The 144179-nt window shown below is 41.0% G+C and overlaps 2 protein-coding genes across 2 annotated transcripts in view; both read right to left on the bottom strand.

The window, feature by feature from the left end:
- CHD7 (chromodomain helicase DNA binding protein 7) overlaps nt 1-8078 on the bottom strand; it is a 177761-nt gene extending 169683 nt beyond the window's left edge. The window contains exon 1 of the mRNA XM_087825395.1: nt 7790-8078. The gene's annotated coding sequence lies outside the window, so the exon portion shown is untranslated. The remainder of the gene's footprint in view (nt 1-7789) is intronic.
- A 42981-nt stretch (nt 8079-51059) lies between these two features.
- RAB2A (RAB2A, member RAS oncogene family) lies at nt 51060-112785 on the bottom strand. The gene is given in 9 exon segments (XM_087825394.1): nt 51060-52294; nt 52296-52379; nt 54438-54506; nt 68905-69016; nt 76463-76555; nt 76993-77075; nt 87973-88040; nt 93724-93795; nt 112433-112785. Coding segments are annotated over 9 exon segments (717 nt in total). The 5' UTR covers nt 112479-112785; the 3' UTR covers nt 51060-52204.
- Between the last annotated feature and the right edge of the window lie 31394 nt (nt 112786-144179).

The following is a 144179-nucleotide window of genomic DNA, read 5'->3' as shown; positions in this document are numbered from 1 at the left end:
TCGGTGTATTAAAATAATACGCACGTTTGATAACTGTTTTAAATATCAACAGAACAGATTCTAAAATGTTATGCCTCTTTCAGGGGGACAGAGACCAGGCTCTTCAATCAGTTAAAGTCGTCCCCCAACTTGCCTCGGGAAAAATGAACGGCAGAGGTATCACTACCTTTAGCAGACATGATGCAAACAAAATACGGTGTGGAGACCCCTGGCTTTTAAGCGGAGGATACCAGGGAGAGTGACGTGTCAAAATGAACACACGTGTCTCACTCCCTGCCTTTCCCTACACAAAGGCTTGGTGACAGTGGCTCTCTGCCCGGCCCCCGTGTTGATGAGACGCACGGTGGTAAACCAATCTGCTGCCTCTGGGCCACTGCTGACGGGTGGGGCTGGGGGAGAAAGAGCCCCAAATAAACATCCTCTTGATTCTTCCACTAAAACCCACATCACAGGAACCTGCATACAGCTTTCCATTTAGTATTTACACCTTTGAGAAGGCAATGATTTCTTAACCCATAAGAATACACTGTTGACTGTGACCAAACAAGAGAACATATTTTCAAAGAATATTGAAAATTTTTAAACTAGCAAATCGAAGAAAATTTATTAGAAGTAAATTGCTACAGAGTAGTTGGCACAAGTCCATCAGAAGCCAAGTCAGCACACCCAGCTTTTCTTTGATTCCAGTAGTACTACCCCTAAATTTATCCAAATAGCCCTCAAAACCACTAAGATGAGAGTAAAACTTGCCGATGGAGCATATCCCTACAACCAATGTAAGGCCCTAAATGAACCTGTAAAGCCACACGTCTTGCCAACCCTGAAGACAGACAGAAAGGACCCTGGTGGACTTGACCAATTCATACTGGACACCAGAAAGGTCAACAGGGAACAATGTCAATGAAAGCACCTTTGAAATAGACCCCTAACCAAAGAAAATGAATGAGTCTCAGGCAGGGGTATTTATGCAAATCAAAACCAAAGTCTGACCCACAGCAAAAATAAATGGATGCTAGTGTTACCTATGCAAACTGGCAAAAACTAAAATACGAACACCTTCCTCAACAAGTTGTTTCAAGATAAATGTTCAGGGTTTCCATAACTTATTTCACAGAGTATTAATGTCAGCAACTTAGAAGCTTTTCTGGTCTGGATTCACCAGTTAGTATCTCTCATGGACTACCAACCATGTCATACAATCCCCTTTTTATAATAATTCAACGAAATGACTTTTCAGATAAATTACATATAAAAGTAGTTTACATATACACTAAAGATCGGGTAAGTATTCTGACCGAGGATGATATTTCCCCCCACAATTACTTAGGTAACGTATTCACTTCTACCACACCCATTTATAACTGCAACCGGTTCCTAAAATACAACTCCCTCCACTAAGGGCACAGGGAGCCCAAGGACCTTGTCCGAATATGTAACCAGCAGCAGAAAACAGCTTCTAGAATGTGGAGATACCGACGAACAAAATGTAGCAAAGTCCGCTTACCACGGGATTCTAGCCTCGGTGCACGATGAGCGAACTGTTACAAAGTGCTTCACAGTAGGCAGGGAACAAATGGGAAGTGTCACATCTTAGACAAGCAACAAAGGTCCCCTCTCCTCTCCCATTCCATTGATCCCCACCAGCAATCCTTGGTGGGCTCACCACTCGCCAACATCTTGCGGGGAAGCTGGAAAATTACTTTGGAAAGTTTTAGAAAGCTACCAGCAGTGACGCCATGGTCCACCAGTGGCTGCGTCAGTCATCTGCTGCACGAAGTCACGAGCCTCCTCCTCACACCCGGTCCTCCTGAGGAGCTCCCTGCCCTGGTGAACAGCACCAGCAGCCAGCCAGCCACGCAGGGAACACACTAGAAACCTACGTTCCCTGATACCTTCCTCTCCCTGAGAACAGATCTATCTTCAAGTCCTGTTCATTGACCCTCTTAAATATGTCTCAAATCTGCCCATTCTGCTCCATCCCCATGGCCACCAATCTAGTCCCTACCATCACTTCCCCATCCCACGGACTACAACAGCAGGCAGAATGCTGTTCCCCACCTACTCTCCCTCCGAGGCCCACCCCCCAATTCAGTCTTCAAGTCTGCTCACGTCCAGCATCGGTGGCTCTGCTGCTTTTTTTAAAATCCCAAATTCCCAAATTCCATGTCCTGTAAGCCCTTTCCATGCTGGCCTCTGCCTGCCTCTTGAGTCTCACCTAGCCGCTCTCTGGTGACCTCAAACACACTGCCTCCCCCTCCAGGTTGGCGAGCGCTGCCCCCCATCTTCTACGGCCATGTGGATGGCGGTGCTAAAGCTGCTTCCACGTGGCTGAGTCCCCACATCCTCACTCCCCCTCCCGATACCCACCACCAGTGACGCTGTGGTGGCTGCTTATTTTTTGGGGGGGGCCCACCATGTCTTCTCATGGCACCCCTGTATTCCTAACTCATACATACCCAGCGCTTTCCAGGTAGCAGGCACCCCATAAATACTTGAATCAGTGAATAAGAAAACTGATGACACAGGAAAACTGACTGCAGTCCAGAGTCACCTGCAGTCCACAGCCCCGCCTGACACCGACGGCACAGAGTAAGGCTAACGTGGCCCATAAAGGAGGCTTCTCGGATTCCACACTGGCCTAAGCGAACAAGCCCAAGACCAATCAGCCTTTCACTACCAAGTTCTGCTTCTTCATGACTACTCCACATTATTTTTATTTTTTAAAAGATAGTCTTTTACTTTCAAAGTAAAAACAAAACAGAACCCTCCAAAACTACTTCACTGAGACAACTATCATGTTTGCAGTCACCTAACATTAGTTAAAAGGTTCAGGAATCAAGTTATGGTAATGAATACATGCTTCTAAAATGAAAACAGTAATCAAATCCTGGAATAATTCTCTCTGCGTTTTTTTAGATGGATAATCAACCACCACCACTCCCTCCAAAAAAAACCTCCAAACTATTACACAGTAGAGGCAAATAATAAATTATTGTTGGCTTAAGAATGCCTTTAAGAGCGATGTTAGCAGATGCTGTAGGATTCTTAACCCAAAAGGTACTCTGAGTGAGAACACAAGGGGGACAGAGGCTCTTCCAGAGCCAGCTCAGTCATCCTGCAAAGACAGGCCCTGCCGCGGCACCGACCTAGGCACTGAGCTGGGCACCGGAAGACAGCTGCGACCAAGACGGCCCTGCAATCACTGGTGACCAGCCAGGGGCAACTCATTTAATTAATCTCTCTGGGCTTTAGTTTCTTACTCTGTAAAATGAGAAAGTTAAACTAGTTCTCTACGGTCCTCACACTCTAAGTATCCCAAGATTCATTAATGATCGTAAGACAAATTCCTATTTGGCAATATTGTTATGACTTCCTGTTCCTACCTGTTATTTTTATCATACAGGTGTAATTTTGTTTAAGATGTCTAATACATTGATACAAGTAAAACAATAAAAGAGTAGCAGTGTTTTTAATTACCTTCCCAGCTCTAACCACCACCAGTCAGCTATGGGCTTCTGCTATAATTGCAAACTGACCTGAGCAACACCCAAATTAAAATAAAGCATCATATCTTCAGATTTTTGTAGAAAAATTCAGCGATCATTTACTCACAATTCATTTTATATTTTAACCTTATCTATCGTCTTTAAATATCAGGTTTTTTGAGAACATAAAATAATAGTTTTCCTGCTAAAGAAAAAAAATTTATCTCCCAAACTAACAGTTTAGAAACCTGATAAGATACAATACTAAATTCTGAATTTCTAATGGCTTAAAAAGAATAGCTTGTAAAAAAAAAGAAAGAAAAAAATACACAAATGAATCCATGTGAACGAAAAAGACAACTGAAGAGTCACACAGGGCCAATATATGCCTGGCATCATCTCGTCATCACCCAAAATGCTGCTCCTCCATCTTCCCTAGTGAAGTCAGCTACGTGACCCACGTCTATTCTAGCGCTCGTCTGTTTACATCTAGAAAGCATCTGAATACTGGAAGTGAAACACTTTATTACAAAGCTAACGTTTTAAGGGCCGTTGTTCTGCAGTCAAACACTTGGCTCGGCCCTGACTAAGCATTTTTTATTCTTGCGATGCCTTATTTATAGCAGATGTTTATAAGATGGCCATGGTGTATGCTATCAAACCCAAAAGGCCATATATGGATAATATAGGATAAAAGATTACTACCTCCGAGGTTAATCCTCGAAGTGAAATGTACCTGGTTACCTGCAGAACTCCCTCCCCTACTAGACGGTAAACTCTCTGAGGGAAAGCGCCGCCTCTTCATTTGTCGTTGACACCCTGAGAGCCTGCCAGCGACCGCAGAACCGAAAGCAGCTGAAGGGACAGGACGGCACGGCAGGCCACCTTTCCCAAGCGTAGGGAGTAAAATGCTGTGAGCGTAGGTTTGAAACGAAGACTCTAAACTTGGCGCGGAGGCTGTTCTCATGGGTTACACAGCATGTACGTAACAGCATTCAGACTGTGTTCTCTCTTTGAGACCTAATTGCTTAAAATTTTTCTTTCGACCTAATTGCTTAAAAACTATACTATAAATATTACATTCGCTACATCTGTATGAAGAAAAATTGTAACATTTCTTTGATATATTGTTTAAATGTACTCCTCATGTATTCACTTTAACACTCTCATGAAAAAAGTTTCAGAATTGGTCCTGTAAGTTGAACTGATTAAAAACTAGATCAAGTGCAGGTGAATCTATGGATGTACTATTTTTAAATTAAGTTACTATAGGAGTTATTTTAAACTTGACTTCTGTACTTTCACCTTGGGGGGGAAAAACTTACGTTTTTCCTCAAAAGAGGAAAATGCTTGTGTTTTTAACCATCACCATAACCTGTGACAACCTGTATCATTTCTCTATCCTGACTTCCGCATTTAGACACAGAAAAAGTAATTGTTTTAATTAATTTAAAAATATGTCCTTTGATTAAACCAATAGAACCAGAGTTTGGAATTCACACACCAGTCTCTTATTAGTATTATTATTAATTTCCTACCTAGAAACTCACTTCAATCTCAAAAAACCTAGAATAGAATTCATCAAGCCTCAATTCGCTGGCTTGCAGAGGGAAAATAAAATAGAAAATATCAAAATAACGTAAGTGATAAAGTCCATAGTGCTAGAAAACAATTCTTGAGTGGCATGTTGAAGAAATTCACCTGTTAAAGCCTCCCAAAGATCCATTGTGCCCCTTTACCAGGTTACCAAAAAGGGGGGAATGTCATATTACAACTATGTAGCAAAATAAGAAAATTTGGTTCCTAAAACTTGCTGCAAGCCCCTTTCCATTTCCAAATTATTTACTCAGTAACTTTTTTCCTACGGTACAGATTTTTTTTTTCCAGGGGAAATAAACTTTTCCTGAGCAAATCTGGAAGACATAAAATGTCTCCTACTTATTATCACCTAGAAAGGCAAACCACGTGCCCCAAGCATCTAGCTTTCAGCCTCTTTATTATCATTGTCAATGAATGGGCCCCAGTCAAATGAAAGCTGCCATTTTAGGGTAAAGACTGTAGGGCTCTGTTGTGCAACAGCCAGACAAAAACACTCCGCGACAGATGTACTCTGGGGGCTGGGAGACGATTCAACTTCATAAAATCACTGCTCAAGTTATTTCTGAAATAAGAATGACCCAGTCCTTACACATTACTACAATCTAAATGTAATTATAACTGGGATAAACCAGGTTCCCAAACTGCTAAGGTCATAGATTTTTGTTTTGGTCATCGTTAGAATAGATCTGTGAGGGGAAAAAGATAAGTTGTGTGTGGGTTTTTTTTTTTTTTTCTATTTGATTATTACGTATATTGCGTGCTCCCCCTCCCCTTATTAGGAGAGGATTGGGAGAAAATACACTCAACCTCTTTGAAAGGTATTGCCTACTGCAAAGACGTCTTAAATTAAGGTGTTTAAAAATAAAAACCAGGGCCTTCACATAACCCTTTAAAAATAAATTAAAATATTTAATGCATCCCAGAAATCAAGCCCAGAAGATGGACATATTTCAAGGTAAGTTATTTAAACCGATTGTTAGATAATATACAATGGGAAACTAAAAAGTATACTTAGCAAGTGGAGAGCTGGATAGTGTATCTAATTCTAGCAATTCAAAAGGAAACTCTCCATGTGGGTTGCTACTTTTCTTTTGTCCATTGTCTGTTCAGAAGAGGGGGAAAAAAACTAGTTTAAAATCGAGGCGTGAACAATCTCTAAAAGTGACCTCCGGGAAAACCGTCCGACCCGCGAGCAGGAGCACTCCCCGCGCCGCCCGCTCGACTGGGGCGCTCACAAAGCGGGCGGCCGGCCGGGAGTTTGGGGTGCGCTCCCACGGCGCCGGGCTCCTCGAGGCAGAGCCATTCGGAGAAAGGCGGCTCGGTAATGATGGCTGCTCGGGGCCGGCGGCTCTTTCCCCGGAGCCTCCCGACCCCCCCTTCCTGCCCCGGGTCCGCCGCCTCCTACCCCCGCCCCCGGGCCGTGCTGGCCCCCGAGCGGACGCCGAGCCCAGCACCGCAGCCCACAGGGTGCCCGCGCCCCCGCACCCCCAGCGAGCTCAGTCCCGGGTGCGAACCAAACAAACAACGCGTCCCCCGCCGCCCTCCTTCCTCTCCCCGCTGACCGCTTGGCCTCCGGCCACCTCCGCTGTTCACGCTCCGAACCCGGGATCTCTGCGGGGGCAGAGCGCACCCAGGCCGCCTCGGGGGCCTCCTGGTGACCCCCCCCCCCCCCGCGGCGGGCTCGGGGGTGGGGGAGCCGAGTTGCTTTCGGGGGGTTAGAGTCGCTATTATGCAGCCGCCGCCGCCGTTGGCCGGGCCAACTCAGCAAGGTGGGGTCCCCGCCTCGCCGCGCCTCCCGTGCTCTCCGTGGCCCCGCTCCCTTTCTTCTCCTCGCGTACTTCGGCGCCGCCGGGGAGCCCCGGGAGCCCCAGGCCCCGGGTTCGCAACTCCGCGCCGGCGGCCGGCAAGGCTGGGCTCCGGACGCCCCCGGCACCGCGTGTTCACGCCGCCCCCGCCCCACGCGGCGCCCCGCGCACTTTCCCCGCCGCGGACCCACCTCGCCCGGCGGCCGTCCCCGCGCGGGCCGGCACCGCCGCGCCAGGAGGGACGCACTTTGTTCGCGCCGGTGCGGCCGCCGCTCCCGGCGAGCGCGGCGTGGTCGGTCCGGAGCAGGGGGCGGGGGCGGGGCGGGGGTCGCCGCCGTCCCCGAGCCGCCGCGCTCAGCTGCCCCGCGCCCGCGCGCCCATCGCCCACTCGCACTGGAGTTGCAGCCCAACTTTTCCTCCTTCCTTTTTCTTTCGAATGGAGCCGGCAACTCGTGCTCGGCGCAGGCGGGAGGAAACGCTCGCGCTCCCCCGCGCGCAGACACTCTCCCTCCTGTCCCCCGTCCCCCCGCCCCCCCGCCTCAAGCCGGCAGCACAACAAAAAGCCATTTACATGCGAGGAAGTGACCCTCGGCCGGACCGCGCGCCCCCGCCGCCGCCGGCCCCGCGGACGCAGGCAAAAGTTGGGGCGCCGGGCGGCGCTCGGGGCGCGGGTTCGGGCCCGGCGGACGGCGCCGCCAGAGACCCGGGACCGGCGGCGCTGCGCTCCTGCGCCGGCCCCGGCCCGGCCCCCGCCCGCCCGCGCCCCGCGCCCCGCGCCCCGTGCCCCGCACACGCCCAACTCCTAGCTCCCAACTCCTCGCGCGGCCCCGGCCCCGGCCCGGAGCGATTTCCTGCCGCCGCCGCCCCTCCCGCGGGCGCCCGGCGAACTCTCGTGCTCACCGGGTCGGTCGGCCGGGCTCCTCCGCTGCCCGGTGCCGACGGGGAAACAAAACGCAGAGCAAGCTCCGGAGTTGGCTGGGCGGCCGCGGCCAGGGGGCTGAATCCACGGGCGCGGAGTTGGCCGGGAGCGGACGGGGCTCTGGCGAGTTTCTGGGTCTCCGGGTCCCCGGGCCGCCTCCTCCGCGGCGCTCCTTTGTGTAATTTCACTCGATTCAAGTTTAATCCGATAGTTCCCGAGCACGAGCGCGTCCGCACCACCACGGCTCAACCCCCGCGCCGCCGCCGCCGCCACCGCCGCTGCCGCCGCCGCCGCCACCGCGGCCCCAGCACGCCAGCCCTGCGCGCCCCCGGCACGCCGCGCGCCCCCGCACGCCGCCGGCTCCCTCCGCGCCGCGCCGCGCCCGCGCCCGCGCCGCGCCCGCGCCCGCGCCCGCGCCCGCGCGCCGCCACCTGACGTCAGGCGCGCCTGGCATAATTTATGCAAGAATTCGGCCGGGGTGGCGGAGGCCGAGGGAGAGGCCGAGAGAAAGGGGGCGGCGCGGGGCTGCGGGGCCGCGCGGCCGCGGGCGGCGGAGGGCGGGCCGGGCGCCACTTCCCGTCCGCGGGCGGGCGCCGGCCCCGCGGGCGGTTCTTCCCCGCGGCCGGTGCGCGGCGGCCGCGCGGCCCGGCTGGCAGGGCTCCCCGAGCGCTCCGCCGCCGCTCGGCAGCGCCCCGGGCGCGGGCTGGAGACGGTGCCACGTTTCCCCGCGCGGCACCTTCCCCGAGCCAGGGTGCGCCGCCCGGGGGCGGGAGGGCGGCCGGAGCCGGCGGCGGTCCCGCGGCCACCGCGAGGGGTTTCCAAGGCTACGCGGGCTGCGGCGGCTCCGGGGCTTTGGACGTCTCTTCTGTAATTATCCTTCAACTTGAAATTATTTTCCCACATGAAATTATTTCGGATGGACACGTTCCACTCCGAAGACGCTCGCCCTGCCTCGCCGCCTGGCTCGTCCTGCCTCCCGGCTGACGGAACTCCGGAGCCACTACCAAATCAGAAAGTTGAACTAGGTGAGGCAGATTTTGTTGAATTTGTTGCCATGCCAAAAAAGGGAGAGACAGCGTGATGGTTATGAAACAAAGAAATAGGTTGTGTGCCCATTATTAAACGTGTCAGGACTAGAATGTTTTAATCATTCTTTGGCAAAGTGGCACTTTTATATGATCTCCTAGCCTTAAATAGCCAAGCCTCCTATTCTGTTTCTCTTCCCGATGCAAAATAAATACTAAACGTGGAGAAATTTTCATTTTACTAATTTTACTTTTAGGAGATAGATCTGCAAACGTTTATCAAGCACCTTCTATGGGCAAAATACCGAGCAATGATAATTCTTTTATGCTGTAAACGATTGTACACTTTAAGATGATTGTATTAGGTTTAAAGATGACTCTTATTTTTAAATCAAGGAAGGAACTTCTGTCGACCAAAGATAGTTTCATAATAGATACAGAGTAAAGCGTCTTTGTAGTATCGGGCTCCAGAATAAGCAGAAAAATTACAAAACTATGCAAAATACACTTTCTGTTCATTCACCACCTGCCATGCTAAGACTTTCGAAATCACAATATTTCTATTTAGACAAAAGGGTGATCAAAACTATTTTGCTGTATAACTACTGCAACTACTCAGTAACTAAGTTCGAGTATCCTAGACGTAATCGCTGCGATACTTATTTTCCCCATTGGTAATAATTATCTAAATATTTGTTACATTGTACCGTCATTTATTGAAGGGCAGTAGTTTGGGCTTTCATCTTACAGGAGTGAGCAAAAGTAGGCTTACAGTTGTTCTACAAATAAATAATACAATAATTAATGAGTAATAATACAAGAATAAGTGTTCCGTGTATTCACACCTCCTGTAAACCTACTTTTGTCCACCCCCTGTGTGGCTGAGTGGTGTTTTTAAAAAGGTAAATGATTCATTGAAAAGATTTACAAATAAACAGCAGAGAAGATTGACACCACAGAAAATTCTGACATTAAAAAATTGGAAAACTAAAATCAGCTTCTACCTTTTTTATAGCCTCATATCATGAACCAAGAATCAAAATTCTGAGGTTAGTTTTACGTTTCCATTAAGTTTGTATCTCCCAGCGAAAGCATATGGGGGATGCTTTGGGGGGGGGGGTGAGAGAGAGGGGGCGAGGGAGAGGGAGGAGGGAAGGGTGGGTTGAAGACAGGGCACAATGTCTACAAGGAAATCACTCGTACCTGACTATATTACAGAACATAAAGGTGGCATAAAAGCAATTTTCTTCTACAGTATACCCCAGCTCATTGTCAGAAGTGCATATATTCTGAGTCAGATTACAAGCTAAAGAAATGGCATCTACATACAGTGAAAGTGTATTAGTTAACTTTTAATCAACAAATAGTATTAAGTGACCACGAGTTGATCCCCCTGTAACTAGAAAGTTAGGACACGTCTCTTTGAAACATAGGGGAAGGGGTAAAGCAGTACATCCAAAGCTCAAAGCAAAAACAAACAGCCCTGCAGCCCTCTCTGATTCACCCTCTCTCCTCCTCGCCCCTGTCCTGACAGCCATGAGGAAGTCTCTAAGCCTGTAAATGTGCTTGGTGCAGAGCTTGAGGGACACCGGAAAGCTGAAAGCCTCAGGGGCACACTCCTAGGCAGCTCTGGCCTACTTAAATCCCAACTCCCACCCCCCACTACCTTTAGCCTCCAATGTTTCCTCTCCATTTGCTTTACTATTGACGTTTTCCCAAAGAGAATACTTTGAATTCACAAGCTTTCCTTTTAAGTATGCAAATACCTTAGGGAGAGATAAGGGACTCGGGGTCGTTCACAGAGGAGTGTTAAGTTCAATGGGTGGTTTTCCTCCCAACACAAGCTGAGACTAACAAATTTAAAGATCTGCTGGAGTTTGCTGTCTAATGGGCTGGTAGTTTTGATTCAGTGGTAAGAGAAAATGGTGATTTGGGGGTCTGTTTGTTGTAGCCAGAGGGCAGTGAAAGGTTCTAGAGACCTGGGAAGTAGTGGGGCATTAAAGAATGCAGTGGGTGAGCTGAGAAAAATACCAAAGACACCTTGACCCGATACAGAAAGGCTCTCTGGCTCTCCAGACCCCATGAAATGAATGAAAAGTCTCTTCCAAGAACTCAGGCTAGTGCTAACTGACCTATAGTTCAGCTACGTCACTCCTTAGACAAATAAATATTTGTCTTTGTTTGGGAACATAGCCATATGTATCAACATATAATACTTCATGGGGACGGGGGGGATAATTTGCACATCCAGAACAATTGAAAATTACCCCAACTTTGGAACACCTCCCTATCTGTTCTTCCAAATGTTGTGTGCTTAAAATATTACATAAATTACACTAATGCCAGTGTTGAGAAGAAACTTTGATGCATTTTTGGAACTCATCTTTGAAACTATTCAGAACCAATTTGCAAGTCATAGAAAATAACTCTCTTTACAGCCCTATCTCTTGTTCCCCACTAAAAACTTTCTTACTCTGTGCATCATTTACCAAATAATTTTGGTGAGTTCCAAACAATACATTGCCTTTATTTTGTTTTGTTTTATTTTAAATATATTTTTATTGATTTCAGAGGGAGGAAGAGAGAGAGAAACATCAATGATGAGAATCATGAATCGGCCACCTCCTGCACGCCCCCTACTGGGGATTGAGCCGGCAACCCCGGCATGTGCCCCAACTGGGAATCGAACTGTGACCTCCTGGTTTATGGGTCGACTGTTAAAAATGTTTCTCTTGCCCGGCCAGCATGGCTCAACAGTTGAGCATCAAGCTAGGATCCAGGAGGTCGCAGTTCAGTTTCCAGTCAGGGCACGTGCCCGGGTTGCCGGCTCCATCCCCAGTAGGGGGTGTGCAGGAGGTGGCCCACTGATGATTCTCATCATTGATGTTTCTCTCTCTCTCTTCCTCTCCCTTCTTCCCTCTGAAATCAATAAAAACATATTTTTTAAACAATGTTTCTCTTAATTGAGAAGTGTGGTGTCCCTTCCTCACAAAAAAAATTATTTAAAGAAAAAAAAAAAGCAATTACCAACTTCTTTGTACTGTTCAGGCTCAGCGTGTTGCTAAACGCTTGCTGCATGGGCTGTCGTCCCATAGGGAAGACAAGCCAGACCTGAAGAACTGCTCTGCCCTGTGCTGGAGGAAGGCAGTGTTCTATTTGGGGAGCGTGGGGGCAGTGGTTCCAACGTGGCCCCCGCAACCAACCTAGAGGGAGCCATTTTGCCTATTTTTCCCCAAGTTAACATCTCCAGGATTCCATGATTTATTGTCACCAAATTTATCCTAAGTAGTATTGGGTAATACGGAAAGTCTCTCATTGTCTCCATTTCTAAACAAATAAATGAAAATTTATAGTGCTAACTTAGCCAATTTTAATAAGATACTTTTACAAAACATTTTTATTGATTAATTTGAGAGAGAGAAAGACATCAATTTGCTGTTCCACTTACTTATATATTTATTGATTGATTCTTGTATGTGCCTTGACTGAGGATTGAACCCACAACCTTGGCATATTGGGGCAATGCTCTAACCAACTGAGCTACCTGGCCAGGGCTACAAAACATTTAAAATGGGAAAATATAGGGTCTTATTTATTCAATAGCTATTGAGCACTAGCTTTGCATTGCACACTGTGCTGAGAGTTGCAAAAACAAAAATAAAGCAATCCCTGCCCTGAAGGAGCTCTCTGAATCTATTAGGGGTGACAGACATTTAAGCGTGTCATTACAATTAAAATCTGTACCATCATGGTCATATTGGGTACAGTGATGGCTCAGAAAAAGGGATGACTGATTTTGCTTCTGCCCAGATAGGCAGGGAAGGCTTCACAGAGGATATGACATTTGCATTGGGTCTTCAAGAACTCTGCAGATGGCAGGGCTAGGGAGGTACACCAGGCAGGAAAACTGTCTGGAACATCCATGGGGCAGATGGCTAGTGTTGGCATTGCAAGGAATTTGGCTCAGAGCACAGCATACACAGGGACAGGGCAGGAAATGAGAATGGAAATATAAGTAGGGCCCGATCAGAAAGGCCTTCAGAGCATACTAAGAAATCTCTACTTATTCCATATGTGATGAGGAGCCCTGAAAGGATTGTCAGCAGGAACGTGACCAGGGGAAACATGGATATGTTGGCTGTGTGGACCAAACCTCAAAGCAGGGAGGCAGTGAGTCAGCATTGGTGACGGTCAAAGCGTGACATGACAAGTCCCTTGACCAGGACAGCATTCGAGGTGCTGGAAAGAAAGGAATAAATGGGAGACATATTGGTTAAGGTGACATATTTGTTAAGATTTGGTGAATGATCGTTGGCAGTCGAATGAAAAGGGAGGGGTGAAGATTCGCGTCTGTATTTCCTCCCTGAGTGACTGCTAACTAGTTGCATCATTAATCAAGATAAGGCGTAAGAAGCAGGAGCAGTTTGTGGGAAAACACAGGATTTTGGTGAGGGAACTCAGGGTGATCTGTGGTGTAGTCACATGGGTACCCAGCAAGAGATGAAGCTTGGTAGACTGATCTGGTCCAGAAATGTGGGTGTAAGCAGTAGGGAGTGTAAAGGGTACTTACAGTCATTGGAAAGGATGGCATTGCTTGCAAAAACATGCAACATGAGACCAAAGCAGGCGGACAACAGGAATCTTTAAAATGCCATTCTATCTGTTGCTTACTACTGTATATCAAACCAGCCCAAAACTTTATTATTTATTTAGTGGGTTGGTTGGGAGTTGGGCTTAGGCTTAGCTGGAAAACCTGGGTTAGTTCTCTCTCTCTCATCTTTTTCCCTCCCTTTCCCTCCCTCCCCATTTTGTTCAGCTTGATCTTTCATCTTAGTCAACCAGACAACATGCCAGTCTCTGAGCAGTGTTCTGAGAAGACAAGCCCCTAAATGCAAGCACTTACCAAGCCTCGGCTGGCTTCGTGTTTGCTGATGTCCCTTTGGCCGAAGCAAGTCACGTGGTCACGCCCAGAATCAATGAGAGCAGGAAGCTGCATGCTTGCCCAGAGGAGTGATTCACTGGGGAACCTTGCCTATCCATATAAAACACATGTTAAGACATAGAAAAAAACAATAAAGGGGTACATCAAAAGAGAACCCATTGAAGAAAACTCACAAAGATCAATCTGAAAGGAAAAATAAGGCATTATGGGGAAAGAGTTTCTAGAACGAAACAAGTCGGGAAGGGATGGTAAGTGAGTGATAAACTCGGTCTTGTTAACCTTTTCAGTTTCAGGTGTTGAGGGTAAAAGCTAGATCGCAGGGGGGTGAGAAAGTTAATGGGAGTTAGAGAAGTGTAGACAGTTGGTGCAGACTTCAGACTCTAATTAGACATTTGGTCATAAAATGAAGAGAGATGAGTAGTATCCAGAGAGAACTCACGTTAAAGAGGGGATATAGTAGGATTTTTTTTTGGGGGGGGGGGGGAGGTGTTTGTTTTTTTGTTTTTTCTAAATGTCAAAGTGATAAGCATTACTTTAGACTAAGAGTCAGGAGCCAGGAGAAAGAGAGGATAACTCCATAGAAGAGTCAGTGGAGCAGGGAAGGAGACATGATCAAGCTCAGGGTTGATGGGAGGAAGGACACCTCTTTTCCTGAAACCAAAGAAAAGCTAGTGAAAATGGCAGTAAGTTTATAGGTTGGGCTAGAGTGAGAGGACAGAAAGTTAAGCAAATTCATTTATAATAGCTTCTACTTTTCTTATTAATTCAGGGATTACTCATCTACTGAGTTGGAGATGTTCATGGATGGTCAAGAGACTTAAGGAAATTGTTTAAGTTTTGCAATAGTTCCCATGGGAAAGAGCTAAGGTGCAAAAAAAAAAAAAAGAGCTCCCATTGTGTCTCTGAGTCCTGAGATACCTTGAGTTCTGAGCCGATATTGCAGAGGCACCAAGTTGTTATACAACTTTCTTAAGCAATGTTCTCCCCTGGGGAGAAGAGTAACAATGGTGAATTTCCAGAGTCACCCAGGGGAGTCATTGTCTTATGTGGAGACTCAGAAGGGTCCTGGACCAGACCAGGGTCCCAACGGACCAGGCAAGATCAACTTGTATTGTTACCTGGAGCCATGAAGTAGCCACAATCATGGGTCCTTTGTTTAAAGGCAAGACATGAGTTGTATGTGACTATAATATGATATAGAGAGATTTCTGGCCATCTCACATATTTTTCTTTTTTCAAAAAAAATTTTTATTATTTATTTATTTGAGAGACAGAGCCAGAGAACCAGAGATGTCAATTTGTTGTTCCACTTTTTCACGCATCCATTGGTTGGTACCTGTATGTGCCCTGGCATGTCAGGATGAGGCTCTACCAATTGAGCTCCCCAGCCAAGGCTCAAATCTTTTTCTTTGGAAATAAATCTGTTAGCAAAAGCAAAGAAATAGCTAAGCATGGTTCTTCTTCTTTTTATTTCATTAAGTCCCTTGGTGGCTGGTTGCCTCATTTGGTTGGATCCCCGTGTTAACAGGCCAAGGCATTGGGTGCTGTTTTTCTTCTGTGGTTCCCAGTAATGTCAATGTCATGCAGTGGGCATAATAGTATCATTGCAAGCTCTTGGACAATTCTAGGCTAAACTATGTCAAACTCAGAGTTGTACTTTGATATGTAAAATGAGAGCAGGTCATAACCTGAGGTTGCCTAATTCCATATCTCATGTATCAGACCTCATGATACTCCTACATTTAACTCTGGTTTAGATATTTGCCAATAACTATTGCTGGCACATGACACTCCAGCCCTCTTCCTCCTCGGTCAAAAGGTTCACAGTAGCTAGAGGAGTAGACTTGGTTTTTGCAGACCATGGACATACAACCCAGTTTTACAGATGAGGAGCCTGAGGTTTGAGAGGTTGCCCTGCTGTGAATGACAGAGATGGGATTCAGACGCTGGCCTTCTAAACCCTGTGCAGGGTTCGCCCAAACAGAAATCTAAAAACTGCCAAAGGCTACTTGCCTTTCGCATGCCCAGTGAGATCTTAACTCCTTTACATCCAATTGTTTATCTTTCTCAGCATTAAAGGGGGGAAAGTCGCATTGGAAAGACAAGTCTGCACCTTGATTCTCTCAAGATCTTGCCTGAGGCTGCAGCTCTGGCTGGGTAAGACTAACTTGAGAATTTTGCAATAGTTACAATTAATCCCTTTCTCCGGGTTGGAAAACTGACAACTCTGCTGTAACTGATACACAGTCACAGGGACCTGCAGATTCAGAGCAGCACTGAGATTTGTGAGAGGCTGGTTTGGTGCCGGCACCTAATACAGTGCCTGGTACATGACAGATGCTCATGGAATGAGTGTTGCATTTAATACCTGGGGATGCCTAAATACAGAAAGGCAAACATAATTTTGAAAAAATATTCTGTGGCCCAGCTGGTGTGGCTAAGCGGTTGAGTATCGACCTGTGATCCAGGAGATTGCTGTTCAATTCCTGGTCAGGGCATATGCCCGGGTCGTGGGCTCGATCCCCAGTAGGGGGCGTGCAGGAGGCAGACGATCATCATTGATGTTTCTATCTCCTCCTCTCCCTCCCTCTCTTTGAAATCAATAAAAACATATTTAAAAAAAATATTCTGTGTACTTGAATCTGAAAGTGGAACCATTCCTAATTCTATCTTAATTTGTATTTTAACATAACTTCCACCCAAGTCATTACTTTGTAATATATTTCTAGTGTGTTTATAATATGATTGAGCTGCTCTACTGGGGCTTTTCACTTAGGAAGCTAGCAAGAATTCATATTAACCCATCTCCTACGCTCCTCTCTGGAGCTTCTCCAGCAGGTAGTGCTGCTGACGTCAGTTCGCAGGGCAGAGCTTTATGGGACCGAAAAGGCAGAAGCTGACCAGATGCAGAGCCATGCCCCGCCCACCCTCATTCCCGTTCCCACCCTCACAGGCTGTCGCGGGGCCCTTGCTCTGAGTCACCCCTAAGCCACCTGGGTCGAAAGTTGTTTAAGTGCGATTTCACATGTTTTACATACAGCCGATTCATCTATTACGCCTCTCAGGAAAAGAAAACATAACATCGCCAGCCTGACTCACACGGGCGAGCGGCATCGAGTCAGTGCGACCAGAGTGACTGCACTGGGGAAACAATACCACATCCTACAGTGTACGTGTCACCCTTGCTTTGTGCTCTTTTGAAAGATAAAATGCCTTTTGTGATGAAATACACATGATATAAAATATTCCATTTTAACCATTTTTAAGCGTCCGAGCCTGTGGCATTAAGCAAATGCACAGTGTTTGTGCAATCATCCCCTCTATCCATCTCCAGAAATTTTTCGTCTTCCCAAACAGAAACCCTGTGTCCATTAACCAAACACTTCCCGTTCTCCCCGCTGCCAGGCCCTGGTAACCTCTCTTCTACCTTCTGTCTCTACCTACTTGCCTTTTCTAGCTACCTAAGTAGAATCATACAGTGTTTGTTCTTTTGTATCTGGTTTATTTCACTCAGCACAGCATTCACCCGTGTTGTAGCGTGAGTCAGAATTTCCTTCCTTTTCTGTTTTTTTAAAGAGTAGTTTATTGATTTTTAGAGAGAGAGGAAGGGAGAAGAAGCGTCAGTGTGAGAGGGGAACACCCATAGCTGCCTCCCGCACGCCCCCTACTGGGGATCTAGCCCACGACCCGGGCATGGGTCCTGACCAGAAATTGGAGAAGCAACCAACTGAGCCACACCGGCCAGGGCGGAATTTTCTTCCTTTTTAACACACACACCCCTATTCCATTGTATATATGATATTCCATTGTGTATATATACCTTCTATTTCATCATGTACGTAATGTTCAGATGTGGATATAGATACAGATGTAGCTGTGGGTATTGATGTAGATACCTTTCTTTACTTATTCACCTGTTGATGGAAGCTTGGACTGTTTCCACCTGTAGCTATTTTCACTAATGCTGCTATTAACATGGGTGTAGTGTAATCCTTTTAAAGACTGGGACCCATCCAACAAAGGTCTTGGCACTTTGTAAGTCCTTCCCTAACACCATTCCACCCCCTGCTCCCCTTGTCCCTTTGCCCACCCTGGTGAAGGCCTCACCTCTGTGAGCAGAACGGCACTGCTGTGCTCTCTCCTTGGCGAGGTTCTCGGTCCTGCAGAGCCCCTGCTCTTGTCTGTAAATATGGGACCTCGGCCTCCTCAGGCCTTCTCTTCGGGAGCTGAAACTCAGTGTGCCTCAGGCCAAGCCTTTCTATAACATGCTGTAGATAATACCACAGGTATATTATAACATGGACAATTTCACTGAAAGGCAGGCGTGCCTGACTGGATGGTGCTAGAAGACTTTCTCAAGTTACTCCTAAAATATTTTTATATAATAGACTTACTTGCTACTTGACTATTCCCTGGTAACATTGACAGTCAGCAATTACTAAGCTTTTTCTATGCGGGAGGTGCTATAGTCTGGAATTCTGGGGGACATATAAATGTAGACATATTCCCTCCACTGCTTTCAGAAAGAGTACATTTAATCAGACAGCTATAGGCCATGATGGCATAACTAATCACATAAAGTATGGTTTAGCTTTACCATAGGAGCCACACAAAATGAGGTTGATATTTATGTGCTGATTGCTACAATCTCGAGCTGTACAGTTACGTGAAAAAACGTTTAGATGCAGACGAATATAGATGGTATGTTCAGTTATGGGGAGAGGGTGAAAGGATTTATAAGTGCACGCACACACGTACACCTATTTATGTTTGTGTACTGTGAGCACTCGTGTGCGTGTGAATGCGCAGGTGTGTCTGGAGTGATGCACAGAGCTAGCAGCAGTGGTTGCCGCTGAGGCAGTTAGGGGTGACAGAGTACCTTTTACCTGTGCACCCTTTCTTGTACATTTAAATTTTCTATTGTGTGCACAATATTCTTTTCAAATTTTAAAAAATGTGTATAAAGCTAACAATAAAAGACCGTGCATGGGAAGTGGTGTAATGAGCAGTGTGTGAAGAACGTGAAAGGCCCTCAGAGGACGGAAGGCGTGCCTGGGGGGGCAGCCAGGGCTGTTCATGGAGGAGAAGGAGCCTTCCACCTGAAGTGTGCAGATGGATAGGCTTGGGGGGGGGGGAGTAGGCTGGGACCGCGTTCCAGCTGAAACTCACGGAATAGCCCTGGCCGGTTCGGCTCGGTGGGTAGGACGTTGGCCCACAGACTGCGGGGGCCCGGGTTCGATTCTGGCCAAGGGCACGTACCTCGGTTGCAGGCTCGACCCCCGGCCCTGGTTGGGGCGCATGCGGGAGGCAACCAGTCGATGTGTCTCTCCCACATCGATGCTTCTCTTTCTCTCTCTCTTCCTCTCTCTGAAAAACAATGGAAAAAATATCCTCAGGTAAGGATTAAAAAAAAAACAAACACAACCCTCACAAAACAAGCGAACTGGGAGTCATATGAGGTAAATCAATTGACTTTGCCTGGGTAGAAGGATGTGGGAGTATTTTATTTACCTAATGTATACACTGGCACATTCCAAAATGCATATTATAAGATGAACAACACAAAATTATTAAAGTAGAAACAGAAACTGAAATCAGAACATAGGGGCAAATATAAAACTTCTACTGAAAGCATTAACCAGTTACTGAGCTCAGAAATTGTATCGCAGCCTCCTGATGGCCGGAGTGAAAGGAACACTGTAAATACATAGCTTTTCCTGTGGAATGAAGGGTGGCCTGCCAGCTCTTTGAGTACCAGTCCTTTCTGTCAAATTTGGTAAGGAAGCATCACACAGGAGACCGTGAGCCGGGGCCCCGGCAGGATCCGTGTAAGCCAGGACAGTGTTCAAGGGCGTCTTGGTTGGAGGTCATCTAGATGTTCACTGGCCTACCTTGAAAAGTTCTGGGAAGAACGGATGAATATTGTGTCTCAGAGTTTTCCTAAATGTCCCTCTCTCAACTGGGTTTTTTGGTGGTGCTGGGTGTTTGTGTCTTTGGCTTTTACTGAGAGCCAGAGAGCAGGAGACATGAGGGCAGAGCCTAGGTGGCTAGCAGTCTCTATTCCTAGGCAATGGCTGGTCACGTGTTTTAGGACCAGACAAACAGGTAGTAGTGTAAATATCCTATTAGAAAAGTTGAGAAAGTCAGCAAGCAGTGTTTTTCCAGGGTGACAGGCAACTTCCCTTCCCCTAGTGTGGGACGGCGGGTGCCCCTGAGACAAATCCAGGATGACTCTGAGAGAGCAGCTTTGCTTATCCCAGTGCTAAGATAATTGTTCATTTCCATCTCCAGTATTCAACACTGCTCTAAACATTTTCCACTCTATTGGTTCCCACGCCTATGGAAAAGCATGTAATCCTGAGCAAGGTGAACTGGGGAGAGTAGACTGGAAATGCAGGTTACGAGCGGATTGTGCTGGAGAACTCTCAGTAGGTTAGCCTTTATTCCGTAAGTAATGGGTACGCATTGATGGTTTGTGCGTGGGAAATACATAGTAAGGAGCACACAATGTATAAGTGGTTAAAGGGGCCAGAAGGGAGAGGGTATTGTAATACTTTTTTATTTATTTAAGATTTTTTAAAAATTGATGTTGAGAGAGAGAGGAAGGGAGAGGGAGAGAGAGAAACATCGGTGTGAGAGTAACATTGATCGGCTGCCTCCTGCGTGCCCTCTACTGGGGATTGAGCCCGAAACCTGAGCATGTGCCCTGACCGGGAAACCTGAGCCACACCGGCCAGGGCGGGTATTGTAAAACTTGAAAAGCTGTACAGGGTCAGGGTGTGAGAATCAAAAGGAAAGGAGGCTGACGCTCTACAGAGTGATAACTGGCAGGCCTTTGTGGCTGAATATGGGAGCTGAGGAAAAGTGGACTGTGGCCCAGGTGATTGAAAAGAACAATAAACGTTCCAGAAATAAGAGAAAATGTCGAAGGGGAAGCTTGTGTGTGGGAAGATGAATTTGTTTTTAGGCATGTTGATTTTGAGATGATGGCAGGATATCTAAGTTGAATGATCTAAAAGTTAGCTGAAGACAAAGGAATGAAGCCGAACACAGACTTAGAAGCCACGTAAGTAAATGAGATTCCTGGCCCTTGTCCGGTAGCTTAGTTAGAAGCATGGTCTCAGTACGCCAAAAGGTTGAGGGTTCGATTCAGCAAAATCCAGACTGTGGGATATTCCACAGTACAAATTATAGCTGGTGTTTTCTACAAATAAATTGCAAGGAGTAAAAAAGAGAGGGAACCTGGCCAGGTAGCTCGGCTGGTTAGAGTGTCGTCCCAATACACCAAAGTTTCGGGTCCCATTCCCAGTCAGGGCACGTATAAGAAGTAACCAGTGAATGTATAAATAAATAAGTGGAACAAGTCTCTCGCTCTCTCCTTTTCTCTCTCTAAATCAATAAATAAAAATTTAAATTAAAAAAGAGGGAAAGAGAATCTAAATATTAAAAGAGATTTAAAGAGTCACATCAACCAAGTGCAACTTGTGCACCTTATTTGGATCCTGATCTGATCAAACCAACTCTTTAGGAGATTTATGACACAACTGAGGAAATTTGACCTAATTGCATATTTGCTAATAAAAAGGAATTCTTTTCTATTTTTAGACATATTAATATTTCGTGGTTAGGGCTTTTGTAAAAGAGTCCTTATATTTTAAAAATAAATACTGAAATATTTGCAGATTGATGTGATTTCTGAGATTTACTTTAAAATAATCGGGGGGAAGCATAAAGAATGGTGTGGTACAGATGAAACAAGAGTGGCCATAAATGGGTGGTTTGGGGACTAAAATGCTGGTACCTGGAGGTGGGAGGGGCATTGCACAATTCTCTCTGTCATTGTATATGTTTAAAATGTTCCATAATAAATAGGAAAGAAATAAATAAATGTGTTCACTCCATGAACGTCAAGTGCTTCCTTGTGAAAGTAAATGTCTGTAGACGGGTGAGCAGGAAGTCCAAAGCAGAATCCTAGAGAAGGCTCATGTACGGTGAAATCAAGAAAAGAGGAACAGTAGCTGGAGTACTGGCAGAAAGCACTGCTTTGGAATTCAGTCAACTAGCTTGGTAATTCTTACTAGCTCTTGTCTTGAGCACATCATTTACCTTCGTAAGCCTACAAGCCTCGATTTCCTTATCTGTAAAGCGGGGATGATCATTTCATCAGCCTCATAGAGCTTCGGTGGAATAATACAGTAGGTAAGGCATCTTACATTTGCATGACACGAAATAAGTCCTCACTAAACATTAGCTCTTTTACATTGTTTTTATTACTGATTAGATTGTTCATAAAAGATAAGAACCACAATATGCAGCATGACTGAAGACAAGAGAAAATGTTGATGAAAGGGTAATGACAATGGTGTCATGTTATAATCAAGGAATAACTTGGAGGTCATTGACGATGTCAACACCTTGGTTCCAAAAAGATGCGGTGGGTACACCCTGATGACAAGGAGTTGAGCTAAGAGCAGTGGTGACGCAGTGGATACAGTGTATTCCTTTATTTGGTGGTGAAAGAAAGGAAAGGGACAGTGCAGTAAAGACAAGGGTGCCCTGTCTCCAAGTGGGGGAGCTCTTGCAAGTTTGCAGGAAGAGAAGGAGGGGCCTCCTGGGAGGGAGCGCTGGAGGGTGCAGAGCCAGGAGCAGACTGTCCTCAGCTGAGGGAGAGGGTTGGAGAGCTGGCCCGGTGGTGAGGTCAGAGATTCGGGGAAGCTGATTTTAAGTGGAGAATATAAACAGGACAGAGCCACGAGAGGAATTGGGGTTTCTGAGGACACTAGAGGGGATTGTGGCGGAGGAAAAATAATGGAAGATTGAAACATCAGATGGGGAAGGAAGAAGCCCAGAGAAGTACGGGAATGAGAGGGAACGAGAGAACAGGTGAGTAGAGGCCTTGACATTTGGGCGAGTGGCCCAGGGGGAAAGGACAAGGCTGGCACTAAGCAAGAGCAGGTTTGCGGAGCGCAGACTGGGGTCCCCAGCAGGCAGCATCTGCACTCCGCCGTCTTCCAGAGATTGAGGTGTGGCCTTTGATGACACCTCCCCTTGGGCGATTGGACAAGGGTGTCCACTGACACCCGGGGCTAAACTGCGTCCACAGTGGCCCGTGGTGGAATAGAGACCTCCAGCTTCCCGGGGTGGAACTGCAGGTGCCTGGTGAAGGGCGAAGAGAACCCTCCCCAGAGAGTAAAACAGGACAAAGCAAAGAGATTCAGGGGTCATACCGGAAGTGCTAAAATGTGAAATCCCTCCTTGGTGACTACTGAGCCCTTCTATGTACACCCTCCCCCTCCCCCTCACCCCACCTCGGAGCCTAACCCTAAAGACAAGGCGATAGCACTGTTTTTCACACTTTTACCGGGTCATAGGGAAAAAACTGGAAATTTCGTGACTTGCTTGGGTATAAATGCCATGGCCTTTGGACAAAGGAGATTAAGAGACAGAAAGATCCCTGGCTGGCATGGCAAAGTCAGTTGGACCGTTGTCCTGTACACTGAAAGGTTGTGGGTTCGATTCCCAGTCAGGGCACATACCCAGGTTGGGGGTTTGGTCGCGGTTGGGGCACGTACAGGAGGCAACTGACCGATGTTTCTCACATTGATGTCTCTTTCTCTCTCCTCTCTCTCTCTCTCTCTCCCCCTTCCACTCTCTCTGAAAAAGCAATGGAAACAAATATCCTCAGGTGAGGATTTAAAAAGAGAGAGAGAGAGGGAGAGAGATGGGAAGATACATTTGAACTCTAGATTCATCTGAATTATAATGTTGACATATAGGAGTCCCCCCTTATCCACAGTTTTGCTTTTCGTGGTTTCAGTTACGTGCAGCCAACCACTGTCTGAAATATTAAATGGAAAATTCCAGAAATAAACCATTCATAACTTTTAAATTTTGAGTCATTCTGAGTAGCATGATGAAATCTCACCCAGTCCCCCTCTGTCTCAGCCAAGATGTGAATCATCCATTTGTCCAGTGTCTCCACACTGAACATACTCCCCACCAGGGGGTCACTTAGCAGCTGTCCCGGTTATCAGATCGACTGCCTTGGTATCGCAGTGCTCCTGTTCAAGTGGCCTAATATGACTTAACAATGGCCCCAAAGCGTAAGAGTAGTGATGCTGGCAACTTGGATTTGCCAAAGAGAAGCCATAAGTGCTTTCTTTAAGTGGAAAGGTGAAAGCTCTCTACTTAATAAGAAAACAAAAATAGTATGCGGAGGTTGCTAAGATCTATGGTAAAAACGAATCTTCCGTGAAATTGTGAAGAAGGAAACAGAAAGTCATGCTAGTTTTGCTGTTGCACCTGAAACTGCAAAAGTTAGGGCCACAGTGCATGGTAAATGCTTAGTGAAGATGGAAAAGGCATTATATTTGAGAGTGGAAGACATGAACAGAAATGCGTCCCGAGTGACCACATTTGTTTTGCCAGAAAGCACTGAACCTGTAGGAAGACTTCAGCAAGGGATCCCCTGAAATGAGCGACACCAAGCCATTTACTACACGTGAGGGATGGTACACACAGACTCAGGAATAGGTTTGGACTAAAATATATTAAAATTACTGGAGAATATTGTTATAATTGTTTTATTTTATTATTAGTTATTAATCTCTTAGTGTGTCTAATTTATAAATTTAACTTTATCATAGGTATGGGTGTTTAAGAAAAACAATATAGGATATGTAGGGTTTGGTGCTGTGAGCAATTTCAGGCATCCACTGGGGGTCATGGAATGTAACCCCATGGATAAGGGCGGACTACGATATTTATATATCCTGTTAAACTCAGGTATGGCCTACCTTTCTTTTTATCTCCCAATATTCATTTCTTCTTTTCTTCCATACCAATAGAATTTTTAGCTGGGTACATGGCTGCTCAAAATAAAGACTGTGTATCTCAGCCTCCCTTGCAGCTAAGTGCCATTAAGTTGGCTCCACAGCATGTAAGCAAAAATGTTGGATGTGACCTGCTGAGGAACTTCCAGAAACACGGTTGGCACATGACCTTCACCATTTTTCTTTTTTTTTGGGGGGGTGGCTATTTTTCCATTGCTTTCTAGAGAGAGAGAAAAGGAGGGAAGAAGGGAGGGAGGGGGAGAGAGAAAAACATCAATGTTGCAACCCAGGTTCGTGCCCTCGACTGGGAATCGAACCCTAGACACTTGGGTGAGTGGCCAACGCTCTAACCATTGAGCGCCGCTGACCAGGGCCTTCACCCCCTATTCCTTCCTCCACACTGCAGCCTGGAATTCGAGTCTGGCCTCCATCTTAGACCACAAAGACGGCGGCACAGCCTGGGGAGCGGGAAGAGAAGCTGAGGAAAAGTGACCCCTGCAGATGTGGAGCGAGACACTTATGAGCCCAACACTGTCTGTGCTTGAACTTGTGCAGAATTGGGATAAAACCTCTATTTTGTTTATGCTAATGCTATTTGAGAATTTTCAGATATGCGCAGCCAAACCTAATTCTAACTGATATACAAGCATTAAAATTAACTAGTTATTGTTTTTTTAAAAAAAAAATCATAGAAAAGGTATTTATAAGAATATAATAAAGCCACAGAAGTAAAATTGTAAACCAAAGTATCATCTATTAGACTAAACATATAACAATGTTTTTAAAAGCACATTCAGTGACTTATTCAGCTGATTTAGTGTAGCAGGCCTTGCGTCAGGCCCTAATGTGCCGAAATGAACAAGCCCCTGTCCCTGCCCCTGAATCTCACGCCCGGGGGAACCGGGACACAGTCCGGAGAGTCGGAAGACGCAGAGGGTGCTAGGGGCACGCGGGTGCTCCTCCTGCAGCCGGTAAGGGCCAGCGAAGGCTTTCTCAGAACCCAGGTCCCACCTGAGGCCGGCAGAGCCAAGAGGAGTTTGGCAGACAAAGAAGAAAGAAGCGGACACAAGGCAGTGGGGCTGCTGGTGCAGAAGCTTGGAGCAGAGGGAGCATGGACTTCTGGAGGGCTGCAGGAAAGGAGTTAAAGATGAGGGTGGTTCGTGCAGAGCTCTGCTGGAACACGACGCAACGGTGCTCTATTACAGGGCATTATAGGGGCCTAAAGCGATACGCAATGCGGCTTAGAGAGAGTTCCGTTTTAAAGAGTGCAAAAGGAAGTCACCAGTGGACTCGTAGAAAAGGGCTGTCAGCTTCCCTCTGAGATCAGTTGGGGTTGCAGACAATAAGCCAATGTGCAGCGGAACCAGTGCACACAAGTGTGTGGCGCCCCTCAAGGGACAGAGTGGGGGGAGGCTGAGGGAATTGGGGTCTCCCTGAGATTGAAGAGCAGACGGCATAAAATCAAAGTCATGGGGATGGTGGAGGCTGTGGGTGTAGGATACACATGGCCACACTCCAGACCTGGGCAGTTCCAGGCGATGTCCCAGCTGAACACAGGGGAACAAGGCCTGGCCTTGGAATGACAGCTACAGAGGGGGGCAGAGGGGCAGAGCAGAGGGTTTTGCTTGAGAAGAGCTGGGGGGATGCAGATGCCAGCCCAGGCCCAGGAGGGTGTATGTTGAGGAAGAATAACGAGGGGTGAATACTTGGAGAAGACTATGAAGGGGGTCCCGCCATTCAGGAAGGGACTGAGGATGGGCCAAGCTGCACAGAAAAGTCAGGGCAAGGCATGTGGCACGTCGCACAAAACTGGTCTCCAGCCAGGGTCCCCCTGCGGCTTCCAGGTTGCTTTGTTTGTTTAAAATACTTTTTTGTCATAAAATATACATGATATAAAATGTACCATTTTAATCATTTTTAAGTGTACAGTTCAGTCACCTTAATTATATTCATATTGCTGTGCAACTATCACCACTGTTCATCTCCAGAACTTATCATCCCAGATTAAAACGCTGTACCCATTAAAAATAGCTCCCCATTTGCCCTGGAAAGTGTGGCTCAGTGGCTAGAGTGTTGGCCAGTGCACCCAAGGGTCTTGGGTTAAATTCCAAGTCAAGGGCACTTGCTTGAGTTACAACCAAGGTAGGTATCTCTCTCACATCCATGTCTCTCTCTCTCTCCCTTTCTCTCTTCCCCAGCCCCTCCCTCCCTCTCTTCCACTCTCTCTAAAAACCAATGGAAAAAATATCCTCCAGTGAGGATTAACAAAAAATAAAGAATAACTTCCCATTCCCCTCCCTCACCCAGCCCTGGTAGCCTCTGTTCTACTTTCTGCCTCTATGAATTAGGCTACTCTAGGTAACTCGTACAAGTGGAACCACACAATATTTGCTCTTTTGCGCCTGGCTTATTTCACTTAGCATCATAGCTTCAATTTTGTCCATGTTGCATAGCAAGTGTTAGGATTCCCTTCCTTTTTAAGGCTGAATTATATTCCACTGTATGACTATTTCACCTTTTGCTTATCCATTCATCCATGGACATTTGGGTCGTTTCCACCTTTTGGGAGAGTCTATAGTTTTTTTTGTTTTGTTTTGTTGTTTTAAATATATTTTTATTGATTTCAGAGAGAGAGGAAGAAAGAAGGAGAGACAGAAACATCAATGATGAGAGTCATTGATCGCCTGCCTCCCGCACACCCCCTGCTGGGGATGGAGCCTGCAACCTGGGCACGTGCCCTGACCGGGAATCAAACCTCGAGCTCCTGGATCCTGGGTCGATGCTCAAGTGCTGAGCCACACGGGCCGGGCAGCTTCCACGTTTTTTTTACCACCTGTGGTAGAGGCTTAATTACAGTGAAAAGCATTGGGAGAGAAGTTAGCAGGGAAAGGGAGAAACCCAGAGCATAGCAGGAATGTAATCAGTTCTCTCCTTTTACAAATGTGGAAATCAAAGCCTGTAGAAGGTCTGAATGGCTCCAAGTCACAAATAACTCGAGTCTTCGACCTTCAGAGCGCTTTTTCCTCCAGTACCACGGTTACCACCGAGCTAGCCTGAATTTAGCTGGGTCCCGTGACAGGCAGGGCATGTGGGTAGAGCCAGACGGACAGATCCTGGAAGCCTGAGAGCAGAAGCTGGAGTCCGTGGCACGAAGCCGCACCAGCACGGAAGGGAAGCTGTAGGCACGGCTCCCAGGCCAGACTGTCGCAGTGCTTTTGGGTCCCACCCTTTCTCCCTTTGCCGCTCACACTCTCTTCTCCTAGGCATCCCTCCCGTTCCCTTTCTTGGTCTCAACAGGGTAAGAACAATTTCTGCTGAGCAGGGAAAAGATGTCTTAGGTGTCTGTGAGCTTCAGGTGCCATCTACACCTCTTCCAGGGAGATTTAAATTTTAAGGAGCAACATTAGAGAATTAAAAACTTTAGGATTCAGGAGAACGGGACTCTGATGATGGAATGGCAGAGGGTGGGGGTGACGTGCTCGGGCGGGCGTCGCCTCCTCTGCGCACTGCGGGGATTGGAAGGCTGCACAGAGAAGCAGCGGAGCACAGCCCGCCCGGCTCTCCTTCCCGCCAGGGTGCAGGCTCGCTCGCGGATGCAGTAGGGCTCTCGGGTTTTTCCTTTCTCAGAACTCGATTTCAGCTTCCTTAAGAGAAATGCACTTGTATGTATTTTACCATCCATACAGTGTGCACAATAGCTTCCTGCACATGGTAAGTTCTCAAACCTGGGAGGATGACTAACTGCTGGCCAAGTATTCCAACCTTGGGAAAGGAGTCCAGGATCCTAGACGTGCTTTTGTTGCTACTTTGTCCTTCAGGTTGATCATAGGTCAATAACAAGTAACACTGTCGTTGAAGAATTATCTCCCACTTTTAAATTTTGACGGTGGGCCCTGAGCAAGATATACTTCATTAAATAGTTGCCTTCTTTTTACTTACCCATTTTTATTAGTTTGTCTCTCATCTCCCACACACCAATATCACCTTGCATAACAGAATCTAGAGTGCGCCAGAATCCTCTGTACCTACATGATTACTTTTATATAGAGTGCTCCAGTTGTCTCTAGTATCAGTTATCACACACAAACAAATGTACGTATATATGACTCCCCTTTAGGGAATCGAGTTTATGAAAAAGTAATTTATTTCCTTCATATATATATATAATAATAATTTCCATGAACACCAAATGTCTTCAAGCCCAAAGCGGAACGTTTAGGACAATTCCAGTAACGATTTGCCCACTGTTTTAGGGTTCGTGGTATCCATCACCCTCCTTTGATCCTCACATCAACACCGTGAGGTTGTCGAGATGGCAAAACATTGTGCAGTTTACAAATGCGGAAACTAAGCCTCAGGCATAACTCGCAGAATGTATGAAACTGACTGACTTTGACCCGAGTCTTTTCATTCCAAGTCCCCCCTTCCCACTACACTCCGTGCTAGTCGTTACCATCTGCATATCTCTGCTGGACGGGTAGTTTATTTTCAGTGCCCAACAGACTTGAAATCTCTGCTAAAACCGAGTGTAGCAAATGGTAATCTTGGATCTCATCTTAAACGTATTTCTTTCAGGTGGTCACCTATTCAGGTTTGATACGCTGAAATAAGGCTGAATGTATTTCATCGCGGATATACTCTTAAAATTAGCTGTTTTAAAAAATGTTTCACCTGCCCGGCTGGGCGTGGCTCAGTGGTTAAGCGTCGACCTAGGATCCAGGCGATCGGGGTTTGATTCCCAGTCAGGGCACATGCCCGGGTTGCAGGCTGCATCTGATCAATGACTCTCTCATCACTGATGTTTCCATCTCTCTCTCTCCCTCTCCTTTCCTCTCTCTGAAATCAATAAAGATATATTTTTTTTAAAAAATAAAAAATGTTTCACCATAAATATTTTTTAAAATCCTTCACCACTCCATAAAGTTCAGAAATAAATGAAGTTTTTTCGGTTAATCCTCACCTAAGGATATTTTTTCCATTGATTTTGAGAGAGAGTGGAAGGGGAGAGGAGAGAGAGAAACATCAATCGGTTGCCTCCTGCACGCACCCTGACAGGGGCCAAGGAACAAACCTGCCACCCAGGTATGTGCCCTTGATCTGGAATGGGACCCATGGCCCTTCCGTGCATGGGCTGATGCTCTAACCACTATGCAAAATAAAAAATTTTGACTTGATTTGAGAGACACACAGAGAGATTTGCTGTTCTACTTACTCATGCATTCATTGGTTGATTCTTGTATACGCCCTGCCTGGGGATCCAACCCACAACCTCGCTGGATACGATGCTCTAACCAACTGAGTTACCCGGCCAGAGCAAGATTTTTAAAAAGGTTTAAAAGCTGAAAAACAGTTTGCTAAAATGTAACTGTACTTATAGGACTTTTGCCAAATCACAGTGTCTAAAATATTTTCTAAACTCAAAACGATTCTCCAGCATTTATTTTTCCCTTATAATTTGTTTATAGCAATCATTTGGTGTGTCCTGTAGACAGATATGATACATATTGCCAGAATGCTTTTCTGTAGACACAATAAATAACTTTCTGCTTTAAATACATTACTTGTTCTTACTCATATATAATCCCATTTAATTTTTTTACTTTACTCATATATAATCCCATTTAATTTTTTTACTTATTTTACTAAAGAAACAAACTTTCCCTCCCTCCTCTTAAAAATTTTTATTTATTACTAAATTCTACTCTCTTCCACCAAAACATAACAAAGTCAACAGAATAGCTGTACAGTAATGAGAAAACCAACAAGGATCTCCTTCAGAGTAAGGCTGAAGGGAAACAATTTGTAGTAGTTAAGATTTATTCCCCTATCCTACCCTCTAAATATTACATCTCTCAACAAAGAATTCTTGTTTAACTTTATTGGAAAGTGTGTAGCAGGGCGGTGTTTAGAAATAGTACAGATCTAAATGTACATATGTTACTACTGCTAGCTGTGAGGGAACACAAAGAAAATGAGAATTTCAATGTTACACTGACATCTCATGTAAACAAAAGAAAAATATTAAGAATTTCAGGATTTTTCTTAAAAAGTCAGTATCACAGCAATTTCTTATCATTGATCATTGCTATCCTAAAAGTTAATAATAAACAAGGAACCAGAACTGAGCTTAATAGGCTTTCCTTCCACTCCTTTCCTCAGTCATTACTGGAGCATTAGTTTTAGCTCAGTTCTGAAGTTTCAGAGTCTGACTTTAAAATGAACATTTCTGCCCAACTGCACTGAACAGCCAGGCTCTGTTCCAGAATTTCTCTTCAAAATCCACACACTATTTTCGCTAAAGGACATTTATCGTAATTGTGACAAAAAACATCATTGGTTTAAGTAAAATTAATTATATCATTTTTTAAAATATATATATACGTTCTTCTTATAGAGAAACTTGTAACTAAGGAGGAATTCAACACTGACAAGTACAATATAACATTAATCTATTAGTAGACACCTAGGGCTACTCGCTACTTTTGCTTCCCTGTGCCCACCACTGTATATTCTAGCAGGTTACTGGGCTACGACCAGTGCTGCCAGGACCGTCCCGGGAACTGGGAACAGCGGCCAGCAGGCTGCACCCCCGTGGGGAAGGTGCGGGGCGTGACACACCCGCAGGGTGGCCACGGGTGCACCGCGGAGGGAGGGGTGCGAAGGCGCCCCTAACCCTCACTTTGGGTAACAGGCGAGGGAAGAGAAGACCACCTCTGAGGAAAGGGGGAGACAGGGGCGGCAGAAGCTGGGGAAGGCTGGGCGCGTCCGGAGAAACGCGAGCGTTTCAGGTGAACTGGTGCGCGGGGAGGGTGCGGGGGTGGCGGGCGGCGAAGATCCCGCGGGAGACGGGCTGCAAACGAAAACGCGAGGAGGGGCTTACAGAGCAAACTTAGGGAGGCAGGGTTTCATCCTGAGGGCAACAGCGGTCCCCCCAAAAGATGTAAACGCGAGGAACGCGATCACATTCACTTTAAAGCAATGCGGTGGAGAGCCCGAGGTGGGGGAGGGGCTTTGCGGGCAGCCGCGGGACCGCGCGCGGGCGAGGCGGGAGCCGGCGGGCCACGGGGCGCGGAAGTCAGCGCGTCCCGCGCTCGGCGCCTGCACGGTGAGGGCTGGAGGCCGAGGCGGCGGGGCGGCCGCTGAGACCGGGGCCGGGGCGTTTGGGGGGAGGTGTGGCGCTCCGTGCAGCGCGCGTCGGCGACGAGCTTTCCGTGGCGCCCGGACCTCGGGGCGGGTGGCCCGCGAGCAGGGCGACGCGCTGCCAGTGGACGAGCGGATCCCGGGACGCGCAGGGGGGCGGCCGGGACAGCTCCCCGGGGACCCTGCCGTGGGGCGGGGCAACGCCCGCACCCGCTTTTCTTCAAACACACAGCAGGTCGTCACGCGACAGGCTGCGGGACGGGCGGGGGCGCGCGGCTCTAACCGAGCGGGGGGAGCGAGGCCGCGGGGGGCTGCTCGCGGTCCCGGAGCCGACTCTGACCCGCGGCCGGCCGCCCCCCACGCTCCACGCAACCCCGCTCCTCGAACGCGTGGTAGCGCAGGTCACGGAAATGGACTTTCTTTTTAAATGTCTCGTGTTCCTTTCTCCCAGCCCCCATGAAAATTTTTACGTGACCAACTTTCAATTTTAATAAATATCACCAGAAATTAAAAAGATATAACCCCTTTCCTTAAAGAAAAAAAACCGGCTCGGACGGAGGACTATCTTAGAGCACAGCTCTGCCGGCGAGGACACGAGTTCTCCAAGTTCTCTGCGCTGCATAAACAAACCGCCACCGATTCTGGTTTTCAGCTTGTTCTCCCGGCACCTCCATCCCCGGTTTTCCCATCCCGGGGACCAGCCTCCTCGCCCCCCGCCCCGCCCCGCCCCCCTCGGGCCGCACCACCTGCTCCCGGCGCCTCCCCTTCGCCCGCCCGCGCCGGTTCTCACGCGCCGCCCGCGCCTCTCCCGGCCGCTCCCGCCCCTTTCACCCCGCGGAGCGCCCGAGTCAGGGCCGGCCCCTCGGCGCCCAGCTCCGGGCCCCCGGGCACCGCCGCCCAGCGCCGCACCCCCCACGAAGTTTTCGCTCCCGCGCCGCCCCCCGCGAGGACTTGGGAGGCGGTCCCGCGCCGCCCGGCGCTGATTGGCTGCCTCCGCGGCGCCCCGCCCCTGTGCACGCGCAGACGGTGGGGCGGGCCCGGACAGGCTCGGGCGCGCGCGGCGCGGCCCCGCGGACGGAGCTTCGTCCGTGACCCGCGTGCCTGCCGGGTGTCCCGGCGCGGGCGTTCGCGAGGTGGGGGCGGGCGGCGGCGGGGCGCAGCAGGCTGGGGGCTCGCGTGGCGGCGAAAGCCCCCTCTTGCCCCGGGGCCCTCCCCAGCCGCGGCCACCCGGGCGCCCCGCGGGGACTGGAAGCTCCCCGAGGGGCCGTCGTCCTCGCCAGCCCGGTAGCCCGGATGTCTCTGCCCTTCGCGGCGGGGCCGCCGACGCGTTTCTAGGCCCCGGCAGGAGGCTCGTCTTAAAGGGACAGCGCCCGGTTGGGACCGGAGGGGGCGGCGCGTCCTGCCCTTGTGCGCGACCCCTGCCCCGCGGGACGCCGCGGCGCCCGCCGCCGCAGCCCCTCCTCCAGGTGGGCGCCGTGGCCGCGCGGGGCGGGGGCGGGGGCGGGGGCGGGGGGCCGCAGATGGCTGCCCCGGGGCCAGGTTTTGCGGCGGCCGCGCTGCGGCGGGCGGCGCCGTGCGGGGCCCGGAAGCGCCGGGCCGTGATTGGCCGGCCGCCGTGAATGCAGGACATTGTCTGGCCGCCGCGGTCTCTGTCCTTGCGCGCCGCCCTGCCCGGGTCAGGATGGGTGCGGGGCCGCGGGACCCGCTCGCCCTCAAGGCCCCGCGATGGGGGGGGGGACCCCGCGGCGGGAACCGTAACTTTTACGAGATTACGGATTTTAAGAATGGCCTAAAGGTGCTGTTTGAACACACAAAATCGGTATCAGCAAGAAAATACAATCGTGGTGCTGGACATAGAGATTTCCTTCCTTTAAGGTTAAAAATATTAGGGTGGTTGAAAAAGGCCGACTACCTTATGGAATGGGTTAGTTTTGTCTTCAAGATTTCTTTAATTAGGATCTGTGCTCATTCATCTAAATATCCTGTAAGAATTTTAAGCACAGTGTATATGTATGAGTATACATGTATATATGCACGCACATGCACATGCGCTGAGATGACCTTGTCCTGGGCAGTGCAGCCTGATCGGGTCTTAGCTTCCACATGTGTAAGACGCGCTGCGCTGGTGGCCCTCCAAGGTGCTTCCTTTGTTAAAATAATTCTGATTCTCGACTTAAAGTCCTGATACATCCTGTGTATCATATCTCAAGACCATGGAATAGGTGAGACCTTTTAAAGAGCCCTCGAGGACAGTATGATCTCAGATTATCTTTGACAATACGTGGGAGTTATTTAAGCAGAGTTGTAATCTCTTAGTGTGCAATTTTGGAGTAAGGGAAGATGAGAGCAGTAAATGTATGGAGATCAATCAGTCGTTAGTCAACGTGAAGAACAGGGTTTTCTTTCATCTTGAAATTTCCCAAGTAATGAAATATTATAATAAAGAATAACCATCTTTCCTGTTTTGTTCCTAGTATCAAAGGAGTAGAAAAATGGCAAAAGAGAGAAGACACGCATGAAATAAAAGATACACAAATAGAAAATGTTTGGAGAGTTTTGAATAAAATTAAGTTGGTGTTTTTGCTTTTTAAAAAACTGAGTGGGAAAAATTATTGTAGATCATTTTTGTGTTGATAGAGATATTTTGTAGCTTCAGTTACATGCCCTCTTCAACGTAAAAAAGAAAATTAAAAATCAGTGATTTCATTTAACTGAGCAATCAACAAGAATTAGAGACTTGGAAATGACAAACAAATGAAAGAAGGAAAGCATCCAGAAAAGAAGATAAGTTTAATGGACATGATTCATTGTAGGAGACATGACCTCATTCCTTATTAGCGGGATGGAGGGGTTTCCACTAAAGCCAGATTTGATGTTAAATAAATTTATTATACAGACTTTCCTCACAATGATACTAATTTGATTTGTCCTCTGTTTTGTATTATAAAATGAAGAGCTACAAGGAAAAATTTTAAATATTGTTGCAGCTTCCTCAGATGACAGTTGTTCCCGGGCTCCTCACCCTCACCCATCATAATAAAGGACTAAAAAAGCAGAAATCATCAGCATAAAGATGAGCTCTCTCCAGAAGTGAAAAGTGGATAGCTGTGTGGGTGTCTGTGAGTGAAGTAAATTTAGTTTTGTGTATTTAAAATTTTAGCTTTTCAGTTGTTGATTTTTATAATTAAACTGGTTTTACTTAAAAGTGATTGAATAAGTGATTAAAATTTAAAGATTAAGCTGAAATTAAGATGTTTGTAATAAACACAAGCAGCAGGTGGTATGAGGTAGTCTATAAGGTATGAAATGTCTTGTCAAATAAGTTTGAGACTTCCAGCAAGTCTTTTCCTTAGGATTTTTGCTTTGGTGTTCAATAAGCAACTACAGATTAGCCCATATAAAGTGATAATATTTATGGAACACTTGTTATATGCTGAGCACCATTCCCAGTATCTGCTTTGATCCTCACAAAAGTCCTAGGGAGCAAGTACAATTCTTATCCCCATTTTAGAATCATGGAAACTGAAGCTCTAGAGGTTAGGTAGCTTGCCCTGGGTACAGAGCTGGGAATGGGACCTAAAATCCTGTCTGACTCTGCTCAAAACCATGTGGCTATGAGTTCTCAGTCACTCACTACGTAGACTTACTTATTTCCATGGTTATGATTACGGACCCATTTTTGAAAAATATTTTAAAAAATATTTTTATTGATTTTTACAGAGGGAGAGAGAGAAACATTGATTCGAGAGCAAAACATTGATCAGTTGCCTCCTGCACACCCCCTACTGGGGATTGAGCCTGAAACCCAGGCATATGCCCTGACCAGGAATCAAACTGGCAACCTTTTGGTTGCCAGGACGACACCCAGCCAACTGAGCCACACTAGCCAGGGCTATTAATCCATTTTTTTTTTTTTTTTTTTTAATCAGGCCTTTTTGACAGTTAGGAATTTGGATATTTTTACATTAGCCCTTCCATTCATTTATATTTCAGGTGACCATGTGGATACACAATTGCCCTCTGAATTTATTTTGACACAGAAAGCCAAGCATCCCTGTCATTTTGTTGTTGTTGTTAATCTTCACTCAAGGATATTTTTTCAATTGATTTTTAGAGTGGGGGGGAAGAAGGGGGGAAGGGGGAGGGGGAAGAGAGAGACATTAATGCGAGAGAGACACACATGGGCTGAACCTGCAACCCAGGTGTGCCCTTGATGGGGAATCAAACCCTTGTTCTTCGGGGTGTGGGCCGATGCTCTAACCACTGAACCCCACCGGCCAGGGCCTTGTAATTTTTTAAAAGAAACACCTCTCACATTTGCATCTTCTGTTCTCTTTTAAACAGTCATGTACGTGGACAGAAGTCCTCTCACCGTCTACTTCTCTGTCTTTTCCTCTTTCCCTCTTTCCCCTTTCTTCTTTCGGAGGTATTGCTTCATAAGACCCCAGCAATACCTGCTGACCTTGTCTGCTGCATCTAGTTGGTGTCAGGCCCAGAAGGGGTGCTGGTGCACTCAGTCAGTTATTGGCTGAATTCTTACAAGTTGCTCAGTGCTTCAGGAGGTGAAGAGGGACCAGGAGCCAGGAACGAAGGACAGGGATTGGGGGAGTTCCAGAGCAGAAACTGAGGCTCTGTACCTTCAGCTGAGAAGTGCCACTTCCTTAATGACGATCAAGGGTAAAGGGTTGCTGCCCCTCCCATTTTCCGTGGTCTCTCCTGGCATTGGCTTCACAGCTAGTGGCCATGATAGTGGTCTTCTGTAGCTCTCACAAAGATGGGGAGAAAAGGGCAGTCAGTCTCAAATCAGTCCCCATCATTGCTTGTTCACAGTGCCTGTGTCAGGAGGGTTAAGAGAGAGAAATAACATTATTCTGAAGGGGATCATATGTGACTCATTAATTCATGTGATTTCTGATGCTCATTTTCACTGACAATTGACTTGGCTAAGTCTGTTTAACTTTCGTGATGAAGGATCAGCGTCAGGATTTGGTGTTCTGGTGGCCAGAAGGATGAAAGGGTTGCACTTAGCCGTCCCCCCACCCCCACCCACGCCGGCAGCTAGCACTGAGTGCTTTGTCCTTGGTAGGCAGTCGGTTCACCATCTCCCGTGAGACACTGGCAGGGAAGCCACACAGCTGCATGGAAGATAGGACAGCACCTGGCAAGCCCGACCCACTGAGTCCCTCTGCCATCAGTGGGCGACAGGCGAGGTTGCAACAGGTCTCTCAACGCCCAAGGTGCCCAGAGAGGCAGGCCCAACTACAGAACCACCTGGCCTCTTATTAGCTAGTGGCTGCCTTTTTATTTTTACAAAGTTCTATAATTAAGCTCTAACCAATGAATATTTCTCAAATTCAAATATTACGGCATCTTATAAATGTGTAAAAATATTTTCAACCTCATAACAAGCACCTACTCGTTTATCTCTTTTTTTTTTTTTTTTTAATTTATCCCTTTCCTGGGACTCCTTAGCACTCAACCGGTGGCCACCCTCTCTTCCTGAGCCCCAGGTCACAGCCAGATTCTGGGAATGCCACCTTCTCTCTTCAACTCCTCAGCCTTGGAATGCTCGTGGCTTCCCACGGTTGCCGTGACGCCTTACCTAGTTGATTCCTTTCACTCTGCCCACACTTCTTAATCTTTTCAAAAAGCCCAATGAATGGGCCTTTCCTTTCCTCTTCTGATCGTGCCTGCTTCAGGTCCCATCCTGACACGGCCCTGCCTGCACCTCGCGTTTAAGCTGTGGCCTCTCCCTTCATTCTTTTTCTCTCACACAGCAAATTCCTCCCCTGTGTGCTTTAACCCTCAAGTATGCAATGCTTTCTGTCCAGAATATTCTGTGAGGACTTCCTTGGGCTCCTCCCACATGCGCTCTGTCTATAACTTCATTTACCACATTGTATTTGAGATGCTGCTTTGTGTTTCCAAAACTGGAAGTTCCTTGAGGTCAGAGGTCGTGTCTTACCCCTGAAAGGGCTAATGCAAAAATATTTAAATATTGTAACTGTCAAAAAAGTCTGATAAAAAATGGATTAATGATCATATCCATAGAAATAAGTAAGTGGGTTTAGTGAGTGACTGAGGACACATAGCCACATGGCTTTGAGCAGAGTCAGACACGACCTCGGCTCTTAGGACAGTGCCCAACACTTGGCTCTTAGCATCATGAAATAATAGCTAAATAACCGGAAATTTTTTTCTTCCCTCTATTGATTCTTTTTCTAGATCAGCCTTCTAGTTTTTCAAAATATAATTAATTTAAAACTGAAGTTTCACTTATTTCAACCTTGTCAGTATTTACATTGATAAAATTATATTCTTTAATTAATATTTACATGATAGCATGCCTTTACCACATATGCTTTTATCAACAGATATACTCTCAAAAGTTGAGCAAATTAATATTCCTGATTCAAGTGGTTAAAATTTAAGGTAATTTGATTTCTTTTATTAGTGTGAAGCTGTGTGTGTGTGTGTATGTGTGTGTGTGTAGCAAATAATCATTCGGTTATTTATTTTAAAAATACTGCTTTCCTTACATCAGATTTGCCTTAGGAAAAGCAGTTCTATGTTGTACTCCATTGTAAGTAGACTTAACTGAGAAGTATCATTTTATGTTCTTTTGCCTGTAAATATAAAAACAAAGACAACAATACAACAGTCGTATTTTTCTTCAAGGCAACTCCTCCGTCTGTGTTTTCGGCAGTTAGAGAAGGGGGAGGACAAGCTTCTCTGTGCCTCCCTGGTGTTTCTCGAGCTCTAGCAGAGACGTTTTCTGTAATTGGTTTTCCACATTTGCCAAGAGTCTGTTTCCTCTTAACATTCAACATGTTTAACAGAAGTCTTGTAATAGTTCCAAAAATAATAAAACTGGTCCCAGGCATAAAAATGATACATACACAACACATTGGTTTTCCGGCATGGCTTTGGTTTTGTTAAGTTCTTTTAAATAATTTTTAGTGTCCAATCATGTGGTAGAAATAAAAAGTTTTTCTTCACAGTAATAAAACTCACTGAAGAAATGCAGTCAATGACTTGCGCAGAGAGTGAGAATTACCTGCACAGAGGCCAGCCCAGGACAGTGTGGCCACCTCGATGTCCAACACTTCCCTTTAGTGATAAGTGGGAGGTTTGGTTAACTTCAGTGCTATATCCTCAGAAGGACAAAAGCTTATTTCAGGGATATGCTTCTGGTAGAGTGTCTGTAAAGCTGTTCTTAATCTGATGAAATCCACTTCTCACGTTGTCAAACATTATCATGAAAAAGCAATGCTAGCTTATATTTTATCTGACCCTCCCGTCACTCCTGAGACATGGTCACAGTGTCCCAGTAATCAGTTTCTCTGCTTTAATAATTAGATGTTTGATAAATGAAAACATTTAGACTTCCTTTTAAATTATTACTTAAATTTAAATATTAATATTTTTACTGTTAAAATTATGATTAAAGCACCTTTTTTTCTTTAAATAATTTTTTATTTTTCAATTGCAGTTGACACATTATATTAGTCTCAGGTGTACACCCCAGTGATGAGACATTGTGTAACTAAGTGATCACCCCAATAAATCTAGTACCCATCTGATACCATACATACTTATTAGAATATTATTGACTGTGCTGTACTTCACATCCCCGTGACTGTTCTGTAACTACCAATTTGTAGTTCTTAATCCCTTCACCTTTTTCTCCCATTCCCTCAGCACCCCCTCCCATCTTAAGATCCTTTAACATTTTTTGTAACACTAGTTTGGTATTAACTCCTTTAGCTTTTTAGCTTTTTCTTGTCTGGGAAACTCTTTATCTGTCCTTCTATTCTAAATAATAGCTTTGCTGGCTAGAGTAGTCTTGGTTATAGGTCCTTGCTTTTTACCACTTTGATGTTTTTTGCTACTCCTTCTGGCCTGCAATATTTCTGTTGAGAAATCAGCTAGTAGTCTTATGGGAGCTCCCTTGTAGATAACTAACTGCTTTTAAGATTCCCTCTTGGCCTTTAACCTTTGGCATTTTAATTGTGATGTGTCTTGGTGTGACCCTCTCTGGGTTCACCCTGTGCTTCTTGACTTGTATATCTATTTTCTTCACTAGGTTAGGGAAGTTTTCTATCATTATTTCTTCACATAGGTTTTCTTTTCTTTTTTTTTTAATTAAATGTATTGGTGTGACATTGGTTACTAAAATTATATAGGTTTCAGGGGTACAGCTCTATAATGTAGTATCTGTATATTGTACGGTGTGTTCACCACCCCAACACATAGTCTTTCAATTCTTTGCTCTCTCTCCTTCTACCGGCACCCCCATAATGCAAATGTCGGTACGCTTGAAGTTGTCCCAGAGGCTCCTTAAACTATCCTCATTTTTAAAAATTCTTTTTCCTTTTTCCTGTTCTGGTTGGGTTTTTTCTGCTTCCTTACCTTCCAAATCTCTGACTTGATCCTCTGCTTCATCTACTCCACTGCCGGTTCCCTGTGATGCATTCTTCATTTCAGTTAGTGCACCCTTCATTTCTGACTGGTTCTCTTTATGTTTCTTATCTCTTTGTTGAAGTTCTAAGTTCACTGAGCATCCTTATACCAGTGTTTTGAAATCTGCATCTAGTAGATTGCTTGTCTCTATTTTGTTTAGTTTTTTTCCTGGAATTTTGTTCTGTTCTTTCTTTTTAGATATGTTTCTTTGTCTCTTCATTTTGGCTGCCTTCCTGTGTCTGTTTCTATGTATTAGGTAGAGCTGCTCTGTCCCCTGGGCTTGGTAGACTTGCCTAATGTAGTAGGTGCCTGTGGGATCCAAGGACACGGCCTCCCCAGTCTCCAGAGCTCAGCACTCCAGGTGCGCTCCGTGTGGGCTATGTGCACCCTCCTGTTGTAGTTGAGCCTTGGTTGCTGTTGACACCTCAATGAGAGGGATTTACCACCAAGTGGACTGGCTACAAGGACTGGCTGCAACCCCTGTGAACAGTTAGCTTTGCAGGAGCTGACCGACCCCAAGGAGCAGGACTTACTTCAATAGGGCTCTGGTGCCCACTGTGTCTGCCACTTGAGTGTGTCCCTTGTGGAGGAGGTTGGATGGTGCTTCAGTATGGTCTGAAACTCTCCACTGAGTGCAATGACTCTGGGGCCTCCCAGGAGGTCAGCTGCCTCTTGTGCCCTGCCTGGGGCCACCTGGCATGAGCTACAAAGTGATCTGCAGATGGCTGCTACTTGTGCTGGGCTTGGAGATGCCCAGGAGAGGCCAAGCTGTGAATCAAGGCCATCTGCAGCTAGTGCCAGGTGGGGCCACTTAGTGAGAGGTACCAGGCACACCAAGGTCAGATGCTGCTTATTTGAGGAATTTTAGGAAAGTGAAGCAATAGCCAAGATAGGCCATTCATATGGAAAAAACACTGGGAACAGTTTGGGTGGGCCCTCAAATTGGGTGGGCCAGGGTCTCAGGGAGTCACCAGGGCAGGGCAAAGAGTGTGAGCCAGGTTGATGGAGACTCAGGTATGGTGCCCTCCTGGCAGCTCTGTGTATGTGTGGGGAGATCTCAGAAAAGGAACAGTGGCCTCTGCCAGCGCTTCTGTCTGGGAGAAATCTGCCCCTCCAGCTCTCACTCTGATGCTGGACAATTCAGTTCCCTGGATATCCTTGGTGCCTTTGGAGCTGCTGCTCCAGCTGTAGCTCAGAGGCCCTTTAAGAGGAACTGCCTGGGACTCCAGCAGCCTCTGTCTTTCTCAGCCTCAATCCCTGCTGGTTTTTACAGCCAGAAGTTATGGGGACTTCTGGGCACTGAAACCCTGGGCTGGGGAGCCTGGTGTGGGTCTGGGACCCCTCACTCCTCAGGGGGGACCGCTGCCCCCAAGATATCCCTCCAGATTTTTATTCTCAGCCCCTCCTACCAGTCTCGATGTGGCTTTTTCCTTATATACTTAGTTGTAGGGCTTCTGTTCAGCTAGCTATTGGGAGGCTCTGAATGATGGTTGGTCTGTAGTTTAGTTGTAATTTTGATGTGCTGCCATCTTGACCAGAACCACTAAAGCATTTTAAATATTCAGGACATCTGGACTTATTAAGAACTTTAAAATTTTAGAGAGAAATCAGGGGCACAGACAAGCAGGTAACTGTGGAGCTGATAACAAAGTCTCTCTGATTTTGTGCAAGGCATTTTGACCATTTCTCCACCAGTAAACTGGAATCCAAAAGATAAGCCCTTGGCAATGAAAATAAATAACCCTGGCGAAGGGATGCTGTGCCCTGCCTGAGTCACTGGTGGAGTGGGCATCCCAAGCTGGCAGGATGCTCTCCCCTAAGTCACACCCCACTTGGGGAACCGTTGTGTCTTTTGCCCAGGTCAGCCCTTGCTGTCTTCTAAAGGGCACCCACAGGACCTGGATGGGCTGGGAACTAAAAGCCTTGCTGCTCCAAGCATATCTGAGGCCCAGCAGCCTCTTAGGACAAAAGACCAGGTTGGAAATGCAGAAGCTGGGGCTGTCCCCTGAGCTCTTGGAATCCAAATCCGCACTTAACCAGGTAAGGGGGGCGTGGCCGCACCACCAGGTGAGAAGCCTGGCCTAGAGCACACCTGAGTGAGGATCCCACAGGGCCCAGTTGCAGAAGTGGGACCCCCCTTATATGGTGTATGCATGTGTTTCCAGAGTGTAGAAAGACCTGGGAGGGGGGTGGATAAAAAGGGAATCCTTGCCTCACAGAATTCGATCAATACATATAGTTCAATTTATATTATCACCTTCAAGGAAAAAACAAAAATATAAATGGTGGTGGGTGAGATTGTCACTCAGTGGGCAAGTATTACAATTAAAATAGTCACTTCTTAGCGCTGCTATAACAAAGAACTACAGACTGGGTGATGACAGAGATTTATTCTCCCGTTCTGGAGGCTAGAAGGCTGGAGTCCAGGTGTGGGCAGGGCCACGCTCCCTCTGGGACTCCGGGGAGAAGCCTTCCCTCCCCGTCCTGGCTGGGGGTTCCTGGCAGCCCCGGGCCTGCAGCTGCTCGCTCCAGGCTCTGTCTGGGCTGGCACACGACACTCTCCCTGGGTGTCTGCCTCTTCACATGCTGTTTTCTTCTTCCTGTGGGGAAACCGGTCATATTGGATTAAGCCCCTTCTCCCCCAACCCCAGTATGACCTCACCTGCAGCGATGTTACTTTCAAATAAGGTCACATTCTGCTAGACTCAGGGTCCCCAGGTGAGGAAGACGTGGCCCCTGGAGGAGGACTGGGTTCGGGGAAGGGGGCAGGGCAGCAGGAAGGTCTCACAGAGTGTCTTTCAGACCAGACTTCAGGCCGCCCTCGGCTTTCATTTCGATCCTGTGGCCCTGGAATCTGTATTTGTAACAAGCCCCACGTGCTTCTGATGCAGGCACGGCTTCACCTGTAACCCACCTCCGTGGACATCGGGAGTCCTCGGAAGTCCCCATTCCTCCCAGCCTTTGCCTACTCCCTGCCTGGGTCCCACATGTGCTTATGGACGGACAATAGGGAGAGTGGGAGAACCTAGTCCTGGAGAAAGCAATTAGGAGTTTGTTGTTAGAGTACAGTGACATGATGGGCTCTTAACGATGTCCTGGTGGAGACTATTTTTAAATTAAATATATCTGTATTGATTTCAGAGAGAGGAAGGGAGAGGTAGAGAGAGATAGAAACATCAATAATGAGAGAGTCATTGATCGGCTGCCTCCTGCACGCCCCCTACTGAGGATCGAGCCCCAAACCCAGGAATCGAACCACGATCTCCCGGATCCCAGGTCGATGCTCAACCACTGAGCCAAGCCGGCCTGGCGGAGACTTTTTTTATTTTATTTGTAAAGTTCATACCCTAAGTTCAAGCATTTCATACTAGAGATGGTTCATTCACTCATCAAATATTTGAGTGCCAAGTATGTGCAAGACACTGTACTCAGTGCTTTGGGATTGTTTTGCTGTTAGTAAAAAAAAAAAAAAAAAAACTTAAGTAACTGTAGGAAATTAATACAAGATTACAATTTTAAATTTTTTATTTTGCCAATTATGGACATTAAAAAAATTGCCATCATAAAAGCAAGGACTTAAATTATTTATTTTAAATTTGTACTTACGTATTTTTGAGTAGATAACACCAGAAGATACAAAGGATGACAGTGAAAAGTAAGTGTCCCTCCCACAGAGGCAACCATTACTTAATACCGAAGTAGGAAGGATGTAATCTTTTTATTTTATTTTAATTTTACTTAATTCTTTTTTCAAACTTTATTTATTTATTTTATTGTTGACTGTATTATAGATGTCTCCCATTTTTTCCCTTTTTGTCCCCTCCACCCAACCTCTGCCCCACCGCAGGCCTTCCCCACACTATTGTCTGTGTCCCTGGGTTATGCATATATGTTCTTTGGTTAATCTCTTCCTGTGTCCCCCCCGCGCCAAGGTCCGTTATTCTGTTCCATGCTGCCTGATGGGATGACACGTGGCCCTTGGACCAGGCAGCATGTGGGGACGCACACATGCCAGCCCCATGGAGTCGTGGAGGCTCAGGCGGCAAAGAACTGGGTTCCATGGGTCTTGAAGTTGTGAGACATTCAGAATTAGGAAGGGGGTTGTTTCACGTGCTGAGCTTTACTCTAGATTTAGTAGACACAGATGAAGACAGCCAGGACCAATAAGGAAGCGTTTCTGTAAAATTTCTCTACCCCTGGCTTGCTCATGTCGTATGTGGTGTTGCTCAAACCCCAGCTTCTTCATAAAGACACACTGGGCTGACTGAAGAGCTGAGTGCTTCCCTCTCTCCTCTCTCAAATCCATAACCACTTTTGTTATGGGCTGAATTGTCACCCCGTCCCAAATTCACATGTTGAAATCCTAAATGCCAGTACCTCGGAATATGACCTTATTTGAAGGTAGAATCTTTACAGAGGTAATCCAGTTAAAATGAGGCCATTAGGTGGGCCCAATCCATATGGCTGGTGTCCTTATAAATAGGGGAAATTTGGATACGAAGACACACCTAAAGGAAATGTGCTGTAAAGAGACATGGGCAAGACAACCATGTACAGTAAGCCAAAGGAGAGAGGCCTACAACAGATCCTTCCCTCAAGCCCACAGAGGGACCAACCCTGCTGACACCTTGATTTTGGACTTCTGGCCACCAGAACAATGAGACAGTAAATTTCTGTGACGTAAGCCCCCCAGTTTATAATACTCTGTTACGACGGCCCAGCGGCTGGCCACGGGGAATCAGCGCACGGTCCTCTGAGATTGTCGGTCTCCATAGGATAGGACCTAGGAATAGATACCTTTGTGGCCACAGCCCCTGACAGAACCACTGACCGTTTGATCACAATCCTTAATCCACTGAAACCACTATTGCAGTCCGTAATAAATGCTGTGATAAATACTAATTGCTAAGGGGATGTTGAAATCGGTGCTTTAACATAAATCACCACCTGCTGGAGGGAAATGGTTGACTTGTGCCGGGGCCGCTCCGGACCCATGCACAGCACTTAGGAAAAGAGGCAGCGGAGGGCAGGGGCTGTGCCCGGTACCACTTTCTTCTGTGCGCGCCTTCCTGCAGCAGCAGCTCCTGGGGACCGGAGTGTGGCTATTTTAATGCAAAATTAATTGTCAACCAGAAGACCGCCCGGCCTTCTCCCTAGCGATTCCCTCAGCCTCCCTCTAGTCGCCTTCACTCTCCGCCTCCTGCTCTGGACCTCGTTAGCAATACTCAAATTACCATAAATGATCTCAGTATCTCAAGCCCCCAACACAGCCCCTCTTGGTCAGCTTGCCCCCACTTTTTAATTGTTCTTACTTGCTTGTTTCCACAACAGGAAGGACACCATTCCTAGCATTTGTTATGTCTTCACTTTCATTGTCATCCTCAAAGGGACACGTGCTTCAGTTTTAAACTGAATTCTGGGTGGTAACGTTAAAAATCGTATCTTTCGTGTCATATCAAGGGAGTCCTGTGTGTGGTATCTATGATTTCTCACGGAATTTCTATGTACGAAGTCTTCATATTCTGAACAGCATCCTGATGTATAAAGGAAATCATTCTGAGGCAGGCAGATGTAAACATAATATTCCTAGAGATTAATTTTGCTTTTCTCAGGATGAGCTGGCTCTAGTGTGCTGAGCAGTGAGGCAGCTGTTACCTCCCTTAAATCCACTGCTTCAATATGACCTTTCATGGAAGGGACAACCGATGAAAAAATGTCTTCATTCCTAGAATATAAGAGATGTATTCATTTTCGAGGGTGATTGTAACAAAGTGCCACAAACTGGGTGGCTTACACGACAGAAACGTATTCTTTCAGTTCTGGAGGCTTGAGCTTTGAAGTCAAGATGTGAGCAGGGCCTGCGCTCCTCTGACACCCGTAGGGGAAGCTCTCCTTGCCCGTCTACCTCTGCTGGTTTGCTGGCGATCTTCGGTGTTCCTTGGTCGGAGGCCGCCTAATGCCAATCTCTGGCCTTGTTGTCACATGGCCTCCCTGTGTGTCTGTCTTCACACGGCCGTATTCTTAGAAGGATGCCAGTAGGACTTCATCTTAATTAATCACATCTGCAACAGTCCTATTTCCAAATAAAGACAAATTCTGAGGCCCTGGGGGTTAGGACATCGGCATGTATTTTTTCAGAGAGGGGGGACAGTTCAACCCATAACAAGGGAGAATGGTAAACGTCACACATTCAAGTTCTGAGGGCAACTCATAAGGCAGCATTTTTGTTTAATGGAGACAAAATCATATTTGCAAGAAAGTGCATAAAACCCACGTGCATACACTATGAAGCAAATACCCACATACCCCATTGCCCCTACCAGAGAAGCCGTGCGCCCCTCCTCCATCAGCGCCCTGCTCCAGGATCCACCCAGCATCCCGCCTGGCATGTAGTCCTGCCTCCTGTCTCATTCTTTGTGTGGTGTTGGCGTTTTTTTAAATTTTTTTTCATTGTTGAAGGTATTACATATGTCCCCCCGTGTTCCCCCCATTGAACCCCTCCACCAGGCAACCACCCCTGCCCATGTGTTGTTTTTTAAATTTTTTATTTGTTGATTTTAGAGAGGGAGAGAGAGAAACGTCAGTTTGTTGCTCCTCTTACTGATGCATCGTTGGGCGATTCCTGCGTGCGCCCTGACTGGAGATCGAGCCTACGACCTTGGCGTGTGGGAAGGTGCTCTAACCAGCTGGGTCCCGGCCGGGGCACTTCCTCTCCCTTTATCTTCTATGACCTTGATATTTTTGAAGAGCACTGGCCGCTTACTTTGCGGTGTTGCTCAATGTGGGTTTGTCTGAGGTTTCCTGACGGCTATTTGAGGCTATATATTTTGGCAAGAATCCCACAGGCCTGGCCGGATGGCTCGGTTGGAAGGTCGTCCCATACACCGAAAGGTTGCGGGTTCAATTCTGTGTCAAGGGCACACACTGGATTTCGGGTTTGATTTCTGGTCAGGGCACCTACAGGAGGTAACCGATTGATGTTTCTTTCCCTCTCCCTTCCTCTCTCTAAAAATCGATAAAAACATGCCTCAGGTGAGGATTAGAATAAAAGAATCCCGAAGAATTACGCGTCTCAGCGCACCCCACCCATTGGTACACGATGTCCTCACATCTTACTCATCACTTAATGAAGGTGGTGTCGTTGCAGTCAGTTTGATTAGTATCTTGTGGAGATACACTGAGGCTGCACACATCTTCTTTCTTGTCATGCTTTGCCCACTACTTTTAGCATTCATTAATGATTCCTCTTTAGCGATTTTTTTTTTTTTAAATGTGCATGGAGTATTTTAATTTTATTAATTTTATTTTTTAAAATTTATCTTTATTGTTGAGAGTATTACAGGTGTCCCATTTCCCCCCCAACTGACCCCCTCCACTTTGCTCCCACCCCCTCCCCAGGCCTTCACCCCGTTACTGACTGTGTCCATGGGTTATGCATCTTTATCAATTCTCGTTTGATGACTTTCTATATACATTATGCCTCTGTCTCTACTAATTGGTATTCCACTGTAAGGAAAAGCTGTCCCCGCTCCCCCATTTATTTACTCAATCATATATGTATATCATGGATATTTTATTCCATGGTTTATAATCCATTACTAGCATCAGTTAATTTTTCAAATTGTCCCAAATCTGGTCATCGGAAGCAACAGGTTGGCTCCTGTGTCCTCTGACATATGCCTCCTCCGGTTTTATGAGTACTTCCTTACTTTTTTGGCATAAGATGTTCCAGGCTCATTTTCTAATTTCTCTGCCCCAGCCCTGGAATCAACCAACCAATCTCTCCAAGGAGCCCTCGTTCCCTTTATAACAGAATGCTATTTAGAAACCACTATCTGAGCACTAGATGTGCTCATTGCTACTGAGATTTCTTTGTTTGTAGGTCCCATCTGTAGACAAAGCTCAGAAATAAATGTATACTCACGCACTCGCCTATCTGTATATCCCCCCACACCTGTACATGTAAAAACCATGAGTTCCTAACATCTCCAGTTCCAACCCAACACCACAGGGTTCATTTGCACCTTTCCCAATTATTATTTGGAGAAACTTTGCTTTCATTATGGATCTTTCACTATCCACAATGTATCTATTTGCTCAATCTTACTATGACAAGTACTTTCAGAATTGCTAACCCAGTCCACTTACTGAGTGTACTACTTGTGTATAGTTCACTTTGTCTTTAGCCTTAGCCTTAGAGTATACACTCAAAATCCTGTTTTCCAAAGTTGCTGGTTTTCTTTCCTACCCCCTGCCAGTGTCGTAATGTCACTGATTTGTAATATAGGTAGGTTCAGTCATTAATTTGTAGTTCATTTTGAGTTCCCTGCACATCATGGTTGACTTGAAGTAGTTGTGGAGTATGTGAAACTTTACCATAGTTCCGAGTCAGAGCTCAACAAAAATGTACACCGGGCGAGTATCACTTGTCCCAAATTCCCCATTCCCAGTCCCTTTCCACTCGGTACCCACCCTCTGGAGGCAACCCCCCCATTAGTTTCTACTCCTCCTGTTTCTTTCGCAGATGAGCAGATACATGTGTTCTCTTATATTGCCTTCATTACGTGAAAGACGGTAAACTGCAGACCCTCTTGGCTTTTTCTCCCAACACTATATCCTGGAAATCATGACAATTCACAGAAGTCTCCCTCATACTTTTACAGCTGTGGACGACTCCAATGTGTGGATGTACCAGTGTATTTTATAGGAGAGTGCTCCTGTGTGTAGACATTTAAGTCATTTCCAATTATTTTGCAATTACAGCCAATGCTGCAATGAGCAACCTTGTGCATATGTGCTTTTGCATTATTGGAGGGTATCACCGGGGTATTTTCTTACAAGCGGGACTCCTGACGCAACAGGTGAAAACATATTTTGGTTTCATTAGTGTTGCCAAGTTGTTATCCAGAAAGGCAGCACTAATCGGCACATTCACCAGCGATGTGTTTCACCAAGAATGTGCTGTCATACTTTTACTAAATTCTTCTACTCTCATAGGTGAGAAATAGTAATTTCAACATCTCTCCAAGTGTGTTTCAAATATATTTTAGGGACATTTCTATATCATTTTTTTGATGAGTTGATTTTTCCTTTTTTTTTCTATCACGTTTTTGGTCCTTTGTCCTTCAGTTTTTAAGAGTTTGCCTCATAACCACGTAAAGCTAATGAACACTGAATGGCACTGTTAGTTTCCCATCATGACTTCAGCCGAGTACATACCATTATCTAGTACACACCAGTGCGATGCGAGATGCTCTACTGCAAGGTATGTCCCATTTTCATTTGAAAACCAAAGCACATGTAAGCTCTAAGGAACACAGGCAGATACGCTGGTTTGTCTATTTGTATAGTCAATTCTTATTATGAAACAGGGTTATCTTTTTTCATTATTATGGTTTTGTTCTTGCATTATTTTTTAGCTCATACAGCGAAACCCTATTCTGCCATCCTTATTGCTGAGCTCACGTGGGGCTTCACTACTCATGAGAAAATCAATATTTAATATATTCCAAAGCCAGACATAAAATTTTTTGTGATTAGACATTTTGGTATCATTTACATTCCTACCCTATTGACTATTAGTAGACACACTTTTCCTGTTAGTAGGGTATTAAAACTTCTTAAACACACACACACAAATACTGTATGAAGATTTGGTTCAGTTCCCATATACTACTGTTGACTTGTGTGTCTAATTATATGCTACTCTTTCAAAAATCTGCTCTCCATTCAGGTGTCTTAAATTCAGAAGACAAACAGTAACACTATTTTTATGAAGATTACAACTTTGGAATGTTACATGTTGAGACATTAAAAGTTGTATTTATTTTTTTAGTGACTGATTTTCTAGCTCTTAAAACATGTCCATACGATGCTACAAAAACTAATCAAAGATTAAAGAGTCAATTACAGTATTAAAGATTCAATTACAGGTGCCACTATTACATTATTTGTGATAGGGATAATAAAATGAGCCAAGAGTAGGAAGCAGACAGTAACACTGCTTTGTCAGTTGATATAAGTAGATGATAAGTGCAGAGAAAGTGGTAATGAACTAGAGAAGTCCACTCACGACTTACCCTGCTGCCCTGGTTAAGGCGGGCTAAGGCTGCTGTGTATGAGGGCTCCATCTTGGGGTATTAAAGGGCATGTGCTGGTTTTATTTATTTATTTTAACCATTAGTTGCTCTTATACTTGATTTATAAAATAACTAGGCTAGACAGCATGGAAAAGAAACACATTAAACTTCTGGAAAAGCTAACAGCAGTTTAAAAATAATATCCAAACAATCTTCTTCTTGGTATAGAGTAGAACAAGTCCTAGTTGCCTTAACTTTTTCTCATCACTAAAGAGAGTGAATGGTATGATCAATGATCCTGGAATGACCACTTTCAGGAAAAAATAGTTTATATAAGAATACTCAAGAAACTCCATTTCCTTTCCCCTTTCTCTCTGCCCTCCAGGAGCTGGTTAACACAAGACTGAGATAGGTGACTCCCCCGAGTGACGCCACAGCTTTAGCAGAGCCCTGCTGAACACTCAGGGACCTAGAGCAAAGGTGAAGCCATGAGTGAACTGAAAGTAGTTAGTTTCATATTTAGAATTTCTTTATAAAGTTTTCTTGTAGTTTAAATGTGCTTTCGTGCTGGTTGAGAAATAGAAAATATTGCTTACATCATCAGTAACAAAAAGAATTTCAATATTGTGAAGTTTTACATTTTAGCAAAATTTTTAAAAAGGGATTAAACATTCTGACCCTTTTAAAAAATATGCTTAGATACATGTAAAAGCTATAGATGGACTAAAAAATATATTTAAAAAAATGATGTGGCCATAATAAAAAAAGAACACTTTTATACATAGGATTTTATTTTTCACTGCTATATAACAATTTCATCATAGACCAGGGGAGAAAAGAAAAAATAAAATAGGATAAAACCACCATACTGAGTAAGTTACTAAAGCTTTTCTACTTTTTAACAGGATATTCCATCTGGCAGATTTACTGTCGTATCCCCTTCAAAACAGACACGATGCTCATCGTATTTAAAAGATTATAGGTTACCACTGAAAGGAAAATTTTACAGTCACTGTACATCAAGGTTGAAAAACTGTCCTGCATGAAGAATATACTTAGAAATCATGTGAATAAAAGAAAAATTATTGTTTAAGGAAAAACTAAAGTCCTCATAATGTGCCATCTAAATGTGGACATTCACTCTTCTTGGAGTCGCTCAGGTGTACGCAGCTCTTGATTCTGCCCACCTCACGCATGATACTGTGCTTCCACCCGACTATTCATTAAGGCCAACCAATCCTTTTCTGAAGAGGTCTTAAAGAAACTGTGGACAAATAGCAAACTTTTGGCATTAAAACAGGTTAACATATACATAGCTTTTATAATGTACATTAAGCATATTTTTCTTGGACTAGTGACAAGAAAAGATGAACATGCTTGCTAACAATGTCAAAAAGTTTAAAATTCAGTGTCCAAGCAATTCCTAACAATGCTTCAGTAGCTTTAAGCTCTAAACAGTTTAGAATTTATGCAAATGCATTAATGAATTCAAGCTTGGCAAATTACACCCAAGCAGGTTATTAAACTATATATACAGAAAATAAATGATAAATACAGAATTAAAAGAATCCTTGTTTTTCCTTTTAGCCTTGAAAATTGACAGACTTTTTGAGGACAGTTCTATTAATATTAAACATTAGGTAACCACAGGTGTTGGGAAACCTAACTACACAAACTGATTTAAAATACTCAAGATGACTTTGTAGTGTTTAATACAATTCAGGTCGTAGGTAAGGGCACAAGACAACATTTAACAAAAATAATCACATCAATTGACCTAGAAATCAAATGCAAATAGATATGAATACAATCTTCAAAATCTGTCTTTTTAAGTGAACATTAACCATTTATTCAAAGTTATACAAGAATTTGAAAGAGTAAAGTCTTCTGTGACATAAAGCCATTTCAAATAGTTTCATGTCTCAGCTGAGCAGGAGAGGGTGAAAGGAGCAGTGAGTAGGCCCCATTTGGGCAGCGAGACAGTAAAAACGGACTCAACAGCAGCCTCCCCCCGCCTGCTGTCCTCCCTGATTGCCTGCATGTGTGGCGTTAGTAGCAGCATGCTGAGGGCCAATTTTAATGCCATTTGCCTGAAATAAAAGACAAAGAATAATAAATGTAACTGGATCCAATAAAAATCCATTTAATTCTTAATGATACAATTTTACCAAACAACTCAGAAAAATATTAAGGAGATTTTTACAACAATCAAAGCCACCTCTCTTAGGGGTCATTTCTTCTTTTTAGGAACAGTGCTGTGGAAACATTTCTGAAAATAATTCTTTATCATGCTGGGTATGGGGTAAACAGACACTGGATAGTGCGGCTGTCCAGGGTGTTCTCACAGTGGAGAAAATGTTTAAAACAATTGCAAGTCATTGTTAAAGGGTAAAAACATGTAGAGCCTATACTCTCCTAATACAATGTCAAATCTTCTCTCTAGACAGCATTTCTCTTCCATGTGGAATCAGCTGTACAGGCTGAGGGCACAGAGTGTTCTGTGTCATCAATAATTTCTATGATCCCCAAAGACATGGCAGCTTGCCAAGAACCCACACACAGAGCAGTTCTTTCATTCATCAAACTCACACTTATGTCTTAACCCTCACTCCCTCAAGTGGATTTTACCTAAAAATACAACACTTTGAGAAAAGTAATACAGTAGCTTCAGAAATTAAGCTCTTAAGGAAACTTTCCGTCGCAGTAAATCTCAGATTTATGGTGCTTGGCAGTTGTTCTGCAACAGTAGTAGCCTTGGGGTTTCTGGCACCAGCTCAGTATTGACAGCAGCTGATGTGGTTTCTTTTCGCTCTTTTGACTCCTCTTTAATAAAAAGCATGCCCTATGGCTCATTGGTTTTGCCCCCTCTGGGCTGGTAGCAACTTCTTGAGGAATCAAGGAGTCAGACTTGGCATTAGGCCAAATAAATCGCACGGCCTGTTGGCTCCTGACAGCACACTGCAATCAAAGCTGCACCAGGCACAGTACAGCAGTCAGCTACTATATGAAACCGGACAGAAACAATGAACGTGCGCTTTTACGTAGAGGCTCAATTACTGTTCAATTTACGTGGCGTTAGCCTCTGAATAGTGTCGCCTTTAAATTAACTCAAGATCTATTGCCATATAAGCCCAGACGATAGGATTTAGAAGCCGTAATATTCCTAATTAAAACAAATGAGAAAATCAAGTACTTTTTTAGAAAACTTAGGCAAACTGTTTTGGTTTTAGCAAAGAACACTGAGGCAAATAAAAAAGAGCCTCATTTATGTATAGGCCAAGACACACATCCTAACACAATGCTTTCCTATTGGCAACTCAGGAAGGAGTAAGAGTTTCTCTTGGTAGCAAAAACTCTTAACACAGAATGGCACAGAATGTTTACTGTTTATGTAACAGTAAACAATTTGCCATATCCGCACAGTGGGGATCTAGGTCAAAATGATGACCATTGGTAAACATGCTGAATTATATGCTTCAAAGCTTTACATTTTATCCTAATCACACTAATCAAAACTGGCTCAAAATAATTTTAACAAAAACAAACAAAAAACCCCAAGAAAAACAAACCAGAGCCAATGGCCAATTACATATATTAATTTAGTTTCCTGAAAATATGCTATGCTATACTGGGAGTCATTTCCACAGTGGGTATTTCCCGCTTTCATACCAGACAACGGGAGAGCATCATCTTGCATCAGTGACACAGTACATGCATTTACACAACTGGAAAATTATTCCCCAAAGCAGATGACACCTATGGACAGGTGGATGAAAGTGGATTTTCTTCTCTCTTTGGAGGATTTGTATAATTTTGCGTTGCTTACAATAAATGGATAGGGCCACTTACTTTAATACGTTTGCACAGATAAAGATGCTCTACTAGAACACAAACATTAAACTATTTTACAATATCCAACAACTCTTCAGTGAGATGACTATAAACTAATGTGTTAAATGACACCACATATCCATTTTAGGAATTAAAGTCTAAATTAATTAAAGTATATGATTGTCTAACCACTTGCTATACACCTGGAACTAATACAAAATAATAATAAATGTAAACTGTACTGAAAAAAAAAACATATAAAAAAAGAAGCATAAAAAATAAATTAATATTAGTCAATAATTTTTACATGTATATACCTCATTATTAATGTCAAAGACTCCTTCTTGGATTTTTTCATAAATTTCTTTTGCTGTATTAATAAATGCCTGAAATATAAGGTAGAGAAATTAGTTCAAATTATTTAAAACCACCATAGTAAAAGAATATTATATAAAAGCTCTATAGAATATCATAAAGTTCAACATAAGAATATCAACAATGCAATACATCTAGTAATACCATAAGGGACAAAAACCGGATAATAATGTCAATAGATGCAGAAGCAGCATTTGACAAAATCCAACAACCTTTCATGATAAAAACACTCAACAAGGAGGATTAGAAGGGAACTTCCTCAACCTGATAAACAGCATCTAAGAAAAACCCATAGCTAACATCATGCCTACAGTGGTGAAGACTGAAAGCTTTCTCCCTAAGATCAAGAACAGAGCACGAATGTATGTGAATGTTCATTAGTATTATTAGCAGCAATAGCCAAAAAGTGAAAACAACATAAATGTTCAGCAACTGATGAATGAAACCCAAAATGTGGTGCTGTATAACCATATAATGGAATTTTATTCGGCCATAAAAAAATTAACTACTGATCCATGCTAAATATGGATGGACCTTAAAAACATTATGCCAAGTAAAAGAAGACAGACATAAAAGATCACATATAGTACAATTCCATTTATATGAAATGTCTGAAGAGGTCAATCCATAGAGAGAAAAAGTCGATTATTGGTTGTCAGGCGTTAAAAGAAGGGGGAATGGAGAGTGACTGCTAATGAGGATGAGGGTTCCTGGTTAGGGTGATGAAAATGTTCTGGAATTTGTGGTAATGGTTGCACAACTTTGTGAGCATACTAAAACTCACCAAACCGTGCCCTTTAAAAGGGTGAATTTTATGGTATGTGAATTATACCTCAAAAGAAAAATGTATAACATGAGAATAGCACACAGGAGAAAAACATATCCACTATATAAACTGCATTAACTTCTATGCTGAAACTAGCTTACTTTTGGAGGTTACTGTTCCACACAAAATCCTTTTTGCCAGGACAATGTATTCCTTAATATACAGTTTAAGAGGGAAAATTAAAGGATGCTTATCATAAAGAGGTAAAAAGGCAGATCAACTTCTATGCCATGTTGAATCAAGTTTCACCTTTTTTCCATATAGCACACTACTATATTGACAAAAAAGAGTTAGAACATTGTAACCAAATTAAACCTCTAATACCAACATTAATCCACAAACATTCTATAGTTATGCAAAATATTAAAACATTTTATGCAAGTATTGCCAATGCTACAGAAAGTGTTTCTAAATTATCAGATTTGAGAGATCACAAAAAATAGTATTAAGACAGGTCCTCTTTAATTAGCATTCTATGAAAATTCATAAAGATATCTAGTCTTTACTACCACTGATACAGACTTAACTCAAAAACTGAAAAGTAAACAGGGCTCATGGAGAGGAACAAATCATACCTTTCGTCTTGTCTACACTGGAAATATTTGACTGCTGACTTGCCACCAGAGCTTTTGTTTCCTAATTAACAGGACTGATATGTTTTCACCTTTAAAGGCCTTACAGCTCCCCAGAGTAATCAATCTACTGCAGCTCAATTACTGTACCAAGAACATACCAGTGAGTGAAGGAGACGTGAACGGCTGCGGAAGGAGCACAGAGATATGAATATGCATAAACTCTAAGTGGCTGATCGAATCATCAGAGAGGGTCATGAGAATGTGCAGCAAAATAACAAGAAGAATGAATCACTGCAGATTCACAAGGCGCTTTGGAAGTGAGCGTGCCTTTAATGTGTGCGCTGGAGTTAAAGGGAGGGAGAAACTGGCTCTCAGCCAACTATGAATTGATTTACATTCCTTGAAATTGAAGTTATCCTGATAAATCAGAAAAAATTTAACTTTATTTCCAATAACATGCCAATTATGGTGATAGCCTTAGAAACCAGGTTGACTAAATATTGAAGTCAACAGATTCATAAATTCAAAGGGCTGGAATTCCTCACAGGGGCACCCACATGTGTACATTTCACCAGAATGTTAGAACTACAAGGTCCTATTCATGAGTTATAACTTCATATAAACACTTATGTGATAAAAGTCATTATTAAATGTGACAATTTATGTAAATAAATTGACTTTTTGCTAATTTGTTGATGAATTTCTTTAAAAACTGGCTTAAGAAAGCTATGCTACATAACATTTCCCAGTCACTACTAATTTTATTACCTAAATAGTACTTATTATAGAGAAGATACTATATAAATGAATTGTTTTATCTACATCATAGCAAAAAATATTTAATATTATTAAGTGATTAATTAGTGATCAATTTTAATGAGTCCTCAGAGTTTAAAACCCAATGTGACAAACATAGACATTAGTATACCTGTTTTAAAACAGGTATGAAATGGAATTATCCAGTTCCCAGATATAATGAACACTAAGGCTTATTAGAGCTCAAATGAAACTTTTAAGATAAGAGTCTTGGGTGTCACAGACATTACCTGTCCACTAAAGCTGCAAAGCATCTCAAGAACTTGGAAAGACAAGAGTTACCCATAACTGTTACAATAATTAGCCAACATTTTCTTTAATTTCTCATTTCACTCTACTCACTAAAAATCAAGCCCCACATATATTTTTCAAGGTAGAGATGTAACATTCTGAAATACCTCTAGAATACAGAAAAAAAAAAGTGAGGAAAGTAGCAACAATAAGTTAAATAGATACTACAAAGGCTTTACTTTAAAAGCTCACGCTTTGACTCTCTCATCACTGATGTTTCAATCTCCCGTTCTCCCTCTCCCTTCCTCTCTCTGAAATCAATGAAGACATATTTGAAAAAAAAGCTCATGCTTTAACAGGACAGCCTTAACTTGAAATTCCTTCTAATTTCAGACAGAATTTTAACCAGTTTTACCTTTTCTATTTCCCAGGCTATAGAAGCATTCTGAGGGGGTGGGGAGGAAGGAGAAATAGAGAAAGCAGGCATGAGGGGGGTGTCTGTGTACATGGCATGTGCAGCACTAGGGGAAGGGGTACTGGGGGAACTTGCACATGACAGCAGCTGTGGCAGCAACAGACTTGTGCAGACAGCTCCGAATGGCAGAGTACAGTGTTAATGATGATGGTCCAAGTCATCCAGGAGAGAGAGGGTCAGTATTTGCCATTCAACATAAGAAACTGAAAGTACGTTTTTGAAAACTTTCATCATTCTTACAAGGATTGACATTTACAAGGGAAAGATTAAAAATCTATCTTATCTTTACTTATCTCCTTACTATCAGAAAAATAGGCAAGCTGATGGCATACCTACAGAAAAATTTTAATATTAGTTAATGCAATATTTTTAAAACAAGACATCCTAAAGACCATTACAGGTTTTGGGTGACACGTAAGTTAGATCTATAAGAACATTATATTCATATGTACTTCACATTTCACATATAGCCAATCCAAATAGTAATAGGTTATAGAATAGAAAAAATATTTGCTGAGAAACTAATGTCAAAGGACTGCATTATCAACACTGTGAAACAAACAATATCTAGGAAGATCCATGATTACAAAGTATAAACAGATTTGCTTGCAGCCAACTTAATTTGGCGAGCCTCTTGCTTTCCCATGCAGTGCTCCACTCCAGGACCAGAAGCCTGACTCTCTTCATTTTACCATTAGCTCACACCCTTTGCCCTACTTTGATTAATTACCATGTTCAGTCCTTTACCTTCATTAGGCATTAATTGCCTTCCACCTCAGACACTAATCTTTCAACCCTTGGCAGTAGTTATCTGAATGGTCCTGATAATATCTAATCTTAAGTAAATTTTCAGGGACTTTTATAGCACAAATTAAAGTAAATGTAACAAAAACTATAAATTCATTATGATTCAAATACATATTCAGCAAACACAAGCTTATGGGTACCCTACCTGTATCATTTCTTATTTGCCCAAGGGCATCTGTTAATTGTTACCACAGATCAGCACTTCTCTAGGCACTACAGAAGATACAGGACCAGGATATAGTTCTTATTGTTGCTGAAATAACAATTTAGTTGGGAGAATCTAAGCACAGGGCTTAAAACTCTGTTGAAGATGCTGGACAAATAAATGTTCTGCACTGACAAGGAGAACATGTGCAGGGCAGGACTAAGGCAGGTCTGGCTATAGGCCATGCACAACATGTGAAGAGGGCCTCACAGCTGATGAGAACAGAGGCAAAAAATATATTTTTATCATGGTTTAACAGTTTTTAGGGCAAAATACTGAAATTCTCTCCTTGTGTAACATGCTGCCACCTGGTGGAAAGATAAAAATTACAGCACTGTTAGGTAAGAATTCAAAATAAATTGAATTATCTTAGTATTTTGGGGTTTTTGTTGTTGCTGTTAATCTTCACGGGAGGACATTTCCCCATTGATTTCAGATACGAGTCAGGGGGGAGAAGGAAGAGGGGAGATAGAGAGAGAGATGTGAGAGAGGAGCATTGATTGCCTCCTGCACCCCAACTGCGCTGAGGATTGAACCCGCAACTCTTAGGTTCATGGGCCAACACTAACCACTGAGCCACACTAGCCAGGGCAAAGGATCTTAGTTTTATTTAAACATCTTGAACAGATGTTAGACACAAAGTACCCTATAAAATAAGTGACTCTTTAGTTTTGTTCTAGTACTGGGAAACTTGAGATGACTAGAATGCTATTTAATTTTCTTCTCAATTGCTAATAATGCTATGGACATTACAAGTGTCTATTTGCCAAAGCTAATAATAACCAATATTTACTAAGTACTTACTATGGGCCAGTCACTATTCTAAATGATTTACATAGGTGTTCATTATTTCTGAAGAAAAATTCAAAGTAGGTATAGTAAGGAAATTAATTTTAATTTTCTTTCATTTGTTTTCATGAAGATCAGTTTAAGGGATGAAGTTAGACCTCTAAGAGTAGCAGAATGGTTAAGGGTGGGGCTCTAGAACCAGATTACCTAGGTTCAAACCTCAGTGCCACTTACTGGATATGTTGCTTTGGACCCAAAGCTTAACTTCCCTGTAAACTGAGGGTAATAATCATGCCTACTTCACAGAATTGTTGGGAGGATAAATGTAACACATTCATGAGTGTAGCACAATGAAAACAGTGCTTGTCATGTAGTACTTGATGCGTGTTGGGGCTTTCGTCATCATGAATATTTGAGTGCAGTGAGAAGAGGGTACAGTTGCTAAATGTGAATGTGCCCTGAAGCACTGTAAACTAGAGAGAAGGAGTGATCAATGCTCTTCAGTGAATTAAAATTAATTCTTGATTAAATAAAACTAAACATTAAAAAAGTAAATTAGCAACACGTACTGTGTTTAGTGAGCCCTGAAGAATAAAACATATTGAGATCAGACTTAAATATTATGCAAAGATAGGAAAGTCTTAGAAGAACATTAGACTAGAATTCAAGATTGCACAGTTTAAATACAAAACTCCTTCGAATTCTGTGACTTTAAGATGTTCTGATTTTATTTGGTTTAGCTTCAGTGGGAGATGACTCATACATACACCATCCAATACAGTAGCTTTCAAGTTATATTTCATGGAAATCCTGTCAGGGCCACCTCTTAGGGATGGGTAGGAAGCAGGGAGAGCCCGATGATGGAAGAGCCATTTTCCCTCTCCCCCCCATTCCCAAGGCACCCCCACCCAATGCCATTCTGTTCTTCTTTCTTTCATACTGAGTTTCCTGTGTTCCATTAAAAGAAAAAGAGCCACTGCTAAATCTGCTGATTTAAAAAGCACACTCTCACATCCTTTCAAAAGCTTCTAGCTAAAAATCATTTTGGATTTCTAGGGTTATTTTGGAAAGTATTTAATATTTGTGATTACTTTCATCCTTTGTGTCCTTCCTTCCCTTTACAAAAATTAACAGCACCAGTGAGTGCTTGTTAAGGAGGAAAGGAGATGGCCTAAACAAATCTTGATCAATTTTACTAGGAAAATAAAGGGGAGGAAGAAACCAGAACCAATAGAAAGGTTTGGCAGATTATAGTATTTAAGAATCTACTGTTCCTATTCTGTCAGAGACAGCACGCAGATATGTTTAATTCCTTAGTAATTTAGTTCTTCCATGCAACAAGCATTTACTGAGTACTTGATTTGTACCAGGCACTGAGCATACTCAGGTAAATTATGAGTATCTTTAACCTCAAAGATATAATACAGGATATAAATCCAAAACTGAAACATAGCGTGGAAACTTCCACAGTAGAGAAAATGTGACATGACCACTTGATGATGAAAAACTGTCAAGAGAAAAACCACCATGAGGGCCCTGAGTAATACATAAGCCCCTACTCATTTATTAGGAAAATTAAGAGGAAGAAAGAGCATTATGGACAGAGAGGCAGATTTTTAAGCAGTTATGTTGGAAGCTGGGGATGGACAGACATGTCTAGAAGATATCAAGGAACCCTGAAAAGGCAGGAAGCAGGTGGACAAAATCAGAGGATAGTTTAAGCAGGGCTGGGGAAGCTTTTTTCTGTTAAGGGCCAGTTGGGTATGTTTAACATCATTTGTAGGCCATACAAAAGTATCAACTTAAAAATTTAGCTATGAAAAAGGCTCCTAGATTTGTTGAATTTTGAGTCCCACCTGCGATTGCCTTGGCAGGGCCAGACCAAATGATTTTTCAGGCCGCAAGTTCCCCACCCCTGGTTTAGAGGGAGAATTATAAGGAGGTAGAATTGGCAAGAGGGAGACCAGTAGGAGTCTAAAACAATAATCTAGGAAAGCAATGAAGGTCTGAAAAATTAAACCAGTGGCAACAAATATGGAAAACAAAGATCTACAAATATGGAAAATTTAGTATCTACTTTGGAGAAATTAGCAGGACTTGTTAAGTAGGGTAAGAATGGTAAGGTGCTTAAGGAACACTCCACTTCCGGCTTAAGTGACTGAGATAGAAGGGTATGCAGTAAACTGAGATAAATAAAAAAGGAAGAAAATCAGGTTTCAAGGATGGAGTGAAGAGTTTATTAGACATGGAATTCTAACGTTTGTTATATACACGTGGGAAAGTCTTGGTGGTTGGTGATCTACATAATTGTGCGCCTATAAATACACACTACAGATAAATGTGAGAGTGTGTAATAAGTGACTTTTTTCAGTAAAGTTTAGTTATCCTGGTTTAAAAGTAGAGAAGATGAGTGTAACTTTCTAAGTTAGTGTGCTTTGGGTCATCCTTAAAGTTCCCTGGGGTGATGGTTAAATAAAGAGGGAGAAACTGATGCTCGTTAGCAGAATCTGCCAATTTGTGGAACAGAGTAGTAAATATTAAACTAAACTCTCCTCAAGCCTGATAAGGTCAGGTCAGATTTCCAGTGGAAAGTCCAGACAACACAGCATAAGGCAGGTAAGATGTGTTCTCAATGCAAATTAAATCTGTAAGATTTTCAAGTACTGGAACAGGACACAAGTCTTAGCAAAAGACCTTGAAACTGGTCTTCTTAGTTACTAAAGTCTTATCAAGTCCTGTGTTTTCCCCTGACATAGAAATCTACCTATCTGATGTCAGTTTAGATGGCCTGGCAGGTTTCTGCAATCTGTCTTAGGGTTAGCTGGCTAGACTTTCATCTTAGCTCTATCTTTAGTACTTTAACAGCTAAGCCAAGAATTTCCAGCCCTGATTTTTTCAACAGTTTTAAGATATTTTTAATTACTAGACTTTTGCTTCAATTTCTGACATGAGTGTATGTATACAGGTTTCACGTGTACAACTGAACAAGATGTTTATATATTTTTCTGGTTTCACATAAATTTCCAATCTTAAAAGTAAAACTGATGAATATAGGAAAAAATAACCCATCAAATGGCTAAGAGATTGAGAAGAATATTTGACAAAGTGACAAATGTTTGGGAAATGGAAATTTAACCATTATTCACACCAAGTTCACTTTTAGGCCCATGCTAGAGAGAATATACTACTTAAAGTTTTGGTGATGCATAACTCTAAGGAAATAAAATGTTCATGTAGAGCAGGGGTGGGGAACATCTGGCCTGTAGGCCGTATATGGTCTGGCCCTGCCAAGGCAACTGCAGGTGGGACCTGAAATTCAATAAATCTAGGAGCTTTTTTCATAGCTAGTTTTTAAGTTGATAATTTTGTGTGGCCCATGAATGATATTATAAATATCCAAATGGCCCTTGGCAGAAAAAAGGTTCTCCACACCTGATACAGAGGGAAAATATACAGGGAAAACAAAAAAGGAATCATAGATGTCAAGATATCACTTCTGGGGTATTTTGAAGTCTTTGAAAAGCTGGTAGGAGGCTTTTTGGGAGGGGTACTCTTCCTAGTTTGCCATAATTTTTGCTGCAGTTATCCCTAGGTCTAAAGAAACCTTTCAAACCACAAAGACCCCAGGCTGCTACTGGAAGAAGCTCCTGATTAAAGGAAGAGCCAATCTGTTCATTGGGTTTTCCAAAAATCTCATGGGTTTTTTTTAATCCTCACTCGAGGACATGCTGAGAGAGAGAGAAGGAGAGAGAGGCATCAATGTAAGAGGCAAACAATGACAGGTTACCTTCTATATGTGCTCTGACTAGGGATCAAACCCACAACCCAGGCATGTGCCCTGACTGAGAATTGAAACGGAAACCTTTTGGTACACAGGATGCCACTCAACCGAGTCACTCTGGCTGGGCTAATAGGTTTTTAGAATGCTTAGGGCAAAGAAGGTTTAGGACAGAATTCCACCTACACGTTAACAAGTAAGACCAAAGCAAAACCTGATTAAAAACTGAAGAAGGCCCGCCAGCGTGGCTCAGTGGTTGAGCGTTGACCTATGAACCAGGACGTCACAGATTCCAGGTTAGGGCACATGCCTGGGTTTCAGGCCAGATCCCCAGTGGGGGCATGCAGGAGGCAGCCAGTCAATGACTTTCTCCCGTCACTGATGTTTCTCTCTCTCCAACCTCTCCCTTCCTCTCTCTAACATCAACAGAAACATATTAAAAAAAAAAACAAAAACCTGAAGGAAGGGCAAAGGCTGAATTAAATAAATGAACTATCCAAACATTTGTTATCTAGTTTATGGGAAAGAAATTGTGGTAGGTGTTGGGGATGCCAAGATGAAAAGACAGTCTGTTTTCAAGGAATTCTGCCCTTCTGGTGAGCCAACATGAAAAACAAATGTTGTCATAGAGTGCTAAGATAAATTCATGCTCAGGATGACACAGGAATGAATACAGAGAAAAGGATATATAAATTCTGACTCTGTGTGCTTGTGTGTGGTGGTGGGTGGTGGTGGAGGGGGACAGGGAGGTGGTGCCACGTGTCATTCCAAGAGGAGGGATCAGACTTGACTATATCTTTGAAGGATCGAGTAGGAAGGAAGGGCATTTCAAGTACAGAGAACACTTCCTGTGGAGGGAGTCAAGAGCAGCACCCAGCTGATGGCTTAGTTTAATATGGAGAGCACACTGTGGGGAGTTGGCAGAAAAAGAGACTTGTATTCTAAGCGAAGGATTTTGATTCTGAAGCTGTGAGGAACCATGACATGATTTAGTAAAATTGGAGTGTGATATTCAATTTTCATTTTTAGAAAAAGGATTGAAACATGAAGTTGGGGAGTCCAATTAGGAAGCAATTAAGGAAGAGGACGATGTGGAGAGATATTTAACAGGTAGAAAGAACAAGGCACGAGTGGAAAACGATACACGTTGACTAAATAAATTACTGTAAAGCAGAGAAAGGAACTGCTCTAGTATGCAGGGAACTGAAGATCCACAGAGCAGAGAAGGGCTATCAGCTCAGTCTGTGTGTGGTAAACTGGGAGGGTCCGAGAACCACTTATGCAGAGATGTCCAGGCAGCAGTGGTCAATGTGGAGCTGAACACACGTCCTAAGAAGGGTATCTGAAGTCATGGATTTAGGTGACATTTCAACACGAAAGAAAGAGCTGGTAAAGGGGTCTGGGAAGGCTAGAAAGGCACAAAGAAAGAGGGGAAAAAGGTTTCATGAAGCTAAGGAAAAAGGAAGTTTCTAGAAGAGTAGTCAAAAATCCCCAAGGGATTGTTTAAGGTAAGAACAGAAAAGCATTTGTTAGGTGAGGCAGTTAGGAGGTGCAGGATGACCTTGGCCATGGTAGAAGTCACTGAGATGTGAAAAAGAATGGGGAAATGGACATAGGTCTTACTACAAGCTAGAAGGGAACACATCCAGAACTGAAAATAACAGTTTTTATTGTTAAGATAGTTGAATGTAATTATGTAATTACAGGCTGAGAGCCAAGAATTGGTAGAAAGGAGATGATTAAGATAGTGAGAAGGTCTAAAGAGATAATATCTCTGAGGAGATGGGAAAGGACTCTGCCAGATTCTTCAGTCTCTATATTCCTGAGTGAGCCCATGATCAGCAGCATCACTATCACCTGAGAGCTGGATCCAAACGCAGACTTTCAGGCTGTACCCCAGACCTACTGAATCATAATGTGCACTTTAACGGTATTTCTAGGTGATCTGAATGCATATTAATGTTTGAGAAGGAATGCTCTAAATACAACTTATTTGGGAAAAATTTTTTTACAATATATTCTGAGCTTAAAAATAGTCTCCACATTCTCCACTGCAACCTGTGTTACCATGAAGAGAATAAGCAGAATAAAAGAGACATCAATCCCTCAGGTGCTGTGTGTTCCCCAACCCTAATTCTATTTTTGGGGGGAATGGCTAAATCACACTTGGAAATCTCTGGGTTACATAAAAGCCAACAAGTTTCTTTACAGTGGGTTCTCAAAAACTAATATACTATTATAAATTCTGGTTTTTAAAAGAGGGGGGTATCGTCCAGCTTCCACTAAACTCGCCTGACTATGTAGAAGTGGTCCTTTTGTTAACACGCCTCAGAGGGGAGAGAATAACCTTCAGAACTGCTGCTCTCCACTGTGCGGCACAGCATCAAGGGGAATGGACGGGAAACTGACCCTGGGGTCTGAGTCCTCTACAAAAAATGGAAGGGATGTATGTAAAAAAACATTGACAACGTGCCATAAAAATATACAACAGCCTTATTATTCCAGGTACTTGACATGTTTTGATCATTTGAAAATACTTTCTAAAGAAATTTTCCACTTATGAGACACTCTTCTAAATGCTGATAGCACACGTGTGCAATACAGATCACTGGATTACAGTGACAGGAGAGGGAGCTCCTCGGCATCTTCATACCAACTCCTCTGTCTGTCACAGGACAGACCATAGGGGTCAGATCTCCCTGGAACTCTGCAGAGCAGGACACTAAACAAAGTTGTGGTTCTGGAACGGACTGCCAGAGGGTGGCAGCTGAGGAGCTGTGAACCTGATGGGGAGCCAGGGAAGTTACCAGGCAGACATGGTATCTTGGTGTCCTCAATGACCTTCAAGTCTCACTTAAAAGTGGAAGTCAAATTTATCAAAAATATTTACTGCTGGTAACAGTTGATTCTTATTTGCTTATCAGCAAAATCTTTAGTGTAATTAAGGTCAAAATAATTTTTTCAGCCAGAGGTAAAAGAGCCTAAACCTCATTTTCCTAATATAAAAAGTGATGACACTACAAATGCTCTGCACATTTAAGATAAATATTGCTTGAGTAAATGATAGGCAACTAAATACAGGGTTTCTCCCTACATGCTTAAATATGTGTATAGCATCCAAATATTATGTTTAAAAAAATCAGTAGTAATGGGAATTGAAAATGTAAAGAATGAGTTCTGATCTCCTGTTACTATGGGAATACCATATAGACAAGACTATTTTGGTTAAAATTGGCTTTTTAATTTCGTTGACATTTAGGAGATGAACTCTAGGGTGTACTACTACTATCATATTTATGAGTATATTTCCTCAGTGAGTTATAAAAAGGATAAATGATAATAAATATTACATTTGGAGCTATACCAAGTTGTATAAAACTGATTAAAATCCACTTCATAGAAAGAATTCCATTATAACTTCTAATTTGGAAATTATAACATAGTTTGAAAACAAATACATTTAAACATAACATTTACGTACCATATCAGTTTGCTAATACTGAGGTTTTATATAAATAAAGAGTTGTGTGTATATAAATATTTCCGTGTATATATGTGTGTATGTGGGATTGTTATAATTTTATAAACATAAAACTATATCTATCTACCTACTAAATAGATCTTATCTCAGAAATTTTTAACTTGGTAAGTTATAATCTAGTTTAAGCAGACTAGAGTATCATTTTATTTTAATTAATTAATTACTCCACACCCGAGGATATTTTTCTATTGCTTTTCAGACAGTGGAAGGGGGAGAGAAAGAGCGAGAGAGAGAGAGAGAGAGAGAGAGAGACCGATGTGAGAGAGACACAACGACTGGTTGCCTCCTGCATGCACTCTGACTGGGGGCAGGGAGCGAGCCACAAACCGGGTATGTGCCCTTGACCAGGAATTGAACCAGGGATCCTTTGGTGTGTAGGCTGATGCTCTAAGCACTAAGCCACACCAGCCAGGGCAATTATTTTTATTAATGACCACAGGTACAGAATGTCTGCAGTAAGTGCTGCTAAAACATTAATAGAGTAACCAGGTTTCCACCACTATTTGAAAGTAGCGTGTTCCTATGAAACCTTTCCTAAGCTGAAATGGCACAAGGTGAAGAGTATCCCCCTCTATTTCTTGAAAGTTCGAGTTATGCTACTTTGCTTTTACCAAAGACCTACATTAGTATGGTAAAAGCAAAGTGGTAAATCGGGAACTTTTGAAAGTGGTGGATACTTATATTTCATTTAAATGACAACAATAATTTGCTACTTACAAATAGATACCTACTGTCACTTGTTAAGAGTAAGGACAATGAACAAAAATGCAATAGAGACAGAACTAGAAATCTAGGATTACTTTTCAATAGTTGATGCCTTGTTATCTGACTTCATAGTATGGCACTTTATTAAAATGCACACAATTCTGTCTATATGGTTTGCAAATCAACAAGAAAAATCCACTGTTAACAATCAATAAAGAAATGTTTCTATATGTCTTTTTTTTAAAAAATAAGTTTTTATTGATTTCAGAGAGAGAGAGAAACATTAATGATGAGAGAGAGTCATTGATCGGCTGCCTCCTGCATGCCTCCTTACTGGGGGATTGAGCCCGCAACCGGACCATGTGCACTGACAGGGAACTGAACTGTGATCTCCTGGTTCATGGGTAAACACTCAACCACTGAGCCACACTGGCCTGGCTGCTTCATATGTCTTGAAACTCCCATAACATGTGGACCCATATGGTTTAAAATACAACACCTGTAATAAAGGAGTCCCTCTCTTTAGCAAGCAGGTTTAAATGTCTATTATCAAGTTGAACGAAGTGATGGAACAGATTTCTCTCTGGGTTTGCTGTGTGAAGTGAAACATTGCTCTTGTATGGTGTATGTTATCAAGTCGAAATTATTGGCAGTAACAGGTAAAGCATTAGTTGGTGCCTACAGGAAATGCATTAAGAACAATCACAGAGCATCTCATCAAGTATAGATAAGTATAATGTCTTACCTATGAAAGAATTCTTCAGTGAATACCAATGCTGTTCAATTACTATAGTCAATTTCTGGGTTCAAGGGTTAATTAGAAGAGCTCCAAATATTCTCAATAAATATTTACTCACTGTTTACTATGTCGAAGGCACAGTGCTAGCTGCTGCCTATGACCTCATCCTCTGCTATCCTTAGAACAATGAGATTCTTTAATCATTTGTTTTCTAGAATCCCTTTCAGCAGTTGCTCTTAAGAGTCTTACCCAGAAGGTGGAACTACAGTATTACTTACTTTGGGCAGCTACTTACGTTTTAGCCTCATTTCTGCTTTTCATAGAGTATAGCAGCAATATATCTACCTTATAGAGGACTGTCTACTCACCTATGTACAGTATCTTAATACCATATTCAAACATGTACAGCATGAAAGAACATGATGTGTTCAGAGAACTTCCAATAGTTCAAGTTGATTAATGGACATAACTGAGATATTGCAAATTTCATCTATTAAAGATGGAAGAATTCCCATGCTTTGTATAATATTATATGGCAGTAAGATAATAATTTACTTATTTAATCAAAAGTGGATATAAATAAGCTACAAATGTTCATCATCTTGAAACACTTCCAAACTTCATTAGTGTCCTTTTCCTCCCTCTCATGTAACATAAAAAAGATTTTAGGGAAAATGTATACAAAGATGTGTTAAAGTATTTTGGCTTCAAGAGAAGGCTCAGAATAGAACTCAAGAGTCTGATCTAAGATAAATGTTACAAGGCATTCCAAAGGAAAGGAATTTTCCTACTTTATGATATTCAAAGACTATTAGTGATTAAAAAGCTTATGGAAGATACACCAATAAATAAATATTAAAGTACATAAAACAACTGCATTAAGTAAAAAGATGATAAATATTTAAAAGGGCCTCTCACTTACCTCTTCTACATTGGAAGCAGTCTTAGCAGAAGTTTCCATGAAGATAAGTCCATGTTCTCGTGCAAAAGCTTCGCCTTCTTCTTTTTTTACTTCCCTTCTAGATTCTAAATCACTAAACATAGGAAAGAAAAAGCCATGATATAAACCAACACAAGACAAACAGAGAAATCTATAAAAAATGTACCAAGAGTTTCAAAGTTGTACTGATCATTCTTTCAATTAATTTTTAACACATAATAATCAACTGCATTATGCTGGGTATTATGAGGGTCAAAGTGTTTAGAACACACTGATTAGTTTCAAAGAACTAACCATCAAACAGAAGATTCTGAATTACAGTCCTACAATGCCAAAACTAGGAGAAACCTAAATGGAACATCTAGCCCAACACCCTGCCTCTGAGTATATTGGATTCCCAAAGAAGGAACCATTTCACTCACCATAATAATCTGAGAGAGCAGAACTACACTAGTTTCCTAACCCTTCAGCCAAAGTGACTTTCTATAAATGTGATTAAAAAATAAGTCACACAATTCTCAGAAGCTAAAGGAAACTGCTTAAAAAATCCAAAGTATTAAAAAAAATATATTAATTAGATTATTAATCCCAATTGGTTTAATTCCCAGTAAAGCTGTTAAAAGAAAAAGAGAAAGAGAATCAAAAGTCTAAGCTAGAAACGTGGGGGAAAAGCATGGTGCTCATTTTTATCACTGAATTGTATTAGTAAGGTAGAGGGGGAAAGTAACAGTCTACCTCAAGTGTGTTTTATTGTAAAAATTTTAAAACTTCACTATTATAAAATATTTTAAGCACACAGAAAAGGACAGAGAATAATATAATACCCATATACTTCCATCTAGCCTTGACACAGTACTTTGACAGATTTGTATCAGTTTTTCTGTTGAGATATAAAATCAGTAGTTACACAGCTGTATTGCCTCTTGTGTGCCTGTCTGTTCCTGATCTCATTCTGTTCCCTCTTACCGCAAAGGTAATTCACTCTCATGGTACTTCTATATTTATACTCATGTAGAGAAGGGTTTTTTTGTGTGTGTTTTTTTTTTGTTAATCCTCACTTGAGGATATTTTTTCCATTGATTTTTTTTCAGAGAGTGGAAGGGAGAGAGGGAGGGGGTGAGGGTGTGTGTGTGTGTGAGGGGGGGCATTGATGTGAGAGAGACACTGATTGATTTCCTCCACACTCACCCCGACTGGGGCCTGGGATCAAACCTGCAATCCATGCATGTGCCCTTGACCCCAAATCAAACCTGCAGGCTGTTGCTCTAACCACTTAGCAACACTAGCCAGGGCGGGGTGTTGTGTTTTTTTAAGTTTAAAAAAAATACAGATGTAGCTATACATCTTGTTAATTTTGGTCAATATTATGTTTTTCAGATTTATATATATAATGTATGTAGGTCTAGTTTCTTAATTTTCTACTGTTGTATTATATTCTATTGAATGAATGCAACAATTTATTTTTAATTCTCCATTGACATAGTTATTTACAATTTCATTTAATTCATTTGACAGATCAGGAGACTGAGGCACAAAACAAAGAGGTTAAATAAGCATCCAAGCTCACACTCTAGGAGGAGCTGGTACAGTGATTCCATCCAAACCACTGTGCTATACTTATATCATTAAACCATTTTTAATGACTACCTTTTCTGATAACCAATTACATTGAAGAACTTTTGTCAAATAAGGAAAAATATAAAGAAAAAAATTACCCATAATTTCACTTTCCCCAAGTAATTAAACACCTTGGAAAATATAATTCTATATTACTCATTTTGTTTTCCCCTACCAGAATATACTTGTATCCACTATTCATTGTAATTTGGTGTGTGTTTTTTTACTTACTAAATTGTGGAACATTTTCCCATGTCATTTTTGTAGTCTTTTATAATATTATTTTTACCAAGTGCACAGTAGGGGTTGGTAGTATTTTATGCAAATCTACATTACACAAATTAAGAATAATATAAACCAAAAAAATATGTTAAAGTCTCATCCACCTAATGTTAAGCAATGTCAATGTTTCGACTTTGCAAAATCCAGCAGGAATTTCATAACTTCAAAACTGGCTGACTGGGTAAGCTGTCAATCATTTTTACAAAGTTGCCGCGTCAGTCATTATCAGTCACTGTTGTTTCTGTTGATTAAAACTTCTGTGAGTGATTCCGGTGACTGCTCTGTAATCTCCATAGTTTTTACACTTTAGAAATATTTTATGATTTATTAAATGCCATCTAAGCGTTCATTCAGTGGAACAAGTGCTGAAAAAACACTCCTAAAAATTTGAAATGTTGGAAAGAAAGTCTGATATAAGATACTATAAAGGGAATAGCAAGTATATATCATGATGTTAATTTAGGCGACCGTGCTATAAAATATTAATGGTAAGAAGAGAACATAAAAAACAGGAAAACTAAGTTTGCAAATATTATAGCATTAAGTAGGCAAGGATAATTCATCCAACTACAATCTGAGGGCCTCCTGTGAGTCAAGACCCTTCCTGGATCTGGGGAAAGACCACTCAACAAAACACACAAAAATCCACCCCCCAGACTAATGGAGCTTGCACTCTAGTAGGAATTAAAAATGGAAGGTGGGGGACGGGGAAACGTGCTCCTGAAATTCAGCTCATTTATCTGACAATCATTCTTAAGGAAAAATTAGCACAAAATCTTCAAGAAAATACCCTTCCCTTAACTGCCCTTTCCCCCATTTTATGCATATGCCATGCTTTATTTAAACAATCTCTTATGGAGATATTTAAAGTTATTCCCAGTTTTCCACTACCAGTCTCTGATTATGTTTACATTTTGAAATGTTACCTTAACATAGAGGGTTAAGAACCAGGACGCTTGGGGGACTGTTTCTGTTTTATAACTCTACTTTGGTAACTTCCTCAGTTTTCCAGGCATAAAATCATACTGTTGTCATTGACATTTCATCCCCATTAATTCCATCTAAAGTGCTTTCATTAATTAAATCTTTCTTTCCTAAATCATTCTCTTACTATGTCCCCTTTTTGCTTAAGGTCTGTATGATAATCCTTTAGCTATTAAAAGTTTCCATCTTTGTAGATATTGCTTCCTGTTTCTTGTATAACCAATTTAAAATGCTGTAGTAAGAAAAATCTGTGTTATCTATCACTCTGACTAGGTCACTGCCCTTCTCAAATCCCTTCACTGGCTCCCTAGTGCTTAATGTATATAATTCAAAAATTGCTTATTCCCTGTTTCCATGTCTATCCCAATTCATCCCATCTAATAATAATCACCTCATTTATCTCTGCTCATTCCCATTCACTCTTTGCATGTCATATTTCTTTTTCCCTTTCTCCTAGCTTCTTCCTTAAAATGACTTTCCACAGCTACTAGACCCCTAATTATAAGGGCACCTATCCACAGTCATTAGAAATATCTCTTGTATATACTATACTTTGATTTTTGTTTTTATATTTGGACTGTAAGCTCCTCATGGGCAGCAACCAAATTTAAGCCACCAGTAAGATGCCACCCACCCTGTTTCAGACACAAGGAAAACACTGGAGATAAATATATAAAAATTCTCTTTCATCTCCAAATATTTTCCTCTTATCATTTCACATATCACCATTGAATGATAGTATGAATACTTCCATATTACAAAGATTAAAACTTCCTTCCAATAGCCTTAATCTTAAATGGTCTAGTGAGGTGATATGAATGAGGAAAGGATAAGCAAGAAAGCCAAGATAATACATACATCTAGTTACAAAATAACCAAAAATTAGCCTTTTACAATGGAAGTATTGCTTATGTAAATATTTTCTCTTAACAGCAAGCCTAGATTTCTATTAAAACAATAATTTCTACAATCAAATCTATACAGTATAGTTATTTGCTATCTTGCTTTTAAGTAGTACAATTGTCATAAAAGAAACTGTACATTTAATATAAAGTTTGATGATATATGTGTACCTGTGAAGCCATCAGCCTCAAAGTTCCTTACACCCCACTGTAATACATCCTTTCCTTCCCCTGTACCCTAAACAATTAACGATCTGCTTTCTGTCACTACAGGTTAGTCTGCCTTTTCCAGGATTTATATAAATGGGATCACACACTATGTCTTCTTTTTGTCTATATTTTTCACTCAGCACAATCGTTTTGAGATTCATCTACTTTGTTGTAATACCAATAGCTCATTCCTCTTTATTACTGAGTGGTAGTTATTGTATGGCTATATCACAATTTATTCATTCACTAGTTAGTTAAAATGTGGGTTGTTTCCAGTTTTGCGCTGTTACAAATAAAGCTGCTATGAAAACTTGTGTATCATTTTTTGTGTGGACATATGAAACATGTTTATATTGGGTAAAAACCTAGGAATGAAATGGCTAGGTGGTATGGCAGATGAATGTTTACTTTCTAAAGGAACTACCATATTGTTTTAAAAAGCTGTATCACTATGTTCCCACCAGCTATATATGAGTTCCAGTTCCTCTACATCTTTGCCAACACTTTCAATGTGTGCAATAGTATATCATTGAGGTTTTCATCTGTATTTCCCTCATGTTTAGTAGTGTTAAATACTTTTCATGTGCTTACTTGCCGTCTGTGTATCTTCTTTAGTTAAGTGCTGGTTCAGATCTTTTGCTCATTTTAAAAAACTGGGTTGTTTGTAAGAATTCTACATTTATTCTAGATTCAAATCTTTTGCCCAATATATGTTCTGCATATATTTTTCCTAGTCTGTAGCTTGCCTTTTCATTTTTGGAACCGTCTTTGGAAGAGAAAAATTTTAAATTTTGTTGAAGTATAATTTATTTTTTCCCCTTTTATGCTTTTTTCTGTCCAATAAGAAATGCTTCACAATACGAGAGACACTAAAATTTTGTTTTCTTCTAGAATTTTTAAGTACTTTTAAGCTCTTATGTTTAGGTCTATGATCCACTTCCAGTTAATTTTTATATATGGTGTGAGGTAAGGGTCAAAGTTCATTTTTTGGCACATGGCTATTCAACTTTAAAACACCATTTGATGAAAAGATTACTGTTTCCCCCACTGAACTGACTTGACATCTTAGTCAAAAAAATAACTGACCATGTATGTATGGATCTATTTCTGGACCTCTCATTCTGTTCCACTGATTTATGTCTCATATGCCATTTTATCAGACTAAACTGATTATAGTAGCATAATAAATCTTGAAATCAGTATTAGTGAAACCAGTGAATCCTCCAATTTTGTATTTTCATATAAATTTTCAAATCAGCTTGTCAATTTCTGCCTCCTAAAAAAAGGCTAATGAATTTTGGGATTACGGCAAGTCATTAGGTCAATCTGGGAGGAACTGACATCTTAAAAATATTTAGTTTTCTACCCATGAACAAAGTCTATCTCTCCATTTATTTAGCGTGTTTTGATTTTGAACTTAAGGACTCTAAAGATTAGAAAGTAGTCATCTAATATAGGAATTTTAGGAAGATCAAGTTAACTATAGCTTACAGTTGAGGAATCAAATAGCTGTGAAGAAAATGGTTTTTAAAAAATTGTTTAGGGATCATTTATTTTTTGTTGAGCTATAACTGACAATAATACTGTGTAAGTTTAAGGTATACAACTTGTTGATTTGATACATTTACATAACACATTATGATTACCAATACAGCATTAGCTAATACCTCCACCTCCATCATGTCACACAATTATTTCATTCTGTGGTAAGCACATTTAAGATCTAGTCTCTTAGTAACTTTGAAGTATACAGTATAGTATTGGTAACCACAATCACAACGCTGTGCGTTCCATCTTCTAATTGCAAGTTTGTACCCTTTGACCAACATCTCCCCAATCCATTAATTTTGTTTACAATATTGTCCTACTATCCTATAATATCTGAAGGATCTGTAGTGGTATCACTCTTTTATCCTGATACTGGTACTGTGTCTTCTTTTTTTCATGAGCAGTATCTCTTTTATTTATCTTCTAAAATTATAGTTTTTTTTAATATCTCCTCATTTGCTTACCTTGGGTTTAATTTGCTCTTGTCTTTCTAGTTTTTAGTCTTAAAGTGAAAGTTTAGGTTATTGATTTGAAACTTTTTCCTAATATAAGTATTTAGTGTTACAATCTCCCTTTAAGCACTGCTTTAACTGCATCCCACAAATTTTCAAAGATTGTAGAGATAGAAACTAACTTCTATAAAACAGGTAATGGAAATAATGTGGCTAACAGAAATGCAGACTGTGCCCCATGAAATATAATTATCATCCTACAAATATCGTTCAGTTTTGTATCCATTTGTAAATTCATGTCAGCATTCCTTATTTGATTATAAATGTTGTACTCTGAGTTTTCTTTTAAATCAATTGTAATATCTTACCAGTTCCCCATTAATTAATGAGATAAATAAAAGCTCTGATGTGCTCATTATCGTGGAATCATGATTTTACCTAAAATCATGATTTTTCTAAAAACATCTTTTTAACACTATTTTAAAAACCTAAAGAATGAATGAACTGTGTCTAGCATTTTAGAAATACTAATTTCATTTCTTACCACTGTAATTTTCTACTGAAGTTAGTGGTAACTTGCCTGTGCTCTTGCGAGTTTATAGAAACCATGGGGAAAGAACATGTTTTTTCCATGTACTATCTTTTTAAATGTAGAGCACAAGGACATTCACTGCAGATAATGCTCCCTAGAGATATAAAGTAAAATAAGATTGGGGGAAAAACATTAATATGACACCAATATAAAGCCTTAAAAGTAAGTTTAAAAGTGCTGATGTGATATCCACTAAACAATTTTTAAAGTGTTTCAGGATTTTAAGTAGAAATACATGGGATCAATCACTGTGTTGTATTAATTCATAGACTGAAAAAGGGGAAAAACATTTTTCTGAGTTCTGACAGATACTCATTTCTACTGCCATGTATTTAAAATAATTTAGGTAATATTTAATAGTGACTTATCCCCCAAATAATCAGTGGGTTTTATTTTAAATTACTAATCAGATAAAATTTTCAAATTATTCTTTAAAGTATACCTTCCAATAAAAACTATTTGAAATGATAATAATAATTTCCAACAAAGTTTATCTGTATTTTAAAAACCAAATTATTTCACTCATATGTAGAATATAAAACTGAAACTCAGACATAGACAACAAACAGCATGATGGTTTCCCAGAGGGAAGGGGGTAGGAGGAATAGAGGTAGCAAAGGGGGCCAAAAATATGGTGACAGAAGATGATTTGACTTTGGGTATAGTAGGCACACAATGCAGTATACAGATCACGTATTATAGAAATGTACACTTGAAACTTATATGATCCTATTAACCAATGTCACCTCAATTTAATAATAATAATAATAATAAACCCAAATGAAAAAACACCCAAATGAAACGTCTTAGGATTTCCAAAATTTTATAATTTAAGAAACCACTAACTTATATTTGGACAAATGTAAAAGATAAGTGCTTTAACAGCAATCACATAAACAGCTAACCACAGTCTTCATAATTGATGCAAAAAAGCTTCAAATTACTCTTTTTACCTTTTATTTCCAATAAGCATAATGACCATGTTGGAATTGGAATGCTGGCGGGCATCTTCTAACCAGGTTGTCAAGTGGTTGAATGTATCTCTCCTAAACATAAATGATAATTTGATTACTATTGTCAAAGGATTTCCCCTAGCAGTGTACAAGGAACAGTATATATTCCATTAAAGATAACTTATTTTTAGCCATATCCACTTATGCAATGACAACAGATTTAAAGTATAGTGCCTGGACTTAGAGTTCACTGATTACAGTTCAGTTTAGAAAGTAAATATAATAGCACTTTATTAAATTTCAATATACAGATAATATTACCAAATTGATCAACCTGGGGGTACTTTTTTATATAAGAAAATAACTTAGTTGCAAAATTCTGTAGTAAATTTATATTTCATTTAAGACATATAAGTTTTGAAGGCAAATAGTCAGGGCATAAAGGCAAAGCTATACTTTCATTATTGGTCACCATATTTAGAAAAATTCTCTACATTGACCACTGAACTAAAAAATTTCTAAGTTCTCACCTTGTAATGTCATATACTAGTAAAGCCCCCGCTGCACCTCTGTAATATGACCTTGTGATGGAACGAAAGGACTCTTGCCCCGCCTGTGAGGAAAGAAAAGGTTGAGAGTTTCCTTTAATAGACTGTCCTCTTCATTTCCTTATTATTCATATATAGAATATGGGCAGGTAGGGAATGAGTGCATAAAGGACAAGAAGAGAACCTAACTTCACCAATCTTAGGAAAAAGTTACATAATACTACTATTGCTCAAGTCAACCAACCAGATGCACATGCAACCCCCCCACTCCTCACCCAAGACCTCTAAACCTTTTTTGGCAATCCCTGACAACCCAATTTACTGAATGGCTTCACAATACATGAATCATTATTAGAGCACAGAATGGACTCCTAGCAACTAAGCTCTGAAGACAAATTTGAAAGGAAGCAAATAACCCAGAGCCTCACATTTGAATTCAATAACCCACTCCCTGGGGCAGCTGTTGACACTAGAATAAATAAAGTCCATTGTAAATAAATGATGAATGACATCTTTACGCCCACCATCTGCTGGTGTAAAGGTTGTTGGAAGGCCAAGGATGCAGATTTTATCAGTTATATCACAAACTGCAGTGAGCTTTCAACAGTCATCAGATGAAATTCTTTGAGCAATCATTTTATTATGAAAAACAGAAAATGGTTCTGAATTTAATTTATATAATTTTTCTCCACACTTAATCAATTTTCTCTGTATTTGATATATAATGCTGTCAAAAGGCAACAGGATGTAAAAGTCATCTTTATATTTACTTGTGAAAACAGACTTCAGAGATTATGCAAAATTAGTTAATTTCTCCTTTACTGGTGGAACTAATGTTCTATTTTTTAAGAAAGGCTAGTGAGGGATATGCCTATTTCCTTTAAGATTAAAATTGAGACAGTTTTTATAAAAAAATAATTTTTCATTTTAAATCACTTCTTTTCTATCTTTGAGAAATATATGTAAATTAAGTAAACATAAAGCCAGTTTTCACAATTTTTGTATTCAAAATCTACTAACTTCTTGAAACATATTCATGTTTGCGTGTTCTGAACTCTGATCTTCTAATGTAAATATTAAGCCCTTCTTACTCTCAGTACGCATACAGAAGCTCAGGTTCTGCCCTGTTCGAACACTCTACACTTTATACTCCTTGTTCTTGGCTCTCCCACTACACTCCCTCCTTCCCCTGTCCCCACACCCAATGCCTAGCACGGGGTCTGGGCACACAACAACATTCAGACAAAGCCTGCTAAGTGAAAGAATGAATCCTGGTGTCTTACTCGAATGCACAAAATGGTAATTACTGTATCCCACCTAAATAAGTAAACATCAGTAACTCCTAACATGCTAAGATTCAGTAAAAATAACCTCTATGTGGAAACCAAAGATTAGGGCCTCTCTTGGTAACTCATGAGCAATTCTGGTACTCAGAATAATGTCATGCTAAATTAGATACTAAGAAAGCCACATATAAAAGGGCTGTAAAGATAGCTAACTCATTTCACACAGATTGAGGCTAAAACACTAGATGATACCAGTTGGAAGCATGAAATTAATTAAAATTATGTTAATATAATTTATTGGGATATATCTTTCAAAAAAAAAGTTCTTTTAAGTTCAAGTTCAAAATGCAAGCATTATGGGAATTTCTCCTTTAATTGCTTAGCATAGAAAAACTAAGGATTAGATTTTTAAGAGATTCATTTTACTGTGAATTATATACCAAAAAAGGAGTCTGTGGTAAATAACACAAAAAAGGTAAATATTTTACTAGTTTAAAATAAAAATCAGGCTTAGAGCTCTTGTATCTGCCGTGCCTAAATACTGAGCAAGGTAAAAAATCCTTTAAAACAATCTTGCTAGGACATTCTGTGGGATGAGTTAAAATAAATACACTCCTAGGGGAACACCACTACAGAACTAAAACTTCAGTGTTTACAGCCCAGATAAGAAATAGTAAAAGGGAAAATAAATTTAGGAAAAGCACACATCCACATACCACTTCCATTTCTTCCAAATTATTTTGCCAAGAACAAACATGTAATATGGAAATAACATGCATCACCTTACACTGAATCCACTGAATCTGGATTTTGCCCATCATTATAAAAATAAAACAAAAACTCAATAAAAAAACACACATTCCAAATGAGGACTATGAACGTCGCTATGCATCTTAAAATCCCTAATTACATAATAAGCAAAGATCAGAACTCAGAATAGTTTCCAAATTCTTGAGACCTCACTTGTAGGAAAAATACCCTCCACTCTGGCCTAGTCTTTTTGTTAATGGCACTGGTAGCCTTGAAAAAAACTCTTGCTCAAATAAGTGTTTTATTATGGCTTATCTAACTATAAACAAATAGCTAACTGCATAAAGCTAGCCCAATGGTTAAGTAATCTAGTTTTTAAAAAAGCACTTTAATAGAAACTTGTCCAAACTGTGATTGACCTATATTGTTTTAGATGAAAAAGAATGTCAACTTAGAAAATACAGATTTTTTTTTTCCTGTCTCAGATTTATTTGTACAAATAGCACAGGAGGACTCCAGCTCCATGCAGACAGCAGCCCAGGAGTCCTAACAGTCCTCACATTGGCAGGCAGAGGCCTCTACTGTGGAGCATTCGTGGGGGCCTGGGTACTTTGGGAGCCTGCCTGAGCCAGAGCCTGAGCTGCAGCAGCAGCCAGGGCTTGGTCTGAGCCTTGTTTGTCCTTGGACTCTGGGTGACAGAGCCTGAGATCCTTGGCAATGCTGGCACAAGCATGTTTTCCAAGTTTGGGGTGAGCAATGTAGGCAAGTTGACTGAGCTTGGGGCTGCTGCCCTTTGGAATCTTGGGCTTTACCTCCTTGGGCTTTATGAGGGCCTTGACAGCCTTGGCATGTAGACTCATGGCCCTGGAGCTGTTGGCCTGCATCTTCTTCAGGCCCTTCTTGTTGTGCTTCTTGGCAAAGCACATGTTCCTTAGGAACTTGGGGTCTACACCCTTAAGAGATTTATATCTGTGACAGGGGTTTCTTGGTGCCATTTCTATGCCTTTTTTGGGACTGGTTGTGTGTGGTGTGGTTCTTGGACTTGGCCATATTTGCACCGAAGCTCGCTAGAACGTTATTTTTGATCCTCTTCACTATAAAGTGTTGGTTAAAGAAATTTTAGAAACTTGAAACAGAATAGGATATAGAATTCTTTGTAGTAAGGGATTCCTAACAGAAGCTAAGGGTGTAAAGAAAAATGCATTTAATGAAATAAGAGCGACTAGAGCTCTTAAGAGTTGATCTCTACTTGTTTTTTTCAAAATTTTATCTTCTTAGTCAATAAAAGTCTTGTTCAGCAAATTTTTTGTCTGATATCCTGCCCTGGCTATATTCATCTGATTATTCCTGCTTTTGTATCTGTTTACTTTTTTGACTGAAAAACCATTTTCTCCTCCCTCCACTATCCAATTTCTATTCCCTTTGATGACCAGATCGAGCCCCTAATTCTCTCACAAAGCTAGCAAGCCTGTCCACCACAGCCCACAGTTATCCTTTTCACCTCGCAAATCCAAAAGCACTTTCATGGGATCATTTAGTTCTAATACTACCAATTGGATAAAACCAACACACTGCTCAAATGCTTATCTTTTTTCCTCTTTAGTTCTTGAGCGATAGCCTAATAGAATAGTGAAGTGTATTTATAGCAGGCACTAAAATGTTATCTTGATTGATCCCAAAGAGCCAATAAAGTTAGAAAATTAAGATCTGTGAGAATCAATATTACAGTATTAACTCTTACTTTCATTGTTAGTCATTTACCTAACAACTTCAGTTATCAAACCCTAACCAAGACCTCCCCACCCCACCCAAAAAAAGGATTTCTAAGTAGCCAAATAAGCATGAGATCTCAGGTACTTCACTAAACAGACTCAACTTAAGAATCTAGATCAGTGATCAAGGAACTGCTGTCACGGAGGACACTGAAAATTTCATACGATGAAATCCAAATGCAGAAACAAGACTTTTGTTTTGGACAACAGTGACAGTAGTAAGAATCAAAGTGACTTTTAGGCTGCCTCAGTGTCCACAGCAAGGATGGAGATAAGTCAACCAGGACTATAATTCTAGGCCTTTTAAGACAGTCTCCTACAGAAACTCAAGTAGATCATCAGAGAAACAAGGGTTGTAAATAAGACTTAGAGGATGTGATTGCCAACTTCAAATTCTTTTAATGCTGACATTTAAGAGAAAATAGAGACCACAGGTGGGAAGTAAACATTAGAGTAGACTACAATGTCTAAGGTGTCTAAGGTTGCTTCCTGTCCCTGTGGTTGTTCAATAAAAAGTTGATGAACCAAAGGAGGCAACATAGTTGGGCTTCTAAAAGCCTCTCAACTCCTGGGGTTGGGAGGATGGGAGCAGACAGGAGTCACAGAAGCAGGATTGTTTCCTGGTGCTTGGTTCCAGCCCTTCCCCTAGTCCCACCAAATGCTGGTCATCTATCCTTATTGCTTCACTGATACACAAAAATATTCATTTTGGGGGGTGAGGAGCTGGGTATAAACTCATATATTTTACAAAGGACTGAAAAAATGTCTGTGATTAGCTGAAAAGGTATTTTTAGTATGTACATTTCACATGATTTTTTACACGGTTTCACTAACTCTTACCTGATGTCAAAAATATTTATAAATATAAAATAAAAATACTTCTGGGAAATTAAGCAGATATATAAATGTAAAACATCCATGTTACAAATTTTGGGGGAGAATAAAATTTATTTGGGAGGAGACTGGAAAGTGACAAAAAGGAAAGGACAAGTAAGAAGAGAAAAAGGAAAGGACAAAGGCCAGCTGCGGGTCTAAGAGGGAGAACAGACTCCTCATGCCCTCTGCCTTCAGCTACTGAATAGGACTGGGTGCAGCTCATGTTCCTTCACTGACTTACTGTGGCAGAGACAAGCATATCACACATTTGACTTCTGATAAAAGATAAAAAGTGACACACAGGGCCCAGGGAAAGTGCTTTAAGGGAGGCAATGCTCTTACTGTTATCACTGCTTCCAGCAAGGCCTCCAGAGGGTATCTGCTGGTAGCTGGACTTAGCCATTTTCAAAAGAAAACAAAGATGGTGGATGTGGATATTTTCAAGGAAAACTCCTTATTTTTGTTTTTGTAAATGGAAATGAATGACAAATATACTAAGATACTGAGACTTAGTCATTGGGGGAAAAAGATCATTTCTTCAAGTTAACCTACAAAATAAATAGCTGGGAAATGAATGACTTGTTCAAGTTTCAAAAAGCCCAGAGGAAGAGAGGGGGATTATTTAATTAACCATAACACTTGGCAAAAATTTCCCTGAAGGATTCTAGAATAGCTTTGTAAATGCCTTGGGCTGGGAACAGACATGATCCTTGCTAAAAGTGTAGCTTGCTATACACATTCATAGACACACTGAAAAACCGCAATATGGGAAACTTTCACTCAGATATAAACTGAGTGTGGAACCAACCTTAATGTGTGTCAGATAATGTACATTAAAGAGTTTTGGAAATCAGGTATGAAAGTAAGAAAACCAATGACAGTAAGAGCAAAGCCGTTAAGTCAGAGACTCAAAAAACAACCTTCAAAAGTATAAATTAACACACTTTTTTTGAACATTCTGTAAATCCTGGAACAAGTCACTGGGTCCTAGCACCCTCCATGTGAATGGAAGCCCTGGAATTCTTTTGGGGGATAGGGTCATAATGTCTTCAAAGGCACCACCATCTCTCCCTTTTAGACCAGAGGAAAGAAAATTACCCCTTCTAGAAAAGGGAAGTGCAAACAAGAGTTTTTTTCTTTTTCTCTTTCATATTATCCAGCATACAGCAGATTTCTTTTGAAAGATCACTGCAAGATAAAACAATCTACTCATACGTTAAAAAAAAAAAAAAGACTCCTATCAAAAGAAGGGATGGATAGTTAACCTACAAAATAGCTGGGAAATGAATGACTTGCTCAAGTTTCAAAAAGCCCAGGGGAAGAGAGGGGGATTATTTAAGGGAACATCTTAAGGATAGAGGAACAACCGAACAAACTAGGATAAACCAAAGAGGTGGTTTATGCCTAAAATATCACATAATTTTCACTACTATATCAGTCTTGCCTTTTGAAACTATTTTAGTAGATGCTGTTTCTTGAACACCTCCACCAATCCTGCAAGTTGCTTTGACAAAATGAGATGCTTTATTCATTCATGAAATAAAATTTACCAAACATTGCATCAGTCAGTAAACTAAGAATACATGATACAAAGTTGAGTAAGATACCTTTCCCTCATGATGCTTATTCTGAGGTTAGATATGTGAATAAAAAACAATAACAACACGATCAGACCTGTAACAGGAATATACATAAAATACTATGGGGAGAATCAGCTATCCCATGGGGGTCAGAAAGGCTCCACAAGAGCTGACACCTGAGTTGGTCTTAAACAGGAAGGAAGAAAAAGTATTTCAAACAAAGCAAGCATTTATGCAAAGTACACGGTATGTAAACACGTATTAAAGAATATCGTGTAGTTTGGTTCATACTACACTACAGAAGGATGTGTGTTACAAAAGTTTATTAACTAAGAAAGCAACCTAGTTTAAACAATCAGTTTTCAAAAACTAATCTTTTAATGCACAAGTAGAAAACATTTCTTTTTGGCTAATGATCACTAATTTTAAATCTCTAGTAAAAAGGGACTTTGCATACTTTATTTTTCTCTTTTCGGTGCAGTTTGGAAATCATGTCACCTGAAAGAATATAAATCAAAAGAGTTATGAGATGCTACAGGCTCAGGAGGAAACCCCTAAAAAATAGTGAAAGCATAAATCTTCAATGAGAAAGAGGAGATAAAAAAGCATAAAAACCTAGAGTCCAATGTATAGCTCTAGGGCAGAGCAAGGCAGAGATTTAGGGTTTTTCATTTCAGGGACAAAGGGATATACAAGAAGCACTAGGAAACTTAGGTCTCACAGTAGTCTTTGGCAACTTGCTTGGTCTTCTTGGGAATCCAGTCTGAGACTGAATATTCTCCAAGGTTCCTTCCTTCATTAGCTATTACAGGTGACAGGTGAGAAACTACGATTGAGTAACTACAGAATAAAAGACCAGAGGTACTTGACGATAAAATTCCCCATACTTTATATTTCATTTACTAGTTTATATTTAATAAGTTTCTTAGTTTCAGTTTGTAATATGGTAAACACTGACAGCTATAAGGCACATAAGCAAAGATTCTTTGGGGTCTCCTCACTAATTTTTAACAGTATAATAGGATTCGGAGACCAAAAAACTTGAGAACTGCTACCTTAAGACATCCATTGTATATAATAAAGTAACTACTCTCTTATGCATCTAAAATGGGACAATAGAGAAAACAGTCACTCAAATAGTGTTCTGCAGTTCAGATGAGAAATTGTAATTAAAAATTATATAGCGTGCCCCGCCAATGTGACTCAGTGGTTGAGCATCGGCCTATGATACAGGAGATCGTGGTTCAATTCCCCACTGGGTTGTGGGCTCGATCACCAGTAAGGGACATGCAGGAGGCAGCCAATCAATGACTCTCTCATCAGTAATGTTTTGTTTTTTTTTGTTTTTCAATTTTTTTAAAAAAATATATCTTTATTGATTTCAGAGAGGAAAGGCGAGGGAGAGAGAAAGATAGAAACATCAATGATGAGAAAGTCATTGATCAGCTGCTTCCTGCAACCCCCAACTGAAGATGGAGCCCACAACCCGGGCATGTGCCCTGACCGGGAATCAAACACCAATCACCTGGATCCTAAGTCAATACTCAACCGCTGAGCCATGAGCCATGCCCGGCTGGGCTCAATGATGTTTTTATCTCTCTCTCTCTCTCCCTTCCTTTCTCTGAAATCAATAAAGACATTTTTTTAAAAAAAATTACATAGAATGACAGATTAACATGATACTGTAAAACAGAGAACCCTAACGATTCCACCAAAAAACAACTAAAACTAATATATAAATTCGGTAAACTAGCAGGATACAAAATAAATATCCAAAATTCAGCTGCATTTTTATATACCAATAACGAACTATCAAAAAGGGAAACTAAAAAAGCAACCCCATTTACAACTGCATTAAAAAATACCTAAAAATAAATTTAACCAAGTATATGAAAGACCCTATACTCGAAAAATTATAAGACACTAAAGAAAGAAATAGAAGAAGATATAAATAAGTGGAAGCATATACTGTGTTCATGCACAGGAAGAATTAACTTCATTAAAATGCCCACACTACCCAAAGTAATCTACAGATTCAATGCAATTCCTTTCAAGATACCAATGGCGTATTTCACAGAACTAGAAGTATTCCAAAAGTTTATAAGGAACCACAAAAGACCCTGAACAGCCACAGCAATCTTGAGAAAGAAGAACAAAGTTAAAGGAATCACACTACCTCATATCAAACTACACTACAAGGCCATAGTAATCAAACAGCATGGTACCGGCATAAAAACAAGACATATAGATCAATGGAACAGAATAGAGAGCCCAGAAATAAACCCACACCTTTATGGTCAATTAATATTTGACAGAGAAGGCAAGAACACACAGGTAGTCTATTCAATAAACAGTGTTAGGAAATCTGGACAGATATATGCAAAAAAATGAAACTAGACCACCTTTTTACATCATACACAAGAATAAACTCAAAATGGATCGACGACTTAAATGTTGGACTCAAAACCATAAAAATCCTAGACAAAAACACAGGCAGTAAAATCTCGGACATCTCTCATAGCAATATTTTTTCTGATATATAGCCTTGGGCAAGGGAAACAAAAGAAAAAATAAACAAACGGGTCTACATCAAACTAAAAAGTTTTTGCACAGCAAAGGAAACCATCAACAAAATGAAAAGACAACGCACTGAATGGGAGAGCGTACCTGCCAATGATACATCTGATAGGGGTTAATATCCAAAATTTAAGAAGAACTTACAAAACTCAACACCAGGAAGGCAAACAATCCAATTAAAAATGGGCAAAGGACCTGAATAGACACTTCTTCAAAGAGGACATACAGATTGCCAATAGACATATGAAAATATGCTCAACATCACTAATCATCAGAGATGCAAATTAAAACTACAATGAGGTATCACCTCACACCTGCCAGAATGACCATGATCAAAACAGCAACAAACAACAAATGTTGGAGAGGGATGTGGAGAAAAGGGAACCCTTGTGCTCTGTTGGTGGGAATGCAGATTGGTGCAGCCACTGTGGAAAGCAGTATGCAGTTATCTCAAACAATTAAAAATGGAACTGCCTTATGACCCAGCGATTCCACTTCTGGGAATATACCAGAAGAAACCCGAAACACAAATTTGAAGGAATATATGCACCCTTATGTTCATTGCAGCATTATTTACAATAGACAAAATATGGAATCAGCCCAAGTGTACAACAGTAGATGAGTGGATAAAAAAGCTGTGGTACATTTACACAATGGAATACTACTTGGCCATAAAAAAGAAGTAAATATTACTATTTGCAACTGTATGGATGGACCTGGAGAGTATTATGCTAAGTGAAATAGTCAGAGAAAGACAAGTACTATATGATTTCACTTATATGTGGAAGCTAGTGAACAAAATAAACTAACAAACAAATTAGAAACAGGCTCATAGATACAGAGAACAGACCGACAGCTGTCACAGGGGAGGTGTGTTGCAGGGCTGGGTGAAAAAGCCAAAGGGATTAAGCAAAGAAAAAAAATCTCATAGACACAGAAAACAGTATGGTGATTACAAGAGGGAAAGAGGGGTTGGGGGAGGTAGAAGAGGGTAAAGGGTATGGGGACAAGTGGTAATGAAAGGAGACTTAACTTGGGGTGGTGAAAACATAATACAATATACAGATGATGTATTATAAAATTGTACACTTGAAACCCATACCATTTTATTAACCAATGTCACCCCAGTAAATTCAATAAAATTTTTTAAAAAATTATAGCAAGTAATAGACAATGAACATAAATGATAGAATTAGGATTGAAAGCAAGGTGGCTTCAAGTGGTTGGGACTAAATTAAACTTTTTTTTTTTTAATCCTTGTCTGAGGATATTTTCTCCATTCTTTTCAGAGAGAGTGGAAGGGAGAGGGAGAGAAAGACAGAAACATCAATGTGAGAGAGACACACTGACTGGTGCCAGCCTGCAACTGAGGTACATGCCCTTGACCAGAATCAAAACCAGGACCCTTCAGTCCACGGGCCAACACTCTAACCGCTGAGCAAACTGGCTAGGGCTAAATTAAACTTTGGAGGGGCACGCAGGAGGCAGCCGATCAATTACTCTCATTATTGATGTCTCTATCCCTCTCTCCCCCTCTCCCTTCCTCTCTCTGAAATCAATAAAGATATATTAACAAAAAAAGACTATGGTATTAATATTCATATTTTATCTCACGTGTACTTCAGACATGCTGCTTGTTTTTCTTAAAAATAGTTTCTGTAGTATTTACGTTTAGACCACAGCCTAAACAGTCACTCAATTATGTTCTGTTCACAACATCCAATAGCTGGGGTACACCTATTGAAAACGCTGCATAAAAAAAAATTAACCTTGCCCTGGCTGGTGTGGCTTAGTAGACTGGAGTGTTGTCCCGTACACTGAAAGGCTGTGGGGTTTGATTCCTGGTAGGGGCACGTATGGGAGGCAACCGATTGATGTTTCTCTCTAACATCAATATTTCTCTCTCTAAAATCAATAAACATATCCTCGAATGAAGATTTTTTTATAAAAGGAAGAAAGACTAATCTTTTCTGGAACCACATTTCATCTCATGGCTGCAGGGGTATTTGTGTTTAATAAACCATAACACACATGAAATAACATGAAAACAAAATAAACATACAATGTACTTTTATAAAACAACTTTACTGAAGTCATACAATGTATTTTTGCTATACTTACTGTATCCCATATCTGAAGTTTTATTTGTTTCCCATCAATAGTTATCATTCGAGCACCGAATTCTACACCTGAATAGAGTAGAAAATGATTTGTTACACAATCTAGTGGGAATATATTTCACATTTAAGGATTGAAAAAAAAAAAAGACATTCAGTTCAAGGACATGCTATGCCAGGTGATATACAGATGAACTTTAACAAATACAGCTCCTACCCTTAGTAAACATATAAGCTAAGGGAGAGGTGCTAATAAAACATAAGCTAAGAACATAATTAAAACACTGATGTTCAAAACTAGTGTAGTCAAGAAGCCAACTGTCATTCTCGTATTTCACAGACTCAGTAATATAAAAAAAACTATAAATGAGATTCAAAAACCGTTATTAGTTACAAATATTAAAATTTCTTAAAAATGATTAATGTAATATAAAAATCACTAAAAGGGATAGAAGAATTTCAACATCATAGTCTTGGTTTCCAGTATAGGTTATCAACGAGAAAAGAAACGTCCAAATATGTCCACTAGAGATAATCACAGTTAAAATATGCTTCCAGGCACTGCTCCATGAATAAATACACACACAGAAATAAGTACACAATTTTACATAAATGAGAACATATAAATGCTGCTCTGCGATTTGCTTTTCAGTAGATAACATGTCATAGACTTTATTCCATGGCAAATACCTTTGCTAATAATAAGTATATGAACTTTTCTGCTTACATTTTTGACTTATGATTATGACTTTAGACAAATTGCAGGTCCAAGGGAATATAAACTTTACACTGACAAGTTTACTACTTTGGCTTTTCCCCTGGCATTTACCATCTCTTTTGAAAGTACTCATTTAATTATCAAAAAAGGAGAAAAAGAGATGATTTCAGAAGAGCAAACAGCTGTGAAGAAAACTCTGAAAGAAGCCCATCACTTGTATCACATCAAATCATTACAGGTTAGAGTGTGTTCTATCAGTATTTAGATCAGTCAGGGTGGAGGAAAGACACACAGGATCCCCAGAAACCAGATGTCTTCCTGGCAGAAAAACAGCCTTTAGTTGCCCAGGGATGGGCAGACTACCTGGTGTCAGACTTCCATTTCAGCATCTCCTATAATCCCCCCAAATGTGATTAGTAGGGTGAAATAAAAAGGTAATTTGTCCTCCCATGGTTACTTGATGGAGTTTTTACTCTAGATTTTAACAATCACTCCACCTAGAGGCATAGTGAGTACCAAGGAACTAATGGTATGTTTCTCAGGCTTAGAAATAGAGAAAAGCTAGAGAAAAGAGAAGAAAACATGCAAAATTTTAAAAGTTATGCCATAAAAACTCATTACAGTGTTTACAAATCACCTGCCTATATACATACACATACATTCATTTAAAAACATATATGGCTCTGGCCAGTGTGGCTCAGTTGTTGGAGTGTCATTCTGATTCCTAGTCAGGGCACCTACAGGAGGCAACTGATTGATCACATGGATGGTTCTCTCTCCCTCCCTTCCTCTCTCTCTCAAATCAATAAAAACATATCCTCGGGTGAGCATTAAAAAAAATATTCAGCCCAGCTGCATGGCTCAGCAGTTGAGAGTCGACCTAGGATCCATGAGATTGAGGTTTGATTCCTGGTCAGGGCACATGTCTAGGTTGCAGGCTCAGTCCCCAGTAGGGGGTGTGCAGGAGGCAGTTGATCAATGACTCTCTCATCACTGACGTTTCTATCTCTCTTTCTCCTTCTCCCTTCCTCTCTCTGAAATCAATAAAGATATATATATTTTTAAATGTTCAGAAAAATAAAAATATAGGGTGTCCCCAAAAATGTATACACACACTTTGAATAATTATAAAGGCAGTGTTTATCAAAACATATTTCATTTTCAAAATTGAGCTATCAGCTGTTAAAGTGTGTATATATTTTTCAGGACACCCTGTGTGTGTGTGTGTGTGTGTGTGTGTATGTGTGTGTGTATATGTATATGTATATGTATATGTGTGTGTATATATATATATGTATATACATAGTCATATACATCTTATGCCACAAGATGAGAGGACACACATTACAACCACCCACCAGCTTACCATTATGACATAAAAATGAAAGTTGAGGGAAAAAAACAGTGGTAATAATGTTCTATGAAATATCCAGTACTTAAGAGGAATATACTAAAGTACAAAATACTACATATCAGCAAGATATTTGACAAAATGGAAGCCTTTTTGTGAATCTCTTGTTTCTACAAACGGAGAGAGAAATCCTATTCTTCCTTCTATTGTCATGAATGGGCTTTTAACCACAATACAAAAAAGGTGCATTACTCCTTGGGATTCACGATTTCTTCAATCCAATGCACAATGTTAAATTTGACAAAAAACAACTACAAATTAGAAACAGACACTTTACTATTACCAAGGGTGGGCAGGCAAGGCAAGCAAGGGCAAGCAGATGCTTCTTCTTGGAAACTGACATCTTGTGCAGAGGGATTAGGATGCTAAAACTGACCGGCAGCCATTCCGTCCTCGCAGGTGAAAGGCCAAGGCTGCCTTTGCTGCAGCATCACTGTTATGGTGCCTGTTTCCAGGGCTCTGAAAGGCTTCGTTTCAGTCCTGGCCATTTCCATGTCCAAGTCTCCACCCTTCTGTGGGTTCTTTATAAAACTCCAGATAGTTTAATATATTCCTTTTTGCTTAACTTGGCCATAATTGGGTTTTGGGATATAGAGATACATATACCTATATATATCTATGTCTGTCTATCATCTATCATCTATCTATCTATCTATCTATCTATCTATCTATCTATCTATCTATCTATCTATCTATCTATCTATCATCTATCCATCTATCTATCATCTATCTATCTATCATCTATATCGATATTCAAAGTAAGTAGATAGAAGTTGCTGAAGCTTAAAGTGTTTAAACAAAAATTTTGCCTCTAAAAATATATCCAATTTAAAAAAAATGTTACATAAAAATTAGGATTGTTTCTAAAGCATGGAAATGTCAGAATAAAATTGATGTTTTAACTTCATTTATCCATAGGGTTAAGTGGAGAATTAAAAAAAAAATACACACAAAAAAACAAGAGGCAAAGGAACTAGTTAAAAGGTTACTGTATTATCCAGGAATAAGATAAAGAATGATGGTAAAAAGGAAAGACATCTCACAAGGGAAAACTGACAAGCACTGTTGTTTACTGCGGGGAAAAAAAATCTGATTTCCATTTTCTTATACTAAATGAAACAAAAACAGACAATTCAATTTCAGCTTCAGAAACATAACTCTTTCCCATTTACCTTCTCATTCTTAACTGGGTTAAGAGCAGGTTTTACCTTTATGCTATGTGGCAAAAGAAAATACTGAAACCTAATGTGTCCTAAAAATTTTAGAAACAAACAAAAATAAATAAATAAATCAAGAAACCTTATTTCTCTAACAGATTGTTAAAATTTTTAAATCTTTTTCCTTAAACACACACACACACACGCGGGCACCCCCAAGAATTCTATTTGGAAAAGTTTCCTTATGTTTTTTTTTGTGTTTTTTTTTAATAGGATAAACCATTATCCCCTATGCCCTTGAGGCTGTCTTCCCAGATACATTTTCAATTAACAGACAATTTGGCTGCCAGAGAAACTGTCTGTGGAACCAAAGGCAAGGTCTCATTTACCTGACATTGTCAGGGAGTGATGCTTACTTTTTCAAATGTTATTCACACCAACCTTCCAGAGCAAAATACTCAGAATATAAAGTATTTCACCTTTCTCTAATCATCAGACAAAGGCAAGTGTGCAGCAGAGCCAAGAGATTGTCTTATGTCTATTTTCACAAACATTTCAATGTTCTTTTAAAAAATATGTGCTAATGACTTGCCAAATTGTTTTCATGTCTGAAAAATATATTGTTGTGGTGGGTATCATAAGGTATAGCAGTCAGGGTCCAACCAGAAAAACAGAAACCATACTTAAGTATTTAAAACAGAAAGAATTTAATGTAGGGAACTGATTACAGTAATGGAAGAGCTGAGAAGCCCAAAGTGATATTAAAGCAACCCAGAGATTAGCAACAGCAGGAAGCTGGTACCATCCCTAGGCTGGGGCAGGGACAAAGAGAGAAATCAGGGTTTCCAGAGCTCAGAAGCCAGATCACCAGTGGGTCTGGTAGGAATGCGCTTGGGCTAGAGCTATGGAGGACACCCAGCTAACCCATGCAGAGAGATGAGAAGACCCCTGGTTTCTCTTTGCTTTTAGCCTCCTATCTCCGGTGCCTCCCATCAGCAAACTGAGAGAGGAGCCAGCTAGTACAGTTACATGAGTTACAGTTTTCCAAACAACTCCCTTTGGTCTACTTCCTTATCTCTTCTCCACAAGTATAGCCTATAAAAATTTCTGACAGCAGGCTCAGGCCCATCCTCTCCATCAGGTGTGCGATAACAATTTAGAAATTTAAAGGAAAACTTCAATGAAAAGGAAGTCACTTTTGTTTAGTATCCTATACTGGCTAGTTGTCTTCGGATTGAGTCATGCCTAAGAGATAGCTACCAAGGTTAAGGCCTATTGAGCAAAGAGCAGTTTCTACACAGAAATGAGCTTACCAAAGTTAAACTATGTCATGAAAACCAGAAATAGTAGTAGTTTTAGTAGTCACTGCTATATATACTTAAAACTATAAAAATAAAAATGGAATTTGAATATTCTTACTGACAGTTGCTACTAAAGAAAGATTTCAATATATCCACAAAATACATGTGGCTTGGTTGAAAACTATTAATTGATCTAGTAATTTGATTCATAAAACTCAATATTCAATTAGATATTTTAAAAATACACAAGACACAATCAATTTGCTAGAAATAGTGAATTAATATATATTGAAAATAAGCAGTCACTGGCTAAAAAGATACATCAAGCTATCAGTTGTAAAATCTAACTAGATTACCAATTACCTTATTTTTTCACAGTTGACTAATTTCTACTGAAGTCTACTATAGGCTACAGCCATAGAAGAATAATCCAGCTAGATTTTGTAGTTTTCAGGGTATAAATATAATTTTTTTAAAACAAATATGACCCTGAAACAGTATACTTACTTCAAGTTTTTAGTCTTTTACTCATCTTAAGCTTTTGTATATTAATGAGTAGTATCACTAATAATGGCTAGTATTTGTTGATAACTCCTTTCCAGTAACTGACTCATTGATTCCTCACAACTGATGAAAGTAAAAAATGCTTGATGGTAGTTTTTCTTGACAAGTGATTATAGGTAAGCCTAGAATACTTACCTGCTGCTAGGCACTGTTCTAATGCTTCATATTTGTTAACTCATTCACTGCTCACAATAATTTTGTGAGATTGGTACTACCATTATTCTCATTTTATAGATAAGGAAACTGATGAAGTGGTAAAGTGGCTTGCCCAGCTAGTTAATGGCAGAACCTTGATTTGACTCTGGTAAGCTGGTCCAGAGTCTCCGCTCTTACCCCTATGCTATACTGTCATTTGTTTCATTATTAAATACAACAAAAAAATATTAATGTCTTGCTGCATCCAATCACTTTTACAAAGTTGGGTAACATTATTTTTATTATACTTATATTTTTAAAAAGTGATGGAGACTGAACTCTGCACAGCAACAAAGTGAGTTTCACTGATTTTTTTTGACTCGCTACTAATAGATTGGACCCCTCTAAGCACATTTCATGTCCACTACCCAAAACTTCTGAATGCTTCTCATTCTTTTACAACACTTACCAATAGTCAGGTCATGCACTGGTTGAAACCTCTTGTCTGTAAACTGTAGCAATAAGCATGATTTACCAACACCTGAAAGTTAAAAAAAAAAAAAAATTAAAACACAAAACTCATAGAAATTAAGAAACTTTACAAAAGCACATGGAAAACAGGCAGCCAGGGTTTCTGGTGCTCTGTGAACAATCTACCACAATTTCTCAGTCCTCTAGTTTCTTGAGAAATTAGAGGACTGAGAATTTAGATGGAAGATGTTAACCAATTCAAAACACTCTTTTCATCCTTTCTTATTCATTCAACATTTCACAGGCTGAAAGATGAAAGTGGCAGTAACTCCTAGAAGATAACTGAGGTCTTCCCAGTAGCCTCTAGCACAGTACTCATGCAGTTAAGTGTTCACGTTTCCTTTTTGTGTAGTAGTAAAAATATTTAAACACAATTCCTCTTTTTGTAGTTCATCTTCTTTCCTACAAATAACTAAGCTACCAGTGTTTGGATCTACTTTTCTGGGAAAAGTTGCTTGTTGTATCTTCTGACTAATTCATTTTAGAATCAACTCTAATCTGAACTGCACTTCTTCACTCTACCACCAAATTTCACAGCATTATGGTTATAAATAACTTCCACATTCCTAAATTGAAGGCCTGTTTTCTATATTTGGCCCACCTGCCCTCTAATCAGAATTGTATACTGAACACCACCACCACCATCCTATTCATTTTCAGGCCCTTATCCTCACACTAGACCAAGTTTGCTTATTTGATACATCCTATACACCTACAAACACTAAAGGTAGTCATCATTCATTCATTCACATTCATTCATTTACTCAAAGAGTCTTTACTGAGTGCTAACTATGCACTGCACTAGGAACTTGAAGATACGATTGCATGGAAAACAGTTATGCTTCCTTCTTATAATCTAGTACAGGTAGAGAAATTAAACAGGATGAATGCCCAAATAATCTATATGAACTGTAACTTGAAATAATTATAATAACCACCATTTGAAAGAAGAGAATGAAGTGTTATTAGTAATGAGTAACAGAAGAGACTTAATTTAGACTAAAGGGCTGGAGAAGGTCTTTCTGAGGCAATGACAATTAAACTAAGCTGTTCAATGTCTTCTAGATTATATACTCATGACAGAAGGACAATGAATATCTTTTTTTTTCTTTAAATATGTCTTTATTGATCTGAGAGAGAGGGAGGGAGAGGGACAGAGAGAGAGAGAGAGAGATAGAAACATCAATGATCACGCCCCTTACTCAGGACTGAGCCTGCCACCCGGGAATGTGCCCTAACCAGGAATCAAACTGTGATCTCCTGGATCATAAGCTGATGCTCAACCGCTGAGCCATGCTGGCCGGGCCACAATGAATATCTTGTCATTTGCTGGATTATGAGAGATAAGGCACTTAATTTTGTGTCAAATATTATAAAGATTGTCAAAGTACCCAAAAACAAATCAAAGAAATGTCCTATATAGAGATGGATGTGTTTTAGAAAACTTTTATTTGCTCAAAGTTTTTTGAATGTTTTAAGGTTTTAGTTAACTGAAAATAAACTGGAATTTCAAAACATTTGACCTTAGTTTTCTTCTTTTCCTTTTATCCATGATCTCTTTTATATTACAAAATGTGCAAAGTCTAACTCATTTTTATCAGATTTCTAACTCCTTTGAATAGCCTTTTGGGTCTAGGATAGAGAGGAAAAACATTTTTTTAAAGTATGAAAGTACAAAATAGGTGAATAACTGAGACATGAACCCTCAGTTCTTTTTTTAAAATAGATTTTATTATTTTAAAAATCCTCACCCAAGGATATTTTTTCCATTGCTTTTCAGAGAGAGTGGAAGGGAGAGAGACAGAGTGAAACATCAATGTGAGAGAGACACACCGATTGGTTGCCTCCCACATGCACCGGACCAGGGTAGGGGATCAAGCCTGCAACGGAGGAATGTGCCCTTGGCCGGAAATGAACCCCAGACCCTTTAGTCTGTGGGCCAACGTTCCATCCAGAGCCAAACCAGCTATAGGGCAAAAGAGGTCTTATTTTTAAGAGTTTAAATTCATAGCCAAAATACAGCAAAAAGTACAGTAGCAAGTTCCCTCCCCTACATGAGCACGACCTCCTCCACTACCAACATCCTGCGCCAGAGTAGTAAAACTTGTTTTGTTACAATCAATGAACCTACATTAACACATCATCATCACTCAAAGTCCGTATTCTACAGTAGGGTTCATTCTATGGGTTTTGACAAATGTATATTCACGGTTACAGTATACAGAATAGTTTCACTGCCCTAAAAATCCTCTATGCTTCACCTATTAGTCCCTCCCTCACCCGCAGCCCCTAGCAACCACTAATCTTTTACCATCGCCATAGTTTTGCCTTTTCCAGAATGTCATGTAGCTGGAATCATACAGTATGTAGCCTTTTCAGTCTGGCTTCTTTCACTTAGTAATATGCACTTAAGATTCCTCTGTCTTGGCCCTGGCTGGGTGGCTCAGTTGGTTGGAGTATCTTCTTGATCCGCCAGGGTGGTGGGTTTGATTCCCAGTCAGGGCACATACAAGAATCAACAAATGAATGTATAAATAAGTAGAGCAACAAATTAATGTCTTTCTCTCTCTTAAAAAAAAAAAAAAAAATCCTGTCTTTTCTTCATTTCTTATTTCTTTTTAATCTTCATATGAGGATATGTTTACTGATTTGGGAGAGAGATATTGATAGGTTGCCTCCTGGACATACCCCTAGTGGGGATAGAACCTGCAACCGAGGTATGTGCGCTGACTGGGAATTGAACCCACAACCTTTCTGGTGTATGGGGATGTCACTCCAACCAACTGAGCCACCTGGCTGAGGCTCTTAATTTCTATTTTTAACTCCTCAACTTTTCCCACATGGTATAGAAAAAATATAATTAGAAACCACAGATTTTATTACTGAGGAACCTCAAGAATCATCTAACAGTTATTTAAGTGATACAAGAGCCTGAAAACTCTTACCTTGTAACAAAATATGTATTGCTCTAGTAATACCAATACCACTTATTCTGACCACTCTTTGGGTTCTTTACTTTCAAGACTCCATATTCTTTCTTCAGGTAATCAAAGTATCTTTCATTGCAGAGAATATATCCAAGTGCCATTGTGGTGTTTCCCAAGTCTCCTTAATCTTACTACAGACCATTTATTGGAGTTGGTTATATTTAGATAGCTTATCTTATTCAGTATTTGTTGACTTCTATTTTAATTTTAGATAAACCTGTTTCTAAATACTTGGGTGTCTGACTCACAATCACCGATGCTTTCTCAAGTTGCCACACTGAGTTAGCTAGCCTATTCTCTGTCCTCATCTTATTTGATCCAGAAATATGATCTATTTGTGCTACAAACTATAGTTTATCAGCATACAACCTCCTTGAAGATAATCTCTTTTGGCTTTATCAGACTGTAACTATCTCTATGGTTTCTTAATTCTTAGGCAGTCGCTCTTCTTTGTTCATGAAAGCCTTAAATACTTGGAGGTTTCCCCACTATCCCATCTTGGTTACTTACCTCTTCTTCAGAATCAAGAGAACTAACTAATGAGTCCTATAACCTCAACTTCTATAAATTAGTCAGTGATTATTAACTCCATCTTTCTAGCTACCATTTTACTTTCACTGTCTACTGAACATGTCCACCTTAATTCCTTCAGGCCTGAAACTCAAACTTCTAAAACCTAATTTATTCCTTTTCATTCTTCTGCCCACCATCCTCCCAACCAACAACTCAGAACAAACTCAGCTTCTCTGGCATTTCCTTATCTCTGGAACCACCTTCCAATGGATCACACCAACAAGAAACACAATCACCCTTAATTCCTCTTCTTCCTTTATCATCAATTGTTATTGTAATGCTTTACAGGCTCTCCCACAACAGAATGTGACCACCAATAGAACATGAGCTTCACTAAGATAGAGACCACATTCAAGAATGTATCTCCAGCACATAATGGATACAAGGCAAATATTATAACTCACTTTTCTGTCCTTCTTCCTATCGTACTACAAAAATTGTCTTAGCTGTCGATTAAAAAAGAGAAGAGAGAAAATCATTTGAGATCTTGCTTCCTGGCTCAAATAAATTATAAAAATTAAAAAAAAGTAACTGCACATATAGCTAATTCTGAATTTTTCTCACTATCTCTGGAAATGGCTGCCTGGGGGGGGGGGGTAACCAATGTGATTTTTAATCATTTTTGGATTTTACTGTATGTGCAGAGAATTGAGCCAGATAATCATTACATTCCTTTCTAACTCAACCATTTAGATCTGACGATTTACTGTATTACTTATAGTTGTAAATTTTTTAATGTTTTTTTATTATGGGTGGATTTAAAGTTAACTGCTTATCTGTTTATATCTAAATGGAAAACAATTGCCCTATTGTGTCACAAAGCACAGTAATATGATGTAAAAAGACATGGAGGATTTTTCTTTCCGACTTATCAAAGTATGGGTCAGATTCCTGTGGTGGAATATAACAAATACAATGTCACCAAGTGACATTTCCAAACACACCTGTACTTCCAGAAAAACGGCCAATACTTATTTATGATTGAAAATGCTAATTTGAAACTTTAAGACAACTTTTACTGCATTTTAAAATCTAAGAGCACTTGTGATTTCGATTACTGCATTATGCTGTTTTTTAAGTGCTCTGTTATATGTATTATGACTCTACATGGTTAAAACAAGCCACATCTCTGTATGTTCAAGTTAAATGTAAGCTTAATTCAACAGATTTAAGGTACATCAATGCTCTGCTCAAGTACCTAACCCCACAAGACTAATGCGCAGACCTTTGGAGAACTTCTTTCTAACCTGTATCACTGGTCAGATATGCAGAAAGGAGACCTTTTACCAAAACACCATGCTTTCTCTATTTAAAAACATTCTCTAAAACAAGGCTTGATTTTTAAATGAATTCTTGGAACTTATGATTATGTGAACTACCTTGTATAGAAAAATAGTAATTTCAGCACAAAAAACAACTAAACTTATGTCCAAATCTGATGTTTTCTTTAAACAATTTTCCCTTATTTTCTGGGAGGAAAAAATAAGCCTCTAAAATGAAACCTTTAAAATAGGTTCCAAGCCCTGACCGGTGTGGCTCATTGGTTGAGTGTCATCCCTGCAGCAAATGATGCTGGTTCAATTCCTGGTCAGGGCACATGCCTGAGTTGTGGGCACAGTCCCCCAGTAGGGGGCATGCTGATTGATGTTTTGCTCTCACATCCATGTTTCTCTCTCTCCCTCTCCTTTCTTTCTCTAAAAAGCTATAAAACTATTAAAAAAAGTAGGGACCAAAATTTCATTGTAATTGGGAATTAAAAACCTTTGTTGGACTTCATCCTTAAAAAAGGGTAAATGTTATATTTAAATACATTTAACACAATAAAGTTTCATTTATAATTATATAACTATACTCTTGAATAAAGAATGGCACAAATATTAAGTTACAGATTTTTGGTAATATGCATACTTGGTAGGACATCATTTATTTAATATTTGCCCCCATTAAAAAAAATTCTTACTGAGTATATGAAAAAACTCACGTACAATAATTTTCTTAGTACTCATGGCAAAATAAATCAGCTAAAGAATCAGGAATACTTCTACTCTCTTTTGATTAACATTTACAAGGACAGGAATCAAGGGGGAAATCTGAATCATCTGTTGGCAATTTAACATAATAAAATAAATATAAGTTGGGTGTTATGAGTCATCCACCAGGTGACAATTCTATTACATAAACCTCTTTGTAAAAAGATTTTTCCATTAGGTAAAATTAGGATGACCCTATATCCTGGGTTTGCAAGAGGAGGCTCAGTTACTCCTGTTGTTCTGATAAAGTATGGATCAGCTTGGAAGATATAAAATTATGTGGTTTCCCTAGAACACTAACTCTTAAAGTATGGTCCTCAGACTAGCAACACCAGCATCATCTGGAAACTTGTTAGAACGAAAATTATTAGCCCCATCCCAGACTTACTGAATCACCAACTTAGCGGTGGAGCCCCCCAATCTGTGGTTTACCAAGCTCTCCAGGAGATTCTGATGTGCAGTACATTTGAGAACCACCACCCTAGATACAACCAACTGAAAATGCTAGTTTCAGTGTCCAATCCTCTTCAGTTTAGTTTTCCAGCTACAACCAATCTGAAGCTACTACATGCTTAGTATAACAGATAAGTAACTGAAAATGCTGAAGATATGTTTTACCACAGCACAGATTAAGTTCAAAACATGATTATCTTGGTTTCCACTTAGTATCTCTGGCAATCATCCAGCTTAAAATAGGTAGACTACATGCTATCTGCCAAATACTCAAAGAACCACTTCAATATGGACTTTTCTTTTTTATTTTATCTATGGAGTCCTATAATCAAGTTTATGCTAATGTACTCTTGTCTTATTTAAAATATCTGCATGGCCTTTGACAATATGAAGGTGAAAATATGCTCCCTCTTCATATGTAATCTTATCTGACCATAACACGTAACAGTAAGCCTATGAAATCAGTAAAGTGGGAATAACAACCTTATTTTAAAGATGAAGAAACTGAGGTTTAAGTGATATGCCTCAAGTGAATAAAGAGGCAGAATTGAAACTCAAAATTGGTTTTTTTGATTCTAAATCATATTTTCCATTATACCACCCAACCTCCTCAATTTGTTCTTCTCAGATACTTATTACTATTTGCAACCAATACCTCTCCTAACTAAAAAGAATGTTGTCACACTTTCTCGGTATTAGTAGCAATACTAAAGAGGCAGAAGGAATAGTCATAAGCTAAATGACTCTGACAGGACAGAAATTTAATGAAGAAAGAAGGTTTGAAAAAATGAATACTATTTCTTTGACAATGACTTTATCCCAAACAATAATGTTCCAGTTAATATCAGGTATATTAATACACTTTAATCTGACCATTTTCCTAATTCTTTCACAAACAAAGATGCCAATTAAGAAGTGTACACCTCAGAATACATTTGAATGAAGTAGCTCAAAGAGGATATTTTTTCAGAATGCTATGGAAGGAAGGTATTTGAATGTAATGTACAATATAATCATTGTGCAATAAATTTACTGTACATGATGTCTTAGTAGTATGTTATGATACAAATGGGTATTCAAGTTAAGGCTGTAAGCAAAAAGAACTATTTCATGCAGTTGCCAGATTAAACTAATAAGAGACCAAGAAGTACATGCTAATAGTAACTAAATCAAACTGTTAAACTCCCAAACATACACTAAGCATCAGTCAACATAATTAATACTGAGATTAGTCTGCTGAATATAAGTACATGAAATATATACCAAGCTCAAAATTAAATATCCTAATATTTTTTAATGGAAGGTGATTTGGCAGTATTTATCAAAATGTAAAATGTAAATCCTAGTTGACCCACAAATTTTACTTGTAAGTCCTAGTTGACCACAAATGCACAAGAATGTTTACCACAGAACTGTGTATAATATTCATCAACAGGTGTGGTGGACATTTGCTGTTTCTGGCAATCTAGCATTAGAGAACCGTTCTTTGAGCTCCCTGGAAGCTAAGGCATATACATATGACCTAGGCTGAGCCAATCAAATGCTCTTGTCTATAATATAGAAACTTGAAGGAGTGTTCCATTATCAGGGACCATATCAAGAGAGACTCCATGGTGGCTACAGTGGAGATGAGAGACCACAGGCACATGCCCAGCATCTTCCTCAGAAGGCCATACTTACAACAGGAATTTGGCTGTGCCTTATGCCTTCCTTGGTTTTACCATTTTTAAGTTCGATAATACTGCCTTCCTATCAATTCTGTGGAGCTTCTAATCTTTCCAATAAAATTGTATGCTTAATTTAGCCACAGTACGTTTCTACTGTTTGGAACCACAGACCAGGACTAACAGAATCAGGAACTGATTAAACTATGGTTCAGTTGTGCAGGTGTTTAAAAACAATGAGATAGATTTATATGTGATATGTTAATACACCCAAGATTCACCCTTAAGTGAAAAAAAGGCATAGGACAAACATTTTTAATTGTATAATCCTATTGGTGGGATTGGGACACACACTCACATAGAACATTTCTGCAAGGATACACAAACCATTGTTTACCATATTTCTGTAAGTGGTAGAGAATTTAATTTTCATTTGTTACCACAAGCACTTCTCACTTTCACCATTTTATTTACATATACAGTATTTATTATTTACATACACACACACACACACACACACGGATCTATTTTAGGTTTAAGCAATACTTTTAGGGCCTCATCCAACAACCTCCATAGCGATGTGGTATTTAAATAACTAGCAAAACTTCTAGTGTGTCCAAAAATAGTTATACTAAATGTTGGTGTGATAAGAAAATTATAAGGAAGCCTGCAAGTAAAATAATGAGTTGTGAAATAAAAGACTCTGATTTCCTATTTAAACTCCTAAAAGCCACAAAAGGACCAGTAGAACTTTTTATTAACAAGACTTACTCATAACTAAGGCTGAAATTCACATATTCACACTCAAATACAACCTGATTTTTCCATTTCTAAGGTAAATTCTTCAAGAAAGGAAACATTAAGCCAGAAAGGATGGGAGAAAAAAGGCCAAGAAAGAAAAAAAGATTAAATGGTAGAAAGGGCTCATTAATTTATGTCAGAAAAGTGTGTTAAGGGTAGAAATTGATCCTGTTTAGAGACGGGGAATAAGGCTATTTCTTTGAAGTTATCCAGACGATAAAAACCCAATTCTCTACGCCACACAATGCTCTTTACAGTAGGGTCCCAAGGCCCCTTTAGTCTTAAGCCCCCACAAAATCCTGACAAAAACCCTATACTTCCACTCTATGTACAACATCGCTGGTATAAGGTCATCCAACCTTTTTGGTGAAATGAAAGACTGTGAACAACTCAGCTCAATTTTCTGTTTTCCACAGATAACAAATATAAAAAACAGGAGCAAAAGCTCAAACTGATTCTATAGGATTATTAAGTGGGAAATTATTCAAACAAATGAGACCATGTCTGATAATGTCACACCTGATTTTTCATTTGTAAAGTGGGGTGAATAAGATCACTACGAGAACATATATGGAAGTCAGAGCATAGTATTCAGCATACAGTAGGTACTCAATAAATATTTACCAAAAATCTGAATATGTTCTGAGCCATTCAGTCCAGTTACAATTAATCCTTTCCATGTTCCTTTGCTACTTTGCACATATCTCTGTTACGTTATCTTGTAATTACTGTAGCAGACTGGTCTTTCCCTTTTGGGTAGAAAAGTCTTCTTCATTTTTCTAACTCCAGCACAGGGACTGCCCACACAGTACCTTAAACTTCTTTAAAAAGAAAAATAATCCACCATGGCCCGTGTGGCTCAGTTGGTTGGAGCATTGTCCCACGCACAGAAGGATCTTGGGTTTGATTCCTGGTCAGGGTACATACCTAGGTTGTGGGGTTGATCCCAGTCCAGGCGTGTTTGGGAGGCAACCAATCGATGTTTCTCACATTGATGTTTCTCCCCCCCCCTAAAAAAAAGTCAACAAAAACATATCCTCAGGTGAGGATTAAAAAAAAAGAGGAAAAAAAATCCAATCCAATCCTCTACTCTTTGCATAAATGCCATCATCCAAGCTCTAATACGTATCAATCATACCACTGCTAGAATAGCTCCAGTAACAAACCAAGTCACCACTTAACAAGCCCTTTCCATTTCATAGGGAGTCCAAATCTCTCTCTCTTTTACTCATGGTCCTAGTTCTGTTGGTGAAAAGCTACAAAAGGCTGTTTAAGCCCTCTTTTATATGATAGTCACCTAAGTATTTGAAGGTCATTATTATATTCCCCTTTAAGTTTTCTCTTTTCTAGGGTAAAATATTTCAATTATTTCAACTGTTCCTAATATGTCATGGTTGATAGAGCTTTCCTTTCATATACCACCATGACTGGTCTCCTGAGCACAGACTCCAATGTGTAGGTGTCCCTCTGAAACAAGAGTTTTCATAACTGACTTATAGTTGAGTCCTGACAAGAGTAGAACTATTACCTGCCTTGGCTGTACATTATACTTTTACTTACCTAGTAGCACATTGATTCCTTTGTTACTTTTATCACTTTGTGACCTTTATCACTCATGTGGCTCATATTGAACCATGTCATGTAAAACTTTAAGTTTTTAGAGAATGGGCTGCTATTTAACCAGCTGACCTCCATCTTGTATTTGTATGGTTGTTTTTAAAAGTAAATATTGGGTCCTGCCCAGTGTGGTTCAGCTGGCTGGAGTGTTGTCCTGTATACTGAAAGGTCACAGCTTTGATTCCCAGTCAGGGCACATACCCAGGTTGCAGGTTCGATCCCCAGTGTACAAGAGGCAACGATGTTTCTCTCACATCGATGTTTCTCTCTCTCCCTCTCCCTTTCTCTCTCTAAAATCAATAGAAACATAGCCTTGGGTGAGGATCTAAAAAAAAAGTACATGCTAGGCAAATATGAACCAAAAGTTAAAATTCAAAAGTAGTATCAAACACCCAAATACCAAAAACTATACTATAAAATATGTAAAAAGTGGAAGGTAACTCAATGACAAAAGAACCAACTCTTCACCAAGATGTAAAGACCTGAGTTCATATACTCCTTACAAATGAGGACTCAAATTTACTGGGGGGAAATTTTTTAATCTGACAGAACTACCAAAAAACCCCAACCCATTACCATAATAGGATATATTAACATCTAGCCCCAAAACTCAAGACTATTAATATAGAAGACATGACCCACACAAATATCAAGTCTAATCTAATGGACATGTATGGAACCCTGCACGTACGCAAGTATACACTTTTCAAGCATACATGGAATATGTACAAACACCAACCAAGTACTCAGCTACAAAATTAGCCCCAAACACTGAAGAACCGCACTACACATAGTCTATGTTCTCTTACCTAAGTGACATAAAGTCAGAAATCAATAATGAAAACATTGTTTAAAAAAAAAAAAAGAAGAAGAAAATGCTTAAAACCCAAACCAAACATTCCTAATTATCTCAAGGGTTGAATGGGAAGCTATGAGAAGAAAACAAAGATTTCAGAGTGGCCAGTTCCTCAAGATTTGTTTACACGGTTTTTCTGGGATTCCCATGAGCACCCTTTAAATTATTATTAAAACCTCTTTTTGTGGTTGCTGTCTGTGAAGTAGCGACTCTCTCAGCCTCACTGCTTCACTAATAAACTCTTTCACTTAAAAACAAAACAAAACAAAACAAAACAAAACAAAAACAACAAAAAACTTCTCTTTGTGAGCTAGTTGGAGTACGTTTCTGTTCCTTGTAATAAAATGGGTTCTTCCTAGAACAAATTCCTGGATTCTTTCTATTTTTATTTTTTATCCCACAGTCTTTCTAAATCATTAGTGGACTTGGATGGTCATAGAGACTAAATAAAGCAAGGCTGCATATATATACCTGGAATAAAATGAATCTTGATAAACAATTTTGAATCTTGTTTAAAATATGCTGATAAACTAAGGAACTTCCCACAAAACATCTAGATGCAAACAAATATGCTACGTACAAGAAAGCACCAACATAAGCTAGGAAACAGAGTCAAGGATAGCAGATTCCTCAAAGTATCAGCTGGCCCCAAATGAGCAAGCTAAGCAGAAATGGTGGGGGGGGAGTGGAAATCAACATAGGAGGACACATGGAGGGCAAAAGAAATAATTTTTGCTTTGAACAGCATCACTCTACAGCACTGGTCAAGCATCAGTTAGTTTTTCAAATGCATATGGAGAAAGTATAAAAACATTCAAAGCAGCAAGATAAAAAGTAAAGATGAAGATTAACTATCTTACGACAGTGTCACACAAATTTATCTCATGCTCCATTCCATTTTAGTGATGAGGACCTCAGATCAGAGAGACTCCAGAGGTTGCTCAAGCTCACACAGCTGCTAAGGAACAGAAAAAGGACTTCATCCTTGTCCGATACAGGATTTGAGGGAATCAAGATATGATATGGAAGAGACAGCATGGACTTTGGAGTCAGAAAGGCCTGGGCTCAAATTCCAGCTTAGTAAGTTACGAGCTACGTGATGTGTTTAGTCTCCCTTTCCTCACTGGTAAAATGCCACCTTCCTCATGGATAGTACTGTTCAGGTTCAATGAGCTGGACCATTAGGAAAGGCCACATATGTAGCAGAAAATATACCAGCTGCATTTACATTCTTCACTACATTACACTACATTAAGACCCATTATCAGTTATAATTAAGTACATGAATGCATATACTTTTTAAAAAAACACACCAGATAATATAATTAGGGTAAATGAGCAAGGTTTTCTGTTTGCACTGCTCAGTGCTAAATACAGGGACCACTTCTAAAAGGTGTACACATGGCCCTAGCCAGATATCTCAGTGGTTAGAGTGTTGTCCTGATACGCCAAGGTTATGGGTTCAATCCCCGGTCAGGGTACATACAACAATCAACCAAAGAATGCATAAATAAGTGGAACACCAAATCAATGTTTCTCTCTCTCTCTCAAATCAATCAATAAACGTTAACACTTAAAAAAACACACAAAAATACCTAAAAGGTGTACACAACAGACATTGTCAAGTATTAATGTTGCTTCTGAACTTCAACTCACTGTTTCTATCTTAGGTTTCTCCCTATGCCTCTGTGGTTGGCAGAACAATGCCCCACCCCCCATCACTACCACCACACAAAGATATACATGCCCCACTCCCCAGAACCTGTGAATATGCTGCCTTAGGAGGCAAAGGGGACTTTGCAGATGTGATTAAGATTATAGACTTTGAGCTCGGCCGGGCGTGGCTCAGTGGCTGAGCATCAACCAGGATTCAGGAGATCGGGGTTCGATTCCTGGTCAGGGCACCTGCCCGGGTTGCGGGCTTGATCTCCAGTCAGGGGTGTGTAGGAGGCAGCCGATCAATGACAACTCTCTCATCATTGATGTTTCTATGTCTCTCTCTCTCTTCCCACCCCAAAATCAATAAAGATATATTAAAAAAAAAAGATTACAGACTTTGAGATGATATTATCCTGAAGTATCCAGGCAAACCCAATTTAATAAGGAGTCTAAAGCAGAAAACCTTCTGCAGCTTCAGTCAGAGAGATGGGATGAGTCAGAAAGATCTGACACTAGAAAGACTTGATTCCTTATTGTTGGCTTTGAAGACGGAGAAAGGAAGTTAGATGCCAAGGAACGTGGGTATATGGGTGGACTCTAGAAGGTGGGAACAGCCCTCAGACGACAGACAGAAGGAAAAGGAAGATCTTAGCCCTAGAGCTTCAAGGAACTATATTCTACCGACATGGTGAATGATCACCGACCCTCTCCACAAGGGAACCCAGCCCTGCTAAAAGCCTGACATTAGCCCAATGAGACACATGTCAGACTTCTGACATGTACATGAACTTATGGAGAACTTCAGAACTGTAAGATGTATTGTCTGAGCTGCTAAGGATGTTAGCAACACAAAACTAATACACTCTTTCTCTCATTTGCATTAAAAAACTGTGCTTTAAAAAAATATATGAGTGCCCTCAATCGTTCTTGAGCAGGGGAAATAAACTGACCAGTGCATGTAGCCTACCCAGCAGAGGCTGCCTAGCACATATTCACAGCTTTCTTAAGTATTAACTCTGTGCCAGGAATAGTCTTGCTTTCAAGAATTTTACTGCAGCATGCATCAATCAATTTTTTTCCTTTCCCCCTCAGATTTGACCAGAAACAGTTGTTAACTATACCTGAAAATGGGAATATTTTGAAGAGAAAACTGGGAGAAACTTAAAGAGCTACATCACATCATAGCTACGAAAAGTAAAAACTAACAATAGGTAGGGGTAAGAGGAGGGAAAAAATAAGTAAATAATTTGTCCCATATGACATAGCTCAGCTTCATCTAAAAATAGTAACTTCATACACCTGTTGAAGGATTAAAAAATAAAAAGCTTTTGATATTATGTGTGAAGCATAAAAAGTATAGAGAATTCCTCATAAGAATCTACGACATAGACATAGTGCCAAAAGCTAATGTGATACAGAATTCTATATAAATTCAGCCTGGACATATCTTAGGCATGGCTTAAAATCCCAGAAAGCAGAAAATCTGGCAATAAAAAGAAAAAGTCAATTTTAGAAAAATAGGCAAGCAAAAACGGCCCAAGACTGACCAGTAGAGGAGAATGTCATAGCATTACTACTATGAACAACACTTTTAAAAAATATAGATGTCCAGGACTCCCTGCAGATCTACTAAAACAGCATCTCCAAGGGTGAGACCCAAGTCATTTGAGTTAACAAACACTGTAGAAATTTAAGGGGGATGAGTACGTATATATGATAGCAGAGGGACTTGAGCATCTTTTTGCCAAGTGTCCTTTACTTACAGGTGAAGGATAACAGCTAGAATGTATTTAAAATCTTGCAAATAAATAAGGCTGATGGAATCAAATGGGAAAGTTTCATGTAAAAAATGAAAAGTTAGAAAGGGAGGCAAGGGAGGTCAGGATGTGGCTGCATCTTTGTAGCAAAGGACACAGCCTCGCAGGCTGAGGATGAGCAGAGAATAACACAATGGAGCAAGCACAGGTGGGCCAGAGTGAGAGGGAAAATCAGCTGAGCTGGCAAAATTAGGATCTGCTCAAATAAAACAGCAAAATTAGTGGTGATTGGAAGAGGGGGAGAGCTGGCAAGGTAAAACATGGCGGGGGTGCAGCAAGGACAATAAAGGAGAAAATTAATTTCATGTTGGAGCAGAAGCAGGAATGGAATGGGGATAAAAAGGGCAAGAGCACTGAGAAAGCTGAGATGAGTAGGCAGGGTCACTAGTAAAGTGAAGGAAGAAAAAAAGAATGAGAACACAGTCAAAGCCTCTATGGTTCAATATAAAGTCTCAGGAGCCATATAAATATTAGGGGAAGCAAGTAGCAAATAAACTGGTTAGGAGAGAAAGAAAAGGAAAAGGTTGGTCAAAAATCTTGAAAGACTACAAATAACATGCATAATGCAAAAACTTAAGTATAACAGAAGTATATTGCCTAAATATTTAATGATGTTAAAAGGTATGTTTCTGACATGTTTTAGCTCTTTCATTCAATAAAACTACCACATTTAAAAACAAGCTAAACAACATAGTTTAGACATGCATAAACAATACAACTACGAAGGAAGGGAAGGGTTAATACAGACCTCAGGCTAGAAGCAGCCTGGGAGAGAAGGGGAGCTACGTGATAGGATCTGTATTTCTTTAGCATGGGTGTTTGATGTAGTGCTATTCTTCAAAACTATTAAATTATGAATACATATCTAAAATATTCATATTTCATAAAGAAACTAATGGAATTCTTCTACCTCTGAATTCCCCAGTTTTTCTTTTTTAAAAATTATTTAGGGAGAGAGGGAGGGGGGCGGAGGGGGAGAGAGAGAGAGAAATATCAATTTGTTGTTCCACTTATTTATGCATTCATTGGTTGATTCCTGTCCGTGCCCTGACCAGAGATCAAACCCGCAACCTTAGCATGTCCAGACGCAACCAGGGGAGCAATGAGCAGTGACAGCTCATCCTGGGCTAACCCCCTAAACCTTTCCCAAGGCCCCCGTTTTCTCTGACTCTCGAATGAGCTGACAGCACCGTGGCTCTCCTTTCCAACAACTTTTCTAGAGAGCCAAAGCAGCCCCACCTAGTCCTCTCCTGTTGCTTCTCCTATCCTAGGCCCTTCCTTGTTTCACTGTCCCCAGCTTTAATAAACATACTCTCAAAATTAAAAACAAATAAAATCACATACAAAAATCTCTTCTGTGAAAGACGGATTTCTGAAAAGGAAAATGAGCATGGTAGTTTCACTTGTGTCCTCATTTTATCTCACTACTGAGAGTAGGAAAAGCTAATGGCTGTTTTACAGGCAAAGGAAAGTGAGAAACAGGCAAAGCAGTGATTTCCTTCATTCTAAGATGTGTATTTTTCACACTACGACTTTAAAAAAAATCAAGATGGATCTCACACTACTAATTTAATATCATCTTCTGTGGGGAGGGCCACATCTTACAACTATGAGTATACTTTGAATTAAGGAAGTATGGTAAAGCATTTCCACCAAAGTCAACAGTAAGAAAGTGGCAGAATCAGGCTAAAAAAATTCTGCTGTGAAGTTATTAATGTATATTAATAGGAACACAGTGGCCTGTTTGGCTATTCTTTCATTAATTTAATTAAATGTATAGGGTCTACCTTCTACTAAGCTCTTACTGAAATACAGAACCATACAAAACAAGTAGTACATAATCAAATATAGATGCCTACAGAGTATCTATAAAACATTCTGGGATTAATATCAGAAAGATGAATGACATCTCAACCTTTCGTCTAAGATCATATATTAAACTGATAGAACAGCTATCTACACTTGAGGACAATATATTAAATAGACTTTTGCAGCAGGGAGATGGGATAGGAGCTTCTTCCACTTCAGGCATCAACCCAGTATCGGCAGTACTTCCGGAAAGGTGCACCCCGAGGGAGTGTGGGGGGGGAGTATTAGGAAGATGATACAAAGTGAGATACATCCAGATAAAGAGTAGTCACTTTCAGCCAGCATACTAGGAAAAGTCTGACATATCAAAAGAGCTTAATATACGTTGACCCTGAGAGCATTATGGAAGACCAAAGTTAGGATTTGAAAGACTAATAGAATTTCCGTAGAGAAGGCACTCCGAGCAGATGGAGCAACAGGGATCAGAAAAAAAGCCACTGGGCCACTGGCAGAAGCAAGGCAGGGAATAATGTTAACAAGGCTAAAATATGGAGTTCCTTCAAGGTCAAACAAAACAATGTGGGCAGAGGAATAGTCTCCTAACAGCCATGTTTCAGGACGATTAATCTGACTGCAAACTATACGGGCTGAACTTGTGTGGGGAGAAAGTACTGAAGTCTAGAGTCCATTGTCAAATATTCAGTGCCTGACCTAGGTAACAACAGCAATAGCAAGAAAGGGGGCTGTGTTTGAATGAGAACAAAATCCAAAGAGAACAGCACCAACATGTTAACATTTGCAGCCCCAGTACTCCCAACACACCGCCCTTCCCATAGTAGATGCTCAATAAATAAGCAGAGAGAAGGCAAGTTGCAAAGGCTAATTTGAATCTTCACTACTGCTAAATGTCCACAATCACTTTTCTCTCTACTTTTCAAAACCATTCATATCACAGTGAAGGTGAAGTCCCTCTCCAGTCTTGGTTTTACCGTCTAAATCAAAATTTGCCAGTAGGCTTTAGAATCTCATTTCCTTTTCCTTCCTTTTCCTAAAAATGCCACAGCATTTTTAAAAGTATATAAGTTTGCTATTAAACATTTGCAAACCACGGCTTTACCTGGGATTTTCTGTAGGAAATCATCCAATTTCCACACAGACTCACACCAAAAAAGCCTAGCTGAAAAATCACATTATGGCAGAAAGTTTTTCTTTTAGGCAGCAATCAACATGCTTCTAGCGTTACTTACTGAATCTGCTACATCACTAGTGCAATCACAAGCTGCATCTTACATTTCCAAAGTTGTGTAAAGCGTCCAAAATTGTGCAAGAGTCATCAGTGAAATCAGACTCTGGTATATTAATAGTTATAACACCTAAGGAAGCCTGTTTTATTATTAGATTCCAAATAATACCAAAATCACAGGTATTAAGAAATATTTTACACGTCTGCTTACTTATCAGTGAAATATACTCCGATGTTATTTTAAGTGAGAATAACTGAATTTCTTTCTGCTTCAGACAAACATCAGGTCACTTGAAAATCGGCAGTTGTGACCCAGATATGATATACTGAAAAAAATCAGTGTCCCCAACACACACATACACACACACACCCAGAGCACTGAAGGCCTTGCATTACTATCAAATAACCCCAGTTTACACGTGGCAAAAGTCTATAGAACTATTTCACGTTTTAATGACCTCGAAAGGGATTCCTCAGCCGTCAAGTAATGGGACGTGATTTATTATGACTCGGAAATTGAAGGTGTTAGAAAAGAAAAACAATAGTTTTTTTATATTTGTGGACCCTGAAAAAAACAAAACAAAAAACACCCATTTTTTTTTAAAGGTCCTCTCTCCCCCTCAGCTGGCTGTCCCACACCAGGCAGCGCTTTGCCCAGGCCTAGGCAGATGCATGTAGGTCAGAGAAGGTGGGACTGTTTAGGAATCCCGAGACCTTCCTCCCATCCATCACCTTCTGCTCTCCTGGGCCTCCCCCTTTTCTTTCTCGGGGGCGGCGAAGAGGCCCCAAAGTGAGAAGCCCCGGCGAGGGATTGCGATCCTGTGAGCCGGGCCCTGCCGGCCCTGGGCTGCACGCCCCTCCGGTCCCACACTTCCCAGACCCAGCACCGTAATCGGCCGCCGCGGCCCCAGCTGCAGGGCCAGCCGGGCGGGGGCCGGGGACCGGCGGCCAGGCCGCGGCCGCTCGCAGTGCCCACGTCACCAGCTCTTGCACTGCGGAAATGGAGCGGCCCGGCCCGGCCCGGCCCGGAGGGAGGCGCCGCGCGGCGTCGGCGCCGGCGCCCGGGCCAGACCCCGTTCGCTCCTCAGCCCGGGCGTGCAGGCGGCCGACACCTGCCCAGGCGGCCCGGGGCCCTCACCTGTGTCGCCGATGATGATGTACTTGAAGAGATACGCGTACGCCATGGCCGCGGCCGCTCGGTGCCAGGGCACACGGCTCCTCCCGCTGCTGCTCCTCCTCCTCCTCCTCCGCGCCCCTCACCCTGCAGCCGCCGGGCCTCCACACGCCAGGCCCCGCCCGCCGCAACCTCCGCCTGTCGCTGTCAGCAGCAGCGAGCGAGGAGCTAAGAGGAAGCCGGACGCACTGACACCGCGGAGCCAAGGGAGACAGCGCCCGGCCCAGCCCAGTCGAACAATAACAGCTGCCGTGGCGCCTCCGCCCCGCCTCCGCGCCGACCCGGAAGGGCTTCGGCCGCCGTCGCGGGAGGAAAGGGGAGGAGCCCGACGCCGGCTGCGCCAGTTTGCCGGAGGCCCGCCCCGCCAGCGCCCGCCCCGCCGGGGCCCGGCCCAGCGCCGAGCCGGCCGCGCCCGGTCCGTCCCGAGCCGGCCGAGGCGGCGCGCCGGTTCGTTCCCGCGCGTTTGAGCGGGCGACTCGGGCGGCCCGGAGAAGCTGGCGGAGCCGAGGGGAGGGCGCGGCGGCCGCCGCCGCCCGCGGGGCGCGGGTCACGTGGTGGGGGGGTCGCGTTCGGGCCCCGCCCCGGTCTCGCGGAGAGGGGTTTGCACGCGCGGGAGCCCCGGGAGGTGGGCGGGCGGGCGACGGGCTTTCAGAATGTGGAGACCCGGGCTGGCAGTGAAAATGGAGCCATTTGTATGTTCGAGACCGTGGAGAAGGAACGTGACGTACGCAGGGTATGCCCCTGGCGTGGAATACTACGCGGCCCCGAACTAGGAAATACAAAAGGCCTGACTTATGGTAAGGGGAACGAAGCCCAAGACTCGGTGTGTAAATGTCTGTTTATATTACATAGATGACTTCTATATGACACATAACAACTACCTATAATATATAATAAGTAACCAGTTATGTTTTTATATCAATATAAATACATAATTTTACCATCCTGTAAAAAAACAAGACAGGAATATATTTAAATACCCATTTGTGTGGAGTCAACCTGAAAGGAAACACAACTGGCACCAAGGGAGGGGTGCGCCCGGAGGAAGAGCTGCGTGCCCTGAGTTATTCATGTGTGGCTGGCGTCTTTCGCAGGGCTCACGACTTATCTATTGAAAATTGCAGTTAAGGGGCTTGATCAGTAACTTTTTGTTCATTCAACTAATAATTAGCGAGTGCCTATTTTGTTTCCCGGACCCCTGGGAACGGCAGCCGAACGCAGATCCTGTTGTAAAGAAGCACGCATTTTGGAAGAGGAAACGCGGGCCAGAGTGAGCGTTAGGATAGGGCACCTGAAGCCAGAAGGCGATGTCTGCACCAGGCATGTGAATGACGGATTAAGAAGTCCTCCAAAAGACCAAAGTTTAGGGAAAGGAACTGAAGTTTTAGGCACAAGAAACAGAATGTGCAAAGTTCATGGATCTGTTCTGGGAATTTAAAGTTGTGTAAAGGGGAGAAGTGACTGGAATTTAGTGGCCTGGTTCCTGTTGCCTAATATTCTCCCTCTTTGGGGATGTCTCATTATGTAATTCTATTAACACCTTCACGCTGGGCTGGCTGTGGTTGGTTGCTACGTGGTTTGAACGGCCTTGCCCAGCGTGAACTCACAGGTTTTTTTGGGGAGTGTTTGGAGGGGATTTTACTAAAGGTCCAGCAGACAAGAATTTGACATGAAAAGTTACCTGGAATTGCATAATCTGGTTTGCTCATCTTTTGCTTGAGGGAGGGGAGGTCCCTCCCCAAGGCCTCCAGGTTCCAGGGCCCATTTGTCTCTGCCATGTGAGGTGCCTTCCCTCAGCCTTTTCTGGTGATAGACATCTAGAATGTCCCCTCCTTCCAGGAGAAACTCAGTTTCCTACTACTCTAAGGTATGGCCTTTACTTATAGCCCCAAGAGGACAACTCTATCAGGATATTACACAAAAGCCTAGTACCCTTATGAATCAGGAACATTCCCACACTCTTAGAAGAAGAGAAAAGCTGGAGAAGTCACTGGTGCCAGGTCTTGCACGGTCTTGTAGCCCTGTCAGTATGCACATAGAACTTTACCCAGTGGACACAAGGGGAACTGAAGAGAAAGGTCAGAATTGGGTATGTAAGAAATCATAGAAATGGGCATAATGCTATAGAGGCAATGCTGTGTAAAGAAAAGCATGGGATATTGAACACATAATACAATATACAGATGATGTATTACAGAATTGTACACCTGAAACCTATATAATTGTATTAACTAATGTCACCCCAAAAACTCAGTAAAAAGGAAAAGAATGTAGCAAACCTTGCTTTTGATCTTGGCCCCACCACTACATGACTGGATGATTGTGACAAATGATTTGGCCTCTAAGGGCAGTGCACTCAACTATAAAGTGAAGGTGTTAAATGTTACCTAAGTGGGCTGTTCCAAGTCCTTTAATTTGATTTCTATCTAACCTCGAGATCTAAAGCCATTTGTAAAATAGGTAGTAATCCTCTCATTTATATGTCAGGGCCACAGGAGTCAAATGTACAGTATATTGTTCTTGCACAGAGCTGTGATGCGTTACCTATTTGTGCACAGGAATTGTAATGATCAGTTGCTACTGAGCAGTGCAATCTCAGAAGAGCAAGGACTCGATTTTCAAGTCCTTCCCTGAACCTCGGTTTCCTTATCTGGGAAATGTAGATAATAACTGCCTCACAAAATCAATTTAGGATCAACTGAGAGAATGTATATGAAGATATTTTGTAAATTATGAAAAATACATTCTTAATACATAAAACTCTTGGTGCTGCGTAATTTTTTTTTTAAATATATCTTTATTGATTTCAGAGAGAGGAAAGAAGAGGGAGAGAGAGATAGAAACTCAATGATGAGAGAGTCATTGATCGAGCCCGCACCCGGGCATGTGCCCTGACTGGGAATCGAACCCCGATCGCCTGGATCCTAGGTCAACGCTCAACCGCTGAGCCACACCCGGCCGGGCTAAATTCATATTTTAAAATCAGCTCCATTTCTCTCTCTATATTAAGTCTATTTTTTTTCCTACATGTACTTCATAATATTTTCTCCATGCCTATATGCTGTCTTAAATCCTTTTTGAAACAATACAGGGTAACCACAGAAAGGTCATTTAAAACATTTACTCCCAAAATTAAAAAACATTTTCAAGAAAAATTCCTCCGGCGAAATGACAGAAATAAACCTTTCTTCCTTTAAGTGGTAGAATACTTCCTGGGAATTTCCATTCAGTTTGATTTTTAGCTATTTCACCCCCTTGGGGATGAATTCCAATAACCTCATCTTTCAGTCTTACATCATATGTGGTTTGAAGGTCATAACTGTGAAATAGAAAGATTGTAAGTACATTCTCCAAGGTCTCCTTATTCAAGTTCTCTATGACATTTTAAACTATAGTATAATACAGGAGTTTTACATTTACTGCTCAGTCAAACTTTTCATGTGTTTACATTTTCTCTGGTTTAATGCTCTGAGATGTGAAAAGAAAGGAGGGTGGGATGGGATGGGAGAAGAGAGGCTTGGAATACTGTAATCCATAGGTTCTTACTTTGGTTTCCATGGTATCCTTAGCCAGTTCTTGAATGAACTCCAGGAGCTCTGATCCTCCAGAAATGGTATACAAAATGTTGTATGTATTTACATACATGTAATTTTATGGGAAAGAGTCTTGCATGAGCCCATGACCCAGAAATAATTAAGAACCACTGTGAAATGCCCTCTTTGGCCATTTCTAAATACTATGATAGAATAATTTTTCAGCAAATACTAATAAGCTCATACCAATTTTGGAGGAAGATAGAACTAGTTTCAAGTCCTGAATTTACTACCTATCAGTTGAGTGATCTTGGGTAAATTACTAAACTCTCTAAGCCTTAGTTTTTTTCATGAGATGACATAAGTAGAGCATCTAGCACAATGCCAAGCTCACAGTAGACATTAGACAGCGGAGTCATTTCCCCCTTCCTTTCACCCTCCCCTTGTTCTCTGTCTCCATCTTATCACTAAGAATTGTAGGAGTTAAATGAGGTTGTAAAGACCCTGTCTTAAAGGAGATTAGACTCTCCTTGTGCTGAGTCATGAGTGGCTTTGGCCTGGGAAGGCTACAGGAGAGGTCCGGTGTTATTTTAGAGGACAGAATTTTGTTTTGGGAAATGAGGGTAGGTTTTATGGAAGGAGACCTATTTAAGCTGAGCCTTTAAGGACATTGATCTTTCATGGGTATTGCTTTAACCTAGTCTTTCCAATTGCTTCAGCCCTGTCCCTTGTACTTTGTTCACCTTACACACCTGATCTGCCATTTCTATTCTAGTTGGGTAACCCACTTAGTATTCCCTGTTTTACTTTTCTATGCGTGACCTATTTTTAACCATTTGTCAAAGCCAGATAGAACTATTTTCTCTCTTCCATTCCATCCTGCTCATCCTTCACATGCTTACTTGAAGAATCAAAAGTGAATGATTGCAAGTTCACATCCTTAGTCAATGTGTATGTAGAAGGCTGAAGAAACTTCCTTTCCTTTTTTTTTGAAAGGCGATACTAGGTTTAAACATGTGGTTTTTTTAAATTGAATTTTTAGAGAGAGAGGAAGGGAGAGGGATAGATAGACACATAGACAAGAGAGAAATATCATCTATTGGCTGCCTCCTGCACGCCCCCACTACTAGGAATTGAGCCTGCATGTGCCCTGACTGGGAAGTGAACCGTGATCTCCTGGTTCATGGGTTAACGCTCAACCACTGAGCCACACTGGCCACACAAACTCTCTTTTATATGTAGGCTATCCTTTTCACTAATAGACTAATCATTAATAATACAAGGAACCTACATGGACCAGAGAAACAGTGAGTATTGGAATAATAGCTTATTTTATAAAATAGCGGATTAAATATAACTACATAAAACATTTTGAGTTAATAATAAAAACTTAAAAGAGTCAAAAACTAGAATAGTGTTCTTAAATTAACTACTTTTCTAAGTTCTTAACATTTGGGTAATGCTTTCAGCGGAGAAAGTGTTCTGGAGAAAGGCCCAATATTGGATTCTGCGAGGCCTGAGTTATAGTCTCTTCCCTGCCACTACCTAGCTGACCTTGAGAAAATTATCTTAAAGCTCTTTGTCATATGTTCAATGGATAATAATTCCAGTGGCTTATATAATAGAATTGCTGGGAGGTAGATATGAGAGCACTTCGAAAAGTGCATTATTACTAGGAGAGGGTACATATACTAAACCATGGGTGAATGATTTTCTGCACATGTATCTAAGTATATTAAAAGACCAACTGTTTCTAACATCAGTAATATTTTATTATCTGCTTTTTTTGTGTGAGTCAGCAGAGTCTACACCATGCAATTGCTTCAAACCCTACTCTCCATTTATCTTTAATGAATTCTATGTTTTGTGTTAATTGCTAGGTGTTCCTTGTTTTGGAAAAGCTGGGATTGGAATAAGAATGGGGATGCACAAGGAGTATTCAGTTTTAAAAATCTACATTAAATGGAGGTGGGGAAATACTGCTTTTAATTAAGCAAGTTTAAGTACAAACAAGTTTGACTGTCATATTATTCCCTGAAAGTAGTCTTTGCTGGCACTAGAGTATGGAAATCTTTATTAGAAGGACTGCAGACTATGTCAGTCTTAGAATCTTACCTTGAGGTTTTCATTACCAGACTTAATGGAGAACATTTGTTACTCTTAGTAAATGGATATTTTAATTTTCTTGATACTGCATTTGATACAAATTATAATACAAAAGTGTCTGTTAGAACAGATTATTCAGCATTGATATACTATACTTTTGGTTAATTTTTCCTTTAGAAAAATCAATTATAGACAAAAACCTCCTTAGAACTAGATCTTGCTTCCTCTCTTTGAATTTACTGCAGTTTGGAAGGCTCTCCTTTCACTTCACTCCAAAAGACACCAAATGCAAACACCAAATGTGAGATTGTCTCATTTGAACCCTGAGATAAGCTATTTTGTTTATTTATAAAAGAACAGTTGGAGGTTCTTGAATTACTGTTTAAAACACAAAAACTGAATTGTTTACCTTTTCTTTCTTGGAAACAAGCAGAGACAAGGAAACAAATATATGTTTTATTATAAGTGACCCACTTTTTTATTGAAAGTGGACTCAGTATCCAGCCATCCCTCAATTAACATTAACTCATTTAAGAACATTTTGAAGTCACTAAATCACTGAAGTAAACAACTGCCCAATGATTCATTTAATGTAGCTGTATAAGAAAGAATTTGAGACCTACCATTCATACACCAGGTTCTATGCCAGGTGCTAAGGATAGATATATAGAGAGATTTATCAGGAAGACAATGAAGCTTAAGCTCAGGGTCCCTCACTTGCATGGAACCTTTCCAAGGCAAATGTATTCACATAGTCAATTTTCTTTTTTTAGTAAAATTTGCAAAAGTTAAATATTTAAACTTTAATTTATGAATGCTGTTCTTTTCTCTCTACTCAGACTTCCTATCTGTTACACTTCCCCTTGCGTTGGGAGGTGGTAGAGTGTCCACAGATATTTTTTGGTACTGATTAAGGAAGAATTGAGCCTGGCTGGCGTGGCTCAGTGGTTGAGCATTGACCTATGATCCAGGAGGTCGCAGTTTGATTCCCAGTCAGGGTACATGCCCTGGTTGTGGGCTCAATCTCCAGTGGGGGGCGTGCAGGAGGCAGCCAATCAATGACTCTCTCATCATTGATGTTTCTATCTCTTTCCCTCTCCTTTCCTCTCTCTGAAATCAATAAAGATATATTTAAAAAAAAAAGTTGAGGACACATTAACTTCATAAAAAGTATTTATGCAACATGCTGCTGTTGGTCACTGCCACTTTCTCCCATGGCCTCCTAGTCTGCCACCAGGGACTTGGCCCCAAGTCCCACCTATTGCTCAACTTGTTTATGAGACTAGTGTCACACGAACGCACTGAGATGTCATGGGTGCTCGAGGATGAGATGAGGGACTACTCTGAGAAGCCCATTGACTATGGGAGGCTGGGTGACACCAACAGACGAGCCATATGCATGACTGACTTCTGACTCACAGAGAAACACTTAATCCCAAAGCTGTTTCAAGTATTGGCCCCTGGATATGAAGGTTCAAAATGGGGACTACATGACAATGCTGCAGATCCCAAATTGGAATCATTAGGACTGGACCAAGAATGCAGTGATCTAAACTGAAGAGAACTGCTTCCCACCCCTGGCAGCCTTACGCTCCTAAACCAGCTACTTCAGGAGTTTCGGCAGGACCAGGAAACAAGCATCCACAGCTGACACCTCAAACATTAGACATTTAACTGGAGCCAAAGGGTGGGTTGCCCTCATCAGTGCCCTGGTCATAGGCCTTTGGATCTCTTCATTTCTAAGAAGAACTGGAGCTAGAACTGTGAAATGGAGAGCCTTCGTGGAGCCCAGAACCTTCCAGGGAGCCAAATAACCCTCTTTGGACAACAGGTAAGATTCCTTGTATGGAAAAAAAAAGAAAAAGAAAAATATTTATCCAGCCACTCGTGTGTATAGTTGAATTATTGCAAGTTGTTCAGAGTAGAAAAGGCTTCCAGGAATGGTGCAGTCCCTACTGTGCTGACTCACACCACATCATATGGTATAGAGGTCATATCTCAATGTAAGCATGTAGTACTGGATTAGTTTTCAATTGTGTAACAAAATACCACAGACTTGAGGGCAAAAAACAATACCCATATTTTTTAAATTAAAAATATATTTTTTCTTTTTAATTGAATTTATTGGGGTGGCATTGGTTAATAAAATTATATAGGTTTCAGGTGTACAATTTTATAATAGACCATCTGTATATTGTATTGTGTGTTCAGCACCTCAGTTCAAGTCTCCTTCCATCATCGTTTATCCCTCCTATACCCTCTTCAACCCCCCTGTGGTAATAACCATTATGTTGTTTGTGTCTATGAGATTTTGTTTTGTTTTTTGTTTAACCCATTTTTTTTATCTCACTAATCTAGGGCAGAAGTCTGGCATCGTGTGAATGGGTTCTCTACTCAGGGTCTCACAAGGTTAATCAAGGCATCAGCTTAGCTGCATTATCATCTGGAGCTTGGGGCTCTTTTCTAGGCTCATGTGGTGTGGCAGGATTCAGCTTCTGGCAGTTGAAGGACTGAGGTCCCTGTTTCCTTGCTGGCTACTAGCGAGGAGCTGCTTTAGCAACTAGAGGCTGTCTGCATTCCTTGCCATGTGACTGTATCTATCTTCAAAGCCAACAATAGAGACTCTCCTTCATTTTTAATCTCTCATGCCTTGAATCTCTTTGTCCTGAAGGGCCCCATCTCATTTATTTCTTTTTAAAAATATATCTTTATTGATTTTAGGGCGAGGAAGGGAGAGGGAGAGATAGAAACATCAATGATGAGAGAGTCATTGATTGGCTGCCTCCTGCATGCCCCCCACTGGGGATCAAGCCCACAACCAGGACATGTGCCCTGACCTGGAATCAAACCTCAATCTCCTGAATCCTAGGTCAATGCGCAACCGCTGAGCCACACCGGCCGGGCAGGGCCCCATCTCTTTTAAAAACTTAATTGATTAGGTCTGGACCCCCCAGTACAATCTCCCTATCTTGAAGTCAGTTGATTTGAGACAGTAATTGCATCTTCAAAATCCCCATAAGCATCTAAATTAGTATTTGATTAAACAACTAGGAGAAGTATATGTACACCAGGGAGTGGAGATCTTGGGGGCCATCATAGATTTCTGCCTACCATATTAGATTTCTGTCTACCAGCATGGAACATATGCAGGTTAGTATAAGGTATACCTATTATAGACCTTTTCAACTCGGTATATATCTTCCAAGACTTGGAAGAAAAATTCAAACATAAAGTGGAAATGTAATTAAAAAAAATTGACATAACTCTAACAAACCATTGCAACTGTGATGTTTCTATTAAAACTAATGAGAGCCCTGGTGGGGTAGCTCAGTTAGAGCTTCATCCCCATACACCAAGGTTGCAGGTTTGATCCCTGGTCAGGACACATACAAGGAGCAACCAATGTATGTATAAATAAGTGAAACAACAAATTGATGTTTCTCTCTCCTTTCCTCCTTTTCTTTCTCTAAAATCAATAATGATAAAAAAAAACTAATGAGAAATTCCAGACTCCTAATGTATCTATTAAAACCAAAGAGTTCATAAAAATTAACAGAATATGCAATAAAAGCAATAAAAATGAATAATAAATTAATAAAATTTATTTTGTTGTAGAGAACTAAAGACAGAACACACCAAAACCAGTAGTTCATTACGAGGAAGAAATACATTTTGCAAAGAAGTAATAAGCAGCCTCAATGCCTGCCTTGGCCTCAGAGGAGAGGTGTCCAGCCTGGATATCTACACTTTAGAGCTTCTTGCATATCACAGATAACTGAAGCACAGAGATAGTTAGCTTTCATTTTGACTGCATAGGAGAGGGCCCTGAAAGTTTGGTAACACATTTCCAAGTCCTTAGGTGAACCCTTGCTGTAAAATCCAATGACTGTACTGTCAGTCACGTGTAGTTTGGAAGCAGTCCTCCCCCACCCCCATCCATATCTGTGTGGTTCATGGACCCCAGATAGATTCTCTATGCATCAGAGGGTGGTAGTACAGACACCAAAAGAAGACAATTTTTGAAGGAAGACTTGAATAACCCATTTAACAGAAAGATTAGAAATTATAAAGATGAAAATGCCTGTTGGATTTATCATTAAGGTATAAATCAGTGAACATTGCCAGTGCAGTTTCATTAGAGAATTCGGGGACATAAATCAGATAACTAGTTTCTTGCAGAGCAAAGAACTGTCCAACCCACAATGTCAGTTTCACCTCCTGCTAAGAAATGCTGCTGTAGACAAGAGGCCATCCTTGAATCTCTGGCTTCATGAAGAGGTGTGGTATAATAAGAAATATATTTGTTCTTTTTTATAGCACAGAGCTCCTAAAACCCTTGGAAATTCCTGAGTGATAGGAGTGTCTTTTGTTATTCATAAGAAGCCCCCCCTTTATTTATCACACCTGAGTTTATGCTAATGAGGTGACTTAAGGTGGGGTCCCTACGTAGACTAAGAGCATTGGAACTTTCAGGTCCACCAACCAACCCGGGCATGTGCCCTGAGGGAATCAAACCAGTGACCTCTTGCCCTGGCCAGTTTGGCTCAGTGGTTAGAGTGTTGGCCTTTGGACTGACGGGTCCTGGGTTCGGTTCCGGCCAGAGGCAGATACCTTGGTTGCAAGCTTGATCCCTGCCCCCATCCGGCCAGAGGCAGATACCTTGGTTGCAAGCTTGATCCCTGCCCCCATCCAGGGCTCGTGCGGGAAGCAATCAGTTGATGTGTCTCTCTCACACTGATGTTTCTCTCTCTTTCCCTTCAACTCTCTCTGAAAAGCATTGGAAAAAATATCCTCAGGTGAGGATTGAAAAACCAAAACAAAAACCAGTGACCTCTTGGTGCATGGGTTGATGCTCAACCACTGAACCACACTGGCTGGGCAAGGAGCTGTGTGATCTTGAGCAAGTTAATGAACCTTTAAAGACCTTATTTTGTTTAATAAGTAAACATGAAATAACAATACTTACCTCACGAGATTACTGAGAGGATTAATGAGACAATGTAAATGTCCTGGTCCATAGAAGGGACTCAAAGAGTGTTCATTTCCTTTCTGCCTGCTCTTTTGTGCATTAGTTTACAGTATAGCCACTTGCTAGGATCTGAAGGGATCAGTACCTTGTTATTTCCAACAAATGTTTTTTGAGGTGCTAATATCTTCTAATGATAGCATGAGCCATCATTTAAACCATTAGATTAGGAGCATTACAGATGGTCCCAGCACAATGTGTTCATGTCACAGATGGTTCATAATAGCAAGTCTGGAGTAATAACAAGAATAGGCATATCAGTTTTAGCTTTGGGCTTTCATCTCCTTTTTGAATATACTATTTCTGTATAAAATAAAAATATGTATGCACACATATGTTTGCCTTTCTATGTTTCATAATTAGATGAAGGTTCATAAGAAAATTACCTTCATTCTGGTTTTCAATGCATTTTTTCCCTTCAAACACAGGCTTTTGTGCATACTGCTCTCTCTCTGGAAGATAACAACTCCTTTTCTTTTTCAGAGTCCATGTAAATCATCAGTTTCTCTGGAAAGTCCTCAATTTTCCAGCCTAGACAGGATTTTTTGTTTTTGTTCTTATAGCCTTGCATTTTTACTATCTATTGCTGTGTTACAAATCACTCCAAAATTCAGTGATTTAAGTGCTAATGGTATTATTTTGGGTGATATTTTTTGGTTGATCATGTAGTTCTGCTTTACGTAGTCTTCACGGAGGTGCTGAGATAGCATCTCAAGGTCACAAGGCATATCATGCAGGCCACCTACTGGGAGCTCAACTGGGTTGTTGGTCAGGGACCTTGGTGATCCTCTACATGGACCACGTGGCTGGTGGCTTATTCACAGAATGATAACTAGATTCTAAGAAAGTGCATTTGAGGAGGTCTAGTCCCATTGTGCAAGTGTTCATCAAACCTTTGGTTGAGCCACGTATGTAATGCCCAATAGTCAAAATTATTTGTATGGTCAACCAGTGTCAACATGGGGATTATACAAGGGGAACCTATCAGGAGGCATGGTTCACTGGGGACCACCAAAGTCTACCACATTTAGTGAAACTTTCCTCATTGTTTGCAATTCTATATTTTATATATTATTTTCTCTCAGTAGATTCTAAGATCAATGAAAACAGAGATCTTTATGTTTTTTGCTAATCATTGTGGAATAGAACTTGTTCATTGTATAAGCATTTCAGTTTATGGAAGTGCCATAATTTGGCACCCTCAATCTGATGCCATATTCAGTGAAAGTCAACAAATATTTATAAGGCACTGTGTTCCATGTTGTAGAGGATATAAAGAGCCTAAGAAGTTAGGATTAATGAGAGGAGAGGAGTCACGGACAACTGTGGGACAGTGTAGCTAGGTTACAGTGTCAAAGTGGTACAGGCCTCTTGTAGAGTGCATGGGATTAACTGTTGCTGCTGGGGAGAGAGGGATGGGAGAGCATTCTAGACAGAAGGAACAGAGTAGAGGCATGGAGCAGGAGTTTTCAGGCCGTGGTCGGGAATGATGAGTCAACTCTTGGTTAGAACACAGAGTATATGTGGGTGGGCACCAAGGAAAACAAAATCGTTATTGGGGGAGAGGTGAATCATCAAGGCTTTTGAGCATAAGTGAGTCTTGCTCCCAACACTGTTTCATGACTGTGTCTCCCAGGCAGTATCACGTGAGTGCTTGATCGCACAAGTGTCTTGTTCTCACTCTTCCCAGACAGAAAAGTCTCATTTTAAAATAAAAAGCAAAACAAAACAAAACAAAAAACCCTTTCCTTGAGATGAGTCTCTTTCTAATAACTCCCTAAACAGCTAAGCTTGTCAGAATAGGCTAGAATCCCCCATTTCTCATATGTTCTTTAAAAACCCTCAACCCCACCTCCACCAACAAAAATCCACTTAAAAAAATCACATGATATATGTACTTTCAAAGAAAATTTGGAAAATGCATATGCTCCAAAATATAAAATTAAAATCCACGCATGAGCCTCCAAAGCAACTGTGGTTGAAATACTGGTGTATGTTCTTCTGTTCTTTTCTCTGTACATGAATTTATGTATTTCTACATAAAATGCTTGATCTAAATAGGAATATAGATTATTTTATAAATTTCTTTCTTCCTTAAGTAATATTACAGGGTCACCATTCCATGTCATTAAATATTTTTTTTGGCTCTGGCCAGGTAGCTCAGTTGGTTAGAGCATCATCCTGATACATCAAGGTTGTGGGTTCAATCCCCAGTCAGGGCACATGCAAAAATCAACCAATGTTACTTGCAACAATAAAGATAAATGGGGGGGATAAAAAAAGCTATTTAAAAAAATGAATGAATGCATAAATAAGTGGAACGACAAATCAATGTTTCCTCTCTAAATCAAATTTTTTTTCTACAATTTCATTCTTTAGGTCGGATTTATTGAGATATAATTTACATGCAGTAAAACTTACCCTTTTTTAAGTGCTCAGTTTGATGCTTTTGAAAAATATATACAGTCATATAAACCCAACAAGAAATAAATTATAAAACATTTGTCATCCCCAAATTTCCTTCCCCACTCTCAGACCCTGGCAACTACAGATCTGATTTCTGTTCCTGTAGTTTTATCTTTTCCAGAATGTTGTATAAATGGAATCATACAACATGTACTCTTTTGTATGTATATATTTGGCTTCTTTCACTTAAAACAGACTTCTAAGGTTCATTCAGATTGTTGAATATATCAGTACTTTGTTTCTATTTATCAGTACTTTGTTGAATTTATTCTGTTTATTTGTTTTTTTATGTTAGCCATTCTAGGTGTTCAGTGGTTTCTCAATGATTTCAGAGGTTGTAATTTGCATTTTCCTAATGCTGTTGAGCACCTTTTTGTGTGCTTGTTTGCCATTAGAATCTCTTCTTTGGTTAAACATCTGTTCAAATATTTTTCCCATTTTCTAATTGGATTTATTGATTTGTGAAAAATCTTTATATAGTCAGGATACAAGTCATTTGTAAAATACATATATTGTGAATTCTCTAAATCTGTAACTTGTCTTTTCATTTTCTTAAAAATGTCTTTCAAATAGCTGAAGATTTTAATTTTAATAAAGTCCAATTTATCTTAAAAAATCTGGATGTACCACAGATTATTTATCCATACACCAATTGATGGACATTTGAGGTGTTTGCAGTCTTTGGTGATCTTTAATAAAGCTGCTCTAAACATTCGTGGACAGGCCTTTGTGTGGACTCACAATTTCATTTCTCTTGGGTAAATTCCTGGGGGTGAGGTTGCTGAGTCATATGCAAATATATGTTTAACTTTGTAAGAGGCTGCCAAACTGTTTTCCAAAGTGGTGCGCTACCATTTTGCGTTCCCAGCAGTAATGTAGGAGAGCTCTATTTGCTCTGCATTTTCACCAGCATCGAAAAAAAACTTAGCCATGCTAGCGGGTTAGAAGTGGTATTTTGATTTTCCCTGTGCCATCAACATCTCTTCTGTGATGAAATCCCTGTTCAAATCATTTGCCCATTTTGGGGGAGTTGTTTGTTTATTAAGCACGGCTTAATTTTTATAACTATATGACTACACAGAGAAGGGATCCAGTTTTGGAGGGGACTAAAGATTATACAATCTGGAGATCCATATTTGAGGAAAATACTATAAAATTATTTGTACAAAATTATGAGAACATACCCCACTGTATTGAAGGAGTCCACTCGAGTGAATGTTCCAAAGCTTAGCTTTCATTATCTTCGCAGTAAATCTGCCCTGGATAGAACATAATTGGTTTACTCAGTACCCGATTATTGTACATTTAGAATCTTCCTTTTTTTATTTTTATTTTTGGTAATACCATTAGAAACCATATTCAGATAAATAGCTTATAGCTAAATCTTGGCATAGACATCTATTCATTTACTTGGGATAATTTTCTAGAAGTAGAATAGTTCTACTAAATTGTATGATCATATTAAAGACTTTTGATAGAAAAATTTATACTACTTACACTTCTGGCAGTACATGAGCACCCCCTCCACTCTCGCCATTTCTGGCGGTCATTTTTGCTTTTGTTTTTTAGCGATTTCTTCTCCATTTGACTTCAATCTAGTTTCTACCTCCACTGTGTCCCTGAAACTACGGGGCATATCACCAAATACCTGTTTCCCAAATCCAGTGAATTATGTTACCTTTCATCTTCTTGATTTTCTGTGTCATTGACCACCACTGACCACTGTAGTCTTTTTGTTTTGTTTTTTTATTTGGCTTTCATTGGCACCATTTCTGAAATTCTCCTGACGTTGGTGTGGTCACTCTCCTTGCTCTTCTCTGCCTTAGCCTGCTCTTGCTTTGCCTGGCTCTTCAGTATTGTGTCCATTAGGGTTCTTTCTTTGTTTTCCTTTTCCATTTGTTCCCTTCCCACTTGTGATATTTAGTTTCATGTGTCAACTTAGCTAGGCCAAAGGACCCATATATATATGTATATATTTTCAATAGTTTATTGCTTTTTGGAGAGAGAGAAAGCCAGGAGAGAGAGAGAAACATTGATGTGAGAACGAAACATCGACTGGCTGCCTCCTGCATGCCCCCCATTGTGGACCAAGCCCGTAGCCCAGGCATGTGCCCTGACAGGGAATTGAACCGGCAACCCCTTGGTACACGGGTTGACGCCCAACCCACTGAGCCACACCAGCCAGGGCAGGACCCAGATATTTTGTCAAACATAATTCTAGATGTTTCTGTGAAGGTATTTTTAGATGAGATTAATGTTTAAATCAGTAGATTTGGGGTAAAGCAGATTACCTTCATAATGTAGGTGGGTCTCATGTAATCAGTTGAAGGCCTTAATAGAAAAAAGATTGATCTCCTCGAATGAAGAGAGAATTCTGCTAGCAGACTGCCTTTGGACTCAAGCTGTATCACCAGCTCTTCCCAGGGTCTCCAGCCCGTCAGCGTACCCTGCAGATTTTGGAATCACCAGCCTTCACAATCATATGTGCCAATGTGTCAGTTCCTTAAAATACATCTCAGAGAGAGAGATAAAAATGAAAAATTAATTCTGAGCACAGAGTCTGACATATAGTATAGATGTATGCTTGTGCCTGTTGATTAAAAAAAATAATTATGGTGGAAAGAACATTGTTGTATATAAGGCTCTAATATATAACATGGTGCCTATGGTTGATAGCACTGTCTTGTGTAACTGAAATTTGCTGAGAGTAGAACTTAAACGTTCCCTCACACACACACAAACGTTTATAAATATGTGAGGTGATGGATGTGTCAATTAACTAGATGAATCCATTCATAATGTATATATGTGTCAAATTATCACGATGTGCACTTTAAATAATTTATAATTTTCTTTGTCAATAACATTTCAATAAAACTAGAGAAAAAGAAAATGAAAAAACATTGTTCTAGGAGTTCAATCTCTGGTCAGGGCACATACAAGAATCAACCAATGATTGCGTAAGTAGGTGGAACAACAGAGTCTTCTCCTAGCTCATCCTTCAGTCACTTTACCTTGGACAAGTCATCAACCCTCTTGCAGTTCAGGTTGCTTTGGGCTTTGCTGGAAAAGAAGTAGTAAAAACAGCAAAAGATGACACAGTTGGCATGCAGATTATGCTGTGACTGTCCTGAGCCCTTCTAAAAAGTATTTGTTATCAATATATTTTTGAAATTTATTGGTGAGAGAGAGAAAGAAACATCGATTTGTTGTTCCACCTATTTATGCAGTCATTGGTTGATTCTTGTGTGTGCCCTGACCTGAGATTGAACCTGCAGCCTTGGTATATTGGGATGCCAACCAACTGAACCACCCAGCCAGGGCATCAATGTTTATTTTACAGTACCAATAATTCATGTGTGCTGATGTCAAAAGGTTAGGAGTCCTGAAAGAATTGAGGTGAAGAGTAACTCCTACTGCAAAAGTGATACAGACCTCCTTCCTGCCAATCTGAAGTGTGTGAAAGGAAAAACTAGGTAAGCAGAAGTCAGCTAGTGTGGAGCTGATGTGAGCCTCTATACCACAAAATTTGGCAACTTTCACCTTTCCCCTGAAACAGGACATGAAAATGAGGCTGCCCCATCATTGATGTTTAATCTGAAACCCTGGGAGGCAGCTGGATTTTCTGGCACTTTATATCCTAGGCTTTGGGGTATAGCTATTGTTTGAGAAGAACCATGCCCCCGAGCTGCCTTTCACTCAACCACTGGGGAAGAAAGTAAATGGAAAGAAAATGTGGGATTCCCAACTAATCTTTGTTTTACTTCATTTTCCTTGATAACACTATTTCCCTGAAAGGTTAAAGAACACTTTCCTCTTGAAGCATGGATCAGAATGTCCCCTTTCTGCTAGGGATCTTACATTTAGACTTGATATTACCATAACAACAACGCCACAACAACAATGACAACACAGCAGCAGCAGCAATTGTAGCAGCAGCTACTGTTCGGTGGATAGATACTATTTCCTGGGCTGTGTGCCTGTGCGGTCTCATTTAATACCTGTGATAACCCTACATGATAGGTACTCTTGTTGGATCCATTTACAGATAAGTACATTGGCTCAGACAGATGAAGGAACTTGCCTAAGGCCACACAGCTAGTAAGTGGCAGAGCTGGGATATGAACCCAGGTCTGCCTGACTGCAAATAACTCAACTATATAGTCTTCTCTACTTTTCCTGAATTTATCCCTATTCTGTAGCATGCACTAAAAAAATGATAGTGCTGAGTTTATATTTCTGGAATTCAAATCTTTGAATTGAGTGAGCAAAGTTATATGCACAGTCATGCACGATTATAAGGAAACGTGACAACTTGAGAGTATAGGTCCTTGGATTTTTCTGATTAAAAACAAAGAAAACAAACCCACCACCGTACCAACAAAAACCTCTTGTATTCGAAACTTTGTCCTAAACAAAATGCATTCTGAATATTGAAGCCACAGGTTCATGGTTTTATGAGTCACCTGGTGAATCAATTTTCATCTCTAATGTGCAGCCTTTTCCAAACACCTTTCCAGTTAGAGGTTAACTCCTGAAAGTCTTAAGAATTAGTCACTATGTCTTACTTGCTCATCAGCTGAATATTTTCCCCATCTATGGTTCTGACCAATCACTGCTTCACATGTTATATTTCCAGTGATAATGCTGTTCATTCTCTACTCATATAAGTTCTTTCCTTCTGTGCCTTTTCTCCTACCAAGTTCTTTTAAAAATTGTTCTTATCACCTGGCCGGTGTTGTGCAGTGGTTGAGCGTCAACCCATGAACCTGGAGGCCACGTTTCAATTCCCCGTCAGGGCACATGCCTGGGTTTCAGGCTCGATCCCCAGTAGGAGGTGTGCAGGAGGCAGCCGGTTGATGATTCTCGCATGGCTGATGTTTCTATCTCTCTCTTCCCCTCCCTTCCTCTCTCTTAAATCAACTTAAAAAACATTAAAAAATGGTGCTTATGAGTAATAGTCTTTCACTGCCAACTGCTTTGACTCATGGCTAATGACAAGCCTGAAAGGTGAAGGGAAGACATTCTTCTTTTACTTTGGTGTGGTGGTTCCAACACTCGACATGGTACCGTGCCTCCCACCTGCAGCCGGTGCTGTGAGGCTGCCTGTAAAAATCACAAGATCTGCATGTCACAGGGAAAGATTAAGCTCATTATCTGGCTAAACACTTGTCAATCTAGATAAAGACCCATTTGCCCTAAGGGCTGGCTATTCCTCCCCAGCCTTGGGAATCATAAATACCTTCAGGTTGCTTCATCTTTATCCCCTTGAAATTGGTAGCCAGGCTCCAGGTTGCTGCCACCTATGACTCACTCAGGATTCCCACAGGCTACAGCCACAGAAATTGCCCTCAAGCAGGGCTCTAGCTAGCAGTTTTGGCACTTGGGCTAAAAGGATAAAATGACTCTCAAGTCAACTTTGTAATTTTAACTAGTCATTATTACTAATTAGGTACTAACGTTTATAAAAATCATTAATGCGTTGTACCCTCTACATTCGGGGCACCTGGCACAAAGCTTTTTGTCACCCTACCTACCATTGCTTGTGTGCCCTGTAGTGGTCTCTGATGTGCTGCCCCGGCCTGCCTGAGGAAGAGGGATTTGTGTCCGGGCTGCTGGGAGACCTGCCTTGCCTGTGATCTCGCCATCACAAAGTAGTAGGCATCTAGTAACTAATGGATGTCTCTGGACACATCACGATGTCTACAGGTAAACACGGTACTTAATCCTTTCCAACTATATAGAAGTGCAAGATACACTACTACATATATTTATTGAAAATCTATGAAACAAGTGCTTTTGCACCTTTATAAAAAATCAGTTGTTCATATATGTGTCAGCCTATTTCTTAAATATTCTATGGTCTGTTTGTCTATATGTCAATAGCACACTGTCTTGACTAATACAGTTTTATAGTGACCCTTGAAATCACATAGGATTAGCCCTCAAAATTTGTGTTGTTTTTTTTCAAAGTTGCCTTTGCTATTCTAGGTGGTTGCAGTTCCATATGAATTTTAGAATGAGCCTGTTAATTTGTATCAAAAAAAGTCTGCTGGGTCTGATTGGGATTGTTTCAATCTATAGATCAATTTGGGGGAGAAATGCCATCTTAACACTAATTTTTCCATTTATGAACAAGGTATTTCCATTTATTTGGTATTCAATAATTTCTCACTGTAATGATTTGTGATTTTCACTATGTAAGGCTTCCATATCTTTTGTAGACCTTTTATATTTTTTATCCCTAAGTATTTCATATTTGTTGATGCTTTATAAGTGGTATTTTAAAAATTCAATTTTGGACTATTGCTAAAATTAAAATACCATTACATTGTTTATTGATCTTATATCTTGCAACCTCGCTTCATTCACTTATTAGTTCCAGTAGCTTTTTCTAGTAGATTTTATTGAATTTTCTACCTAAATGATGTCATCAGTGAATAAAGACAGTTTAACTTTTTTTACATTACTAGATTCAACTTACTAAAATTGTTGTTTTGTTGTTGTTTGGCAACCGTCAAATTGTTCTCTGTATCTATGAGTCTGTTTCTGTTCTACTTTTCTGCTTGTTTTATTTATTTATTTATTTATTTATTTATTTATTTATTTATTTATTTATTATTTTAAATTTATTTTTCATCCCCACCTGATGATATCTTTTTTAATTAATTAATTTACTTATTTATTTATTTATTTTTAGAGAGAGAGGAAGGAAGAGTGAGAGAGAGAGAAAAAACCATCAATATGCACCCCAACCAGGGATCGAGCCCAATACCTGAGTATGTGCCCTGACTGGGAATTGAACCCATGACCCTTTGGTGCACAGGATGACACTCCAACCAACTGAGCCACACTGGCCAGGCTCCCCAGGTAGTAGGATACGATGCTGACTTAATAGTGTCATTATTTCAGGTCAGAGTGAGTAGTAGACCTGTGTCATCCCCTCACTCTGCTAAGGGAGAATGACCTTTGAGCTGTAGCAGCCACTGGGGCTGGCAGCACCTGTGGTCCTTTGCAGCTGTGTCTGTTGTGTTGTCTCATGAGTGACCTCCTCCATATCGCTGGGCTCCCTCTAGGCTTGGTATCTTCTTGACTTCAAATATGTCTTATCTGTTAGGCCACTGATTCTTCTTAACCTTCTTAGTCAACTACCCTTGCCCCAAGCACCCCAAAGGATATGGAACATAGGGGACAATCCCAGCAAGCCTTAACCCGGTGGGCTTTATTACTCCCTGGGACTCTTGTTCCCATACTCTTTCACCTTGGTGACTTGGACTAGAACATATATACCTTTTAGTTTAAGGTTCGGAGAGGACTGGGAGACCCTTGGCTTATTTCTCTTAGTCTAGACCCACACCCTACATTTTTCCCTGTGAGTGAGGCATAAAGTATGAATTATTGTCCCTCAGGCCTCAGCAAAACTTCCCCATATTAGTGTTTTCCAAACTCTGGGTCATAACCAATTAGAGAGTTGTAAAATCAATGTATTGGAGTTGACCATCATTAAAAAATGAATAAAATAGGAAACGTAAAAGTGGTAGTCAAGTAATGTTCTGTGACAGCTTTTCTCAGCTATGTGTGTATGAATGCATATGTGTATGTGTATGTGCGTGTACGCTGTGTCACAGTTTAAATGTATTTCTTACTACATTTTATAGTAAAAAGGAGGGGTTCTCAAACTGCAGGTGATGAATATGACTTGGTAAATGGATCAGAATGATAGGCCACTAAAGGCATATCATTTGTGTGTTTTTAATTCCTGATTATAACATGCCTCCCCTACTACTAACATACACACAGACACACAGACACACAGACACAGCCTCCCCTCCCCCAGTTTCCACTGCTGCTGAGAAAAACTGTATTTTATTCATCTGGATAGCCCCTATTCCTGAAACAGTGCCTGACACTCAGAGGTACTCAATAAATGCATAGAACTGTCAAATGGCACATGTTTGAAGGATAGAGAGCGAAATCTATATAGTTCTCTTTCACCATGCCTGGCATACACTTGGCACTTGATAAATGCCGCTGAGCTGATCATAATGACTTAAGCAAAACAAAACTACAACCATGGGGAGGTATATGAATAAAGCACAGGTGTGACGAACAACTGCAGAATGGGTCTGGCCTTCACCAGCCAGAAGAAAGCTCTCTTTCCCCCTCAGTGCACTTCAACAAACCAATCCAAACCAGGAAACTCAAAGAAGGAGTGGCTGTCATCTCCCTAAGTAATAGAGCCTATCTCCTCTTAACCTCTGTGACCCTCAAAACCCAGTAAATTCCTTCTTTTATCTATCCTAAATCCTTTATTTTACCCCCTAAGCCAATTTTCTGTTGTACTATAGTCGATGGGAATTGAAAACAGCTGGTCACCATCTGCTGTAGATTAATTCTTCATGTACTTGAAGCCTATAATTAGGTCATTCCTCAGCCTTCTCTTCTTCAGGCTAAATATCTTATTTCCTTTAGCCCTTCCCCAAAGGTTTTATTTTCCAATTATTTAATTGTCTTCCTAGTGTTACTCCCAACATCAGGCTCTCTGTTCTCCATCCCCGCCTAGCTGAGGAGGTTGATCAGTGGGAAGGGTTCTGGGTGTTTAAGTTCACCATTGCTACTTTTGAGGAATCTTTTTTCTGTGAGTTGTTTATTTTCAGAGGGCCATTTAGAAATGAGCAGCAACCTTCAACCGAGCAGGACCCTGCCACACTGAAATTAGAAACAGGAATCAGAATGTTATGCTTTGCTTCTACTCTAACTCCAGATAGCTTTGACTTTGCACCCCCAAACCTGTGAGATGGCCAATGCAAACCTCCAGGGAGTAACTGTCTTTCTTGGTTATGGATGCATCATTATCAAAGGGTTTTAGAAATCTGGAAGGTCAGTGACTGCTGGAGAAAGATCTTTAATGTGACTCAGGAAACAAGAGTCCGGTAGAAAGAAGTGTTCTTCCTCTTAAGTCTAGGAAATATCCTGCTGCTGGAGCAATGCAGAGGAAGAAAATGTGTTGAAACACCATTGTGCAGGGCAGTTCTTTACCTTTCTCCCTTCTGGGAGTGTACATGTGCATCACTATCCGTATCCAGGTTTTTATGAAATACAAAAATATTTTCTGGATCAGTAGATTCCTGAAATGATTGAAATGACATGTTTACTTCTGTGACCCTTTGCTCTCTCCCTTGAAACTGTGCTGGAATTTTACAGCATGACTTTTGGTTGGAAGAAGGTCCCCCGGGTTGTCCTTAAAAAGACTCCATCATTACTCAGAAATAATGGCCAGACTAGATGGTGGTTTTGCCTAATTCTATTAAATGTCCTCTCTAGTGCACCATGCCTAATTCAGAAATAGCCCGAAATGCAAGGCTTCTGTTTATTTCATGTGCATAATCCCTTAATAAGATAGATACTATCACCCTCATTTTTACCGATAAAAAAGATATGGAGAAGTTCTTTTAATGTGCTATAATTTCTTAGGTGGCAGAGCTGGGATTTGGAGCCAGTCTGGTTGATCTCTCTAGTGTCATCACAGTTGCATTGCATGATTGTTAAAATACAGATATCTGGACCCCATGCTCAAATTCTGATTTAGGAGGTGGGGCCCAATAATCTACATCTTAAAAAATATGGTTTTATTTATTTCAGAGAGGGGAAGGGAGAGGAAGAAAGAGATAGAAACATCAATGATGAGAGAGAGTCATTGATCGGCTGCCTCCTGCATGCCCCTTACTGGGGATCGAACCTGCAACCTGGGCATGTGCCCTGATCGGGAATCCAACTGTGACCTCCTGGCTCATGGGTCAATGCTCAAACACTGAGCTATGCCAGCCAAGCAATAATTTGCATTTTCAATCAAATATACCAGCAATGCTGATGCAGGTAACTCAAGTCCTATGCACACAAAAACATTGTCTAAACTATGATTCTGTGTCCCCTGAACTAGGAAATCTAGGTCACTTTCCTTAAGCTCTGTTGTACATCTACCCAGGAGCTTGTGGAAAAGAAGCCTCGACTGCACTCCACAGCTACTGATTAGAATCAAGGAAGAGCAGATTACAGAGGTGGTAAACTGTTAACACGAAGCCTGGGTTATTCCAGGTCTCACCAAAGTTTGAAAACTACTGGTGTGAGTCTTCCTGCCAGTGGTTTTCTTTCTTTTCTTTATTTTATTGAATTTATTGGGGTGATATTGGTTAATAAAATTATATAGGTTTCAGGTGTGCAATTCTATCATACATCATCTGTATGTTATATTGTGCATTCGCCACCCTAAGTCAAGTCTCCTTCCATCACCATTTATGCCCCCTTTTCCCTCTTCTACCTCCCCCTGAACCCCGTTCCCTCTGGTCATCGCTATACCATTGTCTCTATGAGGCTTTTGTTCTGTTTTGCTTAATCCCTCACCTTTTTCACCCAGCCCCCAACACCTCTCCCCTCTGACAGCTGTCAGTCTGTTCTCTGTATCTGTGAGTCTGTTTTTAGTTTGTTAGTTTATTTTGCTCATGACGTCCAACCTGAACGCGAGATCATGTGATATCTGTCTTTCTCTGACTGACTTATTTCACTTAGCGTAACACTCTCCAGGTCCATTCCATGCCATTGCAAAGGGTAAGATTTCCTTCTTTTTTATGGCCGAGTAGTATTTCATTGTGCAAATACAGCTTTTTTTATCCACTCATCTACTGATGTATACTTGGGCTGCTTCCAAATCTTGGCTATTGTAAATTCTCAAGATTGCTGTGGCTATTAGGGGTCTTTTGTGCTTTGATATAAATTTCTGAAGTTTTTGTTCTAGTTCTGTGAAATACATCATTCCTGCCAGTGGTTTGTTTTTTTATCCCCATAACTCTAGATGCTTCTGTGGGTGATTGAGTCTGCTAGGGTGAAAGATGGGGTGGTATTGGCTTCCTAACTGTGAAAGGAAGCTCTTGGCTAAGGAAACAGTGGGAAGATGGCCCTGGAGAATGCCTCCAGCCTCACAAGGCAGGTAACTCCGAGAGGGGAAACCGTAACCCCAAGGATAAAATGCCATGGCTTTGAAAGCCAAGAGTTGCATTTGATATGAGAAGTCTAGTGAAGGGCTGACCATTCGTTATGATGTGGTAGCAGGTAGTGTTGCCTTGGCAACATAGCAGGGGACTTACAGAGGAGAGAGACAGACGAACAGATGGGGCAGGGTGTCATTGTATTGAGAACTCGGGGGATACAAAAAGGTTTACTAAAATGATCAACCTAAAAAAATACTTGGCACACTGAGAAATCCAGTCATAGACGATAAGACGCCAGCAGACCTGGTTCCATAAATATATTTTAAATCCACAAAATATGTTTTAACAGCAGGAGCAGAAGAATCCTCTCAGACGTCTGAGAAATCTTCATTCTGCAGACCTCCTTTGCAAGCAGCTTTTAGTAGTAAATCATGCATTGTACCATATGCTAGTAGTGTACTCTGTGTGGGAAACTGAGCATAGTGTTTGCACTCAAAAACCAAAGCTACGCAAGGACAATTGAACTGTCACTAGGTGATCTAAAGATAATTGATTGAATTCAACATAGTTTCTTGAGTCAGTATTTATCAGGTAAATAGGGGGAAATAATTTTGAAAGCCCATGCACATTTGTATTTCAATTATAGTATTAGAAGATTTATAGGCAAGATTTAAAAACAAATCTAATTTTAACTTTGTAATTAACTTTTAATCATATCTATTTATTTCATTTTTACCTTGAACCAAAAAATGGTTATTACTTAACACTTCAGCATCTATACTCCACCAATTCCTCAAATTCATGATAACCTAATAAATTTATTTTTAAAATGCTCTGTACGTGAATAATTAAACTTCACTAGTTCCTTGGATACACAATTACTAAATTAAAATTATTTTAAAAGGAAACGTACAATAACAAACAGAAAAAAAGACCAAAAAGAAAAAAAACAAAATTAAAAAAAACAAAATAAATACCCCTAAATAAAAAGGAAAAGTGCCCATTCTGTATAATTGTTTATCTCACCGCTTGGTAAAGGTCAATCAGGTTTTCTGCTGCACTGAGCAGTAGACAGTTGCTGACCTCATCAGACTGGGCACGGGAATTCCTCACATTTTTCTTGTTTGAACTGGTATCTTCACTCTAAGGATGGAAGGGGGGAAAAGAAGATGACACCTTACACGCTTGAATGAGTTCCTCTTCGAGTCTTTCCCAGGTGACACTGCTGAGAGACTGAATCCTTTCTGGAGGCGCAGGTCTTCCCAGATTTCCTGTTCCATTGTCTCCTTCTGCTTCAGAGCCTGGTAAAGTGGGGCACTTTCCAGGCAAGAAGTGAGAGCATCTGTCTGTCTTTCATGTTTCCGAAGGCAGCTGATGTTCCCTTCTTCCCCTGCAGCCTCACAACCACCCTGGGGTTCCGGGCTCCATCCTGCGTCACAGATTACATCTCAGTCTCCCCAGGGTGAATTTCCTGGAGTGCTTTCTCCTTTGTACACATGTAGCTCCGAAAACCCAGTCTGAAGCAGGCAGACTTGCTCAGAGCATCAATGAAGAGCTGGCCGAGGTGCAGGGCTGCGTGGGACCCAAGCTGTCTATTCCTGGCCATCGAAATCTCACCCTTTTTTTTTGTTAGGCCTGAGCTTTCTCTCTCTCTCTCTTTCTTTTCCCTTTTTCTGGCATTGCAACTCCCTTAGATCATTAGTTTAATTTCCGGGACCCCATTTGCTAATAAACACCACCAGGAATCCTGTGCATCTGTTGCTTAGCCCCTGGGCCGGGCAGGACGCCCTCTCCCTTGCCCCTGGCCTTCAGCTGGAGAGGTGAGTTTTCTTCTTAATCTGTCCTGGAATGTTGCCCAGCCTCCACTGTGAGCATCATCACCTTTGTCTGCGTCGGGAGCGTTTACTTAAAACCCCTTCTACTCACAGGCTGTCGTCGGGGGAGCCTATCCAGCTCTTGGGAATGAAGAGCTGAGCGAAGAGCAGTGATTACTCACTCCGTTCCCCAATGCTTGAAGCTGGACAGACTCGCCCGCACACCACGCTTGGACTGGCTCTCAGAAGCAAGCTGCACACGCTATGGGTGGAAGTAGCTGCATATTTTAAACAATATCCACTAGTAATATTTAAATAATGTGCTCCTTTCTTCCCCCTGAAAGTCTGCTCACACTCACTCTAGTCTTCTGGGTTGAACTCTTAGCAATATAGCCATATACTCGGAATGAATGCTCTCGGGCTCTGCTCTTGACAGTTTGAACCTCGGCACTGCTATGGTTTTCATTTGTCTGCTGCTCTAGTCTTGGGGACACACACACACACACACACACACACATACACCCCATCTCACTTTAACACAAGAGATCCTGATCATCGCCAGGCTAAGCCAACCCTTTATAAGGGGAAGGAAAAGCACAGAGGGGGAAACATCTCTTTGCCTTCTTTGTCTCTAACTAAGTTTTCTAGTGTCTTTGTTTCTGGAGCAACTGATTAATCCAGAGAGTAAAGATGAAAAAAAGTACATTCCTTAGAAACCATGGACAGCCTCCTGCAAATTTTCCTCCGGTGGCCACGGCTCTGAGAGCTCAGTCCTGGACAGGGAGTGAGAGTGTCGTGAACAAACCTTGCTTTGGGTCAGTGTTTGGGTTTTAGGTTCTCCCCTGCCATGGCCAGCTGAACTGGGCTATCCTTTTTAAAAACTGTGTGTCGTGCTTTGGTCACTGTCTCCCTTTTCCCTCCCTCCTTCCCTCTTCAATGTGTTTTCTCTTTTAAAGAAGACTTACTGATTCCTGTTGGGTGCAGTGCTCTGTGTTTGGAACAGAGTGGTGTGTACAAAAAGGCATTGGCCTTGTCTTCACAGAGCTTAAAGTCTATTTGGGGGGAGAGTCAATGATTCACAAAAGTGCTGTGACGGGTAGTGAATAGGGTGCTATTGTAGAGCCGAGCAGTGACACCTAATCTGGACACGGGAGGGCCTGGGAAGACCTTCAGTAACTTGAAAATTGACATCTTGTAACAGTGAACTGCTCAGCCTCCCCGACTCCACCTTGTTCGGGCTCGCCGTGTTCTTGCACATAGATAGGCTGATCATGAGAGGAATTCTGTGGCAGTTTGAGGTTTTACAAAAACAGGCCCTTGCTGGAAGGTGCCTCTCCACGGGGGTGGGGGAAATATGTACAAAAATAATGATTGTTTATCAAAGATTTGCAGGAGCCACAAGCCCAGACTCAGATCAGCTGGAGTCAACCTACCGGGAACAAAGAGATTCAGAGATTTCTTCCTCAGGCCCCTGCTGATGCCCAGATGTCGGTGATTGTCAATCACCTCTTGCCCCTCCCCTTTTTCCTTCCCTGGACTTGAAAGGAGCCTGAACTCTGTACTTTATGAAGCTGGATTCGAGGCACCATTAGGTCTCTCATCTTCTCAGTTGGCGCCTTCTCGATCAATAAACATTTCCTTACTCCAAGCTGACTTTTTGAGTTTTGATCTTTCAAAGTGTCGGACACACGGACTTTGGACCAGTAACAGTTGGAACAGTGAATAGGAGTGAACCAGGGGAATTTGGATTTGGTGGTGATGGTGATAAATGGGAAGGAAAAAGAATTCAGGTAGCAAATGCCTAACAGATGTCAGCTATGTCTCCCTTCCTCTAAGATCTAGTTAGGATGAACTCTGGTGCCCATTCTACATCCTGCAGAAGTTCAGAGTCCACCTCAAGATCTCTGAGGCTGGTTCTTGGGTCGGTGCCTGCCATCCCTGTCAAACTCCGCCCTTTCCTTAACTGCTACAAAAATCGACTCCCACAAAGAATTCAGTCAGGAACTTAACTTTCTTCAGCATTTAGGGGTCACCAGGAGGGGTCCCACTGTGCACACTGCTTGGCCAAATTCAGCAGAAAAACAAATTAGAAATTTTGTTTTTTAAAAGTCCTTTGCATGCCCCACCACAGGGGGTTCCTCACTTTGCCTTTGCCCCTCGGATGGCCCAAATCCTCACCTTGTTCTGGTTCCCGCATCCCTCCCCTATCATTCCTCTCACCTCTTCCTCTCAGAAGAATCCTCAAAATTCCTCTCATTGCTCATGAGGTCAGGGTCTCACCGTTTACCAGTGGTCTCCGTGATTCTGATTATTTGTTACTGCTACTGTTACCGTTGCATTACTACTGCAATTACTACCACTACTACTCTCCCTATTTCTACTGTTATTACTTATTGAGCACTTACTTATTGGATGAAGCATCTTGCATCTGGCGTTTCATGTTATAATCACAATCATGCCATTAGGTAGGGATAATCAGTTAAGGAAATTTTACAGTTGAGGAAATTAAGGATTAAAGAGTTTAAATAACTTAAAGTCACCCAGCTAGTGTGACTTTCACGTTTAATCACCATAACTGAATAGTCACTATTAAAAGCACTTTGCCATGTTTCTTGGCTTTAATTGTAAAAGGAACAGCCAGTGTTCCTTTGTGTATCGTGATAAATAGGGCTGTTCATACTGTAACACAGTCTGTAACTGAAAATATGTATGTTACTTGAAAAAAATGGAAAAGTATCTTTAAATTTGAAATAAAAGTCAATGGGAAACTGTATTCGAAAATTCAGCTCTCATTTACGAAACATATCTAGAGAGTAAGGCACACTTGTAACAGTTGAACTGTGTTCTGTTTCAATTTCCTGAATTTCACAGTTGCACTTATGGAAATGATTTCGCATTGAAATAATATTTGCATAAGAAACGGCTAGTGATTAATTGCCTATTGCTTGAATGTTCATTTGTGACAGTGAAAAATTAGCTGTTTTAACGTATTCCTTGCTTCTTAGTAAAACAGTTACAATCTGGGCAAATATCTAAGATAGTGTGGGGCCACGTGCACAGATTTCTGCATTTTGTCCTTGTACTTCTTCCTAAGTTACCGAACTGGTAGCTTAGAATCACTGCAGCTGAACTTTTCCGGCCCTGGCCGGTGGCTCAGTTGGCTGGAGCGCTGCCCCGTCCGTCGAGGTGCCCTGCGGGCTCGGTCTCCGGGCAGGGCCCGTACAGCCAGTGGATGCATCAATAAGTGGAACAACAGGTTGGTGTTTCTCTCTCTCTCTTAAATCAGTCAAATTAACAAAACACAGCTCAACTGTTCCAAAATGTTATCTGCGAACTGTGATTCAAAATGTTTCCTATACTCCCCATAGCACTCTGGTTTTAAGCTTCTAAAAATATGGAATCAAAGTGAAAGATTTCCATGGGTCAGTGCGGAAAAGGTGATATTTATAATCAGAAAACCAATGTTTGCATTTTCCTTCCAGCATTTACCAGCTCTGTGACTTACCAGCATCAGGTTGCTTTCCTGTCAGAGCGGGTTGTTAAGAAAATTGGGAGGTCTGAGGAAACAGGGGCGTTGCCAGAGGTGGAGGGCGGGGAGTGGGCACAGTGGGTGAAGATGGGCGAAAGGCACGGACTTCCAGATATCCGACGGGCACACCCGAGAGGCGCGTGCACAGCGTGGACGGTACAGATGGCAGGGCCCTAGCGTGCACTGAGAGCTGCTAAGGGAGCGGATCTTAAAAGCTCACGTCAGAAACACGCTGTGCCAAGTGCTTCACACCCGCAAAGCTGTTTAATCTTCACGACGACCCTCCGTGGTCAGCAGGATCATCCTTTACTGACGGAGCAAGAGGCAAAGGCTCAGGGAAGTCAAGACACTTTCGGGACCCACGAACTGACGCTGTCGCTAGTGAAGAGCAGACAGGTGACTTCTCAGTAGCAGAAGGAAGCCCGCGGTAGCTGAGTTTCATTTTGAAACCTTCTGTTTCCCAACTCTGACCAAGTTTCTCTTCAGCACGCAGCCAGGAGAGGCTTCCTTGCGGCCCCTGACCAGGCCTTTCCCCCTGGTCCTTCTCTCTGACCCTCTGTAGGTTCTTGTTCCACGTTTCTGCCTCCAGCCCACAGTCGGGTTGCGGGTTTTCGTTCCCCCTGAGTCTCCTCCTCACCCAGCCCTCATGTCCAGGGCTTCTTTCTTTCTCCCCAGATGCCTGGTCAGGATCACTGTTTCCTTAGAGCATGCTCTAAACAGCACACATGTAATATGAAAATACTCTTCCCTTCTTGTAAACTGAACATGATGACTCTTCTGTCTAACTCAAAATTTGTAAATTTATGTTTCCAACTCTTCCGAGGCTTCTCCCTCTGGATATCTTATAAGTATTTAAAATTGGACCCTTGGAAAATTGAATTAATTTATCCACTTCCTGGCCTCTCAGCTCCCTCCCCTTCTCCTGTCCTTTCCTCCCCCCCTCCTCCCACCTCCCCTGCCTGTCACTTCCCTTCCTTTGGTTCCACATTGTCACCCAAGCCAGAAACACATGAAACATCCTGCTTTTAAAATTGAATTTATTGGAATGATATTGGTTAACAAAATTATACAGGTTTCAGGTGTGCCTTTATCTCTGTCATAGTCCACGGGTACAATGTCCTATTTGTAGTAGTTTCCAAATACATATTTTAAACATAAATTAAATGTAAAGAACCTGTAATGAACCCCCTTGTACATTCCACCTATCACTATATCTATATCTATATCTATCTATGTCTCCAATATAATATAATGCATTGAATATACACACAAATATACACATATATATACCCACATGTATACATTGTGCATGTATATTTATATAACTATATAGATATTTCTGAGAAATCTATTTTGTTCCATTGGTTAATTTGCCTTATACAACTGATACGACATTGATCTTGAGCATGCCCTTAAATTCTCTGCTTCAGTTTTGTCCTCTGTAAAAAGGAGATGCTAATAACTGCTAATTCATAGAGGTGTTGTGAGTATTAAATGAGCTACTACACCTTAAGTTCTCAGTACAGCGCCTGGCACATGGTAAGTACTCAATAACTATTGACAATTATAATTGACTATTATAGCTTTCAAATAAATTCTGAGAACTGACACGGTAATTCTCTTTTTTATATTCTCTAAATTCTTTTAGCTAATTTTGTTCCTTTACTCTTACATATGAATTTTAGATTCAGACACCAAGTCATACTCTCTTCCTACATTTTAAGATTTTTGTTGGAATAAACTAAATTTATATAATATGTTGGGGACAATTGAAATCTTCATATTTACTCTTTTCACTCATGACCATCTTGCATTTTTCTATTTCTTTTGTTTTCTTTTGGATTTTTAAATAACACTTTATGATTTTGCCATAAAGGTCTTTTATATCTTTTGTTAGGTTCACTCCTGAGTACCTTATAGGGCTTTTTGGGGGGGAGGAGGGGTTATTTTTTATAAATAATATATACTTTAAAAAATAACATTTTTAATTAATTTTGCATATGATAAGCAGAAATTACTTTTTATATACTGACCTTATAATCAGAAAACTTGCTGAGTGTTCTTATTATTTCTGGGAGCTTCTCTGTAGATATTCTTGGATTTTTCTATAGAGCCACTACATTTTTTGCAGGTAATACTAGTTTTGTTCATGGTGTTACTGTACAGTGTATCCAGTATGATGTGAAACAGATGAGATGATATTGGGCACACCTATCTTGTTGGTGTTAAAGAGAATGCCTCTAATGCTTCAT

Source organism: Miniopterus natalensis, chromosome 16, assembly GCF_054644295.1.
Source record: "Miniopterus natalensis isolate mMinNat1 chromosome 16, mMinNat1.hap1, whole genome shotgun sequence".
NCBI lineage: Eukaryota > Metazoa > Chordata > Mammalia > Chiroptera > Miniopteridae > Miniopterus > Miniopterus natalensis.
This window is presented reverse-complemented; position numbering and strand designations above follow the sequence as displayed.